Here is a 144,179-nt window from a genome sequence, read left to right as displayed (position 1 = left end):
AATGAAAATTGGGTGTCTGAGTAAATTATCTTCAAAAGGGGTGTTTTAATTAACAGCCTTATTTCATTATCCTTCATCAAGGCACATCCATGGTCACCTCGCTGAGGTCTTGATGCCCCATTTCTTCTGGCCTGCTCTACAATGCCTCAACTAAGAACAGGCCCAATGGTTTAACAAAAAAAGGTTATTTTATTTTTTATAATTTCTTTTTTCTCCACTTTCCTCACTCATATCATTGAAATATAAACATCGTCGACAGCGTTCGTGACTTTAATTTCTGCACGTGCCATAATCTGAAGGATCTCTTAATCCGAGCCAAATTTCAAAATTTAAACTTCTTCCTTGACAGCAGCAGTTCAGACTGCTTTAACAAAAAATAAAAAATAAATAAAAACAAAAAGGGTTTTGCCAAATTTGGACATTGCTTGACATTCCAGGCTTCTCTGGGTGCCTGGTGTGTATTATATATATATATATATATATATATATATATATATATATATATATATATATATATATATATATATATATATATATATATATATATATGACAAATCAGTGATCGCTAATCGCTTCCCAAGCCAGTCGTTCCTTATCAACCATTTCATTGGAGTGCTTGCTTGAGCGCTTAAGCCACTAGGCGAGCGCAATACAAGCTACTTTGTTGTTCCTTTCAAAGCCATGGCCGTACACGGCAAAAGTATTCGCACTGACTGAATATATCAATCAACTTGAACAAATTCAGGCTCGACAGCAGTCCCCTCAGGCTTGTGGCTCGCTCACTGAAAGCGTGCAATTTCATTCTGACATTTCGCCTTTTTGTACAATCTTCTTTCATTATATGACCCAGCACTTCGACAGAGATACATATTAAAAATATATAATTAAAAAAAAAAATTAAAAACACACAAAGGACCACCTGTCCTGATGCTCACCTGGATTAGGAGCAAGTCACTCAAACCCCCAGCAGACCTTCTTAGACCCTGAATTTTTGGATGCCGTGAACAAACGAAGGTACATCATGGGTGATGAAGGCTGTGGTCATGTTTCATCGAAGTAATGCGTGTCGGAGAAGACAGCAAGTATCTATTTTTGGGGATCAAACCACCCCCTCCCCCCCCATAGACCCACCTTAATGAGCACAGATTTTGATGCGGTCAATAAATCTTCATTCGGAATCAGATATGAAGCTTGTGGCCAAGTTTCATCAAAATCGTGTGTTTGGTTCAAGCAATAATAACTGAAGTGTTTACGGACTGACTCACCGACAGACCCACCGACTGCTCGATCTCATAAGCTCCCCAGACAAAAGTCCAGGCGAGCTAAAAATTACACATTTCATTTTTAAAGGTTTCTTCAACCATTACAACCATTTTGTTGGAGTGCTTGCTTGGAGCACTCTTCATGCTTCAATCTTGACATGCTTCCATGGCGATATCACAGCACAGTTTTCCAGGGTGACATCTCCGCAGTTGGGAAGGCAAAATAAATTATATGATCACAATGAGTAAAAAATGTTTTCATTTGTTACAAAGCAATGAATCACCACATCGTGGCAGTATAGCTGAGAAGTACGCACGCTCGCTCCAAGCTGTCTAGCCTGGGTTAGAATCCTGACCCAGCTATAAACAGTCATCCCAGTGTTTCACAGGCAGTGAGAGTAATCAATGTGTGTGCCATCTCTCGGATGGATGTTAAACTGGGTGTCACATCTGCCGGAATCCCCCCTCCTTTTCAACATACCCCATTTCATTCAGTCCTTTACTACCCCCATTCCCTTCTCCACAAGTCTCACGACCAAATGCACGTGCCATAACCTGAAGAATCTCTTAATCTGAGCCGAATTTCAAAATTTTAACTTCTTCATTGACAGCAGCAGTTCAGAGTGCTTTTACAAAAAATAAAAATAAAAAAGGTTTTGTCCAATTTGAATATTGCTTGACATTCCAGGCTTCTCTAGGTGCCTGGTGTTTATATGACAAATCGGTGATCGCTAATCGCTTGCCAAGCCAGTCGTTACTACCCCCATTCCCTTCTCCACAAGTCTCACAACCAAACGCAATTTGAGACTCCTTCCTCACATTTCCCCCTCAAGTTCCCAGGGGTATTTGAGGGGGACATGAACACCAAATGCAAGACCAGAACCAACTCCCCTCACGCTTACCTCCTCCCACTCCCCACCTCCTCACTCCCACAGTGTATAGCAATGTTTGGTGAGGGGTCACGCTCCCCCCCCCTTTATAGCTGCCCCCTAGCTCCGCACCACTCCTTACTCCCCCACCAATCCTCGCTTCACCCTCCCTCCCTACATTACCCCTTAAAATCCCTGTCAGTGAAACAAATTTAAAACGGCATCTCCAGGGGGTATGATAAAAGCTTAACTGAGGATAAGATGATGTTCCTTGTAGAACAAGGTAAATCATCTTATCCTCACTTAAAACAAGCCTGTCTGGTTTTGTTGGTGTTTTGAATTACACAGTGAGAGTTGTTTTGAATTATGCGGTGGTGTTAAAAATATATATATTTAATAACATGGTGGTGAGGTGTTTTGAATTAAGTGGCAGCGTTCGTTTGTCCCACTGTAGTGACGTGTGGTGAGGCAAGCATAGTGAGCCGATCCACACTGGTGTAACATTATATATATATATATATATATATATATATATATATATATATATATATATATATATATATATATATATATATATATATATATATATATATATATATATATATAAATATATATAAATATATATATATATATAAATATATATATATATATATATATATATATATATATATATATATATATATATATATATATATATATATATATATATATATATATAATAGTTTGAACTAAAATGTAGTGAGTTCCAAGGAGTGTGCCAGGTATTGGTGATATCATTATCACCGTACAAGGTTTGCAACTTGTTGCACACAGCGAATCATGCCAAAGTGTCGCACATATGACAGTGCAAACAAAAATGAACTGTTGCCAACGACATCACGACGTCGACCGAGAGTTTGGTTCCTTTTGCCTCCCCCACTCGGATCCAGAAATGCTCGGTACCTTAACAGTTGGTTCTCAATGCAAGAGCTCCTGTGTCAATTTCATTGTTCAGATAGTTCGTTCAAAGCAGGGGAAAGCAAGCTGTTTGGGCAAGGGAAGATGAAAATTTGAATTTGTTTTTGAAAACACAAGAAGCACAACGTATTACTGGCAATGATATATTTGGAAATTTGCATTAGGTAATGGCAATGATATAACCATTACTTTATTATTGGAGAAGTAAAATTTTTCTACTTCCTGTTTTTTTTGTTTGTTTTTTTAAAAAAATAAAAAAATAAAAAGGTAATTTGTAGTTTAATTATTAAAACACACCAAAAGGGAGGAACGAAATGTTATCTGCCACAACACAGCTACTCCAAAAAGTCATCACAATTCCAGCACCCGAACACTCTCCAGACCAAGGAAAGCAAAGAACCACAAAAACACCACATAAACCAGTTTCACCATATCCTCCACATTCATTGACCATGCAATGATCAAAATCTCAAATTTGTGAAACAAACATCAAAAAAAAAAAAATCACAAAAAATGGCAAGTATCGGATTTCTAAATGACGCTGCCAGTAGCACCATGAGAGGAGTCTGCGTGAGGTCATGCTGAGTGTTTGCGAGATAAATCCCTCCCTCTCCTTCAACAAGTGGGCACACCTAAAGTGGATAAAAAGAAAAGCAAACCAAACTACACTCAAACAAAGCATCTCCATTTCTCAAGACGAGCACCCAGAACACAGCATCCTCACAACTTGTGCCTTATTACTCTGAGCCATGACGACACAAACATGGATGATTAGCGTCAGAAAACTGGCTGCAAATAAGGTTTGTTTTTCAAGAAGCTCGATGTTCCCCCAAATGAGTATGGCCCAAAAAAAAAAACAATAATCATCCAAACCAGTGGCCTTTCTGAACATTCGACTTGCATTTATCCAAATTCTGGAATGAACAGTCAAACCGGTTTTTGGAATTTGAGAACAGGTCTTCGATGCATGGAAAATAATACGTATTCACAAAGGGTTACATAAAGCTGTTTCTACTACTAGTCTCAAAGAAAATAAGGAATTTTTTTTTTATGTACCTTGACTCTTTAAAGGTTTTTTTGGGGGGGGAGGGGGGGGTTAAGCCATGTGAAAACGGTTTCCAAATTGCACAAAATATATATATATACATATATATATCAGGAAATTTCTAACATTCACAGAGCGATGTGAAACACCAAAACTTTGTTCCACCCACATTGTGCAGATGGCTCTGCAGAACAGAGATTGGCAATTTACCCAGGCAACCAGAAACAGCTCGTCTGGGTAGCCGCCACAATGCCACGACAATTGTACTGCTTGTCCTGAGCTGCGTGATGCATAGTCACGGTATGAGCAAATAAATACATGTTTGGAAAAGTAAGATCACTTGGTGTTGGTCTCACTGTGCAAGTCAGTTTGACCATGAAATGGTGAGATTATGAAAATGCAATTTGAAGAACAAGGATCACTTTTGTCAAAATATGTAAAAATTAGAAGACATACCCATCAAGCATAAATTTTGGAATTTGCTTGGATGGGAGCAGTGTGACCACTCCTTGGCTTTTTTCACAAGATCTTGGCATCTTGGTTTTCGATACGTTTTCTTGGCGTATAGGCTTTCTATTATCATCGCTTTTCTGAAACCTTGTGAATTCTTGGCTTTTTTCATTGGCCTACCTTGGCACTTATGAAAATGAGGAGTGGTCACACTGGATGGGAGGGCCCCCGAGAGCAAGGCCATCCCATCATAGTTGGGCTTGAAGTACCAGCCACTGGAACATCCACAACATCTGGCATGGTGAACGCTTTGAGAAAGGTTTACTTTGGACTGGGATGGATGGAATGAAGAGGTGGAAGTAAATCTGAATGCCATTTAAGCAGAATTGTAAGTGCTAATTATGCTGACGAAGTTTGGTGATCTCTCGTGAAGTGCTGAGAGAACAGAGGAAACGGGACAGACAACATCAATCATATATCTACATAATTTGCAAATTTTCCCTCAAAGGTAAACATAAAATGGAGAGAGCCATCAAATGAAGTTGCTGAGCTTCGTGACACCTCAACTTGGAAGAATACACTTTTAACATCAAATTCCAAGAACAAGCCGAACAGAGCCTGGCCAAGATATTTGTCTCGGTGACCTGTTTCATACACCGGGGATACTCCATTAAAGTTGATCTGCATGCATGCACAAACAGACACAGTAGCTTCACTTATCTTTTCGTCGGGAAAGCATGACACCAATAATAGGGACCATCTATATGATGTTGGTTACTCTCCTTGTAGCTACTCTAATGATGCTTACCGATGTCTTCGGTCTGTAGTTGTTCCATTGGCTTTTCAACCAGTGTTTTCACTTTACTGATTTACTGCAATCTTGGTCCACCCCCTCCCCCCCCCCCACCCCACCACACCTCCACACCTCCACTCCTCCACTCCTCCACTCCTTTCCCAATCTCCCAACATCTACTCACATGGCACAATTTTACCCCATATGAACAATTAAATGCACTTAAATTGACACACAACCTTCCACACTTGCACCACAGTTTGTACAAGTTCTGGGTTTTCTGTTCCTTCCGCAACACAACAGAGAAGCATCAACACACGTTTACTGTCAAGTTAATTCACACACAAAAATCAAACTCGACCCTTGTCTCTCCTAATCTCACAAGATACTTCACAATGCAGTGATCAGTCGAGTTCAAATGATGGGTATGTAAAATCTCACCCGCTATTAATTGCTAAAGGAACAGCTATTGGTTGGGACTTCAGTCCAAGGATGCAAATAGTTTTAAAACACAAACATGTGCAAAAGATAAAAACCACTACATTCCCAGGATATCAACATTATCTCACTTCGGATGACAGAGGAGGATTTTTACCGAGTCTATACATGTCTTCATGGTGGTGAATAAAGTTTTAATCAGACAACTCCCGATGTTCCTTGTACAGTTGTACATCTCTTAAAATGGAGTAGAACTTGCGCAAAAACAAATTCTCCTCGAGATCAGAACCAGTTATTTGTGATAATTGTCTATTTTGCTACTTGTTTCTCCCTGCATTCAACCACCAATTTATTTATTCTAGCAAGTTCCATTCTTGAGATATCTAGAAAAACCAATTTTGTGACCTTGACTCTTCATCTCCTCAGACCTTGAAAAAAAATAAAAAAATTAAAATAACATTTTTTAAAAAAAATAATAATAATCACAAACTGGTCAACACTTGGAAAATGTCTCAACCCTGATACATCTCACTCACTCTCTGTCTCTGTCTGTCTCTCAGGAACATACCGTGAATCCTTCCATCGACTCTCTCAACAACCCTCTCTCTCAAAGAGGTTCAGTAACTCAAACTCTTGGGTCCCACTCTCAAACATGATCTCTCTTGACCAAGCCTTATTTCAAAATTGGTCTCCAAAGTCAGACAGACTGGGCATCCTCCGTCGTGCAAGGTCCTTCCTTCGCACACCTGAGCTCCTATCCACAAACAAGGTTTTCATCCGCAGGTTGGAGGACTGCTCTCCCCACTGGGCTGGAGTCCCTGCCTCATCTTGCTCAGCTCAACACCGTGGAAACCAAGGCTTTCAAGATCATTGGAATCTCTAGCGATGAAGGTGAGTCTATAAGCTTATCACTTCGTCATCGTCGACAGATCTGTATTCTTCGGATTCATTTCTGGTCTTGCACCCTCTGCTCTTACATGCTTCCCTACCCCCTCTCCCCAGGTAACTGCAGGACTTGTGTGGCACAACAGCAACCCCCTCCAATTGAAACTGCCCAAATCGAGTACAACTGCTCACCTCCACTGATTTACTCCTCTTTCTTGCCACCTATGGAACCACCTACCATCCTCTCTTAAACCTCAATCTTCTCTCCAAGTCTTCAAGACAGCTGTTCCACTCCCATCTCAAGTAGTAGATATTTTCTACACCCATTAAACCACAGCCCCCAATCCAAAATTTTGCATATGTATCCACCTGGTCCACTCTTTGCATCCTCCTTTAACCCTCAGCATGACCTGCATCCCTCGTTTGTCCCATCTCCTACTTTTTCCCTCCACCATGTTGTTGGTGTTTCCCCTTGGTATGTTGTGTCCTGACCTGTTCTGTGTCCTTGCTCTTCCATCAAGCCTTGACCATGGATATTAAAAAAAAACTAATAAGTGATCCTCCCCTCCCTTCCCCTCCCAAGTGTTACCTCGTCACTTCTTAGCCTCAGCCTTGCTATGAGCCACTTGCGAGGGCTTTAAGCCCATGTTAATTCTCATAAGCAGCCTCCCAGTCAGGAACCATTCACCTTGTGAAAACAGTATAAACATGCCTCGAGTGGGGGGCAGGGAGAAACAGTAGAGCAAGCCGAAGGGACAGTGGACAGCCAAAGAGGCTCAACATGGTCCGGGATTTACTCTGTGCAGATACAGAGATCAATCTGATTGTGTCTCTTTGTGGCTTGAGCAATGTGATTTTCGCAAGCACAGAGAACAAAGCCTTTAATAAATTAGAACAAACACTTCCAAAAGTACAAGGAAAGTGATGCTGAGCTTTTACAGAATTTGGCAACAGAATCTAGGGCAGCATATTCCCATTTAACATTGCGATGATATTCCAGGTATCGGGTAAAGGAAAGAACACTTTTAAAACCAGGAATTCATCCAGGTAAATTAAACAGACCATCTCATTCAGCATCTCGGTCCCAGGTGCAAGAGGAGTTTATGCAGCTGCAATACTTGTTGATTCACCAAAACAAAAAAAATTTAATAACACTATTATCCTCACCTTCTGGTTCATAAATAATGAAAAGAGAAATGGACTGGCAGAAAAAAAAAAAAATCTATATATATATAAATATAAAGTGAAAAATGGAAACAGAAACGGTCATAACAACATTACACAGAACATGTCCTTCATCCTGGCCTTTCCTTCCTCAAACACCCCTCCCTTCTCCAACCCTCACAAAAACACCTTTCGGATGGCTCGGTCATACGCCTTTACTCTCACGATCGGCTTGTTTACGATTCTCACAAAGAAAAGTTTTCGCTACCATTTCAACACAAGATAAAACCAGTAAGCTTGTTCGCAGCGATGAAGCATTGGCATGTTTTTGTTCCTACATGAACCAATAGCTCATGACGCCAGATGAAAATTCCATAATACAGTGTTGATTCGTCTGCAGGCTCATGCCCTTGTCTATACAATACAGGTGATTACACATACTTCAGTGATCTTTCATTGATGGTGGACCTCATAGCATGAAGGAACAGACAACGAACTTGTTTTTAAGGAAGACACATTTTTCAGCATTTATACACATTCAGAAGGGCTCGCTGGATTGGTTTAGGAAGTACGCAAACTTCACTTAGCCTGGGTTCGAATCTCAACGCATCTATAAACTGTCGTCATCTCAGCGTTTCACATGTAGGGCAAGCCTGGGGTTGGCTTAACGGTTAAGGTAGCTGGCTTAAAGATGGTATGGTTTTGAGTTTGAGCCCCTATCGTATCGTTGAATCAACACCAGGTGTGTTGACTTAGCCTGTCATCCTTCCAAAATCAGCAAAATTAGTACCAACTTACTAGTAACAGGGGCACTGCATCAGTGGCACAGCCACCTTTCCAGAAAACTATGCAACCAGCAGCCGCATGCTGCGTATGAAACAACCGACCGGGTATTCATAAATATGTACTGTCCCTCGGATGGACGTTAAACTGGACGTCCCGTCTGCTGGCATTAGTTGGTGAACGTTGAAGATCGCACTGGCTCTCTTCATGAAGAGTAGGACAAGCTATCGCCGGCACCGTGAACAAATTCCAAATTCCTGCCCGAACCTTAGTCGAACGTCAGGCCTGGCCAGCTGGTTCGGGAAAGACTTGGGCCATGCTTCTCTCAGCCAACACCACAAAAACGTGGGAAAAATTGACGACGTTGAAGACGACCAAGAACAACACAAAGACGTGCAAATACAATTAATTACAAGTGATGTAATTACAAGTGAATTACAAGTGATTAATTACAAATTACATAAAACAAAAATTTTAAAACGCGACAAGCTCATTCATTCGCAGATCATTAAACTTACAAAAGGCGGACAATGCGTGCGGCATGAAATCAGTCAAACATCTGCAGAAATAAAATAAATAATGTAAATACTTGGCATTCCCTCAGTTTGACAAGCTCTGTCCTGGTACAGACTGGCCCATATCTTTCTGATAGGGTCACCATGGAGAGGCCTCCACATGGGCATTCCTCACATTCCACCCAGTGGCAAGCAATTTGCAGGAGCTGGGAGGATTAAGGTACAAAGGAATGACTCCATTACAGCTCATTTCTTATTCATAACTTGCTTACCCACAACTCAAAAACACAAAAACTCACCTTCGAAGGTAAGGTGAAGAATGTTGTGGATTACACAAATGGGGATGCAAAAGTGGGCCAATTCATTTTATATTTAAGAAACACGTTGGTGATCAATTCCAAGGAAGACAGCAATTCAGGTCAATCAGAGCAGTTATTTCCAAAGGCATATTCAAAACACGTCCACCACCCCTTCTCAACTCCCAACAACAACAAAAAACACATTGCAGTTCCAACAAGACCGAGACTTTTACAATGCAGAGCATCGCCGAGGTCTATACATTGCAGCAGATCTGAGAGTGAAAGATCGTACTGTCCTGTACATGAAAAGTAGACCAATGCATGGACAACGTGCACACACACACACACACACACACACACACACACACACACACACACACACACACACACACACACACACAGTTTACAATATCCTCTCCCATTGTCATGTTGCGTCCCTTCGAGAACATACAAGGTCTTAAGCCTTAAGGTAAGGTGTATGAGAAAAACTCGACGGTTCAACACATCGTGACATTGCGAGTTAAGGTGGGAACCTTATGGGTGGTGGATGGTCATGTCCTGTGAATATCCTTCCTTTATCAATGAATGTAAAACAATCACAGACACCTCATTAAAGGTCACATTCTTGGTCGAAACAAGGAAGATCTTTCGGTGTGATTTTTCTCCCCAACTCCTTAAAATTCTGATAATCACATCTGCGATTCAGAGTTTTAATTGAAACAAAGATCCCTTTGGCTATTGTTTCAAGCATGCAAAAGCAATCAAAATCATGACTACTTTAGTAGGCCCTAGCAGCTTACCTGATATAAAATACCTTCAGCTCAATTGCCCTGCTCAACATTACTTCTTGTAGAAATGTCTCGGCAAGAGGTAGTGGTTAAGTAAATGATTTGGCCTTTTGTCCTCAGACCCTGAGCCTTATTTGTTGAGGGTTAAAAAGTCCAGTCTCACCAAAATAAATAAATAAATAAATAAAACAGGCTGCACATCATCAAGATGATGCAGCCTTCACTGCAAGCAGGCAGCAAAGCCAAATTACAAGCAGCCCGCACAAAGCGAGATCAACACAATCATGAAAGCACACCGTCCATTGTAACCAGCAAGTAGGACAGCCTCTTCTCACTCAGGCCCAAAATGGAGGACATATTGTGACTCATGGGGAGAACGTGCCGTGGCCTACTGACTGGAAGTTATCTTTAATGTGGTGAAAAATCCAATGTAGCTCCAAGCGCGTTTTACAAAATATCAACGGACCAAAGATGGAAAGCGAGTGACCCTTCATCATTCGCAAGCTTTCGCTTGGACACAGTGCTGCAGCCTCACGAGGAAAATGACAAAATGATGGCCAAGGTGCAAGATGTTAGAGGAGACGTTCATCTTTGTCATCGTTTCAATCATGTGGAGCACCTGACTGCTGGTTACAGCATTTCTCAGAATGTGGGTGTGCCACTGATGCCGAGCAGGTAATGCTGGTAGATGGGTTTCTAAGTTAACATCGCATCCGACAGACGATGCAACCCACCACCACTTGCGAAGAAAACAGGGTGACAGCTCAAGGACAAGTGTGCCACCCTGAGAGCGATCCCATTAACCGATATGTTGGCGACGACAAGCCATCTCACGGAGCAGTTCAAGTACTGTGGTCTTAGGTGGTACAGCTGCAAGATCTATAGACGAGAACACCAATGATGAACTGTGACCTCATTTAAGAAACAGCGGAGGTGCTTTGGATGAGAAACACCTTATCTGTCCAATCGTTCATCAGCAAGCCCGACATGGCGAACAATTAATGTACAGAGGTCACGTAGAGGCCATCGTTGTTTATGCATCAATACAGGTATGGAGGGAATCAGATACAGATAGATCTTTAGGATTAAATCACACATTGCAGTTCTACAACTAGTGTGATGTGCTAACGAGAGAAAGAGGAATATGATTAAAAATTCAAATGCTCAAAAAGAATCAATAATGAATTTACAATTCATTGAAAGGTTAAAAAATTTACATTTGCAAATTGTTTTATTAGTTTCAAGAGATGAATAAAAGTAACAAGTTTTTTTTTTTTAAATCATCAAGGTAAGGATCATCAAATAATCTGTTAAAATGAACATACCTCCAAAAGGCTATCGTTGCTTACAAATGCCTCCGGGGGTGGAGGAGAGAAAAACTGCCATAACTTTGTGACAAATTTCTTCGGAACAAATCCTCGCAGAGAGCAAACCACACACATCTCTCCTCCGCTCAACCACCTTGCCGGTAGGGCAGTTCCAAGGATCGCGGGCGGCCAGACGCAAGAGTGACAGCCTGCAGAAGCGCTACGGCCTTGCTACAAAGATGCTATTGGCCGCGCCAAACATGCGACAACATTTTCAATATCGCGGATCCATTATTCATGATCTCCCTTAACCAGATTCCACGCAGGTCGAGCATGGAGCGAGCATGCACAGGAAGCGTCGGGCCCGCTTGGCCATGCCGCAGCGATACGCTGACAACACCCGCACAGTGCAGGTTAAAAAAAAAAAAATTATACCAACTAAATGTTACAACCATCACACAGCACTTCCACAAATATACATAAATTTACACTGCCAAGACCATTACCTCTTTTCAAAATACAATCATGCACGACTGCACGTCGCTTCACGTCATGCATGCTTAAACCATGGGGAAAACACTGTACTTTGGTCAAAACTCAGTTGCCTTGATAATCACACCGAGCCTGTATTGCACTTGCAGCAAAATGCTGTTGACCTCAACACATTTGTCATCCTTGCCCCACATGCAGGGAGTCGACTACCAACTGATGCAGCATCATGTATTTGGAACCTAAGATAAACAACCCCACCCCCCGCCACAGCCATTGGCATCCCCCCCTCCTCATCCATCAGCAAAAACCTGCAACACGAGGAGCAGAGGCAGCCCAACCCAAGGAGTTTGCAATGTTTTGTGAAAGTGCATCAGGTCAGACACCGATTGCAGTTCTGATATTTGAAACCTTGTTCAGGTTCTGTGACCCGCTCGACACATTAGGTTCAAGGCAGAATAGGGAAATAATAATAATAAAGTAACTATCACAATAGTGCAGTTTTGAAAACAATACCCATTATGACGGCATTTCCCATCTAATCCCAAAATTACAGACTTGGACTTCACAAATTACAGGAGATCTGAGAATGAACATGACATCCCACTCAGAGTGGTTCAACGGCACAAGTAATATTTACATGCAGCAAACTCCATGAAGAGCAAACATTCAACCCCTGTACCGACTGCAGGTGAGAGATGTAGTATGGTCTTGCAGAAATCAACGTGTCTCAACTGCGATTCAGTTCAGACGTCAATGGTTGGGATTTCCAGGGTACAAATGCATAGAAGCTCAACGTGCCATGAAATTTCACAAGACATTCCAAGATAACGTGCTGGTGATGTGTGCAAAAGAACTCACGTGGGCACACCGTTTCAGATGCCGTTTGCAATCGGTGTCCTTTGCACAACCGCTGCAGGCGGCACAAGTGGTGTGGGCGCGTGGTGCGGAAGAATTGCAAGTAATGTCAGGAGCATCGCAATGGCACGAAAAAGAAATAAAAATCCACCATTGAGTGAAGGGTACCAAATCAGCAACTTGGTCCAAAGACCACTCTCTCCTCACGACAAATTCCTTGGTTTGCTTCCAATGCCAATGGATCTATTCACGTGTGCACAACGATATTACACAGTAATACAAGCACAACCTGTAACAATCACATGGGCTGGGAGAGGAAGGTATAAGAGGTATGTGCACTCACCTCTGAGGCCTGAGCTGTCTCGTCTGGGTTTGATTCTCTAAACAGCTATAAACACTTATCCTAGTGTTTCTCATGCAGGGTGAGGCATCTCTCGGATAGACATCAAGCCGGAGGACCTGTCTGTCCGCACCGGTCACTGGTGGATGTTAAAGATCACACAGAATTTTTTGTGAAGAGTCGCTGGCATCCTCAACAAATTAAAGATTCCTGCCTGGACCGTGGATAACAAGGTCTTCTTGGATATCCATTCACACCAGGTTATGTCACTGGAGTGTGGTTTCTGCCTGGGAAGACGCTCCAAAATCATAAACAAATTCCCATTGACAGGTTGTTTGCACATCACACGTAAACAGCAGTCTTCAACACAAAGGACAACCAGGAATGGATATCACGTTGACACCCATCACTGCGCACAGCAGTGTACCGTTTGTTCATGGGACTATCGTGTTTCTTTCTGCAAGGATTCCATGAAACCTTTGAGCTTAGAACATGCCAGAACAATAACGAACTCAACTTTTCCACCTAACAGGGAACTACACTTGATCATGGTTGAAATAAAACAACATTTTCATCAGTGCGATTCAAAAGAGGGGAGCAGAAGGGTTCGGGAGGTGGTGGGGGGAGGGGGGTCTTTGGAAAATAAACGACAAAACAGCAAGAAAAGTGAAGCCAGTCATCACAGAATCAAATTATTTGGATGCTTTTTATTGTGCTACAAACAACATGATATTGTCACAGAGGTGCCTCCTATTAAAGAAAAACCTACCTGGAGATGATAATCTGAGGTCACAATTTGGAATTGAAATTCAACGAAAAGTCATCGATGGGAGGAGTGCAGCGCACGAGCTACACTCAGTCTTACACCATCTTTTGTCCCTTCTCGACCACGTGAGATGACATAAACACATGGCTGAGCAACACCGCAATCACAAAAGCACCGCTTGAGTAATGAGATCACAAAGGCACAGAGTACGACATGCGAGGAATGTGGTGGAAAGTACAAGTGGGAAGCAAAGAGGCAAAGAAACATTTTGCCAATGCAATAACATGCTGCAGGAAAAGCATGATTATGATGTCAAAAAATAGTATATCAATGGGACCACCATTGGACCAACCGTATGAGAGAGAGACACAGAGAGAGACACAGAGACACAGAGAGACAGAAGATAGGCTTTACAGTTGGCTTTCAGAATTGACCTATTCATTCCTGTTCCCATCTGAACTCTCGATGTTGGTAGGGAACCCAGGTTCAAATTCCATATAGGGCTGGCAAGATAGCCGAGAGGTATGTGTGTGTACTCGCCTTCGAGTCTCGACTGGGGTATAAACTTTCATCCTGGTGTCACACATGCAGAAATAAGCATCAATAGATTTTTCCATGCATGGGAAGGACATTAAGCCATGCCAGAAGACCCGTATGCTCAGATTAGTTGGTGGGGGGGTTAATACCCAATGGTGTCCTTTGCAAGTAGTGGAGTTATTGTCAGCACCCTGAAAATAAAATAAAAAAAATTACAAATGCCTGGCCTAACCTACAAGGGGCACTGCATCAGCAGCACAGCCATGCTCCCAGCAACAACAGGAGTCTATGAATGTCCTTGCAATTTAAATATATATTAAAATAAATTAATTCCACCGATGTGTTTGCCATACCCGTTATTCAAGTACAAGCTCCACCTTACCTGCATCAATTTACCAAACAAAAACTTTGCAGCAATGTGCGTCATCACCACTTCTTGAAACAGTGAGGAAATGAAACAAATTGTTGCAATGAAAGGTTGTAAGTGATAAATAAAAAGACAAAGTGAATAATTATCAAAGCTGCGAAACAGAAGAGAATGTAAAATGGCCTTTCCCAGCATGATGGGATAAAAACCATCGGACAACTCACCGAATTACAATCATGGGTGTCACTTGGAGGTGTTTTGACACAATACAACGATGAATGTGCGTCTCGGTGGTCGGTTGGTGTCTCCATTTTCGGGTTTGAGGAGATGGGACGGAGTCCTCCCAGGACTCAAACTATCCACCTCCGTTTCGGTAAGGGATCACATTGGGTCATGGACCAAGCTGTTCAACTTTGTTGTTCTCAGAGTTTTATTCCGAGGGCTTTCAGGATAGTCACCGAACCGCGGTCCTACTTCCCATTGCAGTTTGTTTGTGGTAATATTCCTGGGAATAGTTTACAAAATCCCAGCGAGGTTCTTTATTACTCATGTCGCTCTAATTATCACTGGTACAATTTTGACGCTCTTCAGCTTCCAAGATCTCTTGATCTCATCTCACTCATCTCATTTGTGAGGTCCTGGTATGTGTGTGAGTGTGAGTGTGAGTGGAAACAGAAGGAATCTCAGGAAATATTTTTGTGGCACACTCAAAAGCACAGAGGTGAAGGTTCAAAGGGAAGAATTCATGGTGGGGGGGGGGCACCAGGGAAGGAAGGTGCAAAGGAGGTGGGAGTGGTTCATACGAGATGCCATGGTGGATTTACTGGCAGAAAGAGACAATGTTACTCCAAAAAAGGTAAACCGAGAATAAATCACCGAATAATTGCGTTTCGAGATCATCAATTTCTTGCCGTATGACGGAGAGTTGGAAGGGGGAGTCTGAACACCTTTCACCTCCACCCCCCCACCCCTCCCATCACCATATGGCAGCAGCACCCTAGACTATGCTCAGGGGTATATTATGGAACCCAGCACGGCTATGTACCTGGGTATGCCGGGAGCACCCCACGGTTACACCCAGGAGTATACCAGGAGCACCCCACGGATAGGTATGGTATACTGGGAGCACCCCATAACTGGTTACACAGAAAGGCTTTATGGTTGGGAGGGGGGGTAAGAGGGACAGTGGTAGTATCGAATACTGGACACTGGGTAAGACGGCGTCCACGCTACAGGTGGTCTCCAGTACCAACTTTCTCAATCCCGTGCACTGAATCACCCCACTCACACATCCCCCTCTTCATCCTCACATAGCCATCCATACCTTTTTAAAGGCAACTCCTCCATACGACATGGTGCACGGCGCTCCGATCTGCCGCACACCGCGAACAGCGGCTCTCGTTGTGCTAGATCTTGGTTTCTCACTCTTTCGCACAACCTGCCCCCTCCCTCTACCATTCTATAGTCCTCTCCGCCAGTCAAAGGTCTTCCCCGCCCAAAAGCTGCCCAATGGGCCAGCCAGCAGAGCGTGCCATTCCAGGGTGCCATGACAACGGACCATACCATCCTGTTCATCAAATCGAAGGGGGTGGGTGGGAGAGGCAAATTCTTTTGGAATAGATTCACCATGAGTCGAACCAGACTCACGTCGCTTACTCATGAACTTGTACAAATAAGTGTTACACAATGCTTACGTGTATATATTTATTTTTAACCACTCCAATAGAAAACAAACAAAAAAAAAAACATTAATTATACAAGCCATGTCATATATTCAACCTTCGAATTCCTGTGTCTTCAAGAAATAAACAAATGACACGCAACAGAGTCCTTTATTGATACAACAGGAATATTTGATCATTTAAAATAGAACTAGCAAAATTGTCATACACCTCATGTATGACCAAGATAATTAATACAAGTTAATCGTTAAGTAAATCAAATTAAGTCATCGAATTTTCAAAACTTGACACCATTTCCAATGCAGAACAATGATGTTGATAACTGATATTTGCCACACGACAAATTCTTCAAAAGCTTTATAAACCGGTCAAGATTTTTATTACAGTTAACAAATTGGGCAACCAAAATTGGAGTTGCAGCAAAAAACAAGCTCAAATCAGCTAAGATCCTCGTCCTCTTAATGATGACGTCATAAAAACGAATATGACGTCATTGTGATGTATCAGGTTTGCGATAAATTATCTGTGCTAATGCTCAGCTTGATTCCCGCAAATAAAATTCAAACAGCTTGCGTAGTTTGAGATAATGGCATAGGCGATTTCCATTAGCGGCGATATTATGACATCAACTTTTTTTCTAGGAATAATTTCCAAAATCGGAGATGGTTACTGCCTGCGCGTGGGCTTTCTGCATATACATGGCAAGTTTCACGAAGATCCGATGAAAACTCTGGGTGGTGAAAAAAAAAAGTCAAAAGAATAGTAATGACGTCATAAAAATTGATATGGCGTCAGTGATGCATCATATGTGCGGTAATTCATCTCTGCTATTGCCCTGTTCGATTCCCGCAAACAGAATTCAAAAAGCTTGCCTTGTTTCGGAGATAATTTTTTGGGCGATTTACATTAGCGGAGATATTTTGACGTCATAACTTTTTTTTCTTGGAGGAATTTTCAAAATTGGAGATGGTTACTGTCTGTGCAGGGTATTTTTTTTACAATATATATATATATATATATATATATATATATATATACATATATATATATACATACATATATATATGCCAAGTTTCAGGAAGTTTCGATGAAAATTGTAGGCTGTGAAACAAAAAAGTCCACAAGAACAACAACGTGAGTAAGACTTAGAGATCATCCACGAGGATCTAAAAACAACAATAATAATAATAATAATAATGATAATAATAATGATAATAAAACGAACCCAAGAGTGCAACACAGCAATGATGGCCCAAATGCCCTCATTCCCTCGTTTGAAGACTGGAACCGTCAAACTCCCAGAATCAGGGTGGATGTCCTAACCACAACACAACTGAATCTGGTGCAATAATCAAGAGATAGAGTCTGCAGACTGTTTGTTACAATTATAAATTATGTATAAATATTACTCAACACCCCTCCAACAAAATATATGAAATAAACAGCAATCATTTTAAAAGGGTCCCACCACCTCCTTTCCTGGGACTCAGAGTGTGCAAGCACAACAAACCACCTTTACATCAACCAAAGAAAATAACTACATCGCTTCATCTTTACACAGTTTGATCTGCATTTCCCACTTGGCTAGAAAAGGGCTCAACACACTGGCCAGAGTGTTTTATGACATGGATAATACTGTACAGTAAAACAATGAAAAATAATAATAATCTACATCGATGTTTTTGTCACGAGCCCTTACAACAGGAAAGACAATCAAAGTTAAAACAAATACATTAATCGTTACATGACATTGCCCCAAAAGTGCTAAAACAGGAAGATAAACATCATTTGACAATTCCAATTCTTTATTATTCTACTAATTAGGGTTGATAAAGGAGGATGATTTGTTGGCCTGGGGGGGGGGGGATAAAAAAAGGCTACAATGGCCAAAGGAAAAGTGAGCAAAATTAAACAAACACGGACAGGATGTGTGGCTGCATCTTGAGGGGGAGCAGATCTGCTTCGGAAGGACAAAAGTCCACAAAAAAGACAATGACAAAGTAACTATTTTACCATATACTTTGGGAAATGAGTCAAAAGGAACGGCAAATACCTTCAATGGCAAAAAAAAAAAAAAGTGAAAAACACAATGGCAGCATTAGGGGTAGTTAAATTATTGAAATAAACAAATGGACTTACTGTATGTATAAATAATAAATGAATCAATCAATCCAACTAGGTTTTAAGTTCATGAGAGATGCTTACAGATCGCTGCATCTCTAAAAATAGGTGATCATAATGGTTATTGATGGATGTGCTCTGTGTGAACCCAATTATCACCAACACAAGGTAACTTTCATCATGTCACACGAAGGGGCATTCACAATGAAAACCTTTACATTCCTCATGAGAATCCAATCAAAATCCCACGAACAATTTAAATTTTTGGGAGCGTCGTCGGCAGGCAACGCAATCAATTTAAACTTCTGTCTGTCCCTCATGATGTGCGTCGATGTGCCAACAGGTGACGTGTAGAATTTCATGCGTTTTATGTGGACTCGACATTCTCAACTACGTTTGACAATGTTCCACATTCTTATCAGTACTAAAACAACTTAGAGTACAATGAAACCGGGCTCACACTAAGCAGATCCAGTGACCACGCAAGGATCCCCTGACATTAGGGAGATGATCATCGGGATGGCGGTGTAGAAAATGTTTTGTCACAAAGGATCAAAAATAATAAATCATCGTATGTGTCACATCAGAGGATTTAAATGACAATTATAGTCGACCCATATAAAGCAACCTCAAAGTCAAACAAAAGTTTCCTTACAAAGAAAATCAACGTAATAAGCAATTAGGCCTATAGAGCCTGTGTAATGGGTGCCAACATATGGTTGTTTGTCCGTGCTCTATCCCTTTTGAAATAACTCGTGCCAAACAAGGAAGCAGCATGTACATATTGTTGCGGATTCGCGCCCGCCGGCGTGCGAGCGGCCACGTAACTCGAATCGCGGCACGTCACCCACCGGACGGACAATCCCGTCGTGACCCTCTCGGACTAACGCCGGGAACTAGTCACGGGTGGGCCTTTCGGCCTCACCACGATCGTGCCAATCGGCCCCCCGCGTGGGATAGGGTTGTTCGCCAAATTCGACCTACCTAAGTACCCACACGGAGGGTAGACCGGGCGATCGCACCTCGCCGCAGGTCGACTTCGGACACGGGCCACTTTAAGCGACCCGTTCCGTACTATCGGGATAACCGAGCGGTGTTATCGTCAACCTCGACGGTTCGATTAATTATTGGGCGTATTTAGCCCACGACCAACCCTTTACGTGAAGTAAGATGGAGATTCAATAAAAGAAAAGACGAAGCGAAACGGGAGAAACAGTTCAACATAAAGCACATTTATTCCGCGGAAAACGGAAAGCACACATATACAATTATACACCAAAAGCAAATGTAAAAGTAGAAGAAACACAACAATTCTGCACAAAAAGCAAATGTAACAATGCAGATCTACCACCGACTACCGAGCACACGGCAACACTGATACAGTTTTACTTCACAGACGGCGCCGACAACACATATACTCAAAGCAAAAGAAAAAGGGACCACCCTTAACGATGAGGGGGGCAGACGGGCCTGGGGCCGAGACCGCGTCGAGCCTACCCGTCTGGTGATGAGCCGCAAGATGGCGGCGGCACCCCGACTCCGCGGGCCTCGCTGGCACTGCCTGAAATGGGGTGGGAACGGGGCCCCCTTCTCACACTATCTCAGCGCGGGGGGAAACAGGAGGGGGTTGTTGATGCTCGGGGGAATGAGGATATCTCGCTGGCTCGGGTCCCGCGATGAGCGTCTCCACCGCGACCTCGGTCGCGTTACCGGCCTCCGCTCTCCGCAGCTCCCCGACTGACACGAGCGCCCTCTCGACTGCCTTTGCCGCCACCACCACCACTCTCCAACTCTCCACTCTTCTCAGCTCCGTCCAACTGCTTTCTCTGACTCTTCTCAACTCTCCTTCACTGACTGCCTTTCTGACTTGTTGGCGAGCGAACGCGGCCCTTTATAGCCCCCGTGGCTTCGCTCCTTCACCTTCCACTCTTCACCTCTGGCTGGCTCCCCATTGGACAGAGGAAAAGTGGGCGTGAATGCTTATTGATCCGCGAATCTGCATATAGCGATTATACTCCAACGCACCTGGAGGCGGGGCCAAATCGCCCCATGCTCGCTGATAGGACGGAACAGAAGTGGGCGTGAATCGTTTTTGATCCGATTTCTTCGGAAAGGCTGGTGTTTTTGCACCCGCTGCTCGGTGCGCGCCCTGCACGAGTCCAGGATCAGCACCCACAAGCGGCGCGGGAATGGCGGTGATGCGATGGTTGCGAGAGAGAGATGTGACGGTAAGGGTCGTGGCTGTTGGTGTGAAGCGGCGTTGCGGTTGGTGGTTGTTGTGTGGTGGTAGTAATGGCGGCTGGTACAAAATAAAGATGGTAAAAGAAAAACGGCTATCTAAAAGGGTCGCAGCCCGAATGAATGACATTTATTCCCTCTAAACAACGGGTTTTGGCCTAACTACACATATACTTAGATATATCTCACCTAAGGGACCTGAATGGTGGTTTGCGAATTTCGTAAACCACAACAATATATACGCCAAGTTTTTAAGTCTTTGGTACGACTCGACCCCGATTCAAACCACCGACCTCTCGGACCCACAGAGGACGCTCTGACCCGTACACCACCAAGTCTGGTGAATCGATATCCTTCATCGAGAAGAATACTATATTGTTTAACAATGACTTACTGGTATCATTAACATGTTAAGATACCCTCAACATCATAAATGTGAAAGAGTCAATTAAGCAGAGAGCCTCTTCAGATATAAAAAGGGAGACTAATATAAATTATGCTGTTCACCTGTTCAAGACAGTGGAAAGGAGAGATCACCTGTTTGCATTTTGTCGATTCGGCAATGTGAAGTACAAGAAACATCTACAAGTTTGAGTAGCATTTATAATAAAAATGCATCTCAAAAAATTAGGCTATTCCCACGATGTACAAAGCAAACGTCTACAAAATATGTCATAACTATCCCAAAAGTGTGGGAGAATACACAAGAAATGAGATCCCCTCATAATCACCTCCTGCCAATGCATAAAGTCCTGTCTCCTCCACCCGTTCCTCATAGCTTCGTCGAGCTATCTCTGGAATCACTCTCGTAGCTCGACAGTACCCTGTGGCAGCCATAATCTTCCTCAGATATATCTGCTTCTCGATGCGGTACACAATATTCCAGATGTGGCCTCACTCAATTCCTGTACAACGTTAACACCACCTCTCGATTTATAAATGATCCCCCTCTGAATACAACCGAAAACCCTATTTACTTTACCGATAGCTGCCTGGAACACCTCCCATACCTATTACCACTCCCAAATCCTTCTCCAATGTGACACACTCCAAAATTACCCCAAACATCCAGTAATCTCTATTTTCATTATTCTTACCCATCCCCAGCACCTTACAATTCTTTATGTTAAACTCTATCGAGCAATATATTAATGGATCGATGCTTTGATTTAGCTTAAAACTATGCATTTCATTTATGTACACTACTCCCTTCCCCATGGAGGTACCGTGATACTGATAAGGCCCATGAATTGCTAAGGTTGCGTTCCTGAATTACACCCAAACATAAGGTATGATAGGTGCACCACAAACGTGCTTTGGCAAAAACAACGGGAAACACGTACATCAAGCATGTTCAAATTGGTGAGGAGAGGGTAGAAAGAATAAGAAAGCAACCGACAAGTCGTTTTATCCCAATCGCATGAGAGTCCTGGGTTCACGAGACCTGTGTCATAGCAACGCAGCCGAGACAAGCATCGCTTTACCTGTTCGGAAAGATTGTTTTGAACACCTTTCGGAAGACTTGAATACAAATTGCATATTTACAACCTGGTATTGTCAATTAAATCACTTATTTGGGGGTGAGGATAACAATATTGCTAATTTATAAAGTCGCGTCTCATAGCTAAGTCGAGCTAGCCCTGGAATTAAGTTAGCAAATCGACAAGCTTTGGTTCTGAAATTGGAAAAATGTATGGAATCTCAGCCCGATCACACATGCCCAGAGTAGATAGACAATTAATTTACTCTTTCTGCATGTCTGGCATTCAAACAAAAATAAAAATCATTCCAAAACAGGAAACAAAGTTTTATTGGATTTTGGATGTGGACACAAACAGGCAGGAAGAACTGCTGCAACGTGTTATACAAGGTGGTGTACTAGACGCTGTGTCAACCGCGGGAAACTTCTGAAAAGAAAAACAAAACAAAAAATAAAAAAAGATGACTTTTTCTCCAGTCTTTATAACCTTAATTATATTTTATTTTATACGACTTGAATTATATACTTTAATACTGTCAAACACAAATCTACTTATTGGCACTTCCAAAAACCTTCCCTTTAAGAGTACTTGGACAAAATATTCATACTCTTCCCTCATGGCATGGGGAAGCAACTGAGATTCAGCAGACAATTGCAGCAGTGCCTACCGCCGTTTGTCTCGTACCAAACGCACAGCAACAGTTGAAAAGATCCTTTTCTTTGACACATGTAGCATGGAGGAGGTGTGATGTCCATGCTTATGTGTAAAGACTTCACAAAAGTGAATAAAACACAAAAGTTGGGTAAATGACAATTTGCTCAATTAATGATCTTCAAACCGCTTTGAGCAGTGTGCATGTGGCGGCTACCATTACATCCCCAATTAATCCCACCTCTTGGGGCATCAACCGAGAAGGAAGCTTTTGACTCGAGTCTTTCACAACTGGTTGGTTGGGGCCTGACGTTCGACTAAAGGCAACTTCGGCAGGAAATCATAATTGGCTCACGGTGCTGATAACTCGCCAACTCTTCACGAAACTCCATACATCTAGCATCCACCAAATAAGGCTAGCAGATGAGACGCCCGGCTTGACATCCATCCGAGGGACGGCGCCCTTCGTGTTGCAATGGCGAACCTGCGAAGCACCAATCGAGCAGTTTATAGTCAGGTCGGGAATCTAACCTGCTCGAAAGGTAAAAATCTGTTACCTGCATACAGTACTGCACTGTCAGAACCGGTGCCAAGCCTTTTGCAGACCAATAAGTGACCTGCCCTCCAATGTGGCTCAAGTGAGGTGAAGTGAATGATAAATCCATTGCTCAGCTCACAAGTCATTCCTTTTTATGAATAGAATACCAAGCAGAGTGTGAAGAAATAAAAGACAAAGCACCATTAGCTCTGTTTGCCCAAGCGTATCCGTGCAAATTGCCTTTAAAGAGGCTTCTTGTGTACATTTCAGGAAGTTCCGATGGGAACACCCTAAACATAGCCGGAGTTAGATTGCTTAGTCAGATCATTAATGCTCACCGGCCTTTGTTGAGATGGAATGATAAATGCTCAAAATAGAATGACTCGACTTGTGTTAAAGAATTTAGTGGGAAAGCAAGCTAAATACAAAAAGGTGAGTCATTGCACGTACATTTGGAATTGAAAGAGTACGCACGATATTAAAACAACGATCTTTGGTCACATTTACCTCTTCACCAGACGAAGGTCATAAACTGGTAGAACTTTAACCAAAAATTTCTTTGAGAATCACATCCAAAGCAGGAAGGGAATCTGAACCATCCCAGGCGAGCACACTGACGTCGGCTCAACATTGTTATAGTCGCAAGAGGATTTCGAACGTTGGGTCAATGGTGGTCCAATGGACAAAATTACGTTACCCCCAACATCAGTGTGTTGGATAGGATGCAGTCTCAGTCAAAAAAAGATAATCACTTGCATCAAGATGCCTACATGCATTATCTATGACGTCATTCTAGATGGAGTTTGGATCACTAATCAGTCGAGTTGGCCAAAGAAGTTAATGGCCCAAGTTTTTCATCAACAGGCCACTTTACAAAAAGAAATTCTAATTAGAGAAAAGATGTCATCATTTTTTTTAATCTACTCTCTCAAAAGCCGACATGGAAAGCAGTCATTTATTCGGGAGAAACTTTTTGAATTTTTTTTTGTTAACATCTCAAATGTGTAATAGGACCATAAAAGGGAACTAAAATGTTGGTTTGGTAGAGTCCTGGGAGGGGGGGTGCACGGATACCCTCTTTAGATACCTGGAGGTTTACAAATTTAACTTAAATTGACATCTCTTGTCCCTTGATCTCGGAGTTCAATCATATTTTAAGTTAAGTTTGTTACTTCCATAGGGTGAGCAAGAAGTTTTTAAATGTTCAATTATGACACTTTTGGCAAAAGATCAGATAAGATGGAAGTTGCAAAAAAAAAAATTAAAACTTTTGTTCATTCAAAGTGGGATGTTGCTTTGTGTGTACACGAGTGCAAAGCACCTGCTCCATAATTCTCAATGAAAAACGAACCGAGTCGGTATATTAGTCATCTGACTGTAAAGGGAATCAATAAAGGTAGCAGTGGAGTTGCTCAATGGTTTATCGAGTGCGCGTAGGAGGGAAGATAAGAACTATATTGATCGTGCTTTGGACCTTTCAGTACATTTTGATAAAAGTTCATAAACAGGACAGCTTCGACAAAACAAGAAGAATGCTTACATTGTGCATTAAAACAGAGAAGAGATGAGCCACTACCTGTAGGTTCTTTCAAAAGGCGTCAATTATTCCCGGCTTGCCAGGTCAGGTTTTTTCACCAAGTCTTTCACGAACCGGCTGGCCAAGCCTGAGGTTCAAACAACAGGAAGCTGCAAGTTGTTCTGGGTGGTGGGGACGACTCGCCTACTCTTGGGATCTTCAACATCCACCGACTAATGATGGAAGGCGGGATGTCCGGCTTAACGTCCGTCCGAGGGACAGGGCACTTTGCGATGAAATCAATGCCCTGCCTGTGAAACAGTCAACTCAACAGTTTAGAGTTGGGTCAAGAATCAAACTCGGTTAGATGGGGTACCACTGGACCATCCTCTCACACTAGGAGATACGGATGAGTCATCTTAGTGCAAACTATTGTCAGAGAATTATGCAGTTTTTCTGAGGCTCAATACTGAATGTGAGTTTATGAATACAACTACGTGTGAATTCAAAATTTTTAAAAGTTGCATCACATACAAATGCCATTTTTCAAGTACCCATCATAGAAAAAGGTGAGTGAATCTGTGGATGAGAACACTTTTCTACGATTGCCAAAATTCTTTCAAATGTGATTTTTAGGAAATAAAAGTTGTTTTTTTTTTGTTTGGAGTTCAGGTCATGCATGCACTGGCAATAGCACAATGAAACATCTCGTGCTGGATTACAGGAGCAGAGTTAGCCATTTAGGCAACAAATGCGCGCACACACACACACCAAAGTAGTGACAACTGCCGGAAATTCAGTTGTACAATCTCTCTGAATGGATGCAAAAACAGAACGACATCCAGTTATCATGTACATAGCTTGAAGCTGCAGGTTGTGCAACGAGTGACGAGCGAATTGCTTAATTAGGCAGTTTTGAGGGTCTCGTCTTTCTCATGTGCATTTTTTGCAGCCAGTTATGCACGAACTGTTTGTGTTCTGAATAGTGTTTAATCAGAAGAACTTGCACAAGTCAGAACTGATAGGGTATCGATTCCAATCTAAGATGTACTCCACGATAACTGCTATGTTTATGAATGATTACATCACTTGTGAGAAATATCCTCAGCACGTGATTAATAATTCTGAGACCAGGTCATCTATGTGAAGGATTGGGGGGCAGGGGGGGGGAGTTGTGGAATCATTAATTTAAGTGAACAAAAAAAACAAAAAAAAACAAGCAACTCACCAGACCCAAGGTCTCTGAATACTACGAGTAGTGATAACTTGCAATTAGAAGCCATTTTGTATCTATCAAGCACGGATGTGTGCCGATTTAGTGTAGGCATTATGTACCATGACCTCAAGCAAACTGCAACAAAAACTCACTTCCGTCATACCAAGGAAGGTGTCCTCTACGACATTAAAAAGTCTGAAGAAATCCTGCGAGGGGAAAGTCCTGAAATCAGTACATTTAATTTTTTTTTAAGATTGTGAGAAAGCATATGAAGGAACTCAGACACACCATGCTTTAGGGGATGCTGATCTCATTGTGCAGAAGGCTATGGAGTCTGCTATGGTCACCAACAGTGTCCTGGTCGGCAATGTGACAGAGGGATGGGGCAGGGTTCACGGGGTATTCAAGTCCTTACACGACAGGGACTTTCAGGAAGGAAAGCAGGGAATTTGAAGGAGGCAGGTTTAGAGTGGATTAACGAGGGTAGAAAAGATCATGTTTTTGGATGCAGGAAGATAAGAGATGGTGGTGAACAGCTGTTTTGAAGACCTGGTGGGAAGAGTGGGATGGAAGTGTGAGAGTTTGGAGGTGTGGAGGGGGAATGCCTTTGCATGGAAAAAAAAGAAAGGAAAAAAAGAATGATGAAAGAGTGAAGGTGAGCAGCGATTCTCGATTTTTTAGCAATTTTACCAGAAGTGGGTTGCTGGCGGGCCTTGAGCACCCTGCGGAAATATCGGGGGAGGGGTGGGGGGTGGAGAGAGAGAAGAGAGAGTAAAGAAGAGGAGAGGAGACCAACCCAAAGACAGGAGATACCAATGATCCTAAAGGCCTTGGTTTCCACAGCGTGAAGCCAAAAAAAGTGAGGTGGGAGCACCAGCCCAGAAGGGAGAGCAGTTACTCAATCAAGTCACGGACCAAAGCTTTGTATGTGGTGAGGAGCGCAGAGGTGCCAAGGAATGACTTTGCATGACGGAGGATGCTCAGTCGATGACTGGCTTTGGAGGCCAGCTTGGAAATATGCCTTTACCAGGAAAGATCATGGCAGATAGTGAGACCCAGAAGCTTGAATGAAAGGACTTCGAGAGGATTGTTGAGAAAGTATATGGGGGGGTTCTAAACGGTCCTTTCGGAGAGACATAATGAGTGAGATTTGTCAGGATTGAAAAATATGTTCCACGTGTTGGACCAGCTTGTGATTTTATCCAGATCTGCAGAGATCGAAGAGGCTGCTGCTTGCCAGTCTGAGGGATGGCAAATGGTATGGCAGAGGGTGGAGTCATCAGGAAAGAGATAAAGAGGATTTTTCAGAGTCAGAGAGATCATTGATGAAAACCAGAAAAAAAGTAAAGGGTCCAGAACACAGCCTTGAGGAACTCCAGCCTGGACAAGAAGAGGGGACGAGAAATTTCCATTAAGGGGCACACAGTGCTGTGACAGGAGTGGAAGTTGATGAGCCATGAGTGGAGATTGCCTTGGATGCCACAGGAAGAGAGTTTGGTGAGCAGCGAGGGGTGCCAGACCATATCAAAAGCACGCAATATGTCTAGGGAGCTTGCTCTGATCTCATGGCCGGAATTGAGGGCTTCCATCCATTGTTGGGAAAGCAGTAGCTGCAAGTCCAGGGTAAAATGACCTGGTCTGACTCCAAATTAATGATCAGAAATGAGGCCATTAGAGAAGAGAAAGGATTTCATGTCCGGAGCGATGATGGATTATATAACCTTGCAGATTGGTCTATAGTTGCAGGGATCTGTTTTTGCACCCTTTTTGTTATGCAGAGCAGTAATGTTTGTTGATTTCCAAGCAGATGACTGTGCAAATGAGAGGGTGAATAGAAGAGAGAGGGTGAGCAAGAGCAGCAGAGTAGGTTTTTAGGACATGTGGGCTGATGCAGTCTGAACTGGTTGCACAATCAGTCGAGGTTTGACAGCAAAATATCCACCTTGTCGGGAGAAAAGGACACAGAGTCCAGAAACAGGTAGGTGCGACGGGGTAAGGTGGGTACAAAAAGCAAGATTTAGAAGCAAACACCGAGTTTCAGCATTCAGCCTTTTCGCATGCAGTGTCAGCTGTGCGATCATTTGAGGTAAGGGATGGGATGGAGGTGGGGAACATGCACCACAAACAGATTTAACGAGATACCACCAGTGTTTGGAGAAGGGAGACACGTTTGAGAGTGCAGACTCGAGATTAGAAAGACGTTTCCTGGCTCTCCTTATGGTACACACACTTGTCCCGAGCTTTGTGGAGGGAGCTGAGATTGCCTTCAATTAGATTTGCCTTTCATGAGTCGAAGGCAAGTTGTTTCTGGACAACTGCCTCACCACAAGCTTCAGTGTACCATGGGCGAGAGGAAGGGCAAATCTGTGCGAGAGAGAGAGAGACAGACAGACAGACAGACAGACAGAGACAGACAGAGAGACAGACAGAGAGAGAGAGACAGACAGAGAGAAACGTTTCTTTGAAAGAATTCCCAGGATGAGTTGATGTCAGAGGAAGTAGAGATGGGAGACCAGTCCAGAATTTTGATGGCTGCTTGAAGTCCCTGCCAGTCGGCCTGAATGAAATACCAGACTCACCGGCGCTGAGGTGATTCTCCAATAACAACCAGAGAGATGTTTACTTTGACAAGCATGTGATCAGATGAACAACAACAGATAGTTTCAGGGAAATTGGTCAAAATCAGATCCAGAAGAGATGGAGTACAGTTGGTTGAGATCCAGGTCGGGAAGTTGACAGATTCAGTCAGTCCTAATGAGTCGCAGAAGCCTTTTGCTAAAGTTCCACGGCAGGTGAGGGAGGTACCCACACCCAGCCAACTAGCAAAATGAGAATTTATGTCGCCACATATGAGGAAGAGAGAGTTGGGATGAGAGAGAGAGAGAGAGAGAGAGAGAGAGAGAGAGAGAGAGAGAGAGAGAGAGAGAGAGAGAGAGAGAGAGAGAGAGAGAGAGAGAGAGAGAGAGAGAGAGAGAGAGAGTTGGGATGAGAGAGAGAGAGAGAGAGAGAGAGAGAGAGAGAGAGAGAGAGAGAGAGAGAGAGAGAGAGAGAGAGAGAGAGAGAGAGAGTTGGGATGAGAGAGAGAGAGAGAGAGAGAGAGAGAGAGAGAGAGTTGGGAGAGAGAGAGAGAGAGAGAGAGAGAGAGAGAGAGAGAGAGAGAGAGAGAGAGAGAGAGAGAGAGAGAGAGAGTTGGGATGAGAGAGAGAGAGAGAGAGAGAGAGAGAGAGAGAGAGAGAGAGAGAGAGTTGGGATGAGAGAGAGAGAGAGAGAGAGAGAGAGAGAGAGAGAGAGAGAGAGAGAGAGAGAGAGAGAGAGAGAGAGAGAGAGAGAGAGAGAGAGAGAGAGAGAGAGAGAGAGAGTTGGGATGAGAGAGAGAGAGAGAGAGAGAGAGAGAGAGAGAGTTGGGATGAGAGAGAGAGAGAGAGAGAGAGAGAGAGTTGGGATGAGAGAGAGAGAGAGAGAGAGAGAGAGAGAGAGAGTTGGGATGAGAGAGAGAGAGAGAGAGAGAGAGAGAGAGAGAGAGAGAGTTGGGATGAGAGAGAGAGAGAGAGAGAGAGAGAGTTGGGATGAGAGAGAGAGAGAGAGAGAGAGAGAGAGAGAGAGAGAGAGAGAGAGAGAGAGAGAGAGAGAGAGAGAGAGTTGGGATGAGAGAGAGAGAGAGAGAGAGAGAGAGTTGGGATGAGAGAGAGAGAGAGAGAGAGAGTTGGGATGAGAGAGAGAGAGAGAGAGAGAGAGAGAGAGAGAGAGAGAGAGAGAGAGAGAGAGAGAGTTGGGATGAGAGAGAGAGAGAGAGAGAGAGAGAGAGTTGGGATGAGAGAGAGAGAGAGAGAGAGAGAGAGAGAGAGAGAGAGAGTTGGGATGAGAGAGAGAGAGAGAGAGAGAGAGAGAGAGAGAGAGAGAGAGAGTTGGGATGAGAGAGAGAGAGAGAGAGAGAGAGTTGGGATGAGAGAGAGAGAGAGAGAGAGAGAGAGAGAGAGAGAGAGAGAGAGAGTTGGGATGAGAGAGAGAGAGAGAGAGAGAGAGAGAGAGAGAGAGAGAGAGAGAGAGAGAGAGAGAGAGAGAGAGAGAGAGAGAGAGAGAGAGAGAGAGAGAGAGAGAGAGAGAGAGAGAGAGAGAGAGAGAGAGAGAGAGAGAGAGAGAGAGAGAGAGAGAGAGAGAGAGAGAGAGAGAGAGAGAGAGAGAGAGAGAGAGAGAGAGAGAGAGAGAGAGAGTTGGGATGAGAGAGAGAGAGAGAGAGAGAGAGAGTTGGGATGAGAGAGAGAGAGAGAGAGAGAGAGAGAGAGAGAGAGAGAGAGAGAGAGAGAGAGAGAGAGAGAGAGAGTTGGGATGAGAGAGAGAGAGAGAGAGAGAGAGAGAGAGAGAGAGAGAGAGAGAGAGAGAGAGAGAGAGAGAGAGAGAGAGAGTTGGGATGAGAGAGAGAGAGAGAGAGAGAGAGAGAGAGAGAGAGAGAGAGAGAGAGAGAGGAGAGAGAGAGAGAGAGAGAGAGAGAGAGAGAGAGAGAGAGAGAGAGAGAGAGAGAGAGAGAGAGAGAGAGAGAGAGAGAGTTGGGATGAGAGAGAGAGAGAGAGAGAGAGAGAGAGAGAGAGAGAGAGAGAGAGAGAGAGAGAGAGAGAGAGAGAGAGAGAGAGAGAGAGAGAGAGAGAGAGAGAGAGAGTTGGGATGAGAGAGAGAGAGAGAGAGAGAGAGTTGGGATGAGAGAGAGAGAGAGAGAGAGAGAGAGAGAGAGAGAGAGAGAGAGAGAGAGAGAGAGAGAGAGAGAGAGAGAGAGAGAGAGAGAGAGAGAGAGAGAGAGAGAGAGAGAGAGAGAGAGTTGGGATGAGAGAGAGAGAGAGAGAGAGAGAGAGAGAGAGAGAGAGAGAGAGAGAGTTGGGATGAGAGAGAGAGAGAGAGAGAGAGAGAGAGAGAGAGAGAGAGAGAGAGTTGGGATGAGAGAGAGAGAGAGAGAGAGAGAGAGAGAGTTGGGATGAGAGAGAGAGAGAGAGAGAGAGAGAGAGAGAGAGAGAGAGAGAGAGAGAGAGAGAGAGAGAGAGAGAGAGAGTTGGGATGAGAGAGAGAGAGAGAGAGAGAGAGAGAGAGAGAGAGAGAGTTGGGATGAGAGAGAGAGAGAGAGAGAGAGAGAGAGAGAGAGAGAGAGAGAGAGAGAGAGAGAGAGTTGGGATGAGAGAGAGAGAGAGAGAGAGAGAGAGTTGGGATGAGAGAGAGAGAGAGAGAGAGAGACAGAGAGAGTTGGGATGAGAGAGAGAGAGAGAGAGAGAGAGAGAGTTGGGATGAGAGAGAGAGAGAGAGAGAGAGAGTTGGGATGAGAGAGAGAGAGAGAGAGAGAGAGAGAGAGAGAGAGAGAGAGAGAGAGAGAGAGTTGGGATGAGAGAGAGAGAGAGAGAGAGAGAGAGAGAGAGAGAGAGAGAGAGAGAGTTGGGATGAGAGAGAGAGAGAGAGAGAGAGAGAGAGAGAGAGAGAGAGAGAGAGAGAGTTGGGATGAGAGAGAGAGAGAGAGAGAGAGAGTTGGGATGAGAGAGAGAGAGAGAGAGAGTTGGGATGAGAGAGAGAGAGAGAGAGAGAGAGAGAGAGAGAGAGAGTTGGGATGAGAGAGAGAGAGAGAGAGAGAGAGAGAGAGAGAGAGAGAGAGAGAGAGAGAGAGAGAGAGAGAGAGAGAGAGAGTTGGGATGAGAGAGAGATGGGATGTGAGAGAGAGAGAGAGATGGGGTGAGAGAGAGAGAGAGAGGTGGGATGAGAGAGAGAGAGAGAGAGTTGGGATGAGAGAGAGAGAGAGAGAGAGAGAGAGAGAGAGAGAGTTGGGATGAGAGAGAGAGAGAGAGAGAGAGAGAGAGAGAGAGAGTTGGGATGAGAGAGAGAGAGAGAGAGAGAGAGTTGGGATGAGAGAGAGAGAGAGAGAGAGAGAGTTGGGATGAGAGAGAGAGAGAGAGAGAGAGAGAGTTGGGATGAGAGAGAGAGAGAGAGAGAGAGTTGGGATGAGAGAGAGAGAGAGAGAGAGAGTTGGGAAGAGAGAGAGAGAGAGAGTTGGGAAGAGAGAGAGAGAGAGAGTTGGGATGAGAGAGAGAGAGAGAGTTGGGATGAGAGAGAGAGAGAGAGAGAGAGAGTTGGGATGAGAGAGAGAGAGAGAGAGAGAGATGGGATGAGAGAGAGAGAGAGAGAGAGATGGGATGAGAGAGAGAGAGAGAGAGAGAGAGAGAGATGGGAAGAGAGAGAGACAGAGAGAGTAGGGATGAGAGAGTGAGAGAGAGAGAGAGTTGGGATGAGAGAGAGAGAGAGAGTTGGGATGAGAGAGAGAGAGAGAGTTGGGATGAGAGAGAGAGAGAGAGAGTTGGGATGAGAGAGAGAGAGAGAGAGAGTTGGGATGAGAGAGAGAGAGAGAGTTGGGATGAGAGAGAGAGAGAGAGTTGGGATGAGAGAGAGAGAGAGAGTTGGGATGAGAGAGAGAGAGAGAGAGAGTTGGGATGAGAGAGAGAGAGAGTTGGGATGAGAGAGAGAGAGAGAGAGAGAGAGAGAGAGTTGGGATGAGAGAGAGAGAGTTGGGATGAGAGTATAGAAGTTGGTACATATTTTTGGTGAGCAGTTGGATTCAGCTAGATTAATTCGGCAAGTTTAATACTGGAATAGGACAGGTCAAGGCTAGGAAGGCCAAGTTGCGCATCAGAGAATGAGGAAGGCCTAAGTTCCTCAAGGCTAGACCTGTGCCTTTTGCACTGAAAGCCAAAATGGAGGCAGAATTGGACCGTTTAGAGTCTGAGGGAATAATCGCGAAAAACAATTTTTCAAAATGGGGATCTCCTGTCATTCCCATTCTGAAAGCTGATGGTTCTCTTAGAATATGTGGGAATTACAAATTAACGTTTAATGAAGGAGCAGTCATGCATCAGAACCCATTTCCCAAGGTTGAATACCTATTGGCTGTGATAAGCGGTCGTCAGAAATGGCCCAATTTGGATCTACCGACTGCATAATCAACAGCTGGAGCTATAAGAGGGCTCTAAGGAGTAAGGACTATACTGCCATCGATGCACATCGTGGGTTGTATCGCTTCAACCATAAGCCCTGTGGCATATCGTCAGCTCCAGCGATTTTCCAGAAATTCATGGAAAGCACGTTAAGATCAACACCATTTGTAGTGGCTCAGCTGGACAACATCCTCATGTCAGACAAGAACCAGAAAGATCACCTCATTCAATTGGGTGAAGCGTTTCATCATCCACGACAGGCAGGCATTCGGTTGAACCAAGCAAAATGCTTCTTCTTCTTCTCATAATCGTCACAAATTGTGGATACTGGATTGACAGGATGGGTGCTGAACTTGTACAGGAGTCAATGAGGGCCATTGTGGATGCACAAGACCATGGGTTTTAAAGCAAACAGGGTTTCATGTTGTATTTGCATGGGGGTCAATTGTAAATCAATACGTTGTTTTAACACCATCAGAATTTAGTGAGGCTACATCTCAAAAATTGTGCGGTTTTGGTCACCACGACTTAGGATGGACAAAGCTGCCATCGAGAGGGTTCAGCACAGGGCTACGAGATCAATTCCAGGCCTAGCTCGACTCGGCGATGAGGAGCGGCTGAAGGAGACAGGGCTTTATAGACTAGAAAAGAGGCGGTTACGATGGGATATAATAGAGATGTTTGAGATAATGAAGGGGAGAGACAAAATAATTATTCGGCAGAGTGATCCTCATGATGAGACCAGGGGCCATAGCCTGAGTAAAGAAGATGAGTTAAACTGATAGTAAAGCAGGGGTACTGCACCCAAAGAGTAATAAATACATAGAATGGTCTCCCTGGACAGGTATTAGCAGCAGAAACAGTAGACGATGCAGAGTATTGCCTGTGGGGTCTCTTTAAGGGGTGGTGTGTGGTTGGAGTGTTTTTCAGCCAAGAACCAATTTTGCCCACTCCCCCCCCCCCCAACCCAGAAAGAAAAAAAAATTGCATTTTTTGTTGTCTCTTCCTGCAAATTGGTCTGGTGCTGATGTGGTGCAGGCATGATGGGCCAAATGCCCTCCTCCTGTGTCCAATTTCCTTGTGTATCCATTCAATATGGACAGACAAAGGTCAGACCATCAGAGTTCAATCATCACCTACTAGCACATTCTCTTTTAAAGATCTGGAGCGTTTATGTAAAGAGGGGTGGGTACGTAGGTACACACACACACACACACACACACACACACACACACACACACACACACACACACACACACACACACACACACACACACACACACACACACACACACAACCACCATGAGCCTTTATAAGAGTATGCACCATCGAGCCTGTGCCAGCAGGTCTGAAAACGTGACTTTAAAGTCCTTCTACGATGCTTACCATGTACAAAAAGTAATAAAAATCTTAACATTTCTACTGGTCCCAGGAACCAAACATTGTTGGTGTTAACCTCAGTTTCTCTGCTATGGAAAGGGTAGGCAAATTCATTCCATGGCAGGAAAATCTTATCGCAAATGTATGATCTGTCAGAATGAATGAACGAACATACAAAGAAATAAATTCTACAAATGAAACGATCCTTAAACAAACCAGAGATAACTTTTTACTCCTTCAAAAGGTAATTTTTTTGTTGGGAATGCTGGAAGGTCATCACATGTCGTTTTGAACGAATTGCTTTTGTTCCTGAAGAGCAAAGACATCGAGGACTCCACGATGATCACTGCGCTACCTTGATAGGGCTGACAGGGAAGGCCAAGAGGTACACACACTCATCTCAAAGCAGTCTAGCCTGGGTTTGAATCCCAACCCAAATATAAACTGTCATCGCAGTGTTTTACCGGCAGGCGATTCATCAATGTGTGTGCAATCGCTTGGATCCGGTCTGCTGACATTAAAGATCCCAGAGTCCTTCGTGAGGAGTAGGCGAGCTATCGCCGGGCACCAATAAAATTCCAAATTCCAACCATAATCTACAGGGAGCACTGCATCAACGGCACAGCCACACACTCAGCCAATGATGCTACCTCGCAGCCTTGTGCTGCAACAGAAGACGGAACATTGGTGTACAAATGAACACAGGAAAAAAAGCAATGGACTCTCGAAAAACCAGTTATAGTAACAAAGATCCATGTGAACAGTTCCTTGCATGAAGACCACCAAAGGGTTGAAACGTCGAACCTAAGCCTGACTGGGAAACTCCACTCATTGTTGGAGTACTTCTCAACACCCGTCTCCACTGTATCACAAAGTGAGTGCAACGTAGATTTCCCACCCCTATCACAGGGCAAGTGTGAAGTAGATTTCCCACCCGAATCACAGTGTGAGTGTAAAGTAGATTTAACACCCTAATCACAAAGTGAGTGCAACGTAGATTTCCCACCCCTATCACAGGGCAAGTGTGAAGTAGAGTTCCCACCCGAATCACAGTGTGAGTGTAAAGTAGATTTCCCACCCGAATCACAAGGCGAGTGTAAAGTAGGTTTCCCACCCCTATCATAAGGTGAGTGTAAAGTAGGTTTCCCACCCCTATCACAGAGCGAGTGTGAAGTACATTTCCGACCCGAATCACAGTGCGAGTGTAAAGTAGATTTCCCACCCAAATCACAAGGTGAGTGTAAAGTACGTTTCCTACCCCCATCATAAGGTGAGTGTAAAGTAGGTTTTCCACCCCCATCACAAAGTGTGTGTAAAGTAGGTTTCCCACCCCTATCACAAGGTGTGTGTAAAGTAGGTTTCCCACCCCTATCACAAGGTGTGCGTAAAGTAGGTTTCCCACCCCTATCACAGGGTGAGTGTAAAGTAGGTTTCCCACCCCCATCACAAGGTGAGTGTAAAGTAGGTTTCCCACCCCCATCACAAGGTGAGTGTAAAGTAGGTTTCCCACCCCTATCACAAGGTGAGTGTAAAGTAGATTTCCCACCCCCATCACAAGGTGAGTGTAAAGTAGGTTTCCCACCCCCATCACAAGGTGAGTGTAAAGTAGGTTTCCCACCCCTATCACAAGGTTAGTGTAAAGTAGGTTTCCCACCCCTATCACAGTGTAAGTGTAAAGTAGGTTTCCCACCCCTATCACAGGGCAAGTGTGAAGTAGAGTTCCCACCCGAATCACAAGGCGAGTGTAAAGTAGGTTTCCCACCCCTATCATAAGGTGAGTGTAAAGTAGGTTTCACACCCCTATCACAGTGTAAGTGTAAAGTAGGTTTCACACCCCTATCACAGTGTAAGTGTAAAGTAGGTTTCACACCCCTATCACAGTGTAAGTGTAAAGTAGGTTTCACACCCCTATCACAGTGTAAGTGTAAAGTAGGTTTCACACCCCCATCACAAGGTGAGTGTAAAGTAGGTTTCCCAGGCATTATGAGGGACTCGTTAAAACGAAGTCCGAAATAACTTAGAGATCATGACAACGATAAACAAACATTTTCTCTTTTCATCGAAATCACTTCGCCATGAGACAAAACGGGGATTCCTTGTGCGAGATGCTGTCGTTTGTCCTTATAAAACAACATCTTCTACACTCCTCAAAATTTCCTTCTGCAAAGCAGACTCGTCACCCAATAAATACAAACATGGCACCAGTGTAAACATGAGTACAGGAAATGTTACACTCATTAGGGAAGCTCGCCAAAGGAATCAAATTGATAAGTCAACAAATAAGGAGGAATTTGACTCCACCCTGCAATCCCTAATCCTCACGCTTTGGCCACTTCGATCCTCCTCTGGTGACGATGTAATCAATAAATACTCCCAACGGCATTTTCACTCAGATCATTCAGAAAGGGAGAACGCGAACACACATTGGCAAGTCAGACAGGTTGTACAACCGGCGAACACACATTGGCAAGTCAGATAGGTTGTACAACCAGCGAACACTCGGCAACGTCATCGGTCGAACTCGAACTTCACACAACCTCACTTGTGTGGTAAACATGCGTCATCCGTTCCTCTCGTATTACTATTAAAATCTATGTATTACTATGTATATTACTATTAAAATCTATGTATTACGAACGCACTGTGAGGGGAGACGGGATAACCCATAGGTGCGTACGTAATAAATAGATATCAATGTTCGGTAAACAGGCTTAGAAGTGAACTGTGACGAGAAGGCCCTGAAGAGAAAAGAAAAAAAAAAAAAAAAAAGAACGAAGCGCAACTTACTGAAGAAACAGCAAACGATTGTCCGATCAAATCGACCAGTCAATCCCAAAGGAGCGCTCAGTGTGGCGAGGTCCCTCGCACGGAACTTCAAGCCAAGGCCACAATGATTGAAGGGAATATGTAATCACGTGAAACAATCCCAATTGGAGCGAGCTCGGCGCGAGCCTGGAACGTGCAGGTATGAGGAAGTCACCAGGTTCCTGCACGCCCAGGTGAACGTCGGCCAATCAGTGCGATTCTACCTGCACGCCCATGTGAACGTCAGCCAATCAGTGCGATTCTACCTGCACGGTGTTTTTTTTTTGTTTGTTTGTTTTTTTTTCCCCCCCACGCCCTTGACGTCACGTGACCAGCAATTTGGTCCATTCTCGTCAATTCAATGCAATTCAAGACCATTGTACTCCAGGAAAACATTCAATTTGATCTCCATCTCATCTTTGGTCAACAAATACTCCTCCTTCTCCTCCTCCTTCTCCTCCTCCTTCTCAAGGTTTATTTTAACGTGCAATAGACCCCCACTTGTGCAGTTCTAAATCCAATTTTGTGCAGTACTAAAATTTATAATAAAAACTCCATTGTCATATAAAGAAACACGAAGTCAATGCATGACCATGATACTGAAAAGCAAAAGTACCTTTATTTAGTGTTTTTATGACAAGAAGTATATTTTTAATTTTACATACACAAATGTATGCTGATTAGTACTTTGTTTTAAAAATTTTGTCAAATACTAAGATGGTTAAAACTTAAAACACGGTGTTTATATGACATATATATATATATATATATATATATATATATATATATATATATATATATATATATATATATATATATATATATTTTAGTCTTACACATGCTGAATTGTACTTTGATTTACACTTTATGTCAAACAGTACATGGTACAAGATGGCTAACACAGTGAAACTTTCATAAATGCAAGATTTGCAAAGTTGTATCCGGCATATAATCTAAAAACATCTTTTTTTCAATGGCAGTTCAGCTGTTTCTGATTCTGCATCAAGACTGTCATCAGCATTTATTTTCTGCGCTTCAGAGAATACACCTTTAAAGTAACTTTGTTCCTTTGCTTTGGTTACTTCTCTTGTTCGACGTGCCTTTGTGGAAAGCCAGGTGAGAATAGCAGGCCATGGATCCCACAAGTCAATTGCAGGCATATTGTAATGGACGTATAAATAATAATAATAATAATTATTATCTGTCTCTAATGACATTCTTGAGCGGTCTATGCTTTTCAGTGCATTGCTGGAGCTGATAAGTCTCTCCACATCTGCTGAATGCGGCTTTGCTGCTAAAATTCTGGCATAAACTCTGGCCAAAGTATCGTAGTGCCCACCTGCAGCTAAAAGCTGGCTGATTATTTTTGACAGGGTTAGGTTAGAGAATTGCCCCCGACTCTGTGAAATCGTTGTACTCCATGCCCAAAGCCATAAGATCTAAATCTGGACACATAAGTTTGTGGACTGCCTCTAGGTTTGCATCCTTTTGAAATTTGAGAAAAGGGGCCAAAGTTTCCAAACACTCAATGTCAGTGCCAATCCGTTGAGTTAAAAATCATTTTAGTGCTTCTGTGACCTCAACCTTGATTGCCGATAAATTGCGTCTGTCTGTAACAAAAAGATGATGACCTCTTCTCCGCCTTGTTTCATCACTAGTTAGCTTAATTCCTTTCAGCAAATAGAAGGATCTCTCATCACTTTTGACTAACTGTGACTGTGCTTGAAGACTAGACACCAACCCCCTAAAAGAGGTGTCTTCTGGAGGCTGCTAATATAGTCGGGTCAAAATACCACCTGACCCACAACAAATTGCAACAATAGGTTTTTCAGTGGTTTTCATTCCTACTGGATATACTGATCAACAGAAAAAAAAAGTATACCAAAATCTGACATCCGGAAATGGGTTAAAACAATCATTTTCAAGATGGCCACCACCGGGATGTGAAATAACTAAAACAGCGATAACTTCTTCAATAATCGTGATAAAAACATAATTGTTGGTTCTGGTCCATGGTTTTATTGGATCAGCAATCCACTGGTGTCAATAAAATTGACAATAAAATAAAAGACCCCAGCCCCAGTCCAGAGGATCGAGGTCACCCTCCATCCCCATCCAAACCATGACCTGGTAGTACACTCGGAGACAATGAAACTTGGTGGCAGATTCCGTTGGGGGAAGACGTTCAGGTGTAACGAAAGACTTAGCAGCAGCGACCTTCTTTGTGAATATCTTGTAACACATGGCTGCCAGAGAACTTGTGCTCTCCCCACCAAATATAACGGCCATCGCTTGGCTGCCAAGCTTCTTTATTTCAGCATGGCTGAGCCTCTCGAAGTGAATGTATCTGCACACAACTGGAGGCCTTGATCATCTTCCACGAGTTTCTGAAAGACTGATTTTTTCCCCAATGCCATACACACGAGATGTTGAATCGCATCCTGTGAAGGCGTGCAGGAATAATAGTTGAGTGCACAACTTATTCCCAAGAAGATGCTTCATCCGATTGATGTCATATACTTTCAGATTGCTTCTTGACTGGTTGTCTGATCTGAAATATAGTGGTTTTCCATCTGGTATACAGTAATGGAGCAAAAGCATCAACAAATCTGTGTCCTCTCCGATTAGTGTAGTGGAATGCAGAATTGTGCTGTTTACGGCTGTCTTGGCAATGTCCACATCAGCGTCCCCTTCTGCCTGAATAACTGTGCAGCCCACTTTCTTCAGCTGATCACCTATTAAGGTGATCAGCTGTTGCTTGTTACTGCCGACACATAGGAATTCATCGCTCTTTCCGTCAAATTCAGTTTCTCCGGTGAAGTTCACAGTCGGATAGCTGTTGGCTTGTCCCCATCTCTGCTGAGTGTTATCCTTTATCGAAGGGCCTGCACCATAACCATCAAAGACAACAGTTGCTGTCCCATAGTGTTTTGTTGTGAAGTCCGCATATGCTCTGGCTATTTTGCCATATGTATCTCCCTTCTTCCACTTGAGCTTGTGCAGCAAGGATCCACCATCAAGAACATACCTTTCAGTCTTAAGGTGTGCTGAAGGTGTGGTGTCAGGTACTCCTTCACATGCCAGTGCCTTGCTACAGTGGTCATTGATGGCTTGAGCGCGTTGAGGTTTGTCAGCCTTCCTCAAGATCTTGTTGTCCTCAAAGAGGGATGGAGGGTATGGACTGAGCTCAAAACTCATCACGTCCTCAAGTGACAAATCACCTATCTGGGATACCACCAGGAATCGCTGGAATAGCACACTGGAGTCGATGGTTCTGTGAGGAGCAACCTGGAGAGCATTAGAATTTCCCAGGGTCTTTGCTTTCTCAGTCCTCTTGATGGAGAAGGAAAACACAGGTTAAAGACAGTTTATGACAGAATATACAAAAGTGTTACAATTGCCCCGGTCTCCCCAACACAGATTTCACAGGCACGAACATGACGAAGTAGGCCTCGATCTTGACTCTAGTGTCGTATGAGTTTAATCAACATTGTTTCAACAATATGGAATTATGGAATAGATCTACTGGGATATTTTCAACTACATTAGGTTTTTAAAAATACTTGCCGTACCATTAATAGGTTAATCTGCTTGACAAACCTACACCGCAAGGCTAGGCCTACAGGCTCTGCCAGCGATCATCTGAGTGATGGTTCTGTGAACACACATTGAGCTAATAATTCTCCTCCTCCTTCTTCTTCTTCTTATTCTTCTTCTTCTTCTTCCAAAACCTTCTGCAGGTTGCCAGTTTGTGATTGTTGTTGTCCACCGCGGTTGTCCGTTCCTCTTTCTACGTGTCCAGCGCAGTTCCAATCTGGTGTTTTTTGATCGGGACCAGAATGTCGAGGAATTTTCTTGTCAGTCTGATGCATCCATCTTTGTGTGGTGATTATTGGAGGACAACCACGTGGAGGACAACCAATCACGGCAACGCCACCTGCAGGTCGTTCGAGAACGAACAGATGGAAGATTTGCACCTGCGTTGAGGAATTCCTCCTTAATTCATCCTTGGAAATCATTCATTCAGTTTAAAATTGTAGTTTGGCTGAAATTCATGGCTCCCAGGCATCCCGCGTCTGGCCAGGACCGTCTGGTAAATGGAACCCGTCCTCCAATCCAGGAAAATGTCAGTCTCACCCTCATCTAGAGGAATCATCAGATGAACCCACCAATTACCAAGATATGACTACGAATTGATCAAGATCGGGTTCTTTGGACTTTAGTAAACCATCAAGAAAAGTTTAAATCTGCAGCAATCATGAACGCAAGAGTGCAACACGGCAACGATGGCCCAAATGGCCTCCTTTCCTTGTTTGAGGTCGTACAGGATCACGCAATGACGACTTTCACTCAGTGTAGTTCCCCCGTGGACCCTTGTTTATTAATTTCCGTCCTGCATATTAGTATTTAAATGTAATTGGTTTGATTCCCAAATCCCGACAAATAATTAATCTTCGAGGGCGGAGGCCAAGGGGCACTCATCTCCCCACCGAGTGGGAGGCACCCAACGTACGACGCACGATTGCTCATTGTGCCATGATTTCTTGTTTGAACATCAACTTGATTAAGACTTGCAATTGGTTCGCGGGCGCGAGCAGTGACCACTATTTTCGTTGTGTCTGTGTGTCTGTCTGTCTGTTGGGTGGTCGCAAGACAACCGTTTTTCTCAGGTTTGCCATCTGTCTGTATGTCTGTCTGTCTGTATTTATGTAATGGACAGCTCTGGAGGCCAGAGGAGTCAACCGATTTTAATGAAACTTGACTGGTAGGTTCATACCAGGATCTAGTTGTATGCTTTTGAGCACCGTTGCTATGGACGCCACCGCTGCCTAGCAACAGGACTTTGAAATTTTTGAAAAAATCCCAAAAATATTTATATATTTTTTTTTCTTTCGAAAAATCAAAAATCGGCTTCTGCGCTTTTATGCGCACTATAATCAACCTCTTTGTCAAAAAATTTCAGCCCGATCCGTCAAAAACTATGACTAGTAAGCAATTATATGGCGGACCACCCATGCCGCCTACCGGCTTGTCTGTCTGTTTGTGACTCTCTCCAGAGCATAGCTCCGTGACGTTTGATGTGATCTTCATGAAACTTGGACACAAGCTAGATATCATGGTCTAGTTGTGTCTTTTTGTATGAGGGGCATCCTACGCCAATTTGAACTTTTTATTTATTATCCCGCCCCCTGGAGGCAGAGAGCGGGATATTGTAATAGTCGGGTTTGTTTGTCTGTGTTTGTTTGTCTGTCTGTCTGCTAGCAACTTTACGGCAAAACGGCTTTAGCAAACATGATCAAATTTAATCCACAGGTGGGCAATGAACCTTGGACGACCCCATTAACTTTTGGGTCAAATTGGATCAAAGGTCAAGGTCAAGGTCACGAAAAGATCAAAATCGTTTTTCGCTCATAACTTCGTCAAAAATGATCTGATTTACTTCAATCGAAGCTTATAGTGAACCTTATTCTATTTGTCACATAATCCTACCCATTCCTGTAGTGCAAAATGCATATTTGTGAAGATCGGTAGGGTCCGAAGTTTTGGGGGTCATGGTCATCGGTCAAAATTACAAATTTTCCATTAAAACTAAAACATGGTTACGAAAATGCAACTTTACGGGAAAACGGCTGGCTCAAACACTGTCAAATTGTATCCACAGGTGGGTAATGAACCTCGGACGACCCCATTAACTTTTGGGTCCAATTAGGTCAAAGGTCAAGGTCAGGTCACAAAAAGGTTAAAATCGTTTTTCGCTCATAACTTCGTCAAAAATGGTTTAATTGACTTCAAACTAAGACTAAAATATTCCTTATAATCAACATTCAGGTTAAGGATGTATCAAATTTAAAGTTAATCCCCAAAATAACTTTATGCCTTAAATGGGCAGGATTTGTTGTGCCTGGCATCACTTGTTTTTATTTTTTTTCTCGATTTTTTTTTCTCGCAATTTCATTTCCTAGAAGCTGTGCGTAATGTCCATAAGTACAACATATAAAAAATCCGATTTGATTTGGTCAATTTTGACGGAAGAGATAGGTTTTTACGATAGGGCTTCCTCAAAAGCTTCCACCAACTCAATTGTACCTGTCATGGCATTGTTCAATAATGCCCGCGAACCATCGTCGCCTCCTGGCTAGTCTTTCTACTATAATTTTTTAAAGTGATTCTTCACCATTGAGAGATAGGGCCAAAAACGTTATAGTACTGTACAGCATGATATTTCAAAAATGTATTGGGCCCGATATATTCTCATGGATCAGGCATTGCGTGGCGAAGGTGTGCGCTCTACTGAGTGCCCTTCCAGTTTTTATTCTGACGTTGTCCTACTGCATTCTTATAATAATGGGGTACAGCAAACTTCAGGGCAAGAATTGTATAACAAACAAAAAAAAAAACATGACATAACCACGGGAAGGTGTGGGGAGCAACTTGCTCATATACAGTACGTAATATACAGTACTACGGTAGCAGAAAAGCCATCAAAAATGATGGGTGACACGTCTATATTTTCATAATATAAACCATTGAAAACTCAGTTAAAACAAAAATTACGCAAAAAAAACCTTCATTTATTAAACAAATTGCTCATCCCTTAAGTTTGGCGGTGTATAGACAATAGACCGTTGCGTTGATCGCTTTCAAAAACAAAAAAAAAAACGCAGATTACATACATGAAGCAAAAACATGCCTTATGCTTATGTCAGGCAACCATTTGGTATTTTCACACTAACCAGCCTCGAAAACTCAGGCTAAAACCAAAATTATGCACAAAAACCTTAATTTCTTATTGTGAAATGCCACATGAATAATTAATGAGGTGGAAGGAAATGGGAGGGAAGTTGAGAGGAAGAGGAAGAGGAAGAGGGAGAGTAGGAAGGAGTGGATTGCCGGGGTTGTTGATTGATGTTTCTTGCAATAACATGAATGCTGGCTGTGCTGTGTAAGCAAGTGTCACCTGAGGTGTTTGCAGAAGTTTAATAAATCATTGTTGAATCAATTTCTGGACTCTTCTGGACATTACGGTTGTTAGTACTGGTGTCAGGAGCGGGATCCCATTCTAACAAGATTTTACCAATATGGTGGACAGAAAGGAGAAAGGGAAAGAGCAACAGATAGAGGTGAGGGTAAAAGAAGAAAAGCAAGTAAGTCTTGCCGGTTTCATGAACTTTATGCAAGTTCTACAACAGCAATTACTGCATGTCACAGCAAGCAGAGGAGCGTGCACAAAATGCAATCAGAGCAGCTGCATCATTTTTGGGTGGATTTAGGTGACTGCTACCAGCAGCAGTCAGAGGCAATCTGGCAGGTCCAGGAGGAGCTGGGGGGGAGATGCACTGGCCTGAAAGAACAATGTGTCACCATGGAGGAGCGTTGTGCAGGCAAGCTCAATCGCTTGCATCAGAAGATTTTTGGTGAGAATTCCTGTGTTGTTGCAGCGACTGTCGGTGAGATGCAGCGATTGCAGCAGCACACATCAATTAAGCTGGAATAAACCAGGAAACAGACTGCATTGGAATTGGAGGCACAATAAAGGCAGCTGCAAGGCATACAGGAAACAGAGAAGGCTGATGCGGAGACTGAGCCTGCAGATGTCTACAACTTGCAGCTTGACTGAAGGGAGACCATCCAGACTGTTGCTCAGACTGCGGAGAGTAACCCATGGAGACAGTTTTCTTCCAATCATCCGAGTTTAGATCCTGTGGCCCCAGTGTACTCGCGTGAGTGAGAGGCCGAGGAGAGAGAGGCCGAAGAGAGACACTGCAACAACTGGCGTAGAAACTGGAGAGCACTGCACACAAGGCCTACCCTACTGCACCACCCGAGCTGCTGACGATTCTCCTTAAGGACCAATTCATCGATGCACTGGACAGCCTGCAGTTAAAGATTCAAGTTAAGCAAGCACAGCCCACAAACCTGCAGGAAACTCTGGCCCGAGCTTTGGAGTTAGAGTTGTATGTGGAGTCAAGTTGAGATGGTTTCAAGGTTAACTCAAGTTCTGGATTCAAAGCACAGAAGACACAAGTCACACCATCAGACCGGTTTCAGGGGATCTGCTGGCATTGTGAGAAGCCCGGAAATAAAAAAAGGAAGACTGTCTTAAGCTGAAGAGGGCACCGGAGAAGTCTGGTGAGATGGGGATGGACAACAAGAGGTGGCTCTGCTGGTCATGCAACGCTCCTGGTCATTGCAAACAAGACTGCCCAAAGAACAGGGAATGGCAAGAGGACCCATTATTGGCAAATGAGTGAAGGCTGGTTTTGAGGTGCAGCAACCAGTCTTGTCAACCAAAGCCCCACCATCAATAAAGTGCAGAAGGGCCACTGTGAACAGTATTCAAGTGCATGGAGAGTATAGATGGTAGGAGATGTCCCATTGTGATCAACACAGCCTCAGAGCAGACTTTCATTCGACCTGATATTATTTATCATAAATATGTACCAGACTCAACCAGACAGCTATGTGGAATAACTGGACATTGTGCTGTGTTGCATGGGCCTGTTGATGGGAAAAATCAAGCTTGGGGGCGAGGAAAGCAATCATCCGGTGTACATTGCAAACTGAGGATTCATGCATCCTGGGTCTGGAGGACTTACTTCCAAGAAAGTGCAAGCTCGATCTTGGTGACACGCAACTTAGGGTGAAGCATCAGATCATGCGAATGGGGTCTGTGAGGACAAGGAGCTCTGGGAATACTGCTCTTTGGACTGTAACTGTGCCACCGAAGTCAGAGACGGTGATGCTGTGCAAGATCAAGCGGCCACTGGACACACTGCATGGTCTAGTGGAGGGTAATTTACAGTGTGAGCTTCCAGAAGGATTGATTGTAGGAAGAACCTTGGTTAATACTGTTGAAGGATGTATACAAGTGGTTGTGGTGAATGTTGCCAGTGTCTCGAAGGAGATTCCAGAAGGGATTCTGGTGGGGCACTGCCAAGCGGTTGACCAGGTTCCACGAAGCATTTGAAAACAAGATAAGGTAGTTGGGCATAAGAACTTTCCAGGACATTTACGAGACCTGTTTGAGAAGAGTTCAACTTGTTTAACAGAAGGGCAGAGGCCCTAAAGGAACTCCTGACATCATATGCAGTTGTCTTCTCAGCCAGAGAGCATGACTTGGGGTGCACAGACCTAGTGAAACATTGCATCGACACTCAGAATCACCACCCAATCAAGCAGCCACTCCGTAAACTGGCTCCAGCCCGACAAAAGGAGATGGAAAAGGTGATGGCAGACTTCATTCAGCAGGGAGCAGTGAAGAGATCCTGCAGCCCGTGGTCATCGGCGATCGTCTTGGTTTCCCATCGTGTGCTGCCTTTTTAGTTGCTAGTTGCATCATTGGTTAGGGGCGCAGCTATGCTGCTGATGCAGTGCCCCTATTACCAGTATACTGATGCTCGTTTTGCCAACCTCAGAAGGATGACAGGCTGAGTCAACCCCCTGCTGTTAATTCAGTGGCCCACAGAACTCAAACTCAGGACCCTGGGATCCCAAGCCACCACCCTAACCGCGAAACCAACACCAGGCTATGGCAATCGTCTTGGTGAGGAAGAAAGATGGGTCAATGAGGCGCTGTGTAGACGACAGGGAACTGAATAAAGTAACTGTCAAGGACTCTAATCCTTTGCCATGGGTCGACAATACACTGAACACTTTAACTGCTTCTGGGTGGTTTTCAACTCTTCTCATGAAGTCGAGATACTTCCATGTCAATATGGCCGACAAGGACAAGAAGAAACAGCTTTTGTCCTATGGACAAGGTCTGTGGCAGTTCCAGGTGATTCCCTTTGGGCTATGCAATGTGCCAGCCACTTTTGAACGTCTCATGGAGTGTGTCCTCGAGGGATTACACTGGAGTACAGCCCTGGTTTACTTGGATGACATAATCATGTTCGGGCAGTCATTCGAGCAGGAACTGGAGAGTTTGGCTGAAGTCTTTCATCGGTTCCGAGCAGCACGGCTGAAGCTGGGTCCTAAGAAGTGCCACCTGTTCCAGAAGAAAGTGCAGTAGTACCTGGGCCATGTCATAGGTGAGAATGGGGTGCATACAGATCTGGGAAAGGTCGCAGCTGTAAAGAACTGGCCAACACCTCCTTGTGTTAGTGAACTTCGAAGCTTGCAGGGGCTTTGCACTTACTACAGGTGGTTTGTCTGAGACTTTACCACAATTGCTTCACCATTGCACAACCTATCAAAAAAGGGTTGATTTCACATCGTCTGAAGAGTGTCAGGATGCTTTTGATCAGCTGAAGGATGCCCTGGCCAGTGCCTCTGTTTTGCCATTTCCTGATCCCTGTCTGCCATACATCCTTGACTGTGATGCAAGCAATCATGGGATCGGGGGAGTTCTTTCTCTTAAGAAAGATGACAAAGAACTGGTGGTGGCATACTTCAGTCAGAGCCTTAGTGCACCAAAGAGGAACTACTGTGCAACATGGAAAGAGCTCTTAGCCATCAAGGACAGCCTGGAGCATTTTCACGTGTACCTGTATGGGACTAAGTTCACCATCAGGACTGATCATGTGGCATTGCATTGGCTGAAGACACTGAAAAATCCTGAAGGACAGCTAGCCTGCTGGATAGGTAAGATGGGCCTGGACACTTTTGAGGTGCAGTATGGGCTGGGAAGAGCCCATGGTAATGCAAACAGCCTCAGTCGTTGGCCATGTGAAGAGGGATGCGAGCACTACTGCAAGAACAATAAATTTCCCAGCAAGTGTAGCAAGGCCACAATGGGGGACACCACACACTTGAGCAACCCAGACATTGGCCAGTTGCAGCTGGAGGAAAAGGACATGTGGCCCATCATCCATTACCTGGAGGAGAGCTCAGGGCAACCAGCCTGGGAAAAAGTCTCGGCCAGAAGTCCCACCACCAATAACTACTGGGCACAGTGGGACAGTCTACGGCTGTAAGATGGATTACTCCAGCGGACGTGGGAGGCTGTAGATGACCTCACAAAATACTGGCAGACAGTGCTACCCAGGAGGGTGAGGCCTGACATACTGACAGAGGCGCTTGACAACATTGCCAGTGGGCACCTGGGTGCGAAGAAGACTCTCAGTCGTCTGCGGCAACGATTCTATTGGTTTGGTATGCGGCTGGATGTAGAAGAGTGTTGTCAATCCTGCAACACCTGCTGTGCTAAGAAAGGACCCAAGCAAGTGGGAAGAACTCTACTACAGCTCTATCAAGTTGGTGCACCCATGGAGAGGGTTTCAATCGACATAACTGGACCACTGTCATTCACCACTGCAGGGAACCATTACATCTGCGTTGCCATGGACTAACTCACGAAGTGGCTCGCTGGAGGCCTACGCCACTCTCGATCAGGAAATAGTCACGGTTGCCAAGGTGTTGGTGGATCAGTGTTTCAGCCGGTTTGGAATGCCCAACGAGCTGCATTCAGACTAAGGGAGAAACTTTGAGTCCATTGTTTTCAAGGAGAGTTGCCACTTGCTAGGGATCCAGAAGACAAGAACCACGCCTCTCTGGCCATAGTTAGATGGCATGGTGGAGAAGTTTAACTGGACCTTCAGACAGGAAATGGCAAAGTACTGCGTCAAAGGACAGACAGCATGGGACCAGAAGCTGCCAGTCTTACTGATGGCCTCCCATTCTGCTGAGCACGAGTCCACTGGGTACACACCAGCGAAGCTGATGTCTGGCCATGAACTGCTTCTTCCGGTTCACCTGCTGACAGGAAGACCGCCTGATGAGGGACTCTCCGAAGATGCCCCAACCTATGTGAGGGAACTCTTTGTCAGGTTTTGAGAGGTACATCATCAAGTCCGGGAAAATTTGAAGTTCTCTGGGGAAGTGATGGTGTCGTTACAACCTGAAGGCCAGTCAGGCCACCTATCAGAGAGCTGACGAGGTGTGGCTGTACAACCCCCAGCAGAAGAAAGGTCAATCACCCAAACTGATAAGCAAGTGGGAAGGGCCCGACATGGTAATTGATCGCTTGTCCGATATAACATTCCACATCAGGTCTGGGCCCAAAAGCAAGCCCAAGGTTGTGCATGCCAACAGGTTGTGGAGGTACCATGGACCCGGAAAGTATTTGTGGATGGAATATAACTCCCACGAGCCTGCTGCTAGTAATGCTGAGATGGCACCTGATGTGGCTGTCACTGCAGAAGACAGTGAAAAACAGGAAGAGACTCTGAGGGGAATGGCAACCGAAGAACCGGATAGTACGTTCACTGGCGGGGGATCTCCATGGCGGGGACAGTAACACAGTTGATGCAGCAGCAAGGTGTTTGCTTGAGGTGTTTGCAGAAGTTGAATAAATCATTGTTGAATCAATTTCTGGACCACGTAGTTGTAACAATACAAACTGGAAGCCAGGGGGTTATGTTGTTATCATTATTCAAAGGTGCAATTCAAAATTTTCTCGCTGCATAACTCAAAACTCCTCACAACACTGGAAAACGTGAGAACAGGAATACTGTTCTCTAAAGGGTGGGGACTTGTCATACCCTCCTCCACCTGGAGGCGATGCTACACGGTACACATTTACATGGAGAGAATAACCTCCCACACCAAAAACCACTGGCAAAGATAGAAACACCCCCGACACACTAATTGGGGTCATGCTAATCCTATGTAGCAAGTCTGGATATAATCAGCCCAGAACTGTAGGAGGAGTCATGTGACAAACACACACCGGTTCATGAATTATGGTAGTGTATGGGCAACAGTTCGCTGCTGTGATCGCTCTGAATGATAAAAAAAAATAACCCGGGTTCACATACATGAAGCAAAAACTGCTAATGTCCATAAATAATACCTCGTGGCTATTTCGCTTGGATGATTCCAATTGCACTGGCCCATGGGCTGACCCTCGAGACCTGAGGCCTAAGCACTCATTTGGAAAACACAGTAAGGAGCATAACCTGTGCAAAGTGTCGCCGCCAAGTCGCCATCTTCGTTAGCATTGAAAAAAAGGATCTTGTTGGTTTTGAATGCATCTCAAACTGAATGCTCTGTGAAAATGTTGTTTTGTGCGACAATACTGTATACCGCTCCAATGGTTTATGGAAGGGTTGTAGAAAGACGTTTCACAGGTAATTATTATACCCTGCGCTCACAAAGCGAAAAGCGGGGTTCAGTGATCAGTCGCTTACGTGTGCCCTGCGAACGAACGTACATGTCTCCATTTAAAAAATTCATTTTCTGAGCAACCGTTAGTCTGATTGACATGGGATTTTCCGAATAGGTCTACCTCCTCATGTCGAAATTTTTAGTCGTAATTATGACGTCATAGGTGACGTGGTACAGGCACCATCTTGAAAAAAAACTGAAAAATTCGCACCTCCATATCTCCGAAACCACTCCATGGAAAAAACTTTACACATGGCTCATTGTCAAGTCCTCCCCATGGGGAATAAGATGTGTTGACGATGATGTCATCGCTGTCTTCATTATGACGTCATAATTCGACAAGTACAATGCTCGATTCGATAAGTAATGAAAAAAAATTTCTTTGCAACTGTTGGGCCAATTGCCACAAAATTTTGACCATAGGTGCACCTCCTCCTGTCGGAATTTATAATAACAATTACGATCTCATAGGTCACATGATACAGGCACCATCTTGGAGAAAAAACGAAAAACTTCGCCCCTCTATATCTCCGAAACCACTCCATGGAAAAAGTTGACACATGGCTCATTGCAATGTACTCTCCATGGGGAGTAAGATTTGTTAGTAATGATGTTATTGGTGCCTTCATTATGACGTCATAATTCGACAAGTGCAACACTTGATCCAGTCAGTACGAAAAAAAATTCTCTGCAATTGTTGGTCTGATTGACACAAAATTTTGACCAAAGGTGCACCTCCTCCTGTCGGAATTTATAATGATAATTATGATGTCATGGGTCACATGGTACAGGTACCATTTTGGAAAAACCAAAAAAATTTCACCTCCATATCTCTGAAACCGCTCCATGGAAAAAATGGAAACATGGCTCATTGTCGAGTACTCCCCATGGAAACATGGCTCATTGTCAAGTACTCCCCATGGGGAATAACATATGTCAATGATGATGTCATCAGTGCCTTCATTATGACATCATAATTCGACAAGTGCAACGCTTGATCTGGTCAGTATGAAAAATTTTTTTGCAGCAATTGTTGAAACTGCTAACTGATCAACTACCCATGGGAAATATAGTTTGATAAAAGTGACCATCGGTCACTGGTCTGGTACCATATTGGATCAAAGAAAAAAACAACATGAAAAAAACAGGAGAGTTGGCTTGAACCAAGTCCTTCTCAAGACTGCGCAGGATAAGTATTCTATGAATACCACCTAGTTTTATATGTTGCTAAACAGGAATAGTGTAATTTTACTCTGAAACATCACTGCAGTATCTCAGCTTTCATTCGGCGTTCAGCACATGTATTGTAATCCCACACACGTGAAATGCTGCAGGGAAAGGTCACAAAAATGTTCGAATTCGTTTAAATACTGCATGAAGCACAATGATGTTGGTGAACATGGATGAAAATTGTATCCTCTCTTGAATAAAATGCACCTTGACACCAAATATTGTTGGGTCATTCATTCTTCAGTGTTTTACCTTATCAAGAAAACAAGAAAATAACCTGACAAAATTAAAGAGCATGTTTCTTCATTTAATTTGAGCCAAACTTTAGCACAATTGGTTAAACAGATACCAAGATACGGGAATTTAAATCGTGCTTCGTGCAGCGCTCAGGTAGCGCTTTGCATGCGATCTCACCTGCTGTACCTTGCGTGTGTGTGTGCGTGTGCGTGTACTGTGTATGGTGAGCGGGCGTGTAGTGTACTGTGCATGGTGTGGTTGGACAATTTGGCATGTGGGTGTGCTTAAATGGAACTGTATGGTGTGCAGGTTGGACGATTCATTGGATTGATGATTGTGATGATCATGAGAAAGCCACAAAGCATAAATGATCGAATGATGAAATGCATATGTTATTGCAGTGAGTTCAGTTACTGAAACAGGAGGAATACAGTCAAGTGATTGCAATGGCAGGTGGTGATGATAATATTCACCAAACCATTTAGAGTGAAGATTGTTATATTGAAGGAGAACGTCCCAAAGTTTCGTTTCGAAAAAAAGTGCAATCATGACATTCATGACGTGCGCACGGTTTGTGCAGCAGACATATACATTCTCTCGGCCAACAATTTGAGCCTACATCATGAAGTTGATTTCATTTGATCACTTTGGTACGACATAGAAAAGGACAGGCGAATTCATGGCAATTTTGACCAAAAAAAACATAATGCTGAGAGAAACTGGACATACTTGATCTTCGTAGGTTTCATGAAAATGCACCGAGTTCTTCACACTCTCAAATACACAGTATTTGTTCTGGAACTTTATTCTGAAAAGGAAAGGATAAGGGAAAGTGTTATAGTTACAACGAACAAATACCACCCTTGCTTGGCTGAGAAAGGGAATACTATTGGGGGGGGGGAGAAAAAAAGAGGGGGAAAGAGAGAGGGGGAAGAGTGAACAGTTGGAGAGGAAAGGAGAGATGAGGGAGGGGAAGCAACGAGGGGTGTGGGAGCGAGGAGGGTGGGGAAGAGAGGATGGGTGGGGGAAAGGAAGACAGTGTGAGGTGAGGAATTGTCTACCGACTCGTAATTTTGGAGGTGCATGAAGCGCACCTCAGGTTCTATCCCAATCCTGACAAACAAATTGTTGTGGTCTCGGGGCTCGAGCCTACGACGAGGGGTAATCCCAGGTTTCTCTTGAACTCACCTGGACCTGGAATTGAAAGTGAAGAGGGTGACTATACGATGCCCTGTCACTGTCATTATGAGTTTTATTCGGTAACTACAAATTATCGTCCCTGTGCTAACAGTCAGAGGGAGATGACATGACAATGCTGTAAACACAGAATGATATAAGAAATCTGTCGAATGTGCTCGAAGATGGGTCTACGTCTGGTTCACGAACAGATGCATTTTTTTAACAAACTCCAGATGCGCGTCTCGACTCCACTTCTGAACTGTTCTCTGAATCAGAGCCAGCTATACGAATAATGTGATAGGTTATCAAAAACTAAACGTGCTACATATCAGAGACTATAACGAAGAAAAATTACTGACCATTACAAAGTAAAAACTAGAGGGGGAGCACTCGGGAGAGTGCAAAACCTCCGCCGCCAATACTGCTGGGTCACTCAAGTGAACCTTATGTCTTATTCATTAATTATGATGTCAACAGTGCTGACAGTTATAGTTCTTTTCTCCAAAATTTTGTTTGGACGGGGGGGAGGGGTTGGAAATCACTTAAAACATGTAGAAATGCAAAAAAAAACATTTTTTTCTCTAACAATGTTTTGGGGGAGGGGGTTGGAAATCACCTAAGACATGTAGAAATACAAAAAAATATATTTTTTTTTTCTCGAACAATTGTTTTTTTGTGGGGGGGGGGGGAACCAAGTCCAAAATTTAATGGCATGATCCTTGGACCATACCTAACCCCCCCCCCCCACCAAGTTTCGTCAAAATCCGTCGAGGAGTTTTTCCGTAATACTGTTCACAAACAAACAAACAAACAAACAAACAGAAAGGGGTGAAAACAGTAACCTCCATCCATCTTCGAAGATGGTGGAGGTTAATAACTTTGAGGATCGCGGCCCACCTAAACAGGCTTGACATTTCAGGTATTTTGGCTCATTCACCCTTCAGAATTATCACCATCATGATCATTCATCATCATCGTCATCATCATCTTCAACATCATCATCATCATCATCACTTCTTGCTTCACCTTCAGATGATGAATCGATCATCAGATCATCCGTTCTGGATGGATCACCGTCAGCGTCCATTTCAACTGGTATTTCTGGAACAAGCACCTGGGGCAGTTGATGTCCATCAAACCAGATGACTCGATAGTGACCATCAACGATTTCCCATCCCGCAGTTGGAGATTTCGGTATGGTAGCCAGGTGGGAACTGCCCCCACATTGTAGCCACAAATCCAGTCCTTACACTATGTGAACGCAACTCAGCTGAGCAAGGCGGGATGCTGCTGCCTTCGATGCTCTTCAGTTTGTCAAACGGTCACATGGAATTCGATTTGCGGTTATACGTGCGATTGACAACATCGAATCGGTAGTTGTTTAGCGCCGTGGTCTTTTTCGCACCGTACATGAGGCAGACGAACTCCGCGAGGACGGCAAACATTTCATCGTCTGGCTCTTTGTAGCTGAGGGATGAAAAACCCCGAATGAACTTGTCGTGGGCACACATTATATCATACGGCCGTTTCTTCCCTTTCCTCGCGAATGCTGATGTGTAGTCACATCCCGTGAATGCATGCAGGCCAGGCAGAGCTGCGCACACATCCGGACCGATTTGCGCTGCTCTACATTAGTAACGTTCACGTCGCGTCGATTATCCTTACCGGACGTCCCAACTTCCGTCCAAATTGTACATGTAAACCGATGAACATGATGAAGGAGAATCACCAGTATGTCGGTGTCTGAGGCACGTACTACAATGTCGCCATCTTGACAATCAAGGTCAGCCACTGTCAAATGGAAGCACAATCTCGTGTCTGCCTCTGGGTGATTACAGAACAGATCTTGAATTAATTATTTCTGCACTTCACCATTCACAACAGAATACTTGGCACATTTACCGTTGACACCGAGGAAAACGATTCTTCCTTCCAGAATGTGTCGGTACTGCTCTCCAGCCCAGTCATCCATCATGAATTCCGGTAGAGCTCTCTCGAAGGAACTCGATTTCAGAGCTTTCTTAATGTTCTTCAGTCTTATCTGGTCCGGGTCACTGATAACGCAACGTTGCTCTTCGGATCCTCATCTTTCCCGTTCGCAGTCCTTAATAGAAGGTTCCTCATAAGTGTCAAATGCTATGTCTATACGTTTGGACTGGTGGGATAAGGCCGCAATGAGGATACCCCATGACAGACCACCATAAGTCGGGGGTAGGTTTGGTGGTAGACAGTGAAGGAGAAAATTTCCATCTATCAGATGTACTGTTAGGTGTTTTTGTTAGGTGTTTAGATGTAAACAACTGTTTTTGTCAGGTCAGGTTCGATCTGTGACCTGCTACAGGTACCATGTAAACCTGTACTAACCTGTTCCATGGTCGGGTTGTCGGCGACTAAACCGTCTCCCCCACCAGGTTTTCTGGTGAGGAGGGTGTTTGGATATGGACACCCAGCAGGATTAAAAACAAAACCTGTCAAAGGGCGGAGGAGCTCCTTGTGAGCCAACGGCCATCCATATCTAGTGCCCAACTGTGTCTGCGGACGTCCTCCTGCAGTTGGGTTACTTCTTATTTGGAGGTTGGTGGCAGGATTTGCACTCCAGCCACCGTAAAACGCTTCATTCCGCAAAACGCAAAAACGCAAAAAAAATCTGAAAACCCACTCCGTGGGAGTACCTCCTGTGCAGCTTCCCTTCGCAGGGCAGCTCACCGGATGATGGGATTGGGGCAAAGCCTTCGGGACCCCCAATCTTTGATAGGAGGGAAACCACGGGGTAACATCCCTGGGTCAGATTGCGGGAGAGTGTGTCAGAGTGGTGCTGAGGTGTCGTCCACCAGACGGCGGTCTCCTTGGGTTAACCTGAGGCGGTCCCTTCGGGTGGGTGCCTGGAATGTCCTATCCCTAAGAGGATGATCACCTGTCTCTGTTATCATCTGAGCTCAAGCGTTTGGACATCGGGATTGCAGCTCTCTCTGAGGTTCGGAGACCGGATTGCGGCGAGATAATGGTGGGTGGTTACACCTACTATTGGTCTGGTCGCTCTGATGGTTACCATACCCAAGGAGTTGCTGTAGCTGTGTCCAATAAGCTGACCCCAATGATAATTGAGGTAACACCGGTCAACGAGCGTATTATGAGATTAAGGATTCGTCACTCCTTAGGTGTCATTTCCCTGGTCTCTATTTATGCTCCGACTGAGGCGAGTGATCTTACCGTGAAGGATGCATTCTACGCCACACTCGAGTCTGTGGTTGATCAGTGCCCCAGACGAGATACACTTCTAGTCTTGGGGGATTTCAATGCATCGACTGGAACTGATAGGGATGGTTATGAGGTGTGTGTTGGTCCCCATGGGTCAGGAACTATGAACCAGAATAGCACTAAGTTCCTTGACTTTGCAAGAAGTCATGGACTTAGGGTGGCTGGTTCATGGTTTCAGCGCCCGCAAGCTCATCGCTGGACTTGGTATTCCAACGCTGGCGGTGTGGCAAAGGAGATTGACCATGTCCTCATTGACGGTCGTTGGAGGATGATCCAGAACTGCAGGGTCTACCGGAGTGCTCAGTTCCTCAATACTGACCACAGGCTTGTTGTAGCAACTCTAAAGCTGCACCTTGAATCCTGGAGAATGGTACCATCCCAGCCTAGGCTGGATGTTGCCAAGCTCAGGGATGAGAGAGTAGCTGAGGAGTTTGCGAACAGGCTGAGTGGACACTTGGGGGAAGTCTGGGTGCTTTGGGGGTCCTGAAGAGTTGTGGAGCACCTTCAAGACCACCGTCCTTGATGTTGCCGGTGGATGCCTTGGAGTTCACCGCAGGGCAAAGAAGAATTTTGTCTCTCAAGGGACACTGGATACCATTGACCAGAGTCGCAGGGCCAGGCTGAATGGCAGAGCTGAGCTGTTCAGGGAGCTGAGGCGTAAAACTGTACGTGCACTGAGGGTGGACAAGGAGGCCTATGTGCGAGGAATCTGTGAGGGGGTAGAGCATCACCTGTGGACAGGTGATTCTCGTCCCGCTTACAGGGGAATTCGCGCATTACGTTCATCCAAGCCCATCCCTCGGAGCACTGCAGTTCGAGCAGAGAGTGGTAGGCTCTTGACAGAGGAGTCTGAAGTGAAGGCCCGCTGGGCCGGTTACTTTGAGCGGTTGTACCAGGCTGATCCCCCAGCTGTCGAGTTGGACGTCAAGGGTGTTACAATCCCTGTTGCTGACCCTCGAATCAACTGTGGTCCACCATCGCTTGTGGAAACACGGGCTGCGGTGAACCAGTTGAAACGGGGCAAAGCTCCAGGGATCTGTGGCATCCATGCTGAACTTCTCAAGGCTGGTGGAAATGCTGTACTCGTGTCGTTGCATGCAGTTTTGTGCTCTGCCTGGAACACAGGCATCATCCCAACTGACTGGAAGAGGGGCCTTGTTGTCCCTCTCTGGAAAGGGAAGGGTGATCGCCAAGACTGCAACAACTACCGAGGGGTGACGCTGCTCTCAGTGCCGGGCAAGGTCTTTGCTCGGATAATTCTTGATAGGGTTCGCCACCATCTGCTTGAGCACCAGCGTCCAGAGCAGTCAGGCTTTACACCAAAGAGGTCAACGATTGACCGTATCCTTGCTCTTCGTGTCCTCACTGAACGCAGACGAGAGTTTCGGCAGGGGCTGCTTGCAGCCTATGTTGATCTCTGTAAAGCGTTCGATTCAGTGAATCGGGATGTCCTCTGGAGGATTCTTGGTCTTCGTGGGGTGCCACCGAAACTGATCGATCTGATGTCTGAACTCTACTCTGGTACTGAGAGTGCTGTGAAGTGTGGTGGTACCGCCTCTGACTTATTTCCAGTTGTTACTGGAGTTCGTCAGGGATGTGTACTTGCCCCCACACTTTTCAGCACTTGTATGGACTGGATTTTTGGGAGGATGTCGGAGAGATCAAGTTGCGGTGCATCGTTTGGCAATGTCAAGATCTCGGACCTTGATTTTGCAGATGATGCAGTCATCTTTGCGGAGACTTTAGACATCCTCTTGGGGGCCCTCGAGGTGCTGAATGAGGAGTCGGAGCCGTTGGGATTACGGATTTCTTGGGTCAAAACAAAGATCCAGGCTTTCGGTGACATCTTGGATGCTGCTGTCCTGTCTGTGTCTGTTTGTGGTGAGGATGTTGAGGTCGTGGATAGATTCACTTACCTTGGCAGTGATATTCATGTCTCCGCAGGTTGTGAGCCGGAGGTCAATAGACGTCTGGGTCGGGCCTGGGGAGTCATGGATTCACTGGATCATGGGGTGTGGCGCTGCCGGTACCTGTGCGGGAGGACGAAAGTCCGAGTCTTCAGGTCCTTGGTACTTCCAGTCTTGCTCTATGGGTGCGAGACTTGGACTTTGACCAAGGATCTGAGACGGAGACTTAATTCCTTTGGTACCAGGTCTCTTCGGAGAATCCTTGGCTATCGCTGGTCGGATTTTGTGTCCAACGAGCGGTTGCTGAGAGAGACTCGGATGAGATTTGTTACCTGCATAGTCCGTGAGCGTCAGCTGCGGCTGTATGGACATGTGGCTCGTTTTCCTGACGCTGATCCTGCTCACCAGATTCTCTCAGCGAGGGAGTCTCATGAGTGGAGGAGGCCAGTGGGCCGACCACGTGCCTCATGGTTGCAGCAGGTTGACCATCATCTCAAGGAGATGGGGATGGGCCTGGCATCTGCCTGGGGGATGGCCAGACGGAGGCCCCTGGAGTACCGGCAGAAAGTGGACGCAGCGACGCGCTGTTCTGGCACATGCTCCCATACCTGACCTGACAGATGTACCTTCACATCAGTCGGATGGCCGTGATCAGGTACTGTTTTCTCCAGCTTGTCGAAAAGGGCGCTCTTTGCTGTGTGCACCATTGAACCATCACGCTTACACATAGACAGTGGCACAGGTGTGAGTGGAAATGTGAAGAGGAATTTGAGGTCCACTTCGGCCTTAGCCGCGATGAAGGCTAGTCTTCCGAGTAACTGGCTTGTACATTTCAGTTCTGCCTCCTTTGAGTTTTGTGGGGCACGTCAGTTGGTTACGCACTGTTTTTCGAATGTCAAAAGTTTGTTGCGGGTAATAGGTCGCTCAAAGTACGTCGGATCATCAAGGCATTCGCGAACGAATTTCTCATGCATCCTGCGACCTTCCTGCGGTAAACTGAGCAGAGAATTCTAGACGGCAACGGGGACACTCTTCCCTGTGCTGATAGATTAGCGGCGCATCGGTATCGATGGCGAATGGATTTACCGACGAGACAATGCTTTAGGTGATTCGCTTGAGATCCTCGTTGTCGCGTTTGATTGTCGATGGACTGAGTTCCATTTGAGTGTCGCTATGATGTACCAGTCCGGCCATAGCTAAGGCCTCACTTGCAATTGCTGCACGACTGCCCTTCGTGACACTCCAACGAACGCGCGCAGTGTAGTTGTTTGTCGCCGATGTGAATCCAGTCATCCTCGATGCTGCATCTGCATTGACTGTCTGCTCTAATGTGAGGTCAACTGGAAGGCGTGCAAACTCGTTATTGGTCCTTCTAACCGAGAACGCTCCAGCGTTCAGTATGTTGGTCAATCCTGGATGCGTAATTTCTATATTCATGAGATCCAAACGGTATTTGGCCATCCATCTCGCGTTGTTCTGCCGGTTCATGGCGAAAAACAAATCAGTCAGCTCAGTGAATGCCATGCCATACATGGGCCTAGCTTCAGCTGTTGGCGCTGGTCATCGGAGACGTGTCGAAAGACAAGTTGAGATTATTCTGGTCTTATCTAATTTGTTTATTTGTACGGTGATACACCGGCGATGTTCATATAAACTTTAAGCATATACCGGATGAGTAGAGGATTTCTCAGTTTGCGAATCATCTCATTGTCAAGGTCGGCCCGGAAAATGCTACCTGTACTGGTAGAAGTGGATCTCGAAAAAGTGAAAATTTTTTAACCCTGTCCCACAAATTTATATTTTCTCATATATTTCCTAATTTATATCTGCACCTCCAGAGCGTATTCTACTTTCATTAAACGGTTGTCGATGAAGACAACGCAATGGAACCAGGCATTCGGAATGTGGTTGTAATTTGTATTCCAGATGCTATGTGAAGACCGTTGCACCCTTAAGACCCTTCTTATCCGTAAACTCCAGACAAAAATCGTTCTTAAGTGATGAATTTAGTTGGTGGATGGGTAAAGCAATCTTATGAGATCAGAACTGGTGTTGGGCGCCAATTTGCGATTGAACTCTAAATGAACCCTTAATTAGCCCTTCCTTATCCGTTAACCCCAGGGATTAAAACTTAACAAATGTGATTAAAACACATCTCACACTATGTGTCCAAATACCGAAGGGGCAGTTTGGGCGCGATGTTTAGATTGGAAGGGCTACAAGGGTCTAATTGAAGGATCAAATAATCCTTAACCCCAAGAAACCTGCACTTAAGAAATCACTTTTTTATAAATCGGATGGTCTTCACTGGCCAATGAGATCAACAAACCTTTTGGGTGCAAATTTGAGAATGAAGCTCAGCCAGCTCTCAAACTAGAATGTAAGGAAGAGATCGGCACGTGCCCGCATTAAATGGCTGCCAATGCCTTGCCAACAACCTCCTATGTGCAAAAGAAAAATAGGGGTTAAATAGGTAGGAGTAAAGAGCGTTGGAGTAAAGAGCGTCGGTTAAGGAGCATTTGTGCTGAGAGAGTCGTCAGTTGAGGAGCGTTGGGGTGCTGAGAGGGAGAGCGAGTGAGCTGGAAAGCGAGTCGTCTGGCGATCTGAAAAGCGAGTCATCTTGGGAGTAAGGTGGAAAGTGAGTCGTCTTGGGAGTAAGCTGGAAAGTGAGTCGTCTTGGGAGTAAGCTGGAAAGTGAGTCGTCTTGGGAGTAAGCTGGAAAGTGAGTCGTCTTGGGAGTAAGCTGGAAAGTGAGTCGTCTTGGGAGTAAGCTGGAAAGTGAGTCCTCTTGGGAGTAAGCTGGAAAGTGAGTCCTCTTGGGAGTAAGCTGGAAAGTGAGTCATCTTGGGAGTAAGCTGGAAAGTGAGTCGTCTTGGGAGTAAGCTGAAAAGTGAGTCGTCTTGGGAGTAAGCGGAAAAGTGAGTCGTCTTGGGAGTAAGCAGAAAAGTGAGTCGTCTTGGGAGTAAGCGGAAAAGTGAGTAATCTTGGGAGTAAGCTGGAAAGTGAGTCGTTTAGCGAGCTGGAAAGTGAGTCGTCTTGGGAGTAAGCTGGAAACCCTGATCCCCGCCTCGGACTCCGCTCTACTCGACCCGGGCTCCTTCGCCGACACGGTCTCCATGCAGGCGGCCGTGGACCGAGCTGCACGACGATTGCCAGGTGCCACACCATGGAGCATTCCTTTCCCTGGAACTCAGGTACTGAGAACTGTGACCTCAACTCCCTCCCTCCCTGGCTGAAAAGGTCCTTTGCATACAACTGGGTTTATTTTGACTGAGTGTGTGTCTGAGTGTGTTGTGCGGTCTTTAAGTAGAAACTGTACAAGTTATTCGAACCTTGTAAATCTTGCCTGTATTATTCTCGCGACAAGTCTGCTCTGTGTCTACTTTATAAGCTGCTGTAAAATTGTCGCACTACATCTCTCTCATCTTCCCCTGCATAACACCCCAATAAATCTGCTACCTGTACCACATAACTTTCCTCACTTTATTGTAAATAAATTAATGTAGAAATGTTCCCAGTTCGTTTTTGTCTTTTCCTCCATTGGTCTAGCATGGTTCGGATCGAAGTTTTTATCCGGGTCTTTATCCCCGATAATCTGTTCATCCCAGCCGGTACGTTCTTGGCGGGTCCGCTCGGCTGCATCCGAACCGGAAAGGTAGTTGGTAGTGATCCGGTTCGGGCAAGATGTACCGAGGGCGTGGTTCCCCGGTAGACGACACTGCATGGTTAATTACGTAAATTGGTTCCAGACAAAAAGACCCTACGCTACGCGGTGGAGGTATTGGTGTCCACGGTCGGTTCAGCGACCCGCCGCCTCACGGAATTATCCGTGAGAGACGGCCTACAATTCCGGGAGTCTGGTGGGAGACGACGTAACTTCCCCCACCTCGCGGTAGTTCTCGCCACCGGTCCCCGGCCCGCAACAATATATATATATATATATATATATATATATATATATATATATATATATATATATATATATATATATATATATATATATATATATATATATATATCCATCCATCCATTAGGACCATACTCTGTGCAGAGCGTTGGTGCCGCCGAAGCAGTCTCCTTGGCTATTGGGAACAATCCTGGACGGGTCGCCACTCCGACACAGTATACCAGCAAGCTGGCACTCATTTTGCCGACCTCGGAAGGATGACAGGCAGAGTCAACCCCACCTGGTGTTAATTCAACAGCTGAGTGGGATTTGAACTCAGGACCCTAGGATCCCAAGCCCACTACCTTAACCATTAAGCCAACACCAGGCATATATATATATATATATATATATATATATATATATATATATATATATATATATATATATATATATATATATATATATATATATATATATATATATATATACATATATATATATATATATATACATATATATATATATACATATATATATATATATATATATATATATATATATATATATATATACATATATATATATATACATATATACATATATACATACATACATACATATCGTCGTGGTCAGGATGATCAACACTGACCGGGAGGGATAGCCAAATGGTTTCAACTCAGAGGCAAACAGCCGAAATTCTTGGAGATTATGGTGCGCGTGATTGAAAGCAGCGGAGGTGCCCACCAGAATGGAAACACATGGGTTTATTCTTAAACCCACAACGAACAGACGAACACAAGTAAATTGAATAAATGATGGTTTAGTTTACATAAATCAACGAGTAATAATCAAAATAACTCAAGGGTAAAAGTGAAACGTGAGGTAAAATCAATCCTAATTTGAGACGTCTCCACTCAGTCACAAAAGCAGACAAGGGGGAAAGAAAAAATAAAATAAAATAAATTCCTCCCTTTTTGCCGGTACTCAGCTTTGTGTTCAGATATGACCTTTTAGGAGCCTCACAGTCGTCAAGCCTCGAAACCACTGTATGGGAAAAACAGAAAAATGGCGCGAAGTCGCTCTCTACGGTCACATACGTGAGTTATTTCACGCGGATGGTCTTCAACGCCAGGGCCCAAAAACCGCCATGCAGTTTCTTCTAATGATCGAGATTGCCACACCAATCCTCTCACAGCCCCAGGTCCACTCACAACAAATGGCGCCGCCTTTTTGCTCGAGCATACAACAGGAGACTGCCGAGTTATTGCTGAGAGACATGCTCCTCTTCTTCTCGCCCCAAAGTGCACAAACTTCGCGACCCAGCCGAACATACAATGGCTAGCGTCTTGCTCCAGCACGTGAGCAAATTCACACAACACGAACAACGAGAATCGCGCAACCTTCTTGATCGCGTCGAGGAGAGCAAGCGTGCGATCTTTTGTGTTCCGACCACCGTCACCACTCGATCGTCATCCCTCTTAAGTCACATTGACCAATCATTAGCCTCGGGGGCGTGGCCTGCCGGTTACCATTCCTGGGGGCAGGGTTTAGCCTACCAATTGTGTTCGGACGACGCCAGCAGATGGGTCGGCTGTTGTTATTCTTCATGGAAAAAAGAAGAGGTCATGGGGCAACCACATACTGGGAGAAACAAACCTTAAACCCTACCAAGTTAACACAGCACCACCCCCCCCCCCCCCGTGTGATAACATGTAAACAACTTGAAGCTCACAGTTTTCCCTACCTAATTTACATTGAGATGTCTCCTACCTGTCCCCAGACCATGCTACACTCTACAATCCTACGTTTACTTTGAAATTCCTCCATCTACCCCCACAATCATAACAATATATATATATATATATATATATATATATATATATATATATATATATATATATATATATATATACACATTCTACATACATATATACATACATACTGAGAAGGGTTCAGTGTCTTTATACTTCCATTCGTCACCATCAGCCAAGACCTAAACTGAGCACATTGCAAAGCTGGCTTCCAAAACCAGCTGCAGAGTGGTCTTCCTCTGACGTTCCAAGTCATTCCCTGATAAATCATAACTATAGAAGGTCTACAACGCCTTTGTCCATAGCTCAAATGAGTACTGCTCTCTCCTATGGAGTGATGCTCGAGCAATACATCTGTCTCTCTTGGATTCTGTGTAATCGAAAGCTCTCATCACAGTGGACATCGCTCATGATCAGGCTGAAGTACAAGGTCTGTCAGTCTCACATCACATGCAGGTTTGCCTTTTTCCCACCTCTCTCCTAGTCTTGCTCCTTCAGCTCCCTCAACCCTCTGACCCTCCCCAGTTCCTCAAGGAAGCACACTTTCTTGCAGTAACCTCCTCCTAGTTGAACTCCCAAAATCCAGGTTTACTACACACCTCAACCTTTTTGTTCCTCTTTTTTTCACATTTGAGGAACTGCTGTCCTGAGCCTGCTCAAGCCCACTCTTCTCTCCTGGACTTCAAGCAGATAGTGCACCACCATTTTATCACCCCCCCCCCATCCCTACCTCCAGAATGGCCACAATGTCTTGTCACCCGTTGTGAAAATTGTGACATTGCCTTTTATTACATTAGCTGACAACACTGAAGGGTTCAACAAGTTATACCTCATACATTTGCCATACTCTTTTACTTTAATACACATTTTACAGCAGATGACATCATTACAGAGCTCCATCATGACCATTACAGAGAAAAAATATGTGCCATGTTCTGCGCGACATTTCCCGGAGCATTTGTGGGGTGATACGATTAAAAGGAAGTCTCACTGCTTGTTTTAGGTCATCAGTGGTTTTGTACTGCTGCTGTGTAACAATCTGTTTTGTGAAGCCCCAAAGGTATTCTTTACAGAATCGTTGCTGGAAGTCGACACATACCTCTTCCATTGTTTTCCCTGTTTGTGGGCATTTGTGAGCCCAGACACTGACAACAATCCGTTGTTAAATGGTGTAATTGCTTGTATCGCCCATAGTTACGTTCACTCAATCTGAAAAACAGGAGAAAAGGAAATTAATTAATAGTCTGCACACAAAGACAATGTCACAAATTTTTTTACAAAGGGTTTTCAAGACCATATTGTGGCCACCTTGCACAATCTTTTGTTTTTTTTACCCCGATTAACCCAATCTTACTCGACCCTCTTCGTGACAGGTGACGGTTCTCCCATCCTCTTTCTCTCCTCTTTTCCTGTTTGTTCATTCACTGGCTTATTGTGTCCAAATGATGTCTCGTTGTTCCATTCTTAGTTTATACCCTCCATCACATTGCTCTTCCATGTACCTCAATCAAGCAAAGAGAAAAATACAATTAATTAATTTTAAAAAGGCTTCTAACTCTGTGTGACACCTGGCAAAATGTTCACAATAGGATACTGTAGGTGAAGATAAACATACAATTAAGGTCTCGCTGATAAACAGCAGAGAAAACATAAATAACCTGTGAATTCAAATATTACGTACGCAAAATTATCACTGATGTTATCATCACCAAGATCTACGTAGGTACATTTGTAAATGTGTGCTCTAAAACTCATACCTATAGGGTAAGAACTTTTGTTTCCTGAACTTTCTTTATGTGCCAATAGGTAGTTTTGTTCTTTGAAAAAAGAAGTTACTTTCAATGGAAAGTTTGACCCATCACTATGGGACAAGAAAGCACAAATAAATATAAAGGAAAATGTTGAGACTAGGACTGTGACGTACCCAATTGGTGACGATATTACCAGGCAGGAGACACGTGCAAACAAGAAACGAATATGGCAATTACAGCAAATTTCGCCACAAATTGTCTTTCCTAAGGGCGAAGACGGGCATGTGACCTGCAGGTACAGATGAGATCAGATCCTGAATTTCTATAAACAGGCCATGTCACCTGCGATGCTGTAGTTGTGTGATCGGTGTGAACACACTCTCAAGGGCAGTTTTACTTTATGAGTTAAGCCCCAGGGTGCAGGGGAACTGGAAAGAATAACGACAACAATGACGACGTGTGATGGATGATGACAATAGTAGATATGTGGGATAAAGGTGTCTACTATGTTAATAATATCTCCTTCATTAACATTTGGGCCACATGTGCAGCATTGTGTACAAGAAGCACAAACACAACAGGGGTGTCCCCTATCTCTCCACTCCTGTATATATACAATTTAACATTTACGCAAATGACAAAGACGAGAGGTAATGGTCAAAATTTGAAATTCCAAATATATATATATATATATATATATATATATATATATATATATATATATATATATACATACATATAAACAAAAATATACGGTTGTGGGGGGATCTCAGGTCTGTGACAAGTTTGGTGGGAGAGAGTGGAGGTGAGGGAAGGATAAGAATCAATAAAAGGAAGTAAAGAAGAGGAAGGGCGGATGAAGTAAAGCAGAAAAGGGTGTGGGGTGACTGCATGCACAGTACAACCAACAGGAATAAAATGGGGAATGGGAGGAAGAGAAGAAACAAAGACCTATGCGGGACCAGGTGCGTGCATGGGAATTGTGGTGGGAAGGAATTGTGGAGTAGGAAAACTGTAATTTATTGCGTGAAAGTAGAACTGTCCACTTAAAAGTGACAAATAATACAGCAGGACATGCACGACACCCTACCCCTAACATGCTTGGGCTCATCTTTACATGTGCATCAGGTGCAGCCAACCCATGGTCACGTTTATCAAGCTGTTGGGAGCCATGGTTTGGCTGCTTTGATCTTTCTGAGCATGTGGCTTATGATGCTGACATCACAGGTTCAAATCCCAAACGGGGTGTTGCTTCCTTTCATGTTTTCTAATTGTTTTGTCCATCAAGTACATTTCACACTGAATTTCAATAAGTCGCATGCAGGAAAAAAAAAAAAAGGAAAGAAATGTTGTGAAGGTGAAATTGTTGAACTGCCTTTTATGGTTTTATGGCAAAAAAAATAATGAAATAATAAAGGTAAACGTTACTTTTTAAATTATCATCACCCACATCTTCAGTTCACTTTTATCACTTCTGGGAGTATGCAACTTCCCTTAAAAAGTTCGAATGTCAGCAGCAGTGGGAACCTGTGTGCCAATCTAGCAGCTACATAGAGGTTCCTTCATGTTTTCCAATGTACAAACAAGCATAACCTTTTGATGTGCAGTATCATGAGGTGGTTACACTTGTACTGGATCTAAAAGAGGAGTTCACGTAACACTGGTCACATCATGGTAGCCAGAGACACGCGAGCAACCTGAGAACTGAATTTGCTTATGGTGCAGGAAGTGCTGCCCAGACAACAACCACACTGTCTGAGACAGCAAACAGTGTAAGTTGGTGCACAAGGGATATCCAAGAAGACCAAACCACTTACAAACCGCAATTTAGGCAGGAATTAGTAATTGGTTCAAAATGGCGGCGAGAACTTACTGACTTTTCACAAAAAACACCTTGGGATGTTTAAAGTCCACCAACAACAGGTGCTGGCAGACCAGACAATATGTGGCAATGCATCCACAGCTGCACCTCCATGGATTTTCCTCCCTCTTCCTGCTTACGTCTTATTCTCACGTATGCAGCATGGGACTTTGGGTTTGCATCATTGCTCGGGAGGGGGGGGGGGTGGTTCTGGAACGCACCAACTGTGGGAGAACACACAGACGCAACAAGGGGGTGAACGAACAGGAGGAGAGAGAATAGGGAAGGAAACATAGCAACCTGCAAACAGATGTATGTGGAGGGTGAATGAGGGTAGTAAAGACCACTGGTAGAGATGGAGAATGCCCGAAAATGGTGGTGTACTAAGAGTTTTCAAGCCTTAGAGTGAACAGTGGGTCGATTGAACGGACTGAGGAAGGAATTTCTAGAATATGTTCAGAGTGCTTGCGATACCTCACCTACTCTTCAACAAACGACACCAAGGGATCTTTACATTCACCAGCTAATACTATCATACAGGACACCCAGCTTAACGTCCATTTGTGGGACGGAACACTTTGTGATGAAACACCCTGCCTGCGATGCACTCACATCAGACAATTTATAGTCCAGTCAGGAATCGAAACCAGATGAGACAACTCAGGTAGTAGGTACTATTGGTTTTATTCAACTGAACATCAGCAGTCAAACAGAGAACACAGAAATGATTGCAATGTAGCACAATGTAATATAATTAAATTGTGTACTAATAAAGATACAGATAAAAGGGCCATTATAAGAAGGGCCACAAATGGACTTGATCGCTGCAAGCCAAAATGGCTAAACCATCTACATTATGCATGTTACATATAAAGAATTAAGGAAGAAAGTGTACTAGAATAGCCTGTCACCTGCACAAACTGAGGAATGACAAGTACATGTCAAGGGATACAAACAACTTGCATTGTAAAACTAGAAAGCATCTGAAAATGCAAAGCCCGTCCGCTTTGTATTCGGCCTTCTTCTTTCGAATGCTAAACGGTCCCTTTGACCTTTTTGACCAAATTATTAATTTATCTTCTCCATATTCTCACAATAAAGCTTTGTTGAAAATCTGATAACAAAAGCTCAAATGGTAAAAAAAAGTTATGGCCTGAACAGACACACAGACAGAGACACACATAAGTGATTGCAAAACCCAGCCGTCTCCCGCTGCACGGGGAACAGGCTAATAAGATGAATCGAAAGGATAGACACAAAAGGAGGGTGAATACAGTGCAAACAAAGCAAGGGGAGGATTAGAGAATAGGTCCAATTGCACATCACTAGGTGGAAACTTCAGAAAAGGTCAAGCCTGGAGTGCATGTAACAGGCTGCAGCACATCTGGCAGTCGAACATTTCAAGATCTACCAAACTTGCATTCTTTAGAGCTTGCGTAGAGAACATAGTCTTATATGGATCAGAGACATGGATCATGTCTCCAAATTATATCAGGTGATCTGCTTGAGATTGCCTTGCTCAACCAGAGGAAGAAGGCTACTGAACTACATCGACTGCGTAGCAAGGGATATCCAGCATGATATAGCGGACATGCAGACACTGATGATGGACAAAGACTCATGGCGCGGCATTGTGAACTCTATCTCGGATGCGTCCGCTGAGTAGTAGTAGTCGTAGGTGGAAACAGACATAAGGTAAACATGAGAAAGGGGGGAAAACCAGAGTGAATGGGATTAAAGAAAGGAAAATGAAAACTCAGCCTGGGAGCCAGCCTATATAGGATAGGGTTCAAAGAAATTGAGAGCTGAAAAGTGTGAGCGACCTGAGACCAATAGGTAGGGACAGGTGTTCTCATGCAAAATTAATGTAAAACATAAAAAGAGCACAGCAGCTACGAAATGTTGTGTATCAAATATCAATTTAAATCATCATCAAAATCAGCAGTATGTTCGTCAAAACATATCCATGTAATTACTTTCTATTTTAACAATCTTAAAAGGGCACATCACAAAAAAATAAGAGGAAAAAAACAAGAGGGAGTGCAATGTACATTATTCATTAGGAATCATAACAAAGTATGGTATAGCACTGTTTTTGTACCTTTGGGTTTTACACTTCATTTGTGATGGTTGAGATGAATTTCTGAGAGTCTGGAAGAGTAGTGTCCTACTCAAAGGTAATTGTGCGACCACTGCACCATTCTGTTAGTACTTGGTACCTTGCTTATGTGGAGGTTTTCCCAAGCCTTCTTCCCTTGCCTCTTGTCAGCAGACATGGCATGTGCAGCGTGCAAACGTGGATGGCAAAATATATTGATGCCGTGGATTTGTAATTTTTGCTTCCCGCAAAGGGTACACGAGGAAAATAAAACATCATATCCAAGATCTCCTTTGTTCACACAGAGTGAGTCTGTCTGTCTGTCTCTCTCACGCACATAGTGGACATTCCAACATTCAAAAAGTGCTCCAAAAACAGTGAGGACACCTTTTTTCATGTTTATATCAAATAACCATGCTAATTCATTGGAGCATGCGATGTTGAACATGATGTGGCAAATGCTACCTCTGAATTTGACATTTAAGGTAATTACCCCACGTGAACGAAATGAAAAGTGGCGTTAAGCAATTGGTTCACTTCGTCTGTTTGTTTGTCTGTGTGTCTATAAACGACAGTTGATGATCAAAGAACAAGTTAATTCCAATTGAATGTTGTATTTTGAACATGAATCGGAACATAAATCAGAAAACAAATCTGTACTTTAATTGTACTTTGGCTCCGAAATCGTCCCGATAGCGAATGTGCAAGAAAGGGATGAGATAATTATTTTTATTTTCTGCCTGTCTGATAGTGAAACAAAACTGAAAATCATTACAAACAGGAAACTTACTGTTTTAAAGGTCATACCAAAGGACACAAACAACAAGCATGAATAACCAATGTCACATATCAAACAAGGTGGTGTAAAAAGACAGTGGTAAATTTACTAAAAAAAAAAAATTTTCTCCAACCTTTAAAATCCTCATTTTATTTAAATTGAATTCTATACTTGAACACTGTCGAACAGAAATCGCTTTATTGGCAGCGTAAAAACCCTTCCATTTATCAGGACTTGGACAAAATATTGCAGCATTTTACATCATCTCGACCAATCAAATTTGCTGCTCACAGACCCTGCCCACGTCATGTTTCTCAAGACTGCGTGGAGTAAGGTGTTCTATGAACTCTACTTTTTGAGGTCAAAAGGGTCAAATGAGGACAAATTTGACATTTTATCAATTATGCATTGATAGATGTATCAGTAATGATTTTTTTTTAATGTAAAAAAGTGCATGGAATATGAGGTTTCAATACTGGCTGAAGCCATTGCACATTTAAATGATGAAAATCCGACAATAAATCCCTGAAAAAGAACAAATGACATCATCATAAGGCAAAAATAATCAGCTTGTTCTTATCTACTCATCCACTACATTATCTACACTATCACCTCATCTACTCATCCACTAAGTTTTGTCACAACTTGTCCACAACCTTTTGACATATGCTTTATATCGTTTTTGGCCTCATCTCTTAATGGTGAATCACTTAAAAAATAAATAAATGCTCCTATCCAGATCCGGATCTTCGCCAAAATCGAATCAATCCTTCCTTGTCACACACCCAACCTGTCCACCAAGTTTCGACCGAATCCATCCACAACGTTTGGAGATATCCTGCTCACCAACAGACAAATAAACAGACAGACAGACAGACAGGGTTGAAAACATAACCTCCATCCCCCTTTGGTGGCAAAGGTGAAGATTGATGTTTAAATTGACAAGAATAATTATGAATTATATTTCGTTGTCAAGTGCCACCTTCTTGGCAAGAAGTGACGTGATTTTGTCATGCGACCTTCCCCGATCGTGATTGTGAAGCTGTCATGATATTGTGAAAGGTATGGTGCATTTGAGACTGTTTAAGCTTGCAGTAGTGTTAGCAGCAGGTAATTGTATTGTTTTTATTTCCAAACCTGTGGCCGAAGTGGCCTACTTGTCAAGTTGCACACACATGCCCCCCACCCTCCGGGTTTCTGCAAGGCTCACACAGTCCCCAATCAACCCCCCTCTGGTGAGACGACTGAAATCCAGGCTCACCTCCACTCATTCGTTCCTCTTTTTTTCCTGCCTGTGGAATCAACTTTCACATTCTTTTCAATCTTATGCTTCCCTCCAGGTCATCAAGTCAGCAGTTCACCAACATCGCAGATCGTCCCCAATCCAAAACCATGATCTTTTCTACCCTCGTAAACCCCACTCTGATCTCTCCTTACAAATTTCCAGTTTTCTCTCCTTGGAGTTTGCTTCTGTATCCATCTTGTCCACCTCATGCATCCTCTATGTCCATCTTGTCCACCCCATGCTCGTGTTTTGCGTCCTGCTCTCATCTGTTACGTCCTGACACATTCAATGCACGAGCTCTCCCATGAGCCTCGACAATGTACACAAAAGGAAAGTGTATCCCCGCATGTGGTTGCGACTAGCGAGGCGACCAACTGCAGCAATCCAGCCGGCCAGTAAACTTTCATTCTATACGTCGAAACTTCGGTGTCACAATTAATTTTCAACACACAAAACCCATTAATTAGTGCACTAATTGATGCCTTTTAAACGAATTTCCACTTTTTACCAAGAGGTGGCACTTTACAAAGAAATATCATTCATAAACTTTCTTGTAAATTCGAACAATAATATCTGTGTTACTGTTCAGCCAATTCCAAATGTGATTGCCGGATGAGAAAGAAGAATGTACCAGGATGATATTTTAATCCATGAGTTTGGGTTATATGATAAACTAGCAAAGGTGCCCGTCTTCGACGGGCATCACTGGCAACATATGGTAAAAGACAGATAGCATGAATGTATTTTAAAACAATATATTATATCATTTTTATCCATTGATTATCATTCAGGTTTTCCCCTTCGAATGTCCCGCAGTAGCTCCACTTCGATGACATTACCACGTAGTTTAGTGACTACACAACGTGTACCATTCGTGAGTTCCGGAGGATCCATAGAGCGCATTAAAATTACAGGGCACCCGACTTTAAAGTGATCCAAAAGGCCGGATCAGTTTCGTGTACATATTCATATCTTGTAGATTTTAGCTGGTTCTGAAACGGTTAACAGCATGTCGATTGGATGGTTCTGTGATTTTCTATGGTAGTAAACAGAAGTACGACTTAAGCCTGTACGCCACTATGCGGAGACCCGAGGACCTAATATTTCACAACAAACTAAAAACTCACAAAATTTGAAGATATTTAAAATAAACAATTAATTATAATATCAATTAAATATCATTTTTATCCATCGATAATATGAATTGTTCTGTACAGCTATAGTTGTTCTCCTGGGATCTGCGCATCCATCCACGATCTATGTTCTAATGAAGTGCAGTAGGAATAATAAAAACAGCACCGTGCGGGAGTGCAGGTAATCTCTCCAAAGCTCTCGGAAAGCCTTAAAATGCATCACGATTGGTTTGATTGTGAACAGATATACGGACGGACGGACATCGAGACCGGTTTTATTAGGCCATCATGAAGGTGCCGCTTGATATTACGCATTGAAATAGAGATATGAATACTTAAGTGAGTTTATTATACGTCTATGATTGATAGCTTATTGACAGCTCAATAACATGAGCAATTTACTATGGCATATAGTGATTAAAATAACATACTCCACAAAAGGTTTTACGAACTCATCTTAGTGGTCCTCTAAAAAATGGGAAACATTTTTATTTCTTTTTTGTGCAATAATTCCTCCCATTTTGCAAATGGAGAACATGAACTGTTTAACTACCATAATCATCAAAACGAATTTTGAGGGGCCTCTTAAGAAAGACAATAATATCATTACTATATATGTCAAAGCTTATTTCATTTCATGCAGTAATAAAAATCTGATGGTGGAACAAAAAAAGGGGCGTGCCGAAATATTAATATGTATATAATAATAAGATTTAACTACCATAATCATCAAAACGAATTTTGAGGGACCTCTTCAGGAAGACAATAATATCATTACTAGATAATATGTCAAAGCTTGTTTCATTCCTCTGGCTTCGGCTTCCCCTCCACTCCCACCTCATGTTTATATGTGTACTGTACCGTCCACCGAACAGTGATGACTCCATCTACACCTCACTATCCGAAAACATGGACCATCTTCTATCTTCTCATCCAAACTCTCTCTTCCTCTTATGTGGTGACTTCAATTGTCATCACGCCAGTTGGCTAGGTGTGGGTACCTCTCTCACCTGCCATGGCACCTCAGCAAAAGCTTTCTGCGACTCATTAGGACTGACTCAATCGGTCAACTTCCCGACCCGGATCTCAACCAATGGTCCTCCATCTCTTCTGGATCTGATTTTGACAAATTTCCCTGACAATATCTGCTGCTCTTCCTTCGCTCCAATCGGTTCTTCTGACCACGTCCTTGTTAAAGTGGACATCTCTCTGGCTGTTATCAGAGAACCACCTCACCGCCGTCGAGTCTGGCATTTCACTCAAGCCGACTGGCAGGGTCTCCGAGCAGCCATCAAACTTACAGACTGGTCTCCTATCACTACTTTCTCAAACATCAACTCATCCTGGGAATTCTTTCAAAGAAACTTGCTCTCCCTCATGCACAGATTTATCCCCTCTCGTGTTCAGTTGTCCTACCCTTCCTCCCGCCCTTGGTTTACTGAAGCTTGTGGCGAGGCAGTTGTCCTGAAATAACTTGCCTTTGCCTCATGGAAAGCAAACCCAACTGAGGGCAATCTCAGTTCCTTCCACAAAGCTCGGAGCAAGTGTGTCTCTACCCTCAGGAGAGCCAGAAAACATCTTTCTCATCTCAAGTCTGAACTCTCAAACCTCTCTCCCTCCTCAAAATCCTGGTGGCGTTTAATCAAATCTGTTTCTGGTGTATGTTCCCCCTCCATCCCCTCCCTTAGCTCAAATGGCCGCACTGCTGATTCAACACGTGATAAAGCTGAATGTCTAAACTCGGTGTTTGCAGCTAAATCTTGTGTCCTAAACCCATCACTATCTCTACCCACTTTACCCAGTCGCACCCAACTGTCCCTGGACTCTGTATCCTTTTCTCCTGACAAGGTGGAGAGCTTGCTTTCAAACCTCGACTCAGATTCTGCAACCGGTCCAGACGGCATCAGCCCACGTGTCCTCAAAGCCTGCTCTTCTGCTCTTGCTCACCCTCTCTCTGTTCTATTCACCCTCTCATTTGCCCAAGGTCATCTGCCATCTGCTTGGAAATCTGCTAACATCACTGCCCTGCATAAAAAGGTGCAAAAACAGATCCCTGTAACTACAGACCAATCAGCCTTCTCCCAATCATCAGCAAGGTGATGGAATCCATCATCGCTTCAGACATGAAATCCTTCCTCTTCTCCAATGGCTTGATTTCCAATCATCAATTTGGTTTCAGACCAGGTCACTCTACCCTGGATATGCTGCTTCTGCTCTCCCATCAATGGATGGAGGTCCTCCATGACAGAGAGGAAATCCGAGCCGTATCCCTGGACATATCACGTGCTTTTGACACAGTCTGGCACCCTGCACTACTCACCAAACTCTCTTCCCATGGTATTCAAGGCCATCTCCACTTATGGCTCGCAGACTTCCTCTCCTGTCACAGTCAACGTGTGGCCCTAAATGGAGTTCTTTCATCCCCTCTTCCTGTGCAGGCTGGAGTTCCTCAAGGTAGCGTTCTGGGCCCTGTTCTTTTTCTGGTTTTCATCAATGATCTCTCCGACTCTCTGGAAAATCCTCTATTTCTCTTTGCCAACGACTCCACCCTCTGCCGTACCATCTGTCATCCCTCAGACCGGCAAGCAGCAGCTTCTTCACTCACTGCAGATCTGGATAAAATCACAAACTGGTCCAACACGTGGAACATGTCTTTCAATCCAGACAAATCTCACACTCTCACTATGTCTCTTCGAAAGGACCGTTTAGAAACCCCCCCCCCCATCCACTTTCTCAACAATCCTCTGGAAGAAGTCTTTTCTTTCAAGCTTCTGGGTCTCACTATCTGCCATGACCTTTCCTGGGAAAGTCACATTTCCAACCTTGCCTCAAAAGCCAGTCGCCGACTGGGAATCCTCCGTCGTGCAAAGTCCTTCCTCGGCCCTCTTGAGCTCCTGACCACTTACAAAGCTTTTGTCCGTAGCCTGATGGAGTACTGCTCTCCCCTCTGGGCTGGTGCTCCTGCCTCCCACCTTTCTCGGCTTCACGCTGTCGAAACCAGGGCATTTAAGATCATCGGCATCTCCCACAATGAAGCTGAGTCTTTGGGCCTCTCACTCAATCACCGCAGGTTGGTCGGTGGTCTTTCTGTCTTCTACCGACTCCTCTCCAGCCTTGCCCCCCCCCCCATGCCTCTCTGCGATTTGTCCCCACCACATTTCCACAGGGCGCTCAAGGTCCGCCAACAACCCCCTTCTGGTAAAACTACCAAAATCACGAATCACTGCTCATCTTCACTCTTTCATTCCTCTTTTTTCCCGCCTTTGGAATAAACTTCTTCACTCTATTCTTTCCCATTCTTCCCTCCAGGCTTTCAAAACAGCTGTTCACCACCACCTCTTATCTTCCCCCATCCAAATCCTCGATCTTTTCTACCCCCGATAATCCACCCAAGCCCACTTCCTTCAATTCCCCTGCTTTCCTTCCTGAAAGTCCCTGTAATGTCCATCTTCTCTTCGCCATGTTCCCCGTCCCATCCCCATCCCCCTCCCTTCCACAGTTCACCTAATGTGTCTGTTCCCCACTGTTTTGTCCCTTCCACTCCCGCCCCTCTTGTCTCATGCCCCCTTGCTGTGAGTTGTGTGTTAGCTCTCATACGAACCTCGACCAAGGCATACAAAAAAAAAAAAAAAAATTCATGCAGTGACAAAAATCTGATGGTGGAACAAAAAAAGGGGCGTGCCGAAATATTAATATGTATATAATAATCAGATTTAACTACCATAATCATCAAAACGAATTTTGAGGGACCTCTTCAGGAAGACAATAATATCATTACTAGATAATATGTCAAAGCTTGTTTCATTTCATGCAGTAACAAAAATCTGATGGTGGAACAAAAAAAGGGGCGTGCCAAAATATTAATACAGATTAACATGTTTCCAGGAATTGCTTGTTAAAAATGTTTCAAAAGAAAATTCTATTTCTGGCTTAAATGATGATGGAATTTGTCATTTTTTTTTCAGGCATCCGTTATCGGATTTCGGCCATTTAAGTGTGCAATGGCTTTGGTAAGTGTTAAAACATCATATTCCATGCACTTTTTATGAAATAAAAATAAAACCATTACATCCACCACCGAAGGTTATGTTTTCACCCGTTTGTCTGTCTGTCTGTCTGTCTGTCTGTCTGTCTGTGAGCAGGACATCTCAAAAAGGTTGACGGATTTGGACAAAATTAGGTGGACAGGTTGGGTGTGTGACAAGGACAAATTGATTAGATTTTGGTGAAGATCCGGATCCGGCGTCCTGTCTGCTGACATGAGTTGGTGGACGTTAAAGATCCCGCGGTGTTTTTCGAGAAGAGTAAGCGAGCTATCGCCTGCACTCTGAACAAATTACAAATTCCTGTCTTAACCAGCAGAGGGGGTTGCATCAGTGGCACAGCTGCACCCTCAGCCAATGATGCTTCCCCAAATTCTTGGGCTGCACATCAAAGAAGAAGAAGAAGAAGAAGAAGAGGTTGAGAGGAGGAAGAAGAGGATGTGGAAGAAGAAGAAGAAGAGGATGTGGAAGAAGAAGAAGAGGAAGTGTAAGAAGAAGAAGAAGCCTACTCTCAATAGACTCATCAATAGCTAAAGCTATACATTAATAAACCATGATTGAATATAATTGTTATATCGTTGATACCGAGACGATATTAAACAAAGAAACACTGCAAAAATCGCCTTTTACCCCCGGTTTCACAGCTACAAGTACTCAGCGTACGTAAATATAACTACTTGTACACCGTGACAGAGTTACCGTTGCTCGAGAAGCCCCCGTGTTCCATCATACGGGGAAATCCCTCGAATTCCCCTCCAAACTCACCTGTGGAATCGTCATTCTTTAATGTAATCTCTTTTTTTTTTTTTTTCCTGCAGTCGAATGATTTATAAATCCTGTTTTAATATCAGAAAAGCATTAATATGGAAATGTTCCAACCAAATACTTTAATACGCTTAGTTTAAAATCCTGTTTGATGAAAGAATAAGCGAATTTTTGAAGTGAATGGCTCACAATTTCTCCACTTGATGACGTCAGCACTTTTGAAAATATTTACTGAAGAAATATTCATGCAGAATTCTGGCAGTCATTCTGTTTTCTGATTCACAGTATTTGTACTTTGGTACCTTTTCCATCCTCTCCATCTTGTCTGTTGCCATTCGACTCGTTGTGCGATGTATCGTACAGGAAGTCCTTCCGGGTTGTGTGTTGGTTGATGGTCTGCCTGTTCCTATATTTGCATATTTTATAACAAACGTTTGTGTGAAAATAACACTAAAATATAAAAAAATTCAATTCAATTCAAATCAAAGTGACGAAATAGAAAAGTCGAGGAAATCAAGGCAGACGGGTCAGTTTTGCAGGTTTTCGGTCATTGGATAATCGACGTCACGTGACTGTGTTGTTGTTTTTTAACCTTGCGCACTTTTTCTTACTAATTTCCACAATGACAACAAGCGCTTATCAAATATAAATAAACACCTTTTAAGAATATGTTCGCAATATTTTCGGTATTAGAAGATGTGCGAACGATCAGTAAATTTGCGTTCATCGTTATTGTTACAAAACGTATGGCGTCATGGTGACCTGTACGTACGGTTTGATTGTTGATATGTACTTCGGACCTGTTATTCTGTTCGAGGCTTTTACTTGTTTCTCCGTCTTGTAAACGTTATATTGTGATTTTTTGACTGCGGTAGTCGGTAATTTATGCATATTGGAATTGTCAAATAATTAGCAAACTTGATTGTTATTTGTGTCAGATTTATTAAGTTTGTGTGTGCTCTTGCTTGTTATCCTCGTTTCTGTGACTCGTCATGTTTGCCTTTCTTTTCGAGTTTAGTTCTTCCATGTATTCTCCTTCAGATGTATTGTTTCGGCGGTGAATGTTTTCCTGTAGTGTCTGTGACGTAGACCGGGGGTACTGAGGTAAAAAGGGGAGAAACCGTTGATGAGGATGGAAGTTCCTGAGGTAAAAAGGGGCGAAACCGTTGATGAGGGTGGAAGTTCCTGAGGTAAAAAGGGGTGAAACCGTTGATGAGGGTGGAAGTTCCTGAGGTAAAAAGGGGCGAAACCGTTGATGAGGGTGGAAGTTCCTGAGGTAAAAAGGGGCGAAACCGTTGATGAGGGTGGAAGTTCCTGAGGTAAAAAGGGGTGAAACCGTTTATGAGGGTGGAAGTTCCTGAGGTAAAAAGGGGCGAAACCGTTGATGAGGGTGGAAGTTCCTGAGGTAAAAAGGGGTGAAACCGTTGATGAGGGTGGAAGTTCCTAAGGTAAAAGGGGGCGAAACCGTTGATGAGGGTGGAAGTTCCTGAGGTAAAAAGGGGCGAAACAGTTGATGAGGGTGCAAGTTCCTGAGGTGAAAAGGGACGAAACCGTTGATTGAGGGTGCAAGTTCCTGAGGTAAAAAGGGACGAAACCGTTGATTGAGGTTGCAAGTTCCTGAGGTAAAAAGTGGCGAAACCGTTGATGAGAGTGGAAGTTCTGAGGTAAAAAGTGGCGAAACCGTTGATGAGAGTGGAAGTTCTGAGGTAAAAAGTGGCGAAACCGTTGATGAGGGTGCAAGTTCTGAGGTGAAAAGTGGCGAAACCGTTGATGAGGGTGCAAGTTCTGAGATAAAAAGGGGCGAAACCGTTGATGAGGGTGGAAGTTCCTGAGGTAATGGCTGCTGTTTTACCCATTTTATGTTTATCCCGCTCCCGGAGGGAGGGAATGGGATATTGTAATCGTCCGGTTGTTTGTCTGTTTGTCTGTCTGTCTGTTAGCATCTTTACGGCAAAACGGCTTTAGCAAACACTATCAAATTTAATCCACAGGTGGGCAATGAACCTTGGATGACCCCATTAACTTTTGGGTCAAGGTCAAGGTCACGAAAAGATCAAAATCGTTTTTTGTTCAACTTCGTCAAAAATGATCTGATTTACTTCAAACTAAGCTTATAGTGAACCTTATTCTATTTGTCACTTATAATCCTACCCATTCCTATAGTGAACAAGGACAAATGTGTCCACGAGCAGCGTCCAAAAGGTTTTGGCGGCTTAAAAAAAAAAAAAAAAACAACTGATATTTCGTCACGTGCCTTGATTAAGCCAATAGCGAAACGCGTCGTAATGTATTTACGTATTTACGATATATCGTGTATTTACGAAATAAATAATGTATTTACGAAATTACAATACGATAAATGGAATAATCTTTAAATAGTAACGTGAACTTTTTGAAACTTTAAAGCAAATGTCCGAATATATTTAAAAGTTCATGATAGACGCTCTCAAAAAGCACCGTCTATGTGAGGATGTGTACATGTGCTCAGTATTTAAGGAGATCCGGATCTTGTATATACAAGAGCCGAGGCCAAGAGATTAAGGTTTTGTCTTCACAAGAAGAAGAAGAAGAACAACAACAACAACAACAACAACGCCGAGCTCTCTATGAGCAGCGTTCGCTACGCGAGACGCTGCTAAAAATACATATTTGTGAAGATCGGTTGGGTCCGAAGTTTTGGGGGTCATGGTAATCGGTCAAAATTGCAAATTTTCCATTATAAATCAAAAAAGGTTAGGAATGTGCGTGTTTAATATGGAAGACATATATCAAGTCCTTTATTGGCTTTCATTTGACACCATGACCTTTGACCTTACCTGGCCTTGAAAGGTCAAAATCATTTTACGGTCATAACTTCGTCAAAATGGTTTAATTGACTTCAAACTAAGACTAAAATATTCCTTATTCTATTCCTTATAATCAACATTTCAGGTCAAGGATGTATCAAATTTAAATTTGATCCCCAAAATAACTTTATGCCTTAAATGGGCGGGATTTTTTGTGCCTGGCATCACTTGTTATTATTATTATTATTATTATTATTATTATTATTATGTTTTTAATTTAATTTTTTTCACATCATTCAAATATCTGATGTACATGTACATTATATATATATATATATATATATATATATATATATATATATATATATATTTATATATATATATATATATATATGTATTTGTTTTTCTTCAGTTTTTGGTGGAAATAAAGGTATGCAAGCTGAAGAGAACCTCAACAGTGCTGCTGGAAACACCCAAACCACTTCATCGTGTCCTCGGGCACAGCAAGGAGAGGCTGCTCGTGCAAATCTCGACTGCGCTCCATCCCATTCGGGGTTCCACTGCGGTGCGCAACCACGCGCACCGAAAGTGACCGCTTGTGAACCGCTTTGCACTTCCCCACCCGAAGGATCGTTAGCTTTTGATGGAGGTTCAGCTCCGGCATCACCGCCATGTCCAGAGAACGACGCTGTAGCACGCAATGACTTGAGAACCCGAGGGAAAGGTGCTCGGCGTCATCGTGTTTGCAAGTACTTCCTTGCTGGTGGTTGTTTTCACGGAGATAGATGTCACTTTGCTCACCCACCGCATGCTGATCTACCTCCTCTTGGCGGTGACGTTTCCGTTGACACGCGACGTACTGAGCGGACCATTTTGATTCCACGTCATGCTGAGCAAAGGGGGCCTTCCGTGGGAGCTGGTGGTTTGGCATCTGATGGAGGGAGGAGCGGAAGGCCTTTTCAGGCGAAGGGACGAAAGTACAGGCCTGCGGTGGCGAGACCATCTCTGGGTGTGCAGCCTCTTTCCTCAGAAGGGTTGACCACTGATGCTGTGGCAAAACTGAGGGGGACTGAGATAGCACAGCTCGGAAAGCGTTTTCCCGGAGACCAATTAATCGTACAGGAGAGTGATGATGGGAAGGTCACTTTCTATCGCTTCACTGTTAACCCCACAGATCCTGACTGGGTAAGCTCGACCATAAAATAAGTCCTTTGTCATCAACAAAAGAGTGAATTGTTCAATTTATCGGGATGCCCTTTTCAAATTATTATTTTTTTTTTTCATGAAGTTTTTTTTTTATTTTTTTTTCTTTCAACGTAGCTGAAGTAGTCCAGTTTATCAGCCAAATGTACTTTGATTATTATTATTATTATTAGGGTACCCTGTCAGTACAGGGTACCCTATTGTTTTTCTTCTGTTTATTTATTATTTATTCTTTTTCTTTTTCCGCCGGCATTTTGCACCCTTTTTCGCTTTAAAAATCATTTTCTCTGGGACACTAAGACCGATCGACACGAAACTTTCACCATAGGATGTATCTTTTTTGATAGCACAATCGCCTTATAATTATGACGTCATTGGTCACGTGGTGCGGTCGCCATCTTGAAAAAAGCGATAAACTTTGGACATCTGTATCTCAGAAACCGTGCAATGGAAAAAATTTTCGCTTGATACATTTTACTAAGCTCCCAATGGGGAACCCGTGTGATTTTTCGTGACGTCATAGGTGAAGCGATATACCGGTGAAAATTCGTCAAGTAGAACGCCGTATAGGAAAAATCTGAAAAATTGAGTATCATCTTTGCCAAAATTCATCGTCAAAAATGTTTTTCTTGGCGTCATTGATGACGTAATTCGGCCGCCATCTTGTTTTTTTAGTGTTGTTTTTTTTTTTTTAAATCTTCTTCTCCAGAAGGGCTGGACAGATTGAGGCAAAACTTTACAGAGACATTCCCCCTGAGGTCCTCTTTGAAGTTTGTTAATTTGTTGTTGATACGTCACATGGTTTGGTGGCCATCTTGAAAAAACCCTAAAACCTTCAAACATCTTCTTCTCCAGAAGCGCTGGTCCAATGAAGGCGAGATTTCAGAACTATATTCGTGGCATGTATGCGATGCAAGTTTGTTAATTTCAAAGTGATAGATCACATGGTTTGGCCGCCATGTTGGATTTAAGAAAAATATTAAATAATGTTTTCTCTGGTATTTCATAAGCCATCGAAGCGAAAATTTGCAAGTGCTTTCCTCGCTCAAGTTTGCATACATGGTAAAAACTTTTTACCTCAGAAGTCAAATGGTTTGGCGGCCATCTTGGATAGAAAAATAGACTTTATCCGATTTACACGAAACTTCACACACTTGTTCGGGTCGACGATGAAAAGCAGAATTTAAATTTATGATATCATAGGTCACAAGGTTCGGCAGCCATCTTGGATTGAAAATGAATAAATTTTAAAAATCTTCTTCTCCAGAAGGGCAAGATAGATGAAGACAAAACTTCACACATATATTCCACATGAGGTCCTTTCTCAAGTTTGTTAATTTCTTCTTGATCGGTCACATGGTTTGGCAGCCATCTTGAAAAAACCTTCAAACATCTTCTTCTCCAGAAGCGCTGGTCGGATGAAGGGCAGATTTCAGAAGTATATTCGGGACACATAGGCGATATAAGTTTGTTAATTTTGAATTGATAAGTCACACGGTTTGGCCGCCATGTTGGATTTAAGAAAAATATTAAATAATGTTTTTTTCTGGAACCGCTTAAGCTAACGAATCGAAAGTTTGCAATTATCATCTACCATCGTGTGTGCACGCGTGGTAAAAATTATGATGTCACACGTCACATGGTTTGGCGGCCATCTTGGATAGAAAAACGCACCTTTACCGATTAACACGAAACTTCACAAACGTGTTCCAATACCCCGTTGGAAGCAGAATATAAATTTGTGATGTCATAGGTCACATGGTTTGTCAGCCATCTTAGATTGAAAAATAATATCTTAAAACGTCTTTTTCTCTGAAACGACTGAACAGATCCAGGCGAAACTCCACCACTATGACCGCCTCTCCATGACGAATAAAAAGTTCTCACCCCCTTTTGAGGTACGACGCAACGTTTGGCAGCCATAGTGGATTGAAGGAAAAATATTAATTAATGTTTACTCTGGAACTACTGCATCAATAAATGTGAAACATCATCTTTATGGTGGAACAGTCATGCGGAATGAGGGTTTGAAATTTCAACGGGATCGGGCCCAGGGTTTGGCAGCCATGTTGGTTTTAAGAAAAATATTAAATAATGTTTTCTCTGGAACTGCTTAACCTAGCGAAGCGAAAATTTGCAGTTATCGTCTCCGATGATGTTTGCACACGTGGTGAAAATTATGACGTCACAAGTCACATGGTTTGGCCGCTATCTTGGATTTAAGATAAATATTAAATAATGTTTTCTCTGGAACCGCTTAACCTAACAATTCGAAAATTTGTCATTATCATCTACAATCGTGTATGCACGCATGGTAAATATTATGACATCACACGTCACATGGTTTGGCGGCCATCTTGGATAGAAAAACGCACCTTTACCGATTAACACGGAACTTCACGTACGTGTTCCAATACCCAGTTGGAAGCAGAATATAAATTTCTGATGTCATAGGTCACCTGGTTCGTCAGCCATCTTGGATTGAAAAACGATATCTTTAAACGTCTTTTTCTCTGAAACGGCTGAACAGATCCAGGCGAAACTCCACCACTATGACCGCCTCTCCATGACGAATAAAAAGTTCTCACCCCCTTTTGAGGTACGATGCAACGTTTGGCAGCCATAGTGGATTGAAGGAAAAATATTAATTAATGTTTACTCTGGAACTACTGCATCAATAAATGCGAAACATCACCTTTATGGTGGAACACTCATGCGGAATGAGTGTTTGAAATTTCAACGGGATCGGGCCCAGGGTTTGGCAGCCATGTTGGTTTTAAGAAAAATATTAAATAATGTTTTCTCTGGAACTGCTTCACCTGGAGAAGCGAAAAATTGCAGTTATCATCCAGCATCGTGTTTGCACACGTGGTGCAAGTTATGATATCACAAGTCACATGGTTTGGCCGCCATCTTGGATTGAAAGATAAATATTAATTAATGTTTACTCTGGAACCGCTGCCTCTATATATGCGAAACTTCACATTTGTAATTTAGCCGACATGCGAAACAAAAGTTTAAAATTTCAACCTGATCGGTCATGCGGTTTGGCAGCCAGAATTATTTAATTATTTGAATCTGTTCGCCAGTAATAAGGAAATTGAACGCTTTGTGCTGCCCGGTTCGTAACTCGTCTCTTCCGCACCGTCTCGAAGCAGGCCTGTGTTTGTATCACCATTAAATAATGTTTTCTCTGGCACCGCTTATCCGATAAATGCGAAACTTTGCGACTATGATTTAAGTCTCATGTTGTATCGGTTGTGTCAAAGGCGGACGGACTGGGTACCCGGTCATCATTGCCAGCAGTTATAAAGTGGCAGTTCTAGTTATTATTATTATTATTATTATTATTTTATGTTTTTAAAGTTATTTTAATTTTTTTTTCCAGCCATTTGACATTATTAATTTGGAAGTCATGGTCAGCTTTCCTGAAAACTACCCATTGGAGGTGAGTAGGTTTTATGTATTTATTTATTTATTTATTTTAATCCTATCAATGGATGATTTAAAGTCTTAGATTTGCAATCTTTTCCCAATTGAGAAGCAACAAGTATTTGAGTATTGGGTCGTTCTGTTACAGGTTTTCCAAGTCACCATTCCGGAAGATCAAGACCTTCCCAGTATTATGGGAAGGTAAGCTTCCTTTCACTTTCACTGCTTTTGAAGGTTTTGAGATCATTTCACTGGTTTGCAGCGCAGTGTTAATTGATCCTTGTTAAAGTCTCGAGTTTGGTACAGACACGTAGCAAGATGGCCAACTTGATTCCATAAATTGTTAGTTTGAAGCTCATTTGTAACCGTCTGTTAGCATGACGATGGCTGCTCCATACTGGTGCATTTTCCTGTTATGTCTGCTGGAGTGCTCTCGGTGATTGATACGTTGGCAGCAAGCCAGAGTTTTCCAACCAATGCAAAACTTGCGCTTTAATCAACCAATTATAACAGGTCTTTTTAAACGCTGTCCCTCTGGGGATCGGTAGGTTTGGAAGATGTGGAATTCTCGCATCGTATGATTACCGCGACGGATCTTGGTAGGGCCTTGACAATTTGGCGCCGTTCCTTGAATAGATTTACCGGTGTTATTTATGGTCCATTGCTGTTATTAGAAGTGACTGAAATGAAGGACCTCACAAAAGCAAAACTTTACAATGTGGGGGTGATTCTCATTGCCCAAGCTTTTGGATGATTTTGGGTCGGGGGCAAAAATCCTCTGTTGCATTGAAAATCTCCCCTGGCATCAGGTTTAGGAACATGTTTAATTTGTAGAATTGATGTGCTCTGAAACTACCAATGGCATGCATGCTGTTATGTGCCCTCATTTAAGGGGGGGCGGGGGGGGATGCACCACATTCTTCCACCAAGCATGAGGGTTGCGAATAATGGCAAGTAAACTGTGCTCTTGTGATTTTTGCAATGTGGCTAATAAGTATATATTTTGAGGATCACTGGGACCTTTATTCTGTTGTGGAAAACAGAACTTGAGGGGTTGCCCCTGAGGGGAAATCTGACCGATATTTGGTGGCTGAGCATATTGTCGTGTTCATTGTCACGATTGGCCTTGAGTCCATCATAGGACTCAAAGCTATGATGGATTAAAGGCCCACACTGTTTTGGGGCGTTCCATGTCAAGTGCACACATTTTTCAGCGAAATTTTGACATAGTCTCAGATTTCACTCTTTTTTGTGCAAGCATTTGTATCCACGGTAAAACATTATGTGTCAATTTTCAGACCTGGGGGCTCATTTTAGGGCCCCCCCAAATTTGGGCTCCCCCGGTTGACACACAATCTTCCAGTGGCCATATCGCAGGTTGTAGTGGTCCGATTTGGATGATCTTCGTATCAAAATGCTTGTAAAAGCGAGATCTTTCGAATCACGTAAAGTAAAATCACTCAAACAGTAATTCAAAAAGTTGTAGTTTGAGGCGCCCTTTGACCTTAGGCCCCCACCCCCCAGCCAAACTGATGATCCCGATTTTTTTTTTTTTTTTTTTTTTTTTTTTTTTTTTTTTTCATGTGAGAATACCCCTTCATATACTCCAACACCTCAGCATAAATGAAAATGGGATCTCAATGGGTTCAAGTGTGATGATGGTTTTATTGTTCGGGGTCCACATCTATCTATAATTCCAGCAGTGTGAGTGTGAGTGTGTGTGTCTGTTTGTCTGCGACTGCCGTTTCTCGACGACCGCCGGTGTGATATGATTGAAACTTGCCAGGAATATTGCCGGGGCCCCGCAGATGTGCCTTTTCGAGGTTTGATGTCAATCGGACGAGCGGTTCCCAAGTTACGGCCATTTATCTGTCAACCAATGACAAGACACGGTGCTATGACGTCACAATTAATGTTTATAGATTTTTTTTTTTTTTTTTGCACGATTGACGGTCCGATCTGATTGAAACTTGCCAGGAATATTGCTGGGGAACCACTTATCCAATTAATATCAAACCTTGAAAAGGCACATCCGCAGGTCCCAAGTTATGGCTATTTATCTGTCGACCAATGACAAGATACGGTGCTATGACGTCACAATTGATGTTTATAGTTATTATTATTATTATTTTTTTTGCACGATTGATGGTCCGATCTGATTGAAACTTGCCAGGAATATTGCTGGGGAACCACTTATCCAATTAATATCAAACCTTGAAAAGGCACATCCGCAGGTCCCAAGTTATGGCCATTTATCTGTCGACAAATGATAAGACACGGTGCTATGACGTCACAATTAATGTTTATTTTTTATTTCTTTTTTGCAAGATTGACGGTCCGATCTGATTGAAACTTGCCAGGAATATTGCTGGGGACCCGCGGATGTGCCTTTTCGAGGTTTGATATTAATCGGACGAGTGGTTCCCAAGTTACGGCCATTTATCTGTCGACCAATATCTGCGAGTGGGGGGGTGAGAGAGGGGGGTGAGAGAGGGGGGATGAGAGAGGGGGTGATGAGAGTGGGGGATGAGAGAGGGGGATGAGAGAGGGGATGAGAGTGGGGGGTGAGAGAGGGGGGATGAGAGAGGGGGGGTGAGAGAGGGGGGTGAGAGAGGGGGGATGAGAGAGGGGGGATGAGAGAGGGGGGATGAGAGAGGGGGGTGAGAGAGGGGGATGAGAGAGGGGGGATGAGAGAGGGGGGTGAGAGAGTGGGGGGATGAGAGAGGGGGGGATGAGGGTGGGGGCGGGGCGAGAGAGAGGGCTGCACGAGAGTGGGGGCGGGGCGAGAGAGAGGGCTGCACATACTGGCACTCACCTAAGGGCCCGCCCCTACGGGCCCGTACGAGTATCACTAATTCCTGATTCGACATTGGGCGACGTTTGCCGTCATCATTCCAATGACGTCACCTGCTGGCAGGTGACTTTATGTCTGAAATTGACAATCATCATCTCTGGACTATTATATATATTGTTACGGCTGTGGAAATTCGCATTACACCATAAAGGGCCCTGAGGTGAGATCTCCATAGGTACATGTGTAGTCAGCCCAAACACGTTGTATAGAGGGAATTTATGTGATCCATCCGGGCTGTGACGCTTTGAGTTAGTCGTTTTTCTTTCTCTATCTTTTATTTCAAACAAACAGCATCTCAACAACCACGCCATCCCCACCACAGCGCCAACCACACTACAACAACGCCACACCACCACCTTCGCCTTTACCTTCACAACTTCATCCCACATCATCGCTTCTGCGGCCATTCCCGCACCACCTGTGAACACTGAACGTCGGGCTGTCTCGGGGCCGTTCGGCGATTGGTGCCGAACGGACCGAGCCGCGAGCGCGAATGGCGGCCTTTCCGAGGGGAAAATTCGGATCAGAAACACTTCACGTCCACTTCTCCTCCATCCAATGGGCAAGCGCGAGGCGGCTTGGCCCCGCCTCCAGGCGCGTGGAGGTGAATTCCGTCTTGGTCCGTCTATGCAAATTTTAGGATCAGGGGAGGTTCACGCCCATTTTTGCCTGACCAATGGCTGACCGGAGGGGGGGGGCGGTGTGGGCCTGCCTCCTGAGCGATATAAAGGTGCGAGCGGAAGGCGACTCGTGGGCTTGAGTTGAGGTCGGAGGAGAGTGTGGAACTAGGAAAGTGTGTCGTTGTGAAGTTGCTTTTGGAGACGAGGAGCGTTGCGTTGGTGGAGTCGAGTCGAATGCGCGTGGTGGAGCTGCAGGCAAGGGAGCTCGGGTCCGAGGCAAGGAGGACGGCGGTCTGCGACGAGGTTGCAGTGTGGGGGATCGCTCGTCTCGTCGCGGGACCCAAGCCAGCCAGCCACTCCCCTCCCCCAGGGCATCAACAATTTCCCCTCTCCCCCCCTCGCGCTGAGATAGTGCAAAAGGGGGCCCCGTTCCTCCCCCACCCCAAATGTGGTGCCAACAAGCACGCCAGGGGCCCGGAGTCGGGGCACAGCGGCGCGGACACTTTTGCGGCTTGCCCGCCAACGCATCACGAGGACGCGGGTAAGACCTCCCCAGTCTCGCGGACCGAGCCGCTCCTCTAGGTTCCGCGCACATTTGGCCTACAGGCCTGTCTGCCTCCTTGTCTGAGAGGGTGGCTTCTTTCTTTTGCTTTTGTGTAAATGTGTGTTGGCGCCGTCTGTGAAGTAAAACTGTGTAAGTGTTGCCGTGTGTACGCGTTAGTCGGTTGTATTACATTTGCTTTTTGTGTATGGCTGTATATACGTGCTTTCGTGTGTCGCGTAATAAAGTGCTTGCATGTTGAACTGTGCCCGTTTCGCTTCGTCTCCTTCCTTTTAATTGACTCTCCATCCTGCTTCACGTAAGGGGTTCGTAGTGGGTGCAACATCCCGGTAATTAATCTGAACCGTCCAGGTCGACGATAACACTGCTCGGTTATCCCGATAGTACGGAACGGGCCGCCCAAGCGGCTCGTGTCCGGAGTCGACCTGTGGCGAGGTACGATCGCCCGGTTTACCATCCGCATGGGTACTTAGGTAGATAGAGTTTGGCGAACAACCCCATCCTACGCGGGTGGCCTATTGGCACGATTGTGGTGAGGTTGAAAGGCCCACCCGTGACTTGCTCCCGGCGTTGGTCCGAGAGGGTCATGACAGAATTGTCCGTCCGGTGGGCGAAGTGCCGCGTTTCGAGTTACGTGGCCGTTCGCACGCCGGCGGGCGCGAATTCGCAACAATATATATATATATATATATATATATATATATATATATATATATATATATATATATATATATACATATATACATATATATATTGCATCATTTGCGAAAAATTATTCTGCCTATTGATTTTTAAGTGTACATTTTTTGTATAACCATCATCAAATTAAGTTATAAATGGGCTAATCTCAGTTTTTGCATATCTTGCAGTAAGCGTGGTGACTGAAGATCGAAAGGAGTTCTGAAAATACTGTTGCGATCCGTTCAGCTGCCATAAAACGAAACAACGAAAAGATCTTCACAATGTGTCAAATAATATGTTGATGAAATTTTCTTCAAAGGTGATAAAAGATGACAGACTTTGTACTTCGTGCAGAAAAAAAACTCTCAGTTGTCACCAGAGTGTATTGAAGAATCATCTTCGACCAGTTCAAAATTATCAGAAGGTACTATCGAAGGCATTGCAGAATCTATTTCGACAGATGAGGACGAGGAGGTTTTTGAGCAAGAAGCAGAAGTTGACCTATTAAACCAGTCATTATCGGTGATGGGCGAAAACCCATTCGACAAACGAAAGGTGGAAAGGAACCCAGGGTACATTCCTAAAAAGCAAAGTAAAGTGGAAGATTCTGTGCAAAAGAAATTGGAACTCGTTGCTGGACCAAGCAGTGTGGAGAAAACACAAAATGCAGCGTTAAAATGTGATGAAAACGGCATGCCAGAGGTGATCAAAAGCCTGAAAGAAAAATACGTTGTTTCAAGTCGTTCAGAGCAAATACGTAAACTGACAATATTTGCTTGGAATATGAGCATCAGAGGGATGATGAGTGAATTCAGTTGCTCCCAAAGAATGGCTGTGCAAGCCAAAAATTTAGAGAAAGAAAATGGTATGCTATCGTCTCCAAATCCCAAACAGGGTAAAATATTGCCAGACGAAGTGAAATCCGCTGTAACCGAATTTTACCGAAGTGATGAAGTCAGCCGAATAATGCCGGGGAAAAAGGGCTGTGTTGTGGTCAGGAATGAACATGGAAAAGACAAAATTCAAAAGTGCCTGGAACTTAAACAATCTCAAGGAACTGTTTCAGAAATTCAAAGAGAAGAACCCTGGCTTAAAAGTTGGATTTGCGAAGTTCGCCATGCTCCGTCCCTCGGAGTGTGTCCTGGTCGGTTCAGGCGGTACACACAGTATATGTGTGTATGATAAATCAAAATGTGAAACTCATGATGTTTGGTTCCAAAATGCCACAGATAGCCGAACTTCCAAGCTATCATCATGTGATAGCACACACAGTTTGTAACCCAGCACAACCAGCATGTTATTTCAGAACTTGTGAAAGTTGCCCATCAATTGAAGACTTCAAAACCGAGCTACTGAGTGCTTATGAACTGGAGGATATTGATGAAATTCAATTTAAACGGTGGACATTCACCGAGAGATCTGAACTGAGCTCCATGGTCGTGCCTTTGAAAGAATTCATTAATCAATTCTGTGAACGTGCGGTGAAATGAGTGAGACACGACTTCATTGCCAAGGCCCAATCTCAGTTTCTGAAAAATAGGAAAGACTAAATCGGAGAAGGAGAATTTGTCATTATTGGAGACTTCTCAGAGAACTATTCGTTTGTCATACAGGATGTGGCCCAAAGATTCCATTGGAACTGCTCTCGCAACAATTCACCCCTGGGTTTACTATTTCAAGTCAGACGATGGCAAATTAAACCACGATTCTTTCACTATTATATCAGAATTCAATACTCATGACGTTGTCTCAGTCCACCTCTTCCAAAGAATGCTCATTGAACACTTGAAATCTTACTTTGGAAATGTAAAGAAACTTTACTATTTCTCAGACGGTTGTGCTGGCCAATATAAGAATTGCAAAGCCTTCATAAACCTATGTTGTCTCAAATCAGAGTATGGTATTGACGCAGAATAGCATTTTTTTTTGCCACAAGTCGTGGCAAGGACCCTTCAGATGGCGTGGGAGGTACAGTAAAACGAGAAGCAACACGTGAGCGCCTGCGGAGACCTTACGAGTCAAATTATTTCTCCAAAAGATCTTTTCACCTTTGCTGAAAATGGTTTGAATGAAATGAAGTTCGGTTACAGGATCCAAGAGGCGTATGACGAGGAAGAAAGAAATCTGGAAGAAAGGTTAAAAACGGCCAAAACCATAGTTGGAACTCTAAAACTTCATGCTTTCATCCCTACTTCTGAAACTGCTCTTCAAGTACGCGAATTCAGTCTTCGCGAGGAACATCGTATCGAGTCAGCTATTTCAAAATCTACACCACCAACTTTTAACGGGAAACTCTCAGGTTATGTGTAGCCTGGTGTTGGCTTAGTGGTTAGGGTGGCGGCTTGGGATCCAAGGGTCCTGAGTTTCAGCCCCGTTGGCTGCTGAATTAACACCAGGGGGTTGACTCAGCCTATCATCCTTCCGAGGTCGGTGAAATGAGTGCCAGTGTACTGGTCCCGGTTAGAATAGGTGTACCATATCCCTGTGTGTCGTAAGAGGCTACCAGGGTTGGCGGCAGGAAGGGCATCCGGCCATAAAACATTGCCTCAAGAAAAAGCCAGACCCCTGCACAGCAGGGAAAAATGGCTGTAAAAATGGTCATTTTTTTTTTCTCAGGTTATGTATGTCACAGTGCACTATGATGGAAAATGGTGGCTTGCCTGCATCATGGAAGCCTTTCAGGACACTCATGAAGTGAAAGTGAATTTTATTAATCCAAACGGGCCTGCAAATAGTTTCTTTTTTCCTGACATTGAAGATCACTGCATTTTAGACATTTCTGATATACTTCTTTCTGTAGAACCAAAAACTGCTGCAGGTAGAACCTACACAAACAGTAAAAAAGAAACACAGCTGTCAAATAAAACATTGGTTGGCAAAAAATCTTGACTATAATATGCTCGGAAAAACTTACTCGTATCTTGGTCGCTTCCAGTTCCTGCATGTGCATGTGGAAAATTTATGTACAATATACTGATATGGTGTATTGGAAATCTTGTGTTCAAATATTGTGCTATGTATCGTGGCGTATTGTGTGTCCTGCACCCGAGTCCCCGAACAATAAAACCATGATCACACTTGAACCCATTGAGATCCCATTTTCATTTATGCTGAGGTGTTGGAGGATATGAAGGGGTATTCTCACACAAAAAATCGGGACCATCGGTTTGGCTGGGGAGCGGGGGCCCAAGGTCAAAGGGCGCCCCAAACTATAACTTTTTGAATTACTGTTTCGGAGTGATTTTACTTTAAATGATTCTAAAGGTCTCGCTTTTACGAGCATTTTGATACCAAGATCAGCCAAATCGGACCACTACAACCTGTGATATGGCCTTTGGAAGATTGTGGGGCAGCTGGGGGTGCCCAAATTTGGGGGGCCCCTAAAACAGGTCTAAAAGTTGGTATTTTGAGTTTTTTCACCCAAGTGAATAAATGACCAACATATGGGGAGAAAATGAGGTATGTGTCGGGAGGGTGTGTACACTTGACATGGAATTCCCCTTTTATACTGTTACGAATTGTGGCCCGCCTGGCGTGCGATCGGCCGCGTAACTCCAATAGCAGCCGCGTCGCCCACCGGATGGACAATTCAGTCGTGACCCTCCTTGGAACTACCGCCAGGAGCCAGTCACGGGTGGGGGTTTAACCTCACCACAACCCAGTCCGCATTCTACCCACGCGAAATAGGGTGAATCGCCGAATGTCGATATACCTAAATACCCGCGCGGGTAACCTACCGAGGGGTTGTACCACGCCGCAGGTCGGCTTAGGACACGAACCGCTTAAGCGGTTCGTTCCGTACTACAGGGATAACCGAGCGGTGTTATCGCCAACCTCGACGGTTCAGATTACTTTACCCGGGTGTTCAAACCCTCACTAATTACTCCACGAGGTAAGATGGCACTTTCAATAAAGGAAAGACGCAACGACGGGGAACAGCTCGACAAGCTCATTTATTATTTACACACATGCAAGGCAGTCATGCAATATGTACAGCAAGAAAACAATACAATCGAATAGAGCAGGGAATTCTGTACAACACAGTCACTTAAACAGGTTCTACTTACAGACGGCGCCACACCATGCAAGCAAAAGTAAAAAGAAAAGAAAGGACCTCCCTTTCGTGGCCGTCCAGTCCCCCTCCCATGACCGTTAGCGGGGTCGCGCCTGGTTCCGACCTCCCACGCGGCCGGCGAACCCTCTCCGGCACCCCTCGTCCGGACACGCAGGTCCACTACAGGCCGCACTGCGGCGCCTCCCATCCACGTCTCCACCAACAGGCTGCACCGGGCCACGAGCGCGGGAACGAGCGAGGAGGAAGGGAGCAAGAGCCACAAAGAGTGCATGAACCATGAAGAGAGGAGGAGGCCCAACGTGAATCACCGAGAGAGCGAGCCTCGCGTCTGTTCGCCTTTTGTAAGGTGTCGCTCCGCCCCATTCACAGCTCCACCTCCCTTCGAGACGTTTCCAGAAGGCTCTCGAAGGGGGGCGTGCCCCCACTCCGACAGCCTCACGCCGTGCCTCCACCAATGGGGAGCGAGCTGCCCCGCCCCGTTCCCTTCACACCAAGCGCAGGGAAAACAGGTGGGAAAAACCCCACAGGCTTCACAAGAGCTTTTGTTCTGCCAATCCTTCTCGGAAGGTTTCCGACGCGGAAACTGTCTTACCGTGGTCCGCGGAGGATGGCATTTGTAAGCAGGCGTAGTGGCGAAGATGGTGGTGATTGTTGTGGGGGTGGTGTGAGCGTGGTGGTTGTTGTTTGCGTGGAGGTTTGTTGCAATGGTGGCTCAAAATAACGATAGATAAAGAAAAAAGGCTATCTCAAAGAGTCGCAGCCCGGTGAACACGAAGAAACCCTTTAAACAACGGTGGGGACCTATCTGAACACTCACTTACCGGCATAGCTAATCTCAGGAACCTTTATGGTGTATTGCGAATTTCCACAGCCGTAACAATAGCATATATTCTCCAATATTTCTCCCTCTTCTCTGTCCTCCACCCTCCCCAGTAACTCCAGGATGCATGTGTTTTTCCAGTAACCCCCTCTGGGTTAAACTTCCAAAATCCAGGCTGACTGCTCACCTCCACTCTTTTTTGTTCCTCACTTCTCCTGTCTATGAAACCACCTCCGAGAGGCTGTTCTGTCCCACTTTTCCCTTTAAGGTTTCAAGCAAACGGTGCACGACCACCTCTTGTCATCCCCAATTCTGACCAATCATCTTTATAACCCACATTAACCTTTCCTAATCCAACCATCCGATTTGTGAGTTTGTTTCTACCCCCTCCTCCTCCTCCTCCTCCTCCTCCTCCTCCTCCTCCTCCTCCTCCTTGTTTGTTCATTCCCTTGATGTTTGTCCCACTGTTGGTTCTATCTCATTCTTAAATGCACCTCTGGTCCTGTAAATAAAATATTTTTTAAGCAACTCAATCTCCAGAATCCTGCTGCAGAAGATGTCTATGTATCAAGTTGATCACCCTGTTCGCAGTTGAAGTGTTTCAGGTTTAACATTATGTATTCGACCACATCAGAGCAGGTTTCAACCTTGCACTCAAAATCGACAAGTAACTACTTGCCCCCAGAAAGTCTTGCCGTTCTGTAAGGGGGAGGAGGTGAGGAAGGAGGATGCATTTGCAAAGGATAAACTCACTGTGCTGGTTTCTGACAGCCATACTTCTTGTGAGCCCGCTTGCAGGCATGTGGAGAAATTTTCACAGGATTGGCTACAGGCTAAGCATGCCACTGTGCAACTCCTCGGTCAGCCAGAACTCCTTTTTCGTCCTTTCCTTCGTTGGCTCGATCGCAACATGGAGCGCCTTTTCACCGAAGGTGCACGCTTGGTAAGAACCATTCACCGACCCTTGCGCGCATGCCATCTGAGTGCGAGATCACTCGAAAGTGTGTGGAACTCTGTTCTAAATGGGGATTTCTTCTTTGTTTCTGATGTAGAATACAGCAGAACAAGCTGATATGTCCAAGTTGTAATGTCTCTGCAGCTGAAACGTGAGCTCGCTGCTGAGAGAGCCGGCATTCAGTTCATTCCATTCAGAGATCTCTCTGGCACAAAGTCCACATCTCCACCACATTCTCCGCTACTAGCCACCCAAGATTCTGGCCAATCCACAACAGATGTTTCTGAGGAGGAGATCAAGAAAAAACCTTCGCAGGAAGACTGTGAGCTACATGGTGAAGAGGAGAGTGCACCATACGAGTACGACAATTGTGAGGAGGAAATTGGTATGCTTGGCATGTTTGCCAAAATTACTTGCTTTTCAATGCAAGGTTAAAAAATATATATAAAGTCCATTTGAATTGAAGTTATTTTGGAATCGTTGGATGAAGATATATAAATTATTCCATCTTGGAGAACTTGTTTACAAGAGTTCCGAAGTTTGTGGTTTCATTCTCAGTACAGACTTGAGAGTGAAGCGAGAGGTTCATGATGATTGTGAGCAATTTTGTTGCGGAGAGGATTTTGCAAATACTCTTTCCTAGTTTCTCTCAACGAACAGGAAGAGCAAATTGTCTCATCTCAGTAGTCTAAAACTGTATGAATCTTTATTTCTATCTACGGTGGTGATCATGCTGGGTCTCGATCTAGGTGGTGCTCGGGACAGAGACAGCACGCCTGCGACAATGAGGAAGGGGACTGAGGTGAAACTGCTGGGCCTGAGCATGGGTGAAGATACTGGGATCTTGATAGCACAAAGTCTCGCACTACTTCTCCAGTGCACCAGGTGACTAGATTCGAATGGTTGACTCTGCAGATGGTCTGCTCTTGCACACCCCAAAGTCAGGAAGGTTCATTTTGGAGTTTACAGCTTTTTCACCTTGTAAAACCTGTTGTGGTACCCCAGAAATAGAATCGTTAATGTAATTTTTAATTTTTTTTGTAGAAGCTGAATGCATGTATACAAAATGGGTGATATTTGCCAATTAAGGAAAAGTGGATTTTTTTTTTTATGGGATAGTTTCCTCCCATGTCCCCCCCCCAACCCACTGCCCTTTCTATTACCTATCTACCCTCACAGGTGCAAAGCAAAGGAGGAAGTACGAGTGAGTGCAGAAGGAGCAAGTTCTGCAGAGTGTAGTAAATGCCACGCACAACTCAGTGCCAAGGCTCACTTTTCCACGGCACACCACAAGGATCCCGTGCTTGGAAAGTTGAACCTGCAGTTTTGTCACGCTGTGGAGCTGCTCCTGCAGACCAGCCAGTTGGCTCTAACTTGCCTTCACTGCTCACTCAAGCACCCACTTGTGGTATGCCAACACCTTGATGATCAAGCTTAACTTGTCAAAGTTTGTTGCACCTTCATTGGCCCAATTTGTTCCCTTTCTTTGGTCCCCCTTCCCCTTCCCTTTTTATTAGGGTCTCTGCTATGGTGTCAAGCGGGAATTTAACTGCCGCCATTGCCATAGGCGCCTTTCGGTGCTTATTGAGGGAGTCCGGCTCTATTCCTTTGAGCCAACGTTGGAAGGTGCTGTTCCAAAAAATATTTTAGGAACTGGATCTGCTTCCTATTGAAATCTTTTGTTTCATCAAACTTCTCCCACCCATGTCCTTTTTCTCAAGACAGCGAGGGGTAATGTGTTCTGTGACCTCTCCACTCGTTATATTGATTTATTACTTACGAAATCTAAGATTTCGTAAGTATATTGATCACTTCCGTCCTCTGTTTGTGTGTTTGTGTGTTTGTTTGTTTGTAGGCACGATAACTCAAACGGAAGAAGCTACCAATGTCAAATTACACCACGTGAGTCAGGAGGCTGATGGCTCGCGCTGATTAGATTTTGGTCAAAATCGGTCAAAGGTCAAGGTCACAGTGAGGTAAAAATTCAATTTTTGATGGTTTGGTACAGAATCATCGTAGAAACTTCTGGTTTGCGTCGCTACCTTCTCGAGAGACAGCTTTTATTAGACAAGGTCAGAGGTCGAGTTGACGACTTCGTAAGTACCAGTCTATGACTGCTTGTTTATTGGTTCACGAAAAAATATTTTCACGAAAAATATAAGTTGGTTCACGAAAAAAATATGTGACCACTATACTCGTTATTGTTGTGTGTCTGTCTGTCTGTCTGTCTGTCTGTCCCGAGCATAGCTCCGTGGGTTTTGATCCGATCCTGATGAAATTTTGGTGGGAGGTTTATATCATGATCTTGTTGTGTTTTCCTGAAAATGGGCGTGGTCCACCCATTATGGGCGGAGCCACACTAAAAAAACGTGTTTTTCGGGGGAAGCCGATTTCAATTTGCATCTTCTCCTTGGGGTTTTGTCGAATCTGACAGGGTTTCGGTATTTGGTTAGGCCAATGGCACCTGCATAGCCCATGGAGCTCAATTTTTCATATTCGTCACAAGGTCATGAACTTAGAAAATTGCGATTTTGACATTAAAAAATTTCTTCTCCGAGGGGTTTGTCGAATCTGGCAGAGCTTTCGGTATTTGGTTAGCCCAATGGCACCTGCATAGCCCCACAGAGCTCGATTTTTTTTCATTTTCGTCCCAAGTTCAAGGCCACAAGGTCACGAACTTAGAAAATTGCGAATTGTGTTTTTAGGGGGTAGCCGATTTCAATTTGCATCTTCTCCGAGGGGGTTTGTCGAATCTGGCAGGGGTTTCAGTATTTGGTTAGCCCAATGGCACCTGCATAGCCCCACGGAGCTCGATTTTTCATTTTCGTCACAAGGTCATGAACTTAGAAAATTTTGACATAAAAATCAGACGACCGCCCAAACTTTGAGAGCTGGGATGACAATATTTTTTTATGCATAATCTTGAGGTCATTCCCCACCTAAAGTCTTGAAACCATTTTCTCTATCTCGAACACCTTGCCCGTTGCGCCCCCTTAAAGTTTGTTTTTACGCTGATTTCATCAAAGTATGGATAATCCGAGGAGTGTGGAATGACATTATATTGTTCCTGGAATGTTCCAGAGGAAGTTTTGCACCAAAGGTCATACTCCTTGACCTTTGACCTTTAAAGTTCACAAAGGTCTAATTTGTGGGAATCAAACCTGGTTTTCGACCTTCTTCGACGAACTAACTCCATTAAGCTATAGCACGTATCCTGTTTCCTTATTTTAATGTCCACAACATTGTTTTGGGACCTTTAAAGGTTATGCAAAGGTCAAATTTTTAAAGTTGTTGAACGAAACTGGGTTTTTGACATTTTGCAGCTAATAACCTGTCACTCGTACGACATCATGTTGATCATTTTTATAACTTGGTCAAACATTATCACAGTTTCATCCTTGACTTCTGAAACAATCTACATCGTCAAATACCGCTCGTGAACCATCGTCAAATACCGCTCATGAACCATCGTCGTCTTCAGACTTGTTTATTCATTCATTCATTCGCCACCCACAGGTCTATGTCTGCCATTCCCTGTGCCCTTTCACATGTAGTCTTTCCCTACTCCCAACTGGCATGTCAGAGACTGCATGGATAAAGCAGGGACTGTGATAGAAGTGTCCACTGTGCCTTTCCCGAGTACAGTAACGCACGTCCCAATCTGACGTGGATTCTTGGCATGACTTGCACATCAAAATATTGTTTGAAGTAATTAGTGGGAAACCTCGCTGCAAAACAAAAGCTTGGTGGGTGAACTAGTGTGGGCCCTTGTTGACGAGATCCCTAAAAATGAACTTTTAAAAAAAAATTTTTTTTTGCAGCCACTGCAAACTCCGTCATCTTGAAATCTAAAAACTACAACAAAGGTGCAGTAATCCAGCCGGGCAAACCTCTTCCGGGAAATGGCACGTGTAAGCACTACAAGAAAAGCTTCCGCTGGTTGCGGTGAGTAATGGTCACAGCCATGTGCTACTCTGGTGTTCCGCTTGCGTGTTTCAGTTTGGTGATCTGAAAGGGATGACAAAATGGCAGAGCAGGTACACAGCAAGGTGCACCGGGGTATCTACAGACCCCACTATTAACCATTGTATGTATTCGAACCAGGGCACACGCACGCTGGCCCAATTCGTCCACAAAGGACAGCTCATCATGAGGCAGACAATAAGGTCCAATTGCATTTACCCATGTGACCCGGCCACCCTGGCACTTTCCAACACTCCGTGAAGCCGTGTGAAAATATGCTTTTTAATGATGCGACCCTCGGCCAGATTGGTGAGACCCTTGCAACTGTTGAAGACGCTTTGAGTCCCTGAGGACCCAAAAGACTCCCAAAAAACCCTTTCAGACCCATTAATCCTCCTTTTACCTTTTAAGACCCTTTCAACACTTGACACCTTTAGATCCCTTTACTGTTTAGACCTTTTTATACCCTTTAGACCTTTTCAGCCCTTCAAATCCCTTTATATCCCTTAGACCTGAATGCCATGAAGACAGATTAGACAGCTTTGCCCATTTAGAGCTTTAGACCACTTGGACCTCTTTATATTACAAATAAGTGTTTGTATAATGATTGCTGTAAATCATGACAACACAGCAAATCTGTAATGACGTGTGGAGAGGCGATCCATGCTGGTCTAACATATAACACAGTGTGTATTTATCTGTCCCCCTTCATAGAGACAATTTGAGTAAGGTTTTAAAGGCTAATCTTTTAACACGAATGTATGTTCAGTATTTTTGAAAAAAAAAAACCCAAAATACATTTTTCAGAAAAGAGTAATTACGTCTCTTCTATTGGTATTGTAGACAGTGACTTGCAAACTGAGCCTCAACGGTGGTGTACAGAAACGTTTAAAAAGAAAAAAAAAATACAAGAGGTGCAATTCGCTGTACGTGATGTGCAGAGTAAAACGAGTGGCCATTTACGTCCACAGGATGTCTAACAAATAAAGAACATGGAAGCACACCTGAATCTGGGCCGAGGCTTCAGACATCATCACGCTCGCGTGGCTGTATCGTCGAAATAAAACATCCCAGAAGATCAAGAAAATAGGGTCACATTTCTACGTGTAGCATTTTAAAATAACGCTTCTTGCTACGAAACATCATATCTTGCAGATTAATAAAATAACTCCAAGCTGTCATTTTTGATGGGCTTTTATACTCGTACTGAACTGAAATGAACACGCACGTATGTTTCAGTCTTGAACGGCCTCGATCAAAGACCAGCTTGGGTTGTATGAGTATCTTGTCATTACTGGAATGGTTCATTTACTTGTGTACATATGAATAGGGTAATTTGGGGAGGGAGGAGTGGTTGGGGATAATCCAAATCTGTTTTTTTTTTTGTTTGTTTTTTTTTAATAATATATATATATATTTTACTTGTATGTATTTGGAGGTGCCTGAGAGGAACAGTTTGCAAGTGAAGGCTCAGTGTGGAGGTAAATATGACGTTTGTTGAAGATTTCACGAGTTGGAAATATATCCTTGTATTCTTGTAAAGTTGCATTGCGATTCCATTCCAGGTGTACAATTGTGATTTGAATGTTTTCGAGTTTGACTTGTGTCCTTTGCTAATAATCGGAGGGGTGTTCTAATTTGTGATGGTAAGCAGACCGAGTCTCGATGTCACGGGTAGAGGGTGGCGGTTAGGGTTGGCATGTGGCACAAGGCTCACTCGCGGGTGTTTCCCCTTGGCAGGTTCCCATGCTGTGGCCGTGCATACCCCTGTGACCTTTGCCACAATGAGGATCAGTCGCACGAAATGGAGCTGGCTACTCGCATGATTTGTGGATTCTGTGCCCGTGAGCAGGTGTGTTGAGCAAGCATAGCATTTATGCAGCTCTGTTTTATTAAGGCTGCTTGTTGTAGCCGTTTCTTATTATTTGCTTATCTGGAATTTAAGTTCCAGATCAGGTATTGTCATCGCGCACTGTCCGTCCATCTCCTATTTCAACTTCTCCAGCCAAACCGCTGGACTGATCCGGCTGAAATTTGGCAGCAACGTTCCTTTCCTGACTGGTAACGGATAGTAAAGCTCGTTCTGGTCACATGATTTTAAGTATGTCAAAATGGCTGACTTAGTAAATTTCTTCAAAAATCTTCTTCTCCAGACCCACCAGTGAAAATGCTACCAAATTTGGGTTACAACATTAGGATGGGGTCATGATGTTAAATTGCGGAGGTCATGCCGAACACGTGACCAGAAGTGTGTCAAAATGGCGGACTTGGCAAATGTTTGGGAAAATCGTGTAAATTCCTTCAAAAATTTTCCTCCACACCTACCTGTCAGAATGCTAACAAATTTGGGTTATAACATTTGGCCAGGGCCCAGGTATAAGCTACAGGTCCAGTGGCCATATTTTTACTCTTGGTTTGCTGATAGTGGGGTCAGCCTGTTCAGTGTTCCCATGTGAGCACTTTACTGGTGATGCTGGGATTTTTGGTTCAAATCCCCTTTTAATGTATTGTTGCGGATTCGCGCCCGCCGGCGTGCGAACGGCCACGTAACTCGAATCGCGGCACGTCGCCCACCGGACGGACAATCCCGTCGTGACCCTCTCGGACTAACGCCGGGAACTAGTCACGGGTGGGCCTTTCGGCCTCACCACGATCGTGCCAATCGGCCCCCCGCGTGGGATAGGGTTGCTCGCCAAATTCGACCTACCTAAGTACCCACACGGAGGGTAGACCGGGCGATCGCACCTCACCGCAGGTCGACTTCGGACACGGGCCACTTTAAGCGACCCGTTCCGTACTATCGGGATAACCGAGCGGTGTTATCGTCGGCCTCGACGGTTCCGATTAATTCTCTGGCGTATTTAGCCCACGACCAACCCTTTACGTGAAGTAAGATGGAGATTCAATAAAGGAAAAGACGAAGCGAAACGGGAAAAACAGTTCAACATAAAGCACATTTATTCCGCGGCGGCACACGGATAGCACACATATACAACTATACACCAGAAGCAAATGTAAAAATAGAAGAAACACAACAATTCTGCACAAAAAGCAAATGTAACAAAAGAAAAACACACTGCAGATCTACTACCGACTACCGAGCACACGGCAACACTTATACAGTTTTACTTCACAGACGGCGCCGACAACACATATACTCAAAGCAAAAGAAAAAGGGACCACCCTCAACGATGAGGGAGGCAGACGGGCCTGGGGCCGAGACCGCGTCGAGCCTACCCGTCTGGTGATGAGCCGCAAAATGGCGGTGGCGCCCCGACTCCGCGGGCCTCGCTGGCACTGCCTGGTATGGGGTGGGAACGGGGCCCCCTTTTCACACTATCTCAGCGCGGGGGGAAACAGGAGGGGGTTGTTGATGCTCGGGGGAATGAGGATATCTCGCTGGCTCGGGTCCCGCGACGAGCGTCTCCACCGCGACCTCGGTCGCGTTACCGGCCTCCCCTCTCCGCAGCTCCCCGACTCTGACACGAGCGCCCTCTCGACTGCCTTCGCCGCCGCCACCTCTCCAACTCTCCCACTCTCCACTCTTCTCAGCTCCGTCCAACTGCTTTCTCCGACTCTTCTCTTCTCTCCTTGACTGACTCAACTACTCCGACTCTTCCCAACTCAACTGCCTTTTTGGCGAGCGAACGCGGCCCTTTATAGCCCCCGTGGCTTCGCTCCTTCACCTTCGACCCTTTACCTCTGGCTGGCTCCCCATTGGACAGAGGAAAAGTGGGCATGAATGCTTTTTGATCCGCGAATCTGCATATAGCGATTATACTCCAACGCACCTGGAGGCGGGGCCAAATCGCCCCATGCTCGCTGATAGGACGGAACAGAAGTGGGCGTGAATCGTTTTTGATCCAATTTCTTCGGAAAGGCTGGTGTTTTTGCACCCGCCGCTCGGCGCGCGCCCTGCACGAGTCCAGGATCGGTGTCCACAAGCGGCGCGGGAATGGCAGTGATGCGATGGTTGCGAGAGCGAGATGTGACGGCAAGGGTCGTGGCTGTGGTTGTGAAGCGGCATTGCGGTTGGTGGTTGTTGTGTGATGGCTGTTGAGACGTGGTTGGTGGTGGTAGTAATGGTAGTAATGGCGGCTGGTCCAAAATAAAGATAGTAAAAGAAAAACGGCTATCTAGAAGGGTCGCAGCCCGAATGAATGACATTTATTCCCTCTAAACAACGGGTTTGGGCCTAACTACACATATACTTACAGAGATATCTCACCTAAGGGACCTGAATGGTGGTTTGCGAATTTCGTCAACCACAACACTACCCCCTCCCCTTTTTACAGACTCGTCCCGAGTCGTCAAATTTTCGTGTGCCATCATGTGTAGTTTTCCCCTAGTACATTTTACCTACGGATCCCTGAGTGCGACATTCATGGTATTCGTGTCCCCAAAATAAATAACCTGAGGGCTGAGTAACTACCTAAACAAACCCACTCACACGGACGACTTAAATAAAATTGCCGGCGCTAGGACAGACATGCCGGGGGCGCACTCATATTTACAGTACATCTTAACTTTAACTTACAAATTTTACACTAAACCATGGCCCAGGATCAATGGACTCTGCAAAAAGAAAGCAGTTAGCAGGGAGCCAGGCTGCTCGCATGCAGTCTCTGGCATTGGTGAACGCAGGTGACAGGGAATGTGGCCGGCTGCTCACACGCAGTCCAAGGCCTTCCCTTTTGAACTGAACACAGTGAACCAGAACGGTGCATGGGCTGCACAAACGCAGTCTCCGTGCCAGCTCAAGTGGCACACGCAATGAGCACAACGAATGGATGGATGAATGGATGGACGCAAACACGGTGCACGGGCCGCCACTGCAGGCCCGTGTTGTAGCTGCCAACAGGGCAGTTCTCGCAGCTTGCAAACTGTTGCTTTCTGATCCTGGCGCACATGGCAATGAACAGGGGGGGGCAAAGCAAAAATTGAACGGGGCTGGTGAACAGGGGCAGTGGGCATGGCATGGCAAAGGTGATCAGGCAAACACAGCCCGCAGAAGAAGGCCGCTGCAGGCAAACACAGCCGGCAGACGAACTGGCCGGCACAGGCCTTGCAAAAAAACAGCTGCAGACGATCCGGCCGGCACAGGCCTTGCAGCACAGCAGCTGCAGACGATCCAGCCGGCACAGGCCTTGCAGCAAAACAACAGCTGCCGATGAAGTGGGCCGGCCTTTGCCTTGCAGCAACGCAGCCAGCAGATGAAGCTGGCCAGCCTTTGCCGTTCAGTGGAGGTTGGTGGAGGGAGTGCGGTGGTGCTGGCCACTCGGAAGGCGGGCTCGGACCTACCCTACGGTCTCCCTCCCAACCTATCGCCTTTGCCTGTCACTGTCCATACCCACTCCCTTAATTTGTCCAAAACCAATTTAGCCCCAACTTATTTTTTTTATTTTTACTTCCCCACTATAAATCGTCCCCTAACCCCCTGTACTGTCCTTGTTTGGCTAACCTATCCTGTCACCGAGCCTACTCCCAACCCCTACGTTCCCTTCCCGGAGGGGAATAAGGGAGAGCTAGCGTCCTGTGCCGAGGCCCAACGAAGCCTCAGGATGGCCTCCCCAGAGTTCAGCGATCTATAACCAAGGTGGGTCCAGCGGCCCACAACGAGAGCGAGGGGATGGATGGTGCGGAGGGGTACACTTCCTAATCTACCCTATCCATTTAACCATTAAACTACCCCGGGGCTTCCAACAAGCGCCTCTCGCTTAAACTATTGGTTCTAACAACCCAGATTCCCGTCGCCTGTGTTGGTGTCCTCACAATTTCGGGCCTCGCCCCCCAATTTTCTTCCCGTGCCCTCACACCGTCTCATGGCTGGGATGCGTGGCTCCCCTTGGCAGGCACGACCCTCTGCCGAATCTCCAGCTATGGCACCCCCGGGCACTACACTGCCTCCGAGCCTACCAGCTCCCCAAACACCGGGGAGTGCCCCCCATGGCACCTCCCCTGAAACGCACACGTGGCAGGCTGGCTTCCCGGGCCCCTTTCCGAGGGTCACCCGTGCCCACAACACTGCCCACGCGGCTAATGGCGCCCCGGGCCCCCGCACCAAGCAGGCGCACCCGTGCCCACTACGCTATCCCGGCCCCCCATGGGCCCTTGGCCTACCACAGCCGACTCGCCTGGTGCCCGGGGTACCCACTCAGCGATACTCACCTTTCGCAGCCAAGCTCCCAGCCCGTCAACAGGGCTCCTGCACCCCTCCAAATGGGTTTCGAGCCTACATTCACACCAACAACAAAACGACCTCCATTTTTCAATTTAACTAACCCCCTAACTCACTGTACACTGACCCCGGGGTCCCTTGGGTGGGAGTCACTCCTCCCCCCCCAATCACTCATCGCACCATGCATTCCCCATTCGCTCCACTCACACAGACCCGCTGGCCTCACTCACTCAACATGTCTCCACACCACTCACCAACTCTTCAACACACTCACCGCTGAACTCTGCCATCCTTCTATTTACATCCCCTAACTAACTCGTGCTCCCACGTCGTCCCTTACACTATAGCACGTTCCTTTTAACACTACGTAGCTAAACTACGTCCCTGCTACACATCCACAAGTCTGTCACTGTCTCCAAATAATCCCATTAATCAATTTCCCAACCTAAATCTCGCTACAATCCCTCTAACTCATCCATTCCACGGACTCCATGAGGACTTACCCCTGCCCCATGAAGTCGGTCTGGCTAAGCTAACCCTTCCCCCTAACTAGTTTCCATCCTGTGCCCTGGTCAAGGGGATCATCCACCCCTTGCCCAGGAATGTTGTTCACCCGAAAACGAGGCTTGCTGTTTTTTTTGTTTGTTTGTTTTTTTCCACATGCGCAGCACCAGCGCGGCAACTCACAGCTCGCGCACTTTGCACCTGCCCGTGACTTCATGCAGCGGCACGTGTACCTCGTCCCTCCTTGGACGGTACCATCCGGCAGGGATACCCCTCCTGCCGGATTCCAACCCCGCGTGCAGCCATGACGTCACCGTGCGCATAAAAAAACACAAGCCCCACGTCTCGAGGGGTTCCCCACGCGAACACATGTGCTTTGCCAGTTGGAGCTTAACACACACGATCGCGTGGAGAACCCGTCCGGTCCAAATCCATTTACCTGCCTAAACTTTGTCCGTCCGCGGGATCGGCAAATCCACCGCGTGCGTTTCCGGACCGGGACTTCACTCTCGCAAGCGAGCACGTGGGGGCCTCGTGCGTTGCACAGCACGGACCTCGTGCTCACTGCTGGGTGAACCCGGCACGGTCCCCGAAACAACTACAGCCGCGACCCGGCTTTCGTTCCTCTGTCGCCGTCGTCGTCTCCATTCAACACACGCATTCCTGCGTGTAACGACGCTCACAGTCCATTCCATCACATTCACCCCGGGAGACGCGGCTGCATGTTCACACATGCCGACCGACATCTTCCTTACACATAGCGACCTTGCACACGCTGTCTCTCTCACACTCGGCCGCTCACTCACGCATGCCATTTCCCTCACACTACCCATACCACTCACACGTGGTGCTCCATTCATACTGGCCGTTTCACTCACGCATGCCGTTTCCCTCGCACACGTGGCTCCACTCACTCGCGGCCTTCCACTCACTCGTGCCATTTCCCTCACACAAATCATACCACTCACACACGCGGGGGCACTCGCCCGCGGTGCCTCACTCATACTGGCCGTTTCACTCACACACACGGCCTCTTCCACACACTGCATGCTGGGAAGCACGCCCTTTGGCACACTTGCCACTACACCACTCACACACGCGGGGGAACTCGCCCGCGGTGTCTCACTCACACACCGTGCCTCACTCACACACGCGGGGGCACTCGCCCGCGGTGTCTCACTCACACACGCGGGGGCACTCGCTCGCGGTGTCTCATCCATACTGGCAGTTTCATCCACACACGGGGACGCACTCACACCTTGCACCACACACACAGGGACAACCACACTGGGGATTCGTGTCCCCACAAGGGTCTCCGGGGCCTCTATACCCCCCAAGCTCTCCGTGCACCTGTCCACAGCACCCGTCCCCTCAACCTCGCAAAGCACGACCGAACTCACCTGGTCGTGACTCGCCTCAAGGGGGCATACTCCCTCCCCTCGTTCCTGGAGGAGGCCATCCAACTGCTCGCACCGGGTCTCTACCCAGTCCGCGAGCTCACCCCCATTATCCTCCACTTCCTCCGTGTGTGTGTGTGTGCGTCACTTACCCCATCTTCATCGTGTAGTCTTCCCTCTATCGTTCCCATCTCCCGTGTCTCTGCCAACTCAGTCACCTCTTCACCCTTTACCTCCCTTGTCTCCACTATTATTTCCGTCTCTTCCCTTGTTATCTCCCTCGTGCACGTCTCCGTCACCCCAATTAGTTTTTCCCTCTCGGTTACCATCACGACCCTCGCCCAACACGTCCCCCGAATTATTTTTTCCTTACCCGCCTCCACCGCGGGCCCGACAGCCGTTGCACTCCCTCCCAGCTCGTTCGCTCCCACACGTGGCGTCGCCATTTTAAGCTCCCCGGTTACTGCCTTCATGCCCGCCTGCAGGCTTCGGCCCATGTTCTGCGTCTCACCCCGCAGCTCTTTCATTTCTTCCTTCATGTTTGTTTCCATTTCGTTCATTTGCTTGTTCATGCCTTTTATTTCGTTTTTCATTTCATTTGTGTTTGCATCCATTTTCGTTTTCACTTCGTTCATTTTTGTATCCATTTTTGCCAGCATGGCGAATAGCTGGGCCATGTCGGGTGCGCTTGGGTGAGCCGATTCGGCCAGGATCGGGAGGTTTTGGCGGAGGGGGGGTGGGGAGGTGTCATACACCGCGGCCGCCGCCGCACCTATTTCGGGCTCTGAGTTCAGTTGGACGAGTTCGTGTTCCTGCACAACCAACATTTCCTGCACGGGGATTTCATCCTGGACCATGGATCCTACATTACTACACATATACATTTCTAATACCCCCGGCTCCCGTTCGCCTTGAGACGCCATCTTATTTCTCGTAAAGGGTTAATTTGAATCGCTCGTAATTTGGAGGGAATCGGGGGTCGCTCCTCTCACCCCTGGACTGATTCCCGTGAATTTAGCTGGAGACAGGATAGCCCGTTGTCCCGTTCTCCGACACCAGTGTCACGAGGAGGGGGATGGGTTTGTATCTCACGACCTGACACCAGTGTTGCGGATTCGCGCCCGCCGGCGTGCGAACGGCCACGTAACTCGAATCGCGGCACGTCGCCCACCGGACGGACAATCCCGTCGTGACCCTCTCGGACTAACGCCGGGAACTAGTCACGGGTGGGCCTTTCGGCCTCACCACGATCGTGCCAATCGGCCCCCCGCGTGGGATAGGGTTGCTCGCCAAATTCGACCTACCTAAGTACCCACACGGAGGGTAGACCGGGCGATCGCACCTCGCCGCAGGTCGACTTCGGACATGGGCCACTTTAAGCGACCCGTTCCGTACTATCGGGATAACCGAGCGGTGTTATCGTCGGCCTCGACGGTTCCGATTAATTCTCGGGCGTATTTAGCCCACGACCAACCCTTTACGTGAAGTAAGATGGAGATTCAATAAAGGAAAAGACGAAGCGAAACGGGAAAAACAGTTCAACATAAAGCACATTTATTCCGCGGCGGCACACGGATAGCACACATGTACAACTATACACCAAAAGCAAATGTAAAAATAGAAGAAACACAACAATTCTGCACAAAAAGCAAATGTAACAAAAGAAAAACACACTGCAGATCTACTACCGACTACCGAGCACACGGCAACACTTATACAGTTTTACTTCACAGACGGCGCCGACAACACATATACTCAAAGCAAAAGAAAAAGGGACCACCCTCAACGATGAGGGGGGCAGATGGGCCTGGGGCCGAGACCACGTCGAGCCTACCCGTCTGGTGATGAGCCGCAAAATGGCGGTGGCGCCCCGACTCCGCGGGCCTCGCTGGCACTGCCTGGTATGGGGTGGGAACGGGGCCCCCTTTTCACACTATCTCAGCGCGGGGGGAAACAGGAGGGGGTTGTTGATGCTCGGGGGAATGAGGATATCTCGCTGGCTCGGGTCCCGCGCCGAGCGTCTCCACCGCGACTGCGGTCGCGTTACCGGCCTCCCCTCTCCGCAGCTCCCCGACTCTGACACGAGCGCCCTCTCGACTGCCTTCGCCGCCGCCACCTCTCCCACTCTCCACTCTTCTCAGCTCCCTCCAACTGCTTTCTCCGACTCTTCTCTTCTCTCCTTGACTGACTCAACTACTCCGACTCTTCCCAACTCAACTGCCTTTTTGGCGAGCGAACGCGGCCCTTTATAGCCCCCGTGGCTTCGCTCCTTCACCTTCGACCCTTTACCTCTGGCTGGCTCCCCATTGGACAGAGGAAAAGTGGGCGTGAATGCTTTTTGATCCGCGAATCTGCATATAGCGATTATACTCCAACGCACCTGGAGGCGGGGCCAAATCGCCCCATGCTCGCTGATAGGATGGAACAGAAGTGGGCGTGAATCGTTTTTGATCCGATTTCTTCGGAAAGGCTGGTGTTTTTGCACTCGGCGCGCGCCCTGCACGAGTCCAGGATCGGTGTCCATAAGCGGCGCGGGAATGGCGGTGATGCGATGGTTGCGAGAGCGAGATGTGACGGCAAGGGTCGTGGCTGTGGTTGTGAAGCGGCGTTGCGGTTGGTGGTTGTTGTGTGATGGCTGTTGAGACGTGGTTGGTGGTGGTAGTAATGGCGGCTGGTCCAAAATAAAGATAGTAAAAGAAAAACGGCTATCTAGAATGGTCGCAGCCCGAATGAATGACATTTATTCCCTCTAAACAACGGGTTTGGGCCTAACTACACATATACTTACAGAGATATCTCACCTAAGGGACCTGAATGGTGGTTTGCGAATTTCGTCAACCACAACAGTATCTATTGTCTTAATGCTTTTTAAAATTTGAATGTAAAAGTAAACCAAAGTTGACTCGTGGCTTCCTCTCTCTCGTGATGAATGCACAAGCTCATCTATGAGCCTTACATTATTGTAAATATTGTTACGGTTCTGCAAAACCGCATGCCTCTAAGGCAATGGCACCCAAAATAGTGATCCCCAGGCAGTTATTTCGTTAGTCTTCGTGCAGTCAGACTTTCCCCTCATGTCTCATGGGTTAACGGGACGAAGTGCATTGCGTGGGTCTAATAGCAAGGTCTGATAATTATATCTCTATCTTCTATATGATTTCCATCCAACCCTTTCCTTTTATCCATGATACAAATCTAAGCAGGCACCGCACCCAGGCAGCCACCCTTGGAGAGACTCACCACCAACACTGTACAGGACGCGCATTGCGCACCTTTTAATTCAAATCTGTGTGCCAATTTGCAACGGTGCCTCACCTTGCTCAACCTTCGCTCACCAAAAGCTCACCACCTCGACCACCAACATCTCCCGTACACGGGAAAAATCATCACGCGCCTCCTCGCACATTCACATCGATGCGCTTCACCACCAAGCAGAGGCATGCTGCACGGCTCGGGCCGTGTGGCACGGGGATGGGCCCAGCACGTTGGCAACGCCGGAGATACCCCAAATGGGCGCGTGGGACCGACGCGACCCTCAGCCAGTCGCCAGAACATGACAGGATGGGGATCGCAGGTCGCGTGCAAGGCTCTTGGCTGTGTCGTGCCGGATGTGTCAATGAGGCCGCTTCTGGCCCGAGGAGTCTGGCAGGGCGGAGCCAGGACCCAATGGAAGGGCATGATTCGGATTATGGTGCATCGCTTCGGGTCATCGAGGCTTATAAAAAGTGATTCGCAAAGCCGGTCTGTCTCCGTCTGTCTCCCCCTCTGTGTCTCTCCCTCACCCACCCACTTTCTCTCTGTCTCTGTCTCCTCACATTCGTCTCTGCCCTCTCTTCACTGAACCTCATTGTCTGCCTGTTGCTGCATCTACACTTGGGGTTGGTATGCGACAGACGTTCTTCTGGACCAGTGCGGAGCACACATTTCCACGAGGCCCAGAAAAGTGATGAAGCAGGAGAGAACGCACCGACTCTTAAGGTGGGAATGCTCAAGTGGAGCGTCCCCAAAAACGTACTGGGTTACACGATCGGCCGACCGCGCCAGGTATTGCGAGGCTGTTAGTTCTCATCTGCTTTCCTTCCTTCTGGCTATCTAATCGTGTGTGTGTGCGTGTGTGCGTGCGTGCGTGCGTGCGTGCGTGCGTGCGTGCGTGCATGCATTGGAGCCTGTCATAGCATAACTTAAGATTGTAGAAGTTCTAACGGGATAAGTCTGCTCTTGTCTGCTTTTGTAAATAGCTTGCCTTTTGTCGTACCCCACAAATTCCTTTATATCCCTGCTGTATATAACAATAAACCCCATTCACTGTGCCACATACCTTTCGTTGCTTAATTGTAAATGAATGCTTTATATAGAAATGTTCCCAGCTCGTTTTTGTATTTTCCTTCATTGGTCCAACATGGTCCGTATCCTAGCTTAGCCAGGATGTTGTCCCCCAACGATCTGTTTCCTATCCAATACGTCCTTGGCAGTTGCGCTCGGATGCATCCGATCCGGTAAGGTGATCCGGTTTAAACAAGGAGTACTGAGGGCGTGTCCCCTGGTAATTAGATCACGTGACAACTTTAGGTAACCGGTTTCCATTAGACTGAGAACCCCAAGCCACGTGGTTGAGTTATTGGCATTCAGGTCGATTAGCGACTCGCCTCGTCATGGAGTTATCCGTGTGGGACTGTCTGCGATTCCGGAGAGTCTGGTGGGAACCTGAGGTAGCTTCCCCCCCCCCCCCCCGTGGTATTTTTGCCCCTGCCCTGGGTCCACAACAATATAAAAGGCAGTGAAATTGCCCAGATGTGTGGACATTTGGATCTGTCCAAAGGTTTTATCCCCTTATTATGATTTTATTTTTCCCCTGTTTAAATTTGTCGTTTTGCCGTTTTCCTCGACTTTTTGAAATGCTATCTGCCAACAATTCTGAAAAGCTCCTGTGCTCTTTACCCCAACCCCTGGCCCTGCTATTCAGCCCTATTCCAATGGAAAAGCATGCCTTGGATGTGGCTCTTTTATGACCAACTCCAACTTCACACCGCACTGGGAGGGGGGTCAGGGATGTCGTAACCAGATCAGGATGTCTCGGTGAGTCCCCAGTTGTACACTGTGGGTCCCACTTTTGTACGTTTGAGGCCAACAGGTCAGTATAACCTTTTGGTGTATCTTTGTCTAGCTTGCTCTGGATTTCCATAACACAAGGGGGAACATGGACAAAAATAGCTTGCATATGAGTTGTCAACAAAATGGATACTTTTTTCTTGAAGGCTAGTGTGCATTTTATCATGTTATTCAAAATAAATTAATTCCTTATAAAGTATCTTCCAACCTCGGTGGTGTAAGGGTTAGAGTATCCTCTTTGAGTCTGGGAGGTCAGTGGTTCGAACCCCAGCCAAGTCGTACCAAAACTTTGAAAATGGTATGTGCTGCTTCCTTGCTTGACACTCAGCATTTGGAGGATAGATCATGGACAAACAACCTGAAGGAGGAAATTTCTCTTTAATTGCCCCACTAAGTGGGGAGAAAAAAGATTTATTTTATAAATAAAATGTTTTCTTGTTTCCTCTTCCCTTTATAAGAAATAAGGCTCAATGGTACGAATCTTCTGCCTTGCCTTGACTACGACACCCTCCATTTCCCTCTGTCTTCAGCCAACTTTCTCCATTCTCAAAACGCCCCTTACCTTATTGATATCCCTTCTCACACAACCTTCCCATCTCAACCATGGCCTACCTCTTTTCCTCCTACCTTGCTACCTCAACCTATCCGCTCTCTTTGCCATTTTCTTTCTTCATCCTACCGTGTCCAGCCTGCTTCAGCTGGCATTTTACCAATCTCACCGTCAATCCGACTTGCACACCAATCTCCTATCCACCGTCTTTACTCCCACAATCCTCCTGAGCCAGTTGTTCTCGCCAACCTGTAGCCTCTGTTTCTCTGTCAGTGCGACCGTCTCCGGACTAGAAGGGTAGACAAGCGTTACGCAAGACACCACAACTTTCCCTTCTCAATTCCATGATATTTTTCTGTCTGCCATCAATCCATTCACCCCCATCCATTCATTTGCACCCCCCATGAATCCTCTGCACCTCTGCTTCTGACCTACCATCCAGTCAGTATTCCTCCAGATACTCAAACCTATTTCCCTGTCTGATCCCCTTCCCCTCGAACCTGACATTCGTTTATTTTCTCTCCCAAACCCACATCACCTCATTCTTCTCCATACTCTTCAGTTGAGGCTTCTCGCATGCCTCCTTCCACTCCATCACCTGCTCACTCTCCGTCACAACAGCAAGATCATCCGCACACATTCTCCCGACAAGACTTCATTTCCCCCCCCTCCCCCTTTTTGCTTACCAACTTCATCACCATGATGAACACGAATGGGCGAAGAAACTTTCCCTTTCCTTGAACCGATGTTCACCATGAACCCCTTCAACATCCCACGACCAACCAAAACTCTTCCTCATTCCCTAACACACGGTGGCCTGAAAGTCGCTTTACCCCTTTACCCTTTCTATCCTGCTGCTTTTCTATCCTGCTTTACCCTTTATATTCTATCGCTTTACCCTCCCCAGTAAAGCATTCGTTTAACTCTTAATTATACAGGTTTTATTGTGCAGTTCACACAATAATTAATCAGTCATTGTAGCTGTATGCATTCCATCATTCTCCTCACATCACTGAAGATGTGAGAAATTGACGTTCAGGCCAACCCTGTAAGTCTCTTCAACCTAACTTCTGTTTCTATCACCATCTTTCTCAGCAGTTTCAAAGCCTTCTCCATATCCACCAATGCTATTTCATCCTGCACCTCTAACTTCTACTCCACCAGCTGTCTCAGCATGAGACATCCCATCCATCACCCTCTTGCCCAATCTAAGCTCCTGCCACTCTTCACCAATCTCCATCTCCACACTCTTCCATATCCTGCCATCCAGAATCCTCTCCAGTACCTTCATGACACAGTGGCTTGCAAAAGTATTCACCCCCTCCAAAGTTTTCACATTTTGATACCACCTGAGCTTATTTTATGATTCTTTCAAATCAAACTTAACACCTGGTCTTCACAAACTACTCAAGCTGCAAAAAAAAGCTTTTTAAAATGTAAATAAGTTGGAGTGAGAGAAAATAAGATGATTCTCAGTTGCAGAAGTATTCAAACCCTTTCACGAATTAACCCAAAATCATTTCAGGAGCAAATTGTTTGAAAGGTCACTAAATAAGTGTAATAGGTTTCACCTGGATGTAATCGGTGGTGTAACTTAAAAATTAAGCTCCCCCACTTATCTGAGGAGGTTTAAGGTGCAACTCAGAAGACCAAAGAGCTTTCCAAAGAAGTCAGACATCAAGTGGTGGAGAAGCACAGTTCACGAAAGGGTTATAAGATTTCCAATTCACTCATTATCCCTTTGAGGACGATGAAATCATCAAGAAGTGGAAAACTTATCAGGTCGCCCATTAAACTCAACAGCCTGGCAAGTAGGAAACCAGTTCGGGATGTCACTGTAAATCCAACAATGCCTTTGAAATATCTACAAGGCTCTATTATATTGTCAGAGATAGGAGTCTGTGTTCATCAATCAACAATATCCTGCTCCCTTCACAAAGCTAGCCTTGATGGACTTGTAGCAAAAAAAAAAGTAGCCATTACTGAAAGACGCATCTAAAAGCTCGTATGGAGTTTTTGAAAAACATCTTGATACTACAGGCATGCGGAGCCAAAAATGGTTTTTGAGTTAGTGGTCAGACGAGACAAAAATGGGGAAAACTTTTTTTTGGTCCAATTCAAAAACTTTGGTACCCACAATGCACAATTTCATCATCTCACTGTGTGAAGGTTGTGGAGACAATTCCAAAAACACTCAAAGCAGTTTGCTGCAAAAGGTGCTTCCATGAAGTACTGACCCAAGGGGCTGAATACTTTTACAACCAGTGAATTTTGATTTGTCCAGATATTTCTAACATGTAACCTCCTCCAACGATAACACCATGAAAGACGCATTCTATGCCACGCTCGAGTCTGGTTGATCAGTGCCCCAGACTCGATACACTTCCAGTCTTGGGGGATTTCATTGCATCGACTGGAACTGAGGGGGATGGTTGAAAGATGTGTGTTGGTCCCCACAGGTCTGGAACTGTGAACCAGAATAGCACTAAGTTCCTTGACTTTGCAAGAAGTCATGGATTTAGGGTGGCTGGTTCATGGTTTCAGTGCCAACAGGTTCATCGCTGGACTTGGTATTCCAACGCTGGCGGTGTGGCAAAGGGGATTGACCATGTGCTCGTTGATGATCGCTGGAGGATGTTCTAGAACTGCAGGGTCTACCAGAGTGCGCAGTACCATCCCAGATGAGGCTGGATGTTGGTAAGCTCAAAGATGAGAGAGTAGCTGAGGTGTTTGCAAACAGGCAGTGGGGAATTGGGGGGGGGGAGGGGGTCTGGGTGCTTTGGGGATCCTGAAGAGTTGTGGAGCGATTTCAAGACCACCGTCCTTGATGTTGCCGGTAGATGTCTTGGAACTCACCGTAAGGTGAAGAAGAATTTTGTCTCAAGGGGCACTGGATATAATTGCCCAGAGTTGCAGGGCCAGGCTTAAAGGCATGCCATGTTTGTATGTTGAGCAGCTTAATAGGTCCTTCTACTGCATGACATTATAATTACAAAAAGAATAACATTGTAAAAGTATGTTAATTCATTCTCATAATAAACATGTAATTCGCTGGCTCAAGCATCTGAGTTTGGTGAAAAGGCAAGCTAATGCTCAAGTTATCCAGCAAGCAGGTATGTCACAAGGCCATGAATATCAATGAAAGTTTGGTCCAAAGGACCAACAGTCCCACGAGTGACTAGTTCATTTAAATGTGACATAATTGGAAGGGGCTGAAATACTTTTGCAGGCCACTAACTTAGGAACATAATGCCTGTTTTTTTGTATCTTGAACATCACCCTTCCTCTATATATATCTTCCATACTAAGTTTTTTTTATTTAAACCGAAAACTCATCCCACGAATCGCAACATTGATTCAAAATATGCAGAGCTCACCACTGCAAAAGATAAAGGGGCACAGTGCAAGTTGGTATATCAATGACCAAACCTCAGAGGTAGTATTTTCATCATAAGAAATGATGAAGCATTTTGCCCATTATTGTTGGACCGATATCAAATTTGTTTTTCGTTTTGCTTTGCAGAAAAGACAAACAGAAATACAGCAACAGCAACAAAACGGTTTCTCGAAAAGCAACTGCCCTTCAAGGGAAACGATGAGTTCCTGCCTCAGATATGTGCTGACCAGGCCACAGCCAGTGTCGCCTCTTGGCTCGGAACAAGTATGACGGTCATGACATTACAAATTGAAAGTTTCCATCATAAATCACTTCTGGCATGTCCATCACAGAAGTAAACTTTATTCTTCTTAGATTTATGAAATCATTTTATCATCATTAAAAATTGTTGAAGATGCATGATTTGGACTTTGCTGTTTTTTTTTTTTCTTCCAAATCAAAAAGCATTTGAGCTGTCACATAATTTGACTTGCTTAAATAAAAGTGAACTATGGAGGTAGTAGTCAGGTTCCTTGTGTCCATAATTTGACGTTCGTTGGAATTTTTTGGAGAGTAGCGAACCCCAACATTTTTGGAAAGCTTAAACAATACCACAACAGAAAATCCATGTTTCACATTTTTCAATGCATATAATGTGGTCAAATAGGTCGTTTTGGGGTAAAAACCCGTTTTTTTTTATTTCAGCTCTGAAAATTCAAAATTAATCGCAAGCAAGCAACTGATGATGCATAATTGTTCACTATAGGACAGTTCTTAATATAGAATACATATATCTGTATTTTGAGCAATTGTTTGCCATGGAAACGGCTATCATTGTGTCAAATTACCGTTTATTTAATGTATTGCTTTCAAATCTTGAAATGAGTAACGCATGAATATGGTTATCAGTGAAATGTACTTAATGTCAAATATGAGTTTGTAGCCAATTGGCATCACTGTCTCTAATGTCACTTATCATTGCCATCGTCATCATCACTATCGTGGTCATGCCGTTCAATGTTTGAGTCCTCGTCATTCTCACACGAAGTGCTGCACATGCAAAGGTCAGTGGATGTTAAGTTCTTGGCCCTGCAGGAACATCTCTGTGATGAACATTCTGTCTTACACTGGCACCTTATCATCTCGATAATTGCCTTTGGTGCAGGGAGAATGTCTGTTGTTGGTTTGAGTTGACCACTCGTGTCCTTGTGGAAGCCATTATTTAATGGATCAAGAAATGTTTGCTGAGAAATTGCTGCTTGACCCCAAACGTATGCCTGGATATGTACCCGCATGATATGCTGCCTCAGAGCACCGACAATTGGTGGTAACTTGTCATTCTCAGCCATGTTCTTACAGAAGAGATGCCACCGAAGTTCAGGGATGCTGGAAATATTGACACCCACTTGGACAATAACCTGAACAGACAAATCTTGCTAAAGTTGTGTGTAGGTCCTCTGACAGTTCAGCGTCCTTACAGGGCATAGCAAAGGCATTGACCATGTCATCGGCCTTCAAATAGCACTGGAACCACTTTGTCTTACCATGTCGAGCGAACCGCCCAGTATTATCGGCACCTGTGCATGCGGGAAGGCTGGCAATGCCTGGGCTCTCTCCTCACCTAGGGCCTTCCAGATTGGCTCGATTTTGACAATGCTAGATGCCATTGAGATAGATGTGTCTTGGCAGGAGATGATAGTTTGCTATGGCAAGACCCAGAACATCCGTATCGGGTGAGAATATCGTCAGCTCAATATCTCCCGTGTGTTGCTGTGATGCAGCTATTGCTTGCTGGATCATCAACGTATCGGCCTCCTCATGGTTATTCGCCTCAAATTGGAGACCCCTGTTGCTCGACGTCCACCCAGATGTCGAAACGACTACCACCTTTGTTGAATCGCGGTTGTATTCGAGTTTTCTCTGCCAAGTACTCCGTCAGATCAGCCTTGGTTTGATCATGGGACAGAAATCGACTCATCATGATGTGTTTGATACTGGTATCATCCTTGACCTGATATTGGACTGGTGCCTTTCCTTGACGTCGTTTGTCTCTGGTTGTGCTCTTGAGGGAATCTTGCTTGTATGTATCAAAAACAAGAATTACATGGTCGAAGCCTCTGGTCAGACTCATCACCCTATCATTGAAACATTCACTGAGGTCCTTCACTGTCACGACCATTGCTGGTTTCTTGGTCATTTTCTGGACAACTACCATTCCATCCACGACTGTGACCTTCGTGCTTGTACTGCCATCAATTACAGCATCAGCGGGTGCTGGTTCCATGTGTGTGGCATCAAGCTCATCTTCTGGTAAAGACGGTTCCTTGTTGGCAAACTTCTCCAAGTTGTGGATTAGCTTCGACTTGTCGGTGCATGACAGTAAGCTACCGTTTGGTGTAAATTGGGCCCTCGGTGTCACAGTTAATTCAAAGTTGTCAATTGCATCCTTCTGGTCAAACACATAGCTATAACATGACGACTGCCCGACTTCCAACTCCAAGCCGAACAGCAAACGCAATTAAAACCTCCAACCCCATGGCCATTCAAACCATAATCCTACCCCATACAGGAGAACATAAAATGACAAAAAGGTACATACGCCTCAAAGGTTATCACAACTTACCGAAGAAAGATGTTGAAAACCCAATATGATGAAACGAAGCTCCGAAGTAAACTGTCATGAATAAACGAAGCGAACTGAAAATGACGTCATAGTGCTGCATGTGCTTGGACGCGCGCCACGCCACATCACGACGTCATGCCACGCCCAGCAACCATAACCTGAGGCGATGGCATGGCGTCGCGATGGCATGGCGTCACCTATGTTCCCTACAAGATCACACTTACAATACATCAAACGACAAAAACTTTAAATCAAACGTTTTACTACTGAAGGTGCCGAAACCTTCTGATATTGAACAACAGACACACCAATGTTTCATTGCACAGATGGCCGTTTCCATGGCAACCAACTGTTTCAATACTTGAAAAGCATAATACTTATGTGTAAGTTAGTCATGGTTACTATATTTAACAATTATTTTGGCCATCCGATGGAAAATATAGTTTAAAAAAATATATATTAAAAAATGGCAATTCCACTCCAAAAATGCTGTTTCCATGGCAACCGACAGTCAAAATGCAACATTTTATTATCTTATAAAATCCATGTTGGTTATTTTGTACTGTTTCAGATTTTTTTTTTTAATTGGAATTCAAAAAAAGTGTTTTTCACCCCAAAACGACCTTTCCAAAAGTTGAAAAAATGTGAAACATCTTTTTTATTTAAATAGATTTTAAACTTCTCAAAAATCTATAGGTTTGCTACTCTCCAAAAAAATTCCAACGAAATTACACAAGGAACCTGACTATAGGGAAGGTATTTCTTTTTCCCCAACTTCATAGGTGACCTCATACATGAACACATCCCTCTTCATTCAAACCCAAAACATAGAATGAGTTTGTTTGTTTGTTTTTATGTTGAAGACCAGTCACAGACTAAATAGTCCTCATCGAAGCCAAGCCTTAAATAAAAGAACTGCATTAATAGGAAAGTAAGAAAAGAGAATAGTCAGAGTTTGAGGAAGTAAAAAATCTGCTTTTGAAAAGGGGAAGGTCGTAAGTGTTTGGGAAGATGTGAGAAGGTAAAGAGTTCCAGAGTGTGGCAATGGAGGGGAAGAAACAAACATCGTAATGGCCCACCCTTGAGTTGCCAATGGCCACACAAGGGGAATTCCATTTCAAGTGTACACACCCTCCCGACACTAATACCTCATTTTCTCCCCATATGTTGGTCATTTATTCACTTGGGTGAAAAAACTCAAAATACCAACTTTGAGACCTGTGGGCCCATTTAAGGGGCCCCCCAAATTTGGGCGCCCCACAATCTTCCAGAGGCCATATCACAGGTTGTAGTGGTCCGATTTGGCTGATCTTCGTATCAAAATGCTCGTAAAAGCGAGATCTTTTGAATCGCGTAAAGTAAAATCACTCAAACAGTAATTCAAAAAGTTATAGTTTGGGGCGCCCTTTGACCTTGGGCCCCCGCTCCCCAGCCAAACCAATGGTCCCGATTTTTTTCGTGGGAGAATACCCCTTCATATACTACAACACCTCAGCATAAATAAAAATGGGATCTCAATGGGTTCAAGTGTGATGATGGTTTTATTGTTCGGGGACTCGGGTGCTGGAGACACAATACGCCACAATACATAGTACAATATTTGAACAAAAGATTTCCAATACACTACATCAGTATATTGTACATAAATTTTCCACATGCACATGCAGGAACTGGAAGTGATAAGAGTTTGAGTAAGAGTTTTTCCTCGCATATTATAGTCAAGATTTTTTGCCAACCAATGTTTTATTTGACAGCTGTGTTTCTTTTTTACTGATTGTGAAGATTCTACCTGTAGCAGTTTTTGGTTCTACGGAAAGAAGTACATCAGAAATGTCTAAAATGCAGTGATCTTCAATGTCAGGAAAAAAGAAACTACTTGCCCATTTGGATGAAGAAAATTCACTTTCACTTCATGAGTGTCCTGTCAAAAGGCTTCCATGATGCAGGCAAGCCACCATTTTCCATCATAGTGCACTGTGACATGCATAACCTGAGTTTCCCATTAAAAGTTGGTGGTGTAGATTTTGAAATAACTGACTCGATACGATGTTCCTCGCGAAGACTGAATTCGCGTACTTGAAGAGTAGTTTCAGAAATAGGGATGAAAGCATGAAGTTTTTGAGTTCCAGCCATGGTTTTGGCCGTTTTTAACCTTTCTTCCGGATTTCGTTCTTGCTCGTCATATGCCTCTTGGATCCTGTAACCGAACTTCATTTCATTCAAACCATTTTCAGCAAAGGCGAAAAGATCTTTTGGAGAAATAATTTGACTGTCGTAAGGTCTACGTGGGCTCTCACGTGTTGCTTCTCGTTGGACTGTACCTCCCACAACATCTGAAGGGCCCTTGCCATGACTTGTGGCAAAAAAATGCCATTCTGCGTCAATACCATACTCTGATTTGTGATGACATATGTTTATGAAGGCTTTGCAATTCTTATATTGGCCAGCGCAACCGTCTGAGAAATGGTAAAGTTTCTTTACATTTCAAAAGCTAGATTTCAAGTGTTCAATGAGCATTCTTTGGAAGATGTGGACTGAGACAACGTCATGAGTATTGCATTCTGATGTAATCATGGTTGAATTTGCCATCGTCCGATTTGAAATAGTAAACATGGGTGAATTGTCACTTGAGAGCAGTTCCAATGGAATCCTTGGGCCGCATCCTGTACGACAAACGAATAGTTCTCTGAGAAGTCTCCAATAATGACAAATTCTCCTTCACCGATTTAGTCTTTCCTATTTTTCAGAAACTGAGATTGGGCCTTGGCAATGAAGTCGTGTCTCACTCATTTCACCGCACGTTCACAGAATTGATTAATGAATTCTTCCAAAGGCAGGACCATGGAGCTCAGTTCAGATCTGTCGGTGGATGTCCACCGTTTAAACTGAATTTCATCAATATCTTCTAGTTCATCAGCACTCGGTTGCTTGGTTTTGAAGTTTTCAATTGATGGGCAACTTTCACAAGTTCTGAAATAACATGCCGGTTGTGCTGGGTTACAAACTATGTGTGCTATCACATGATGATAGCTTGGAAGTTCGGCTATCTGTGGCATTTTGGAACCAAACATCATGAGTTTCACATTTTGATGTATCGTACATACACATACACTGTGTGTACCGCCTGAACCGGCCAGGACACACTCCGAGGGACGGAGCATGGCGAACTTCGTGAATCCAACTTTCAAGCCAGGGTTCTTCTCTGAATTTCTGAAACAGTTCCTTGAGATTGTTTAGTACCAGGCACTTTTGAATTTTGTCTTTTCCATGTTCATTTCTGACCACCACACAGTCCTTTTTTTCCCGGCATTATTCGGCTGACTTCATCACTTCGGTAAAATTCGGTTACGGCGGATTTCACTTCGTCTGGCAATATTTTGCCCTGTTTGGGATTTGGAGACGATAGCATAACATTTTCTTTCTCTAAATTTTTGGCTTGCACAGCCATTCTTTGGGAGCAACTGAATTCACTCGTCATCCCTCTGATGCTCATATTCCAAGCAAATATTGTCAGTTTACGTATTTGCTCTGAACGGCTCGAAACAACGTATTTTTCTTTCAGGCTTTTGATCACCTCTGGTATGCAGTTTTCATCACATTGTGACGTTGTATTTTGTGTTTTCTCCGCAGTGCTTGGTCCAGCAACTAGTTCTAATTTCTTTCGCACAGAATCTTCCACTTTACTTCGCTTTTCAGGAACATACCCTGGGTTCCTTTCCACCTTTCCTTTGTCGAATGGGCTTTCGCCTATCATCGATAACGACTGGTTTAATCGGTCAACTTCTACTTCTCGCTCAAGGCTGATTGCGTCGCTCACATCGACACCCACGTGACTGTCAACATGATCAGGTTGATCTCTCACTTCTCCAGCCGACATGGTTTGGCTACGAGTTATCATACAAGGGTACAAAACACTAAGTCTAAAAGGAGGCTGGGTCGAAATATTTCAGCAATATCTTTCACCACATGGGACGGGGCAATTCACACAGGGGAGGCAAACAATATTGGGGTGATGCACGTAATTCGCACACAACGCTCTGTTGGGAAAATACGACATGAAATACCCAATATCACCCCCGCACATCAAATTGCCAATGAGAAAATGCAATGTACAAATAACTCACGTTTTTTTTTTTTTTGTTTTGTTGGCCGATGACTGGCGTAAACACAAGATAGCATCCTATGGTGAGAAAATCCCTCCAAGATGGCGTCTGCAAGTGAGAAGGTTCCTCCAAGATGGCGTCCGCTGGTGAGGAGGTTCCTCCAAGATGGCGTCCGCTGGTGAGGAGGTTCCTCCAAGATGGCGTCCGCTGGTGAGAAGGTTCCTCCAAGATGGCGTCCGCTGGTGAGAAGGTTCCTCCAAGATGGCGTCCGCTGGTGAGAAGGTTCCTCCAAGATGGCGTCCGCTGGTGAGAAGGTTCCTCCAAGATGGCGTCTGCTCGTGAGAAGGTTCCTCCAAGATGGCGTCCGCTGGTGAGAAGGTTCCTCCAAGATGGCGTCCGCTGGTGAGGGAACGATGATCAGATGAAGGAAGATAGCGGCCCACTGTGAAATTTGTCTCAGTTCGAATGTCTCTTACTTGAACGAATCCCGGACGAGCCGCCCATTTGTCGAGATCCTGGCTGTTAATATATTCCAGCACAGAATACTGACGTTATGTCCGAGCTTCAAGCAGTCCACGTGTGGACAAAGAGAACGACAAAACACACCACTGTTTGAAATCGGCCGCTGGGGGTAGGCACGACGGTGACCTCAAAAATTTTTTTTTTTTTTTAAATAGACTACTCCCACATTCCCAATATTGTAATTCTTGCACTTAAAGAGCAGGTTGCAGGTCACCAAACATGTTTTGAAAATTTATCAATATGATATGTGCATTAAATAGTTCGATGCAAACTATTGTGGTTGCCTGACTATTGGGAAAATTAATGAAATTTAACTCCGAATTTATTTCTCGAGGCCGTTGAAAAAAACAGCAGTGTGCCCATATATGGATGGTGACATCACATTCTCCAAAACAAAGCGGCGCTCACTCACTCATTTAAGAAGTGTCCAGTTCAGCGGGCCGTTCTTTCGCTTATTTTGAGCTTGCAACTGTCTATATTATCATTTTTTTATTTTGAGTTATTGTAGAACAAAGTTATTTGGATATTTGTACATCACGCCTCATACGTGTCATGTTCTGCAAAAATGGCTGGAAAACGGGTAATCGCCCCCACCGATTCCCGAAGGAATCAAACATTCGCCGGCAGTGGATAAGATTTGTACAAACAAAACGGGCAAATTTTCCCCCAAAGAAAACGGGTAAAGAGGACCCTTTGGATAGACTTGTCATTTGTGGTGACCATTTCACAGCCGAGGATTACAAAGGCAACGCAATGAGTGAACTCGGTTTCAAAACAAGCGTGACACTGTGCCCACCATTCAGCCTTCTCCTCCTCAGCTGGCTCCTGCTTCATCTTCTCAGTCACCTCTCAAGGATTGGGGCATTGGTTATCTATAAATGCACATAAGAAATCAAGAAATTATTATAATACGCTATCCGGAAGTCCGTACGTTGTAACTCGTAATGGGGAATGCGGCTGAGAATCTCTTCCCCAAAGGCCACCCCTACGCAGCAACGTGTCCTTGGGAAGCACTTGTCCGATTAATGTTGGACTTTGAAAAGGCACAAACTCAGGTCCCCAGCACTATACCTGGTAAGTTTCAATTAGATCGGACCAGTGGTTGGCGAGAAACAGTGGTCGGTCACACGTTGGGGTTTGTTCTAACTGTTCACTTTCGCTGGGGTCAAGCTCAGCTGTCAGAAAGACTTCAACGCCAAGGCTATCGTGTATAATCCATTTGGGTCCATTATTGATTCATTCTATTTCTGACTCTTGAGTGACAAGAGGGTTGGTGGTGGTCGTATGGCAGCTTAGCTGCCGGGGTAGCTATCATTTCTTGAAGCGCGACTGTGTCGCTGATGCAGTGCCCCTCTACCAGTACACACACTGGAACTGGTACTCATTTTGCCCACCTTGGAAGGATGACAGGCTGAGTCAACCCCCTGATGTATTAATTCAGCGGCCGACGGGGCTTAACTCAGGACCTTAGGATCCCAAGCCACCACCCTAACCACTGAGCCAACACCAGGCCACTAGAGGGTTAAAAAAATTATTATATCCAAGTCACAGACGAATCAAACTTTACATTATTTTATACATTGAACAAGAAAATGAAAATCCACAAACCAGTCTGTCAGTGTGAACTGCCGGACAAGTCAGTCTTGCCACTTGGACACAAAATAGGTCGTTTTCTTGCATGTGGCTCAAATTTATATGGCTCAGGGCCAGAAACTCCATAGTATAAATTCCCATAATCTTCCGACTCGTCCTCGGCAATATCGGAATGAAAACACTCAATTTCATCACCGCTGAAATCACTCTCTGATTCGCATCTCGCCATTGTTTACACTCTGATTCCGAATGTTCACGAAGTTTTCCGAGAACGTGACGTCATAGCATCTTTGATAACTTCCGGTCTGTTTTTTGATCACCGACAAAAGTTTTGACTTGAAAGTTAATTTTAGCATATTTTGAGTTTCAAATGTAAGAAAATAAATACCCCACGTTTATTAATATGCTTACAACCTTCGAATCACGTGAAGTCATCAGCGACCCAAAACCTGCTCTTTAAGCTCCCAACCCCCAAAATGAAAAGTTTCACCTTTACTATGACTTTCTTTCAAAACCAATATATTTGTAGCCTCACCTCCAAAACATGAACAAGAGGGGGGGAAAAAAAAAAAAAGATTTTTTTTTTGAAGCAAAAGACAAAGGCAATAAAAATCCAAAACTTCAGGATTGTTTTAATGAAGGAAAAGCAACATGGCCACCACCCCAACTTCGACATGGATGTTCAGGAAATGATCTTTCATTCAACCCAATCGCATTTGAGAGCCATCGAGACCTACCAGTGATGAGGAAAAATTTCACCAACACCAGAAAAAACAATAAAATACAATTTATCAGCATTTCAAACAGAACTCCCAAAACCAAAAAGTTGAATTTTAAAAGGTGGATTTATTTAACATCTAAACAACAAAATGCATAGCTACAAAACATGAATGCCTTTTAAAAGAAAATTGCTGTTGTAAATGTACGAAATGAAAGGGGCAGATGTACAAGGCAGCTTGTAACTGCTCGTAGCTAACGCCGCCGCCTGTCTGGGCTGCGACTGCGTCTTCGCCCACCCCTGGTGGGAGAGAAATATAGAGTGAGGAGCGAAAGTGGAGGAAGAGAGAGGAGAGAGCGTGAGGAAGAATGTGGAGATGGGGGAATGTAAGGAGAGGGGGTGGAGAAAGAGAGAGAGAGACAGTGAGCACATCAAGACATTTCTGAAGATCCAGCCCATTCATCCACTGTCATATCCACCTCCTCCGATGATGCTTCGGTGGGCCACGTACAAACGCCCAATCCACGCTGACCTTCTGTCCCAGGAGGTCAGTGCCGTTTAAAGCATCCATTGCTGCTTGTGCCTCCTTGAAGGTCTCATATTCAAGCAGGGCATAACCCTGAGGGAGCACGCAGTGATTCAGCCAAGCCGGTTACGAATGTATCTCAGTACCCACTGTGTATATTTATAGTTGTCCGAAGTGTGAGAAACGGTGTTTGACCCTCACCCTCAACAAATTTCAGTCCACATAAAGCACATTTTGCGATAAAACAAACTGACGTCTTCACCTACTGCCTTGCAATTGTCAATGAGAAAATTTCACTGCACCGACATATTGGCTGATTGGTTGTGAGGCTCGGTGCAATGTCATTAGCTCCGGTAAGATTGAAGAATGTGTCACCAGGTTATTAAAAACTGATTTTCAAAATCTGATTCTATATCTGATGATCGAAACTCCTGGCCTAATTAATTGTCAAAATCTTGAGTTTAATCAGATAAAAATTTTGGAAAAAACGATTTGTTTCTTGCCCAATATAATTAAATAATACGCTCGTGGGAGGTGAGGTAAAATGGCCCCAAAATACTTTCCTTTTGAGGTCATCTCTTCGAGCATGACCTAATGATATTGGTGTTGAGAGGAGAGGTGACGATCCGTCCGTCCGTTCACAATGAAGTTGAAGCGGGAGATCTGGTCATTAGTGATCCTGATAGAGGTCGATGAGACGTACACGATGGTGTGACTTTCAAGGTCACCGAAGGTCAAGGTCAAGGTCACGAGGCTTTTGAAGTTGCGAAAATGATGATTTTCAAATTCTATCTCCTCCACCATTTCTCAAGCGATCTTGAATTTGATTGTAGCAAATGAATCTAGGGGACAATATCTAAATTTTGATCGGGCCGGATTTTCGATATTCGCTTTCGTTTTCGTGGCACATGACTTCAAAGTTGGCAAAAAATGCGAAAATGACGATTTTCAAAATCTATCTCCTCCTACATTTCTCAAGCAATCTTGAATTTGATTGTGGCATATGAATCTATGGGACAATATCTAAATTTTGGCAGGCCGGATTTTCGATATTCGCTTTCGTGTCACGTGACTTCAAAGTTGGCAAGAAATGCGAAAATGACGATTTTCAAAATCTATCTCCTACATTTCTCAAGAAATCTTGAATTTGATTGTGGCAAATTACTCTATGGGACAATATCTAAATTTGGTCAGGCCGGATTTTCGATATTCGCTTTCGTTTTCGTGTCACGTGACTTCAAAGTTGGCAAAAAATGCGAAAATGACGATTTTCAAAATCTATCTCCAACATTTCTCAAGCAATCTTGAATTTGATTGTGGCATATGAATCTATGGGACAATATCTAAATTTGGTGAGGACGGATTTTCGAATTTCGCGTCACATGACTTCAAAGTTTGCAAAAACTGCCCTCCCTTCAGGAGGCTATATATTTTCTCGCAGAGATGACGTCACTCCCGCATGGGTGTATTTGTTTTTTTTCACTCTTAAAGCTAATCGTCCTACATCCTTTTTTTTTTTTACACCATTCAGGAACTCCTTTTTCTCCACCACCCCTCCCCCTCAGTTTTCTCCACCACTCCCCCACCTCCGTTTTCTCCGCCACCCCCCCCCCCTTCTCTCTCTCCTCCCCCTTACGTTCCCCCATCTCCACATTCCTCATGCTCTCACTCTTCCTCCTCCTCTACTTTCGCTCCTCACTCTTTCTCTCCCACCAGGGATGGGCATCCTATGCCTGGTGTTGGCCAAATGGTTAGGGTGGTGGGCTTGGGATCTGAGGGCCCTGAGTTCAAATCCCGCTCAGCTGTTGAATTAATATCAGGTGGGGTTAACTCGACCTGTCATCCTTCCGAGGTTGGCAAAATGAGTGCCAGCATCCTGGTATACTGTTGGAGTGGTGACCCGTCCAGGATTGTGTCCAAAAGCCAAGGAGACTGCTTCGGCAGCACCAACGCTCTGCACAGAGTGTGGTCCCAATGGATGGATTCAGGGGCATCAGTCGTGGTCTTTTTAAATTTGGATTCTACTTCATTCCATGTACATGTTAACGTGTATATATACACACAACATGGAATCACAGTTTGTTTATTGATACAACTGCGGCCGACAGAATGACCTCAAAGTACCCACACTCGCCTCGAAGCCGTTTATCCTGGGTTTGAATGTCAATCCAGCTATAAAATATCATCCTGGTGTTTCACAGACAGGGTGAATCATCAAATGTGTCATTCTTACACTTTAAACTGGGTGTCCTGTCTTCCGCCATCAGTTAATGGATATGAGGATCCCCATGATGTCGTTCATAAAGAATGGACGAGTTATCGCCGGCACTGTCACCAAGTTACAAATTCCTGCCAGAAATACTTTTGCAAAGTCGATGACAAACCACCTCGTCTGAGTGGGGGAGAGAGGGAGGAAGGAATTGGGAAGAGACAGTGAGGTGGTAAGGGTGGGGTAGGAGAGAGACAGAAGGGGGGTGGGGGTGGAAGACGTTTCCTTCTGTATCCATCCTGTCCACTCCATTCCTACCTGCACCATTGTTTGTCTAATTCTTCCTCTATTTTGTCCTTCAACTCCACTGTTGGTGTCCCCCTCCACTGCTCCTTTTGTCCCGTTGCGTCCTGATCCGTTTCATGTTCGAGCTCTTCCAGAACCTTGACTGTATACAAAGTCAGAGGTTGGCAACAATTGTACAGGCTTCATGGGCCGAATGGTCTTTCTGTGTTGAAGTTCCTTGAAAAGGAAATCATCGATTTATATATTGTGAACAGTGGTGTCTGTCCGTGTGTTCATCTGTCGCCCGTTTGACAGCTGCTTCTCACGCTGCATTTGAAAAGCTCAACATTCAATTTTGAAATGATGAGAGAACAGACATGAAAAATAGGACTGTGCATGTCCTAAAGCTCAACTGGATCAGGAGCAACAGTCAATCAAACCCCCCCACAGAACCCCTTCGATCCTGATTTTTCATTTATTTATTTTTAACAAGGCTGTGAACAAGCTTTAGTTCAGCATGGGTGATATGCTTGGTGTTCGCTTAATGGTCAGGGTGGTGGGCTTGGGATCCTAGGATCCTGAGTTCAAATCCCACTCGGCCATTGAATTAATACCAGGTGGGATTGACTATGCCCGTCATCCTTCTGAGGTCGGCAAAATAAGTCCCAGCTTGCTGGTATCCTGATTGAGAGTGGTGACCCATCCAGGCAGCACCAAAACACTGCATTGTCCTAATGGATGGGTGATGAAGCTTCATCAAAATTGTGTTTGGTTCAAGCGATGATGACTGAAGTGTTTACGAACAGACTGACCTGACTCACTTACTCGCATTGCTCGATCACATAAGATCACGAGACTAAAGTCCAGGTAAGCTAATCACGTTGATGCTAAATTTTATTTTGCAACCAGGATATTTATTACTCTGAGACTAATACAATGTCCACCGCCCTGAGTTGCACCACCATTTTGTGGTGGGCGGTATAAATAGCTGAGTTTGAGCTCTGCGTGAAACCAATAAGTGCAATACAATTGACCTTTTTAAAGTCTGTGAAATATTATTTAAATTGATAGATTAGCTTAAACTTTTCCTGTCACTGGGGATGGGTACTTTTGCTAGCTTTCCCCATCACTTGGGACAGGTACTCTTCCGAATAATAGGCATAACATCAGTAACAAAGCTTGGCCCCAAAAAAATAAGTACGGACATTGAATTTGATTGAACCTCCAATTTAAGGTTTCCCCTGATACTTGTACACGTGCACATGTCTCATCGATGCTGTTGTGCATTTATGTTGTCTCTCAATCTTTGGAACAGGTGTGCGGCCAATTCAGGATATATTTTGAAATCATTCATAAATAATACCATGCAGATGTTCTGGAGTGGTCCAAAAAAAAAAAGAGAACACAAGATAACAAATCTGGGCGAAATGGGGCTGATGGACAACTTAGCAACCCATCCCGACAGAGTCGAAGTGGTAGCAAGAAGTGTGAGGGTGAGCAATACCATGCAGCTGCAGATTGGTTGTATCACTTCATGGCAGAAAAAGTGGTGCAATCTGCATTTTTTTTCTTTTAACACACAATGTAGGCTCAGGAAGAAGGATGAGAGTAAAAAGGAAATGAACTAATGGTGTAAAAGCAGGTGCAACTTGTGGAGGAGCACTCGGCAGAGTGCAAAATCTCTGCCGCCAATACTGCGAGGTCACTCAAGTGAACCTGATATCCTATTCATTCAATTTAACGTCAACAGTGCTCAGAGTTATAGTTTGCAACTTTCCCTTTTACTTACTCAATTCATTCGTCATAACTCGATTCCTTGAGACAAATTGATTTTACGTGGGTATATCCACCTGAAGTTCCAAAATCAGCCGCAATTATAATTTTGGCACGTTTTTTTGTTGGAAATCACTTATAACATGAAGAAATGCAAAAAAAAAATCTAAATTTTGTTGAAAAAAAATTGCCAATTTTTTTTCTCTTTTTTTTGGGGGGGGGGGCGGGGGGGGTTGGAAACCACTAAAAACATGTAGTAATGCAAAAAAAAATTCAAATATTTTTTTCAAATTGGCCACCATAGTGGCCATATTGGATTTTGGACTAAGTCCAAAATCTAATGCATGATCCTTGGACCAGACCTCACCCCCCACCAAGTTTCGTCGAAATCCGTCGGAGTTTTTCCGTAATACTGTTCACAAACAAACAAACAAATAAACAAAGGGGTGAAAACAGTAACCTGTGATCTTCGATGGCGGAGGTAAACAAACAAACAAACAAAGGGGTGAAAACAGTAACCTCCACCCATCTTCGATGGTGGAGGTTAACAAAAGCAAGGGAATGTAGAGAGAGAGGAGGGGGAGTTAGGTAGGGTGAATAGGGGTAGAAAAGATCATGGATAGGGATTGCCATACTTGAGATGGTAGTGCACCACCTGCTTGAAGCCCTGGAGGGAAGAGGGGAATATCATAATTCCAGGGAGAAAAAAAAAATAAAGAGGAACAAAGAAGTGAAGGTGCGTACCGAGCCTAGATTTTGGGAGTTTAACAAGGATGAGGCAACTGGAAGAATGCATTGATGGTTTCCCCACATTATAGAAGCTTCACACAAATTAAAACAAACATTCTCACCACAACTTCTGGTAGAACTGAATCGTTTTGTGAGGGGAGGGGAGATGGGGTGGCAAGAATGTGTCCACTCCTTGTTAGCGAGCCAAGACTCTGCTGTGAAATGGTGGATCAAAGCAAATGGTCTCTCCATTCACGCATGCATGAACATTGAAGGGGTGACTAACTAGCCTTCCCAAAACAACAAACTTGTACTTTATCAATGCTAGAAGAAACACCTGCACAGATCACCTTGAGATAACCTGTACGGCGATCGAGGTTCAGATGGACGTTCTTAATTTCTCCAAATTCAGCAAACTTATCATGGATGTTGTCCTCTTGGGCCTCTTCGTGCACACCCGTGATGAACAAGATCCAACCTTCAATAGCTTTGGAACACAAGCACACGTCACAAGGTGATCACAGGTGAAGCGAGGAAGGGTATTTCAATGTATCCACGCCATGAAACTTCACACAAACAAAACTTGAGAGTTCATTGAACACTTTTATTCCACACAGTCTTGAGACAAAGGGCATGGGAAGGGCCTTTTCAACTCTTGCTTTGTGTTTGACCACGATCAACATTTCGTACGAACTGCCATTTTGTCTGAATCTCGCTATTCCCCAAAGCTGAGAGCACGAGTGGCACACTTGATTGATCGATATGGTGTAATATTTTGTCCAAGTATTGGAGGTGTTTGGAAGTGCCAACAACAAAGGCTGAAGGATTTATTTTTATTTTCCCTGGAAGTTTAATGCCCGTTTGATGCAGTCTTTTACACCACTGTATTTAACACATCGTATCAGTTCCTTGTGCCTGTTGTTTGTGTCCTTTATGAGATCCCCAAAAAACTACGTTTCATGTTTGGAATGATTTTCAATTTTCTTAAGACTGACAGACAGGCAGACAAGAGTCGAAGGGAAATAAATGAATAAATCACCTTACTCCGCGCGTGCCCGGGACGACATTCCGTACAATTTGCCAAATTGAGAGCCAAAGTACTACTAAACTGCAGGTTCGTGTTCCAATGTTCAAAATGTAACATTCGATCCACATGAAGTCCTTGATCATAGACCGACGCGTCAGTAGGCAGACTGAGTGAAGCCCAGTTTGCGCTCCGCACGGTAACTCTGTTCGAGTAGACGAGTAAATAATCCCCCTTACGCAGTCTCATAAAACAAGAACCCACTTGAACGTTGTTCGAGGAATCCTTCAGAAAAAGTTCCTCCCCAAAATCGTATCCAGGTATTAAAGAGCACACCTCCCACAGAATTAAACTCTGTGGAGCGCACACGTCTGTCCTGTAAATGCCTGATCCACAAGAACATATCAGGACCATGACATTTTTGAGATGTCGTACTACATCTCGTTTTTGAGCCCCATCTCTCAATGGTGAAGAATCACTCAAAAATTATTGTAGTCGGATCCGGATCTTCACCAAGATTGAATAATTTCTTCCACGTCACACACCCAACGTGTCCACCAAGTTTCATCCGAATCCGTGCACAACTTTTTTTTAAGATATCGTGCTACATATCGGTTTAGCCATATCTCTCAATGATGAAGAATGAATTTAAAAAAAATTCTACTAGTCGGATCGGGATCCGGATCTTTACCAAAATCTAATAAGTTCGTCCTCATCACACACCGAACCTGTCCACAAAATTCAATCCGGATCCGTCCCCAACTTTTTGAGATATCCTGTACACAAATAGTCGGAAAGGGGTGAAAACATAACGTCCTTCACCTTCGGTGGCAGAGGGAATGGAAAAAATAATATAATAATTAAATAAAATTAAATTAAATAGATAGATAGATCAATCAATCCGAAATGATCCAAGAACACGAACGCAACATTCAAACGAATTGACACTTACATCTCTGTGGTCCTGGCTCGTCTCCATCCTGTTCCACCGAATCGTAATCCTCCTTCCTCCTGCCTCTGTTCCCATCATCTGGAACACAAGGTCACGTGGGCAGAACCCGTCCTCAGCGTCGTCCTTCGAGCGCGCGCGCGCAGGCATCGATGGAATCACGAGAATGAATCACCAAACGCAAAGAAGGAAAACAAATAAATAAATACCTCCACCGAATCCTCTGCCTTTCCTTCGTTTGGCCTTTTCCTTCAGTTTATGAATACTTTCTGCAACAAAATTCATTTCTTTCACAATAAAGTCCGAAATCGCAAAACAAAAGGGGGTTTTTATATTATATTTTTTTTAACACAAAATAACCAAAGTACTTCAAGATGTTTGCAACTAGGCCTCAAGGGGTCGGAGGCCAAGCGTTCCGATCGAACGACACACACACGGCACAGCCGAACCGCACGAAGCTTCCCGGGATTCATTCGTTACCGTCTCCTTCATCATCCATCTCGAAATCTTCTCCACCGGCCTCATGAAGATCCAATACGTCCGCCATGGTCGATGTGAACGTTCAGCTTCTTCCTCGAACTTTTCAAAACTAACAGTGCCCCCAGGGCAGCAGTACACACACACGTACACGTTTAATACGACTGGAAGAACGGCAACACAGTATATTAAAATCAAATAAGTAATCCTCACTGGTGCTTTCACAATAAATAAATCAAAACAAAAAAAAAATGTTCAAAAATAATTAATATAGCCGTCGTCCGAATGGTTCACGTTGCTAACTACGTCGTCATGGCCGAACACTGTGTACGAAAAGAAAAACCGAAAGACTCATGCCAAGATGGTCTGTCTGTCTGACGTCTCAATGGTATGGACCGATTTGGACGCAATTTAGTGGACAGGTCCGGTGTGTGACGACGACGAATCAAATCGATTTTGATGAAGATCCGGATATTAGAAGAAAAAAAAAATTCCAATGATTCTTCACCATTGACATGAGGGATCGATTGGGTGGAGGTGTGCGCTGGAGCACGTGACGGTCGAGTTGCTGATGACGCAAGACGGCTCGAGGTGACGATGATCATCAGATTACAAACTGCAAGGTTCATAAGGAAGTGTTTTTAACCGAATCAAACACCCAGGTGTTTATAACGTTCACTCGGCGCAGTCCTCTCGAAGGTCCACGTACCTCCAATTATTTGGATTTGAATGCCCTTCCCCTCATGCGCAAGCTTGAAGTACTCGGACATGCCGGCGTACGTGGTAACCCGAGGACCTCGTGCTGTGATAGGTGTTGAATCAACGAATGAAGATTTGCAAACAATTTTTAACACCGGGGGTCCCTCTGGAGGTCCACCACTCATCATCAGCCATAGCCCGTCCAGCAAGCAACGATCAACATTCTCCACAAGGCTAAAAGCTTCCTCTGTTGTCTCCTGCTTAGAACTTAAACCGAAGTGTCATCTCTCATGGAATAATGGCACCCACGTGCAAGGTCTTCAACCTAAGTGTCATCTCTCATGGAATAATGGCACCCACGTGCAAGGTCTTCAACCTAAGTGTCATCTGTCATGGAATAATGGCACCCACGTGCAAGGTCTTCAACCTAAGTGTCATCTCTCATGGAATAATGGCACCCACGTGCAAGGTCTTCAACCTAAGTGTCATCTGTCATGGAATAATGGCACCCACGTGCAAGGTCTTCAACCGAAGTGTCATCTGTCATGGAATAATGGCACCCACGTGCAAGGTCTTCAACCTAAGTTTCATCTGTCATGGAATAATGGCACCCACGTGCAAGGTCTTCAACCTAAGTGTCATCTGTCATGGAATAATGGCACCCACGTGCAAGGTCTTCAACCGGTGTCATCTGTCATGGAATAATGGCACCCACGTGCAAGGTCTTCAACCGGTGTCATCTGTCATGGAATAATGCACCCACGTGCAAGGTCTTCAACCTAAGTGTCATCTGTCATGGAAGAATGCATCCACGTGCAAGGTCTTCAACCGGTGTCATCTGTCATGGAATAATGGCACCCATGTGCAAGGTCTTCAACCTCAGTGTCATCTGTCATGGAATAATGGCACCCATGTGCAAGGTCTTCAACCTCAGTGTCATCTGTCATGGAATAATGGCACCCACGTGCAAGGTCTTCAACCGGTGTCATCTGTCATGGAATAATGGCACCCATGTACAAGGTCTTCAACCTAAGTGTCATCTGTCATGGAATAATGGCACCCATGTGCAAGGTCTTCAACCTCAGTACTGCAATCAAAAGTTAACTCCATTCATCCTGTGTGTCAAAGTCTTGCAGAGGCTGTCATCTCGTGTGTCTCTTCTCCACCGGCCTCATGAAGATCCAATAGGTCCGCCATGGTCGACGCAGTCTCATACAGAGTTCTAGGCTTCCAGGACTGCTGCTCATCACCACCACCACCACATTTCAACTCGATGACCCTGTGCCCTTTCACCAAAAAAAACTTTCTACTTCCTTTTTCCATTGTATCGTTTCTGAAGCAATCTACCCACTAGTTACACAAAGTTGCACGATTTGTCCAACAGGATGGTTGGTACAACTTTCTCAACCAGTTGGGTCTGGGTTCAATTACCAACTCAACTACAAACTGTCGGATTGGTGATTCCCAGCCAAGGAGTAACATCGTGACGTGTGCTGCCCCTCAGATGAACGTTAAGCCGGGTGTCCCATCTGCTTGCATTAGATGATGTACAAAGATCCCACTGTTTGTAATTGAGGGTAGGTGAGTTAGTGCCAGAACCCTAAACAAATTACAAATTCCTGCCCAAATCGCGTTCATTTGAAATGGAGGTCTGCCCAGCCGGTTCGTGAGAGAATTGTGCCGAGCCCACAATAAAGTGGGAACAATTCAGGCTCTTGAAAGAGTGGGTGTAGTAGTAGTAGTAGTAGTAGTAGTAGTAGTAGTAGTAGTAGTAGTAGTAGTAGTAGTAGTAGTAGTAGTAGTAGCAGCAGCAGCAGCAGCAGCAGCAGTAGCAGTAAGAACATTTCTCCCATGAACCTCGATCTTATAGAAAAAAACAAAATGATCTTCATAAAGCATGTGACCTTTGACCTGTTGAACCCAAAATGGAACCAGTCCGTCTTTGTGTTGCACTGCGTACTTGAGCCAAGCTTGGTTGAAATCCCTTCAGCGGTTCACAAGTTATCGCGATGACGAGAACCTGCTACGCACGCACGGGGACGGACGAACAACCTGAAAAACGCAGATAACGGCTCGGCTTTAAATTGGTTTTAAAAACAAAAAAAATTAAATTCCTTTCTTTTTATTGATTTAATGTAATGGAACAGTTCTACAGTATATCGCAACAACCTTACAGAGCAAATATACAGAAGAAATGGGGGAAGGAAAAAAAATCAAAACTAAATTAAGAAACCAAGAGGGATGTTCTTGGTTTAAAAGCCATCGGCTGCCACTCTACAGGCAGTTACAACTATGTTACAATAGGACAAGTAAAAGGGAAGTTTGTGAGAAACAAAAGAGATGGAAACCCTTTAGCTTATAGCCAGCACGATCAGATATGGCATCCATCAGGAGGGATTTTAACATGCAGCCCAATTATATAGGATACAGTGCGAGGGTGGGAGAGGTGAGCGGGGGAGCAGATTGTGGCAAAGGTATTCACGATTCTGTCGCTCAATTTCCACGTCCAACCTTCACAACAGGTCTTTGAGGAAACGTTCAAACGAAGGCGCAAAACCAAAACACGTTGGGACAACGCACGGCACCCCTCCCCCACCCCCGCCCAGGAGTTTGGCGGAAAGTACTCCCTTCTCTGGGAGCAGCAACCTCCTCCCCGGGTTCAACGAGCGCGAATGACTGACGGTGTGCAAGGGGGGATTACGCAATGTATAAGTGCTGCCAAGGGTTGGCTACTTTTGCTCTCACATAATGAAGCAGCGGATGTTTCTTTCTCGCTTTTCCTTCGTCCATATCTCACCAGACTATCGAGCTCCACAGGAAAAAAAAAAAAACACAAACAAAAACACTTAAATAGAAATTAAACAACAACAAGATCTAAAGGTACCATTCATAAATTTGGTGACACTTGAAAAGAAAAGAAAAAGAAAATTTCAAAACTCGTTACAAATGCCGAGGGGAGAGCACGACACCAATTTGAGACAGAGTTACAAACCTGGTATGGATAGAATGAGTAAAGTGAACAAAACAATGTGTACAATGGATTTCACAGTTCAGGGATAATGCTGAACGAAACAGAGAAGTCAAAGTCATATGCATATGGAGCTAGAAAAATAGCCAAACCATATCATCATAATCATCAAAATAAAAGAAAAAAAAACGTAAAGCAGGAGCATTTCAATATCCTCGGAATTAAAGCACAACTTGGAGAGATAGACAGACGGCAAAGACAGACACAGACGGCAGACAGACGCAGACGGCAGACAGAGACGCAGACGGCAGGGACAGACACAGACAGCAGGGACAGACACAGATGGCAAAGACAGAGAAAGACGGCAGAAACAGAGACAGACACATAGCAATATATGGAGAGCTGTTCCGAGGATACAGCACAAGGCATGACAATACTAAACCTTCAAACATATTTGCTCCTGCCTGACGTAGGAAATTCATACCCCTCCCACTGATGGCCAATGTTGGTATGGATCAAAGCGTCCATTATTTGGCAAATTGTGAACCAGTCCATGGTAGTAAAGAATAGTTTGGCAGACGGCGAATGCGGAGCGAGGTTTGCCATCATTTGTAGGTCGGCTCTTTGATGCGGAGCCTGACCGAATTGAGACGGCGACTAATCACGCTCCTGAAGCTCCAACTAATGTACACGCCGGTGTTAGCATAATGCACTGCACATGGGTTGTGCTGTCTACACCATTATGTAACATGGCTATTTGCAGACCCAGAAGCATGAGGCTCGACGTTGAGTGAAGGGGCCGAAGCATATCACCATCCCACTGATGCAGGAGATGAAGGTAGGGAAACATTCTTGGCCCGTTCAGCCAAGCAACATCCAGGAACGGCATGTGAACATGCAGCAGTGTGGAATGCAGGCGGACGATTCCTCCTGACGCAGACCCTCAGAAACCTCGCGGACGCTTCCAAAAAATGATTCAGGGTCATGACGATGATGTGGTGCTGAAATGTGGACATTTCATTTTTCTTTGAAAGTCTTAATAACCTCCCACCACCATCTCCCCCCTCAAAAAAAATCCTAAAACAGAAGCGAGTTAAACATCAGGATGGAGTTCCAGAATCGACGTGCGAGAGCAGAGCAGTTCCAAGGCACCAAAAGCCCAAGTGTGCTCATCAGCATGTTCCACATGCATGTGAGTACATTAAGGGGGAATGTGGGGAGGGCTGTCTCCAACATATGAGCTCTTTACAGAGCATATCAAGAGGAAAGATGGGGGAGTGGTGAAGCTCATACAAATCCAGAATGAGCATCCTGGCAACCACACTCTTTCCCTTCTTTCCTTCCTCATCGTCCCGCTCCTTCCATGTTCTTCTGCCAACGCTATAGTTCATTTTTTTTAAGTTGGGCCACACAGCAATGTTTGGGCAATCAGACTCGCTATACACGCTGCATGGATTTCTTCTTTCGGCGCTTGAAGAAGCAGCAGCACCTGCAGAGGGTGCACACCACGAATAGTGAGTCACATCATAAAAGAAAAAACGCATTTGTGATCCGAAGCTGGCTTCAATCTAGGACGATGCAAATTTCCTGCATTTTATAACAATTCATCGTTTCATCCAAAGGTCTACAGAGACATGACAGAAGTAAATAGACACCTTAAATTTCATTTCATTTCATCTGTTTAAAGCAAGTTTTACTCAGTGATTTGTACTAATATTCAACTATTTATTTGCAGAAACAAGTTCATGGATCTTGTGTGACAATTAACTCTGCCTCGAACCCAGGAAGCACAGAAACTTTCTGATTTTCAAAGAGGATGAATTGTTGGCCAATCGGAAGGTGGAGTTGGCCAGTGTCAGAAAGCTCAGAACCTTGGCATTCCGCTTTCTACGGTCAATCGGGTGATTGTGCCATTCACCAGCGAAGGCATGGAATCCACAGCTCCCCCTTCTGGTTGATCTGGGCCCTCAGAAAGGTGTCTTCGAGCTGTGAAGCAGTCCACTGAGAAAACTCCCCATTGCAAGGCAGCAGATGTTGCAGAAGAGGTCCAAGATAGCTAAAGAACTGCCGTGCGGTGCCTTCATCAACTGGGTTACGATGGGAGAGCAGCTCAGAGAAAACTTCTTCTTGGACCAACCAACATTCAAAGGAGAAAGAAGTGGGCTGACGAGATGGCCAACAGACCCTTGGAGTTTTGGCAAACTGTAATTTTTTTTTCAGACGAGTCCCAATTTGCTCAATTTTCGACAGTGGAAGCGTATGGGTCCGGAGACTTCCCAATCAAGAGTTCTCTTTGAACCGATTGCAGCCACCTGTCAAACACGGTGGTTTTTCAGTGATGGTGTGGGGGGCAATCCGGAGCGCTGGTCAGAGCAACAATCGAGAGCAACATCAACTCTACGATACACATTTCTATCCTTGAGGATGGACCTCTCCTGATCTTCTCCACTGGTCAGATGGTCAAAAACGACACTCTGTTCATGGAAGATGGAGCTCCATGCTACACTGCAAAAAAGACCAAAGAATGGCAGGACAGAAACGGGATCAAGCGACTTCTGTGGCCAAGTCAGTCTCCTGACGAGAATCCCATTGAACACCTCTGGACCATATTGGATCGAGCTGTGCAGAAAAAATTCCAGGAAACCAACATCACGGGTAGAATTGCTAACCCGTTTGCGTGAAAGTTGAACAGAAATCCCACAAGAGAAAATTTCAGAACTCATTAGTTCTCTGCCTGAAAGTGTAAAAGAATTGAAATCTGCAAATGGCAATTCTACAAAATACTCGTGTATGTATTAAAATGGATCAAATGTACTTCAAATGTTCAATAAACAAATTCTTTAAAAATCACAGTGTCTATTTACTTCTGTAATGTCTCTATACCTCGCTTCGCGAATTAGAATGAACCTGGGCGAGGCATCTCCAAAGCTTTCATCACGACTGCCCATCATTAAGTGCAACGAGCTTCCAATGATACTTACTTTGTCTCATCCACAACCTCTACCTTGGGCTGTGGTGTGATGGGAGCATTCGAGTGGCCAGCCTCCTGATCATCTGGATTTAACTCACCGTTGGTAGAGATTACCACCTAAAGAAGGGGAAAATGGGGGAATGCAAAGAGATTAAAGCATGACGTGATTCATGTTCGTAACCTCAAGCTGGTTGTCACAACAGCTCATGCCAGGCCTCCCAGAAACAGCTCCTGCTGCAAAAGCCCATGATGGAGATGAACAAGAAAACCCCTCATGACAAGTTGCTTCTGGAGCCCGAACTTCAAACATAATTTTGGAAGCGATGGAAGTCCAGACATTAAATTATTCTCAGTCTTTAAGAAAAATAAATTCATAAATGGCCTCAATGTACAGCAAATACCATTTAAAGAGGGCATCTCAAATTGAGAAATGCTCAACAGCAAAATAAGTTTGCCTGAACAAATAGGAACATTCGAGGCAATATGGTATCACAAATCCATTCTGGAAACTTGAGCCGCAGCAGGAGTGGGAGTTTTCTTCCACAACCAATTCCTCAGTTCCCCTCATCGAGGATAGGCCACAACCAGACCAGCAGTGAACCAGCAAAGAGGGGAGGTGGGGAAGAAGAGCAATGGCACTGAACAAATCACCACCAGGAGGAGCAAAGGTGCCACATCACACAGACAGACAGACAGACAGAGTGCACACCAGATTAAAATGTGACCGCTCGTACGAGTTAGTGAAGCCGCTGAGGAGGTCATGCTGAGGGAAGCCTCACCTGATCAGAGCAACCGGCAAGCCAATGCAAGCAGGTTAGTGAGTGGTACAGATGACCAGAGTAGAGTACAAAAGCATAATATAAGGGACTGGAGATATATAATACCTGAGTAGAACCCCCCAGCCTGTCTCCAGGCAGCTGCGTGGCCAAGTGAAAGTCATTTGTATGGCGGTTAGGACGGGCGTCCCGCGGTACCTTGTGCTCTGACCCCTGTGGGTGTGTTCACAAGGTGCCCAAGGAAAGAGAGAGAAAAATAAAAGAGGGGAACGCATGCTCATCGGCTCAGCGGCTTCATTTCGTGCAGAGCATCTTCATTAACGGGAGTCGAGTGGGTTAACTCAAAGGCAGGTAATGTGGCAAACGATCACACATTCTGCTCAAGCGCATGCACAAATCAGTTATGGACCAAAATAGCTCAATCATGATCATTGCGTTATTAACAAAGTAAACATGTCTACGTAACATACAGCAAACCTAAAAGTATTGAAGCGAACAAAAGATTTACAAAAAGCAAAATCAAAAAGGGATAAAGGGTTAAATGCGACGTGCAACACAAGGGGTCAGATGAAAAACAACTTAATGAACAACTGTGCTGCCGAGTTGACCTTTCTGTGTCGTTTCAAGAGTCGTGGCCACGAGCCAGTCTCGTGTCGAAAAAGACCGGCGTGGGTCCCAGTGAACCTATCACAGTCTAGTCACCAATGCTCCGAGTCGAAATCCGAGAGATGAGACATACCATAGAGCAAATTACAGTAGCTTGCAAGAGCACCGGGTGCGCTCTTAAAGTTAGCGATACAACGAAGGGCGTACAAGAGTTCTTACAAACGAGGCACGGCGGTCCAAGACAAGCCGACATTTTGTACGTTTTCCAAAAATGAAGCAACAAGTGTGTTTATGGATGTTTAGGCAAAATATCCGAATGCATTATTTATTTATTTATTTAGACATACACTGGGACGATTGTTTAGCGTGCCTTGGACTATTGCGAGCATCTCGTTCGTAGAACCCTTTTTTAACGCCCCTCGTGAAAGTCTTGAATAGCGAGTCGGCTTGCCTGTGGCTTCGTCGTGTGGTGGGTGTGGCCATGAACGTCTCTGTGGTAGGCGTCTCGGTTTGCGGACGTAGCTGGATCCTGTTGGATTGACGCGATTGGCGTTGGCTGCACAAGGAAGAAGATCGAGACGAATCAAATCAATTGACAGGTTGAGGAAGCCAGGATACTGAAATCAACAATCGGGTTGCCATGATTGATTTAACCAAAGTAAATTTGTCGCTAAAAACTCCTCTTCCAAGGACACAATATTTGTTTTCAACTCCTTGCTGTTGTCCAAATGCATGTCTCCATTTCCGATGCATCAACAGCTGCATCTCATGCCAAACATCTTAAATTAAAAAGCTAAAATAGCAGATCACACAGGGGCCCGAAGTAAGGCAGGGCTTCCGATCCTTGCCGGGCCACTGTGCAAGTAGGCGGTGCCTCCATTTATTTATTTATTTATTTTTTAATGTGGATCTCCCAAACTACATCCCATTTATTGAAAACCTCACCAGTTGCTTGCCGCTCCAGTCATAGTTGTAATCAAATGCATATCCTTTTTTCTTGAAGAGTTCCTCAAAAAGCTTCTTCAGGTACTCGTAGTTGGGCTTCTCAAAGAAGTCCAACTTGCGCACGTACCTCAGGTAGGTTGCCATTTCATCTGAAGCCCAAATAACAGGTTTCTTTTAACATGCTTGTACATCAGCTCAACAGACAATCACTCAAGCAGCATCAAAATATCGTATTAATGAAAAGACAGGTATTCATCTCGTAATGGTTGACAAGGTCATGTATTTTTAAGAGGTCTTCAGATACCCCCTCACTGTTAATGTGGATAAATGGTTTGCAGGTTTACAAACCAACTGCTGAAGGGTGAGTGTGAGGGTGAGGGTGAGGGTGACCTACACAAGGAAGAATGGAGTACAAGCACAACAAAAAGAGTAACAATAGCTGGGAGAAGAACAGAATGGAACGCATCCATGTGTGCGATAGATATCGTGGACGTGCATGAGTGAGAGCATGAGGTAGTGATGGGCAGCGCATTTTAAAGGCTGAAGGGAGGAGGACAAGAACAGACACAGATAGACAATTTCATAATCTGGAGAACAAGGAGACAAATTCATGAGTGGGCAACGAGTCCACACTTTGGGAGGGTGACCAGATGAGGGTTTCTTGAAGAATGCATGTGGCTTGGTGAGCCTGGAGAGGGCAGGAGGAGCAAGGCCAGGTGTATGGTCCAGACTTGTCAAATTTTTTGTTTTTCATCTCTTTCAACCGTCGGGGTGACGAGATTTACGAATG

At 44.7% G+C, this 144,179-nt stretch overlaps 4 protein-coding genes and 2 long non-coding RNA genes across 12 annotated transcripts in view; 1 reads left to right on the top strand and 5 right to left on the bottom strand.

Annotated features, from left to right (window-relative positions):
• TJP1 (tight junction protein 1) overlaps positions 1-37,678 on the bottom strand; it is a 141,394-nt gene extending 103,716 nt beyond the window's left edge. The window contains exon 1 of one of the 2 annotated variants that reach the window (XM_085850463.1): positions 37,479-37,678. Coding sequence is in view for 1 of the 2 variants with exons in the window: in XM_085850462.1 (XP_085706588.1) it covers positions 16,237-16,266 (30 nt within the window). In the remaining variant the exon portion in view is untranslated. Of the gene's footprint in view, positions 1-16,236; positions 16,412-37,478 lie in introns of those variants that run through there. The other variant, XM_085850462.1, reaches the window with a different exon arrangement.
• Positions 37,679-64,356: 26,678 nt separating this feature from the next.
• Positions 64,357-67,927, bottom strand: LOC147015580 (uncharacterized). The gene is made up of 3 exons (XR_015050377.1): positions 67,739-67,927; positions 65,469-65,616; positions 64,357-65,323 (listed from the first exon to the last, which is right to left on the bottom strand). It is a non-coding gene; the product is annotated as an uncharacterized LOC147015580 (long non-coding RNA).
• Positions 67,928-68,394: 467 nt separating this feature from the next.
• LOC147015579 (uncharacterized) lies at positions 68,395-78,207 on the bottom strand. Its single transcript, XR_015050378.1, has 2 exons — positions 78,131-78,207; positions 68,395-71,440 (listed from the first exon to the last, which is right to left on the bottom strand). It is a non-coding gene; the product is annotated as an uncharacterized LOC147015579 (long non-coding RNA).
• Positions 78,208-78,452: 245 nt separating this feature from the next.
• On the top strand, positions 78,453-117,316 carry LOC147015578 (uncharacterized). 2 transcript variants are annotated; one of them, XM_085850452.1, is made up of 14 exons: positions 78,453-78,592; positions 81,027-81,799; positions 83,647-83,715; positions 85,206-85,265; positions 85,398-85,450; positions 95,660-95,804; positions 95,961-96,201; positions 96,566-96,701; positions 96,996-97,224; positions 97,334-97,442; positions 99,638-99,761; positions 101,520-101,631; positions 112,822-112,934; positions 117,041-117,316. In XM_085850452.1, the coding sequence occupies exons 1-14, from the start codon at positions 78,583-78,585 to the stop codon at positions 117,114-117,116; spliced, it is 2,250 nt and encodes a 749-aa protein (XP_085706578.1). In that variant the 5' UTR covers positions 78,453-78,582; the 3' UTR covers positions 117,117-117,316. The 2 variants fall into 2 exon arrangements, with proteins under 2 accessions (XP_085706578.1, XP_085706579.1); XM_085850453.1 differs by lacking the exon at positions 78,453-78,592 and adding an exon at positions 78,717-79,661 and having other exon boundaries at positions 96,560-96,701.
• Positions 117,317-126,346: 9,030 nt separating this feature from the next.
• On the bottom strand, positions 126,347-134,542 carry RBM8A (RNA binding motif protein 8A). The gene is made up of 6 exons (XM_085850460.1): positions 134,428-134,542; positions 134,157-134,216; positions 133,951-134,028; positions 132,325-132,461; positions 126,932-127,071; positions 126,347-126,752 (listed from the first exon to the last, which is right to left on the bottom strand). Exons 1-6 carry the CDS (start codon positions 134,492-134,494, stop codon positions 126,707-126,709), a joined length of 528 nt encoding a protein of 175 aa, XP_085706586.1. The 5' UTR covers positions 134,495-134,542; the 3' UTR covers positions 126,347-126,706.
• Positions 134,543-137,229: 2,687 nt separating this feature from the next.
• The window catches only part of LOC147015576 (casein kinase I), a 128,540-nt gene continuing 121,590 nt past the window's right edge, over positions 137,230-144,179 (bottom strand). For 2 of the 5 annotated variants that reach the window (XM_085850456.1, XM_085850455.1), the window contains exons 9-13: positions 143,390-143,538; positions 142,896-143,000; positions 141,947-142,051; positions 141,073-141,179; positions 137,230-139,580 (exon numbers count right to left, since the gene is read on the bottom strand). In XM_085850456.1, coding sequence (XP_085706582.1) covers positions 139,529-139,580; positions 141,073-141,179; positions 141,947-142,051; positions 142,896-143,000; positions 143,390-143,538 — 518 coding nt within the window. In that variant the 3' untranslated portion in view covers positions 137,230-139,528. The remainder of the gene's footprint in view (positions 139,581-141,072; positions 141,180-141,946; positions 142,052-142,895; positions 143,001-143,389; positions 143,539-144,179) is intronic. The other 3 variants (XM_085850457.1, XM_085850458.1, XM_085850459.1) reach the window with 3 other exon arrangements.

The sequence above is a fragment of the Eptatretus burgeri genome, chromosome 12 (genome assembly GCF_056783735.1).
Source record: "Eptatretus burgeri isolate ZD-2024b chromosome 12, Ebu_testis_v1, whole genome shotgun sequence".
NCBI classification, from domain to species: domain Eukaryota; kingdom Metazoa; phylum Chordata; class Myxini; order Myxiniformes; family Myxinidae; genus Eptatretus; species Eptatretus burgeri.
The sequence above is the reverse complement of the archived record's forward strand: the minus strand, read 5'-3'. Positions and strand labels throughout refer to the sequence as shown.

What these genes read in the sequence shown, in the direction of transcription:
- RBM8A (XM_085850460.1), bottom strand. Translation starts at nt 134,494, where the DNA reads ATGGCGGACGTATTGGATCTTCATGAGGCCGGTGGAGAAGATTTCGAG. An exon ending in CGAGCCAGGACCACAGAGAT is followed by an intron (nt 132,462 to 133,950) that starts GTAAGTGTCAAT and finishes TGTGTTCCAAAG; the next exon opens with CTATTGAAGGTTGGATCTTG. An exon ending in CCGAAGCATCATCGGAGGAG is followed by an intron (nt 126,753 to 126,931) that starts GTGGATATGACA and finishes CTCTCCCACCAG; the next exon opens with GGGTGGGCGAAGACGCAGTC.
- LOC147015578 (XM_085850452.1), top strand. An exon ending in ACCCCACAGATCCTGACTGG is followed by an intron (nt 81,800 to 83,646) that starts GTAAGCTCGACC and finishes ACGACTGAACAG; the next exon opens with ATCCAGGCGAAACTCCACCA. An exon ending in AACCAGATCAGGATGTCTCG is followed by an intron (nt 112,935 to 117,040) that starts GTGAGTCCCCAG and finishes TTTGCTTTGCAG; the next exon opens with AAAAGACAAACAGAAATACA.